Source organism: Palaemon carinicauda, chromosome 2 (assembly GCF_036898095.1).
Source record: "Palaemon carinicauda isolate YSFRI2023 chromosome 2, ASM3689809v2, whole genome shotgun sequence".
Classification (NCBI taxonomy): Eukaryota; Metazoa; Arthropoda; class Malacostraca; order Decapoda; family Palaemonidae; genus Palaemon; species Palaemon carinicauda.
The window spans coordinates 202,011,671-202,153,437 of record NC_090726.1 but is presented as its reverse complement, the minus strand read 5'-3'; the positions used below and the strand labels follow the sequence as shown (position 1 = coordinate 202,153,437).

Sequence of the window (141,767 nt, the reverse complement as noted above, 5' to 3'; positions counted from 1 at the left end):
CTGTTCTTTAGATGGAGGGAGGACTAGTCCTTTTGAGGGAGGGAGAACTTATTCTTTTGATGGGGGGAAGAACCTGTTCTTTTGATGGAGCGTTCAATATTAAACAAGTTAGCAATGTTGTTGGTGAAATTAAATGGTCTTAAACTTTTAAATAGGTCTTGTAGTTTCAAGCTATCTTCAGAAATCTTACATATGCAGTTAGATGTTGATCTGTTATGGGGACTTGAGTTGGAAACTATACAGTAATACGAAAAGATTAATTGCAGTAAAGAACTAAATTTTTTGTTAGACTATTAAAGAAAAAAATGCTCTATAACCCCTCAATTCATCATTGCAAGATAGTCATATCACTGAAAACCCATTGTGTTGACTGCGGCCAAGACCATTATGCACACAAAAATAAAATGCTCGTGTTGCATATAAAAATCAGGACTAAATGCTACAAGAGGCTAGGAAGGAATGTCAAAAGCATAACTAAAGCTGTAAAAATAGGCTTTAGTGATCAAAAAAGAAATTGCAACTTAACAAAAAGGAGCAAAGCTAGTAAGAGGGCAAAGTGAACAAATAATTCAAAATGAAAAATTTTTTAGGTCGGGCGTGTGGAGGAAATCATTCAAAAGTACTGTACAAAATACCCTAATGTAACCCCTCTTGTCGGCGCAGTATTGTGTAGGAGTTACATGAGGGTGTTTGCTTTTTTTATATACGTATGTACTACTTTACCCCAAATCTAGCTTCATTTTGTCAAACCCACTTTTATTTCATGGTGTAACTGCAGGGTCTTGCCCAAGTCCACCTGAGGGCTGAATTACTGCACTGGTCCCCTGCACAAAGTAATACGGCCCAAATTTATACCTCGCAGTTCAGGTAATAAGAAATTATATGACTGACCAACCATTATTATTATTATTATTACTAGCTAAGCTACAACCCTAGTTGGAAAAGCAAGATGCTATAAGCCCAAGGGCTCCAACAAGGAAAAATAGCCCAGTGAGGAAAGGAAATAAATAAATGGGAAGAAATTACAATATATTCTAAAAACAGTAACAGCATCAAAACAGATATGTCCTATATAAACTATTGACAAGGTCAAAACAGATATGTCATATATAAACAATAAAAAGACTCATGTCAGCCTGGTCAACATAAAAACATTTGCTCCAACTTTGAACTTTTGAAGTTCTACTGATTCAACTACCCGATTAGGAAGATCATTCCACAACTTGGTAACAGTTGGAATAAAACTTTTAGAATACTGTGTAGTATTGAGCCTCATGATGGAGAAGGCCTGGCTATTAGAATTAACTGCCTGCCTAGTATTACGAACAGGATAGAATTGTCCAGGAAGATCTGAATGTAAAGGATGGTCAGAATTATGAAAAATCTTATGCAACATGAATTATGAACTAAAGAAGGTTCTAAGCTTCCCTATCCGTCCACTTTGCTCTAAAACATTCCTGACATTGAAAATTTACTATTTTTTTTTAATAAAGATCATCCGTTGTCACCATCTGTTAATAGCAGTTGCTGTTTGAGGAATACAAAGCATAGTGCAGCAAAAGATCTTCAACTTACGAACGTAATAGATTCCAAGAAGCTATTTGTGAATCTATTTGTAAGTCAAATTTTGTTGCATTTCGCTCTAGAGTAAGCCTAACCTGAATCCCAGGCCTATGGTCTCCCAACTGCAAATGTCAATAAATAGTTGGGTTTAGAAATAAATATCTTATTACACACGTAATTTTGCTTACTGTATTAAATGAGATATTGTTTTATCACAATATTTCTTTATCTTGTTATTTTCAGTTGGATTTGTTTTTGTATCCAAATGATTTATAAGTTGGGGACCTTTTGTAGTTCCTAGTAATAAAATAACCATAAACAGGTTAGACTTTGGTCCTTGGTAACATTTTTCGTTTTTACCATCATTTTCTTATAGAGGAGACAAATGAAAGATGACAGGTACTTCGTAGAAGGGGAAATGATCGAAAGCTCTTGAAGGAAAACCAAAAATGACACTAAGGGTGATCAGAATTAGAGATTCAGAAAAAATAATGTATACTACATCAGCTTGCAAGACCAACAGAAAACCATACTGTGGCAGCCCATGGAATGGGTATACAGGCAAAGGGCATAATTACATTCACAGTGGTCATTCATTCCACCTTTATGAAACTTTTTCTCAGTGCGCTAATCTCGGAAACTTCACGTACATGGAGAAGTCAATACAGCCATTTATAAATAGGGCTGCAGTGACATGTAGGCCTACTGTATATGAGAAGACCACAAGGGACGTGACCTAGAATCCATTAAATACAAAAAAAAAATTTGCCTAATTTCCGTGCTAGGTAAATAGTCTTTCCTATTATCATTATTATTACTTGCTAAGCTACAACCCTAGTTGTAAAAGCAGAATACTATAACCCCAAGGGCTCCAACAGGGAAAATAGCCCAGTGAGGAAAGTTAAAATAAAATTTGAGAACAGTAACATTAAAATATATATCTCATATATAAACTATGAAAAAACAAAATAAGATAGAGTAGTGCCCAATTGTACCCTCAAGTAAGAGTACAATAACCCAAGAAAGAGGAAGACCATGGTACAGAGGCTATGGCACTATCCAAGACTAGAGAACAAAGGTTTGATTTTGGAGTTTCCTTCTCCTAGAAGAGCTGCTTATCATAGCTAAAGAGTCTCTTCTACCCTTACCAAGAGGAAAGTGGCCACTAAACAATTACAGTGCAGTAACCCCTTGAGTCAAGAAGAATTATTTGGTAATTTCAGTGTTGTCAGGTGTATGAGGACAGGAGAATCTGTAAAGAATAGGCCAGACTATTCGGTGTGTTTGTAGGCAAAGGTAAAATGGAACCGTAACCTGAGAAAAAGATCCAATCCTACATAACATACAAACCGTGGTCCTTTAATTATGGAGATTGTATCAATGCAAGCTGGAATGAGTCATTAAAGTTGGATAACGAGCAATTATCCAGGTGGTGAGAGTGCGGGGAGCCTGACCCTTTTCCAATCAGAGGGCCCTTACTTCTGTTTTGTTTGGCCGCTATCTTGTTTGGATGTAGAATCAGCTCCTTTTAAACATTCATTTTCTTTCTTTTTTTCAGGAGGTAAATGTTTGTTGTTGATTGTCTTATAAAGCCAGAAAGAAACAGTGTGCTAGGATCTGTCCTTATTCCCTTACTGTAGGAGGAATCATAGTGTCCTCCCAGAGTAGGGAGGCAAGTCATTGATCCCTGCTAGTCACATCTTGCAGGGAAAATGTGAATGGCAGGACTCTAGGTCCTGAAACAAACTTCTGAACAGAATAACCTAGGGCACAGGCAAAGTCATGCAGTTTCTTACTATGTCAGGACTGGGGTAGCCGAGGGTCAAAGCCAGAAAGAAACAGTGTGCTAGGATCTGTCCTTATTCCCTTACTGTAGGAGGAATCATAGTGTCCTCCCAGAGTAGGGAGGCAAGTCATTGATCCCTGCTAGTCACATCTTGCAGGGAAAATGTGAATGGCAGGACTCTAGGTCCTGAAACAAACTTCTGAACAGAATGACCTAGGGCACAGGCAAAGTCATGCAGTTTCTTACTATGTCAGGACTGGGGTAGCCGAGGGTCAAAGCCTTATCAGCCGTCCATTCCTCTGATCAAGAGGGGATTGCTTGAGAGGCCTGCAAATTCATGAAGCATTTCTTACAACTCGAGCTTCTCATGTTTTTGGTAAAATGGAACCGTAACCTGAGAAAAAGATCCAATCCTACATAACATACAAACCGTGGTCCTTTAATTATGGAGATTGTATCAATGCAAGCTGGAATGAGTCATTAAAGTTGGATAACGAGCAATTATCCAGGTGGTGAGAGTGCGGGGAGCCTGACCCTTTTCCAATCAGAGGGCCCTTACTTCTGTTTTGTTTGGCCGCTATCTTGTTTGGATGTAGAATCAGCTCCTTTTAAACATTCATTTTCTTTCTTTTTTTCAGGAGGTAAATGTTGTTGATTGTCTTATAAAGCCAGAAAGAAACAGTGTGCTAGGATCTGTCCTTATTCCCTTACTGTAGGAGGAATCATAGTGTCCTCCCAGAGTAGGGAGGCAAGTCATTGATCCCTGCTAGTCACATCTTGCAGGGAAAATGTGAATGGCAGGACTCTAGGTCCTGAAACAAACTTCTGAACAGAATGACCTAGGGCACAGGCAAAGTCATGCAGTTTCTTACTATGTCAGGACTGGGGTAGCCGAGGGTCAAAGCCTTATCAGCCGTCCATTCCTCTGATCAAGAGGGGATTGCTTGAGAGGCCTGCAAATTCATGAAGCATTTCTTACAACTCGAGCTTCTCATGTTTTTGCTGACAATTGAAAATTTGGTTCGAGGGCCAAGCAGTATTCTTCAATGCAAATATTGTGGAGCTTCCCTGAAGATGAAAGAAGCAACTGGTCTGGATACTATTCGGCCACCTGGGAGAAATCGGAGCCATACTGAACATCCGTCTTCAACCAACTGTTGAGTGATCCATGAATCTAGAAAAAGGGCAGAAAGGAGTACTGTATGTGGAATTCCCAAGGATGTTTTAAGGAGTTCTTAGAATGTTGCTGACAGACTGGAATGCGGAGCAAAAACAAATTTCTGTCCAATTGAGTGACAAGTTGGTCAGCCGATGTTGAAAACCAGAAGCAGCATTCCTCACGCAATGATGTAGGGATCACAATTGGTCCTACATAGAATTACTGTCGACTGAGCGTGTTTATACAATCTTCCTGCCCGGCTGACTGTTGCAAATAGCCCTACCTTGTCGACTTACCATGTGTGCTTGTTTGGCAAGTCTGTGAAACGAGCCCATTTGTTGACATAAGTCACAAGTGGAAGCATGTCGGCTCTCTGTACCGAGTACTTTACCAATCCTATTTGCAAAGTAGTCACATTGCATGAGTTAACGGTCAGTTGAAAAACAAGTGTCTTTCTTCCATGAACCAGTTCCCTGAGGAATTATTTACCCCAGGTGTGCCCCATTCTTCTTGGATTCATGTGAATGGCAGGACCCCCTGGAGATGGGGTTATAATGGAGTCCTGGAGAGGAAATAGTGAACCATGAAGCTCCATTATCCTGTGTTTCCTATTCCATTGAAACCAGATGGTAAGTAATTCGCTGGCTGCTTACCAGTGATGTTTACAAATCTTGTATAGAATGGCTCCTCAATGATGAGGGAAGGTTAAAAAGACGTTACCGTCCACATTAGTTCTTGGTCGTGTGGGAGCAACTATACTACTTTCCTCTATTTGCAGAAATGAATGTTCCATGTGTTACCAGCATAATTCGGTCTTCTATTTCTGCCTAACCATGTGGTTGAGTTACTGATTGAAATAGATTCTTGTACTGTGGCAAAAGGAGATCAACTTCCTTGTTCCTGAAGTATTGCCTCTCGGAGGGAGACCTAACAAGCAGATTGTTGAGAAAACTTAAGTGATAAGAGTCAGTCGTGATGACACTAGAAAGGAGAGTATAAATGCTCAAGGCAAAAGGCAGTCTGAGCTCTGGTTTGAACTGAAAACCAAAGCCCACAGAATGGTACTCTGACAAACCTTTAGATTTACGGCACATATCCTTCATTTTCACTGTGTAGAGGAAGTACACTTCCTGATGTCAGACCATACAGTACTTGTCGCCTTTGTTTGAATGGGAAGAATGTCAGTCACTAGGCTTCAGTTGACTTCTTCACCAGAAGAATTGACTGTAAAGGTCAGGAGGACTTCAAGTGCGCCTGATTGGGACTGTCGAGTTCTGGGTTGAGATGTATATGACTGCACCAAGCCAAAGATTAAGTAATCCATTGCCAGACTGATCCTGAGAGCATCTAACATGGTAGAAGATTCTGGGCCTGAGAAAGATGACCCCCATGCCTGAGTCTTACATATGGGCCCTGTTTTCAGTGCTGCAATTGCTGAATCAATGAACTGTGGTGATGGAGTCACAGAAGCATTAAGGAATGTACCAAACCAGGAGAGGGATGATGGCTTGGTCTTGTGAGAGACTTTGCTCTGGTAGTAGGAACATGAGCTCCTTTACATAGTACCAAACCCCTTCCCTTGTGTTGAGTCCAGGTAGTTCTTTTCCTCCTGGGAAGAGTAACATCATGCATTGCTTCTCAAGGCAAGTTTACATGGTCGAATGCGGTTCGACAGACAAGTGTTTGAAGTGATGTTCGAACGTGTGAACACGGTATTTGGTTGCCGAACGGTTCAAAGAAAATTTATTCTCGCCTGACTTTTTAGGGCGGGGTTTCTTGTCCACAAAACTTATGCATTTGTGGCTCACTCCACCTCTTTGAACCATTTGACAACCAGGTTCGACGAACTGTTCGACCGTGTAAACCTCGCTTTACTCTCTCGAGGGGAGAGACGTCAAACATAAGTGGAAAGAATGGGGTGGCGCTGGTTCTTCATAACGGTAGTGTGTTTGTTCTCAGGGATGATTATGTTCCCATAAATTATCCAACTACTGTAACTCTCAAATGAGATGAGTGTGTATTAGGATTCCTTCCTTGTGAGGAACAATATCCTGCAGTATCTCCCTCAAAGGGAGAAAAACTGTAGGAGTGTCACTCATAAGGGACTACTATTGGGGTTTTCCTGGGCATCATCCTACTATACCTTCGAAGAATCCAAAGATACTTTAAAGTTGTGTGAACGTAACAGGCCAATCAAATACCTGCCCTTGGTTAGGGAGGATCCTTGCTGACAACCAAGCAGGCATGATGTGACATCTTAGTGACGAGATCGGATTTGAGAAGTTACCTTTTTCAACCTTAACTCACGACCTAGTTGGAACATTTTGGCGTGGTAAAATTCAGTCATGGATGAGTTTCTGAGTGTAGGAAGATCTAGGTCAGTGAGCAGTATCAGCTCTTAAGATGATCTCGGGTGATGGCGTTACTGAACTGATACGGGAACGAGTTCCTGTATCTCATTCCGAAAAACTTTCTACAGGGGTTGCGTTTTTGGTACATCACTGCTCCTCCCATATAACCATGCAGAGGAAGCAGTTAAAGTCTTGAAAGACTTCCAGATCGATCATTCTGTGTTTTGGTGACCTCTTCCTCCTCTTTGGGGCAATATGAGCGCTGGGAAGGAGTAGGTAACAGAAACAGGTGAACTAGTTCTAGGCAACTTGAGGGTAATGATCACCTGAAAAACGAGCATACGTTCTGATGGTGCAAACCCTGATCTTGAGGTTACCTATTATGTAATTCCAGATAGCTTGAATTCAGATTTCTGCTGTCAATGACGTGGTTCCTGATTGTGTGCGATCCCCGTGGGCAACGATGATCCTAGAGAACAAATGAGAAAACTTTTTTTTCTACAGTGAACATCATCGGAATGTTTGTGTGCTAATAAGTACATGAACCCATGCATCACGTTCTGCTCGGAGCTAGGAATGATCTTGGTACGTACCACTTCTCCCTCTCATATACTATAAGAGACATACAGCTATGTTGATCGGACATCTCAGACGACGTCTTCTTCTTCGGGTGAAGAACACAAGCCGCACTCGGTCAAGGGGACTTTATTCAGCATGAGACTGAACACAAATGCAAAAGCAATGCATACCAATATTTTTTCCCACAAGTGACAACTCTAAGTACTTCCCTCTCTCTCCAGTAAGCAAGAGAGATCATTCCGGAAGAAAAAAAGAAGAGCTGAGCCTTTATCCTACTGACAGTGCACTTCCTCTTCTCATGAGAAACAACACATGCTGTTGATGGGAAAGATTACAAGGTGAAAATGTACTAATGTTTGTTCATGAAAGGACAATTCTCGCCATGCACCACATTTGTATCTCCTGGAAGCAAGAGAGATTGTCCACTATGAGGGAAGAAGGGCAAGGCCTTTTATCCCTACAGGTAGTACACATGCGGGATACAATGAGTGCGTGTCTGTGTCAATGGAAGACATAAAAGTCCCGCAGGAGCGGCACTCAGGTCCAGGGCAGGTCTGGCTGACAAAACCAAGAAGAGAGCACACACACACACTGAAAAAAGAAAAAGTAAACAAAAGATTAGTAATGGTGACACAATAATGGTGAGGGGGAAGAGCGGTAACATCCGTTCTTCACCCGAGCCAAAAGCAAAGTGGTTTCTCAATCCAGGTGTTAGGGAGAGGGGTAATTACTACCCCCACCCCCGTTAATTAACGGGTGGGTGGTTAACCCTTTCTAAAACTCTAATGGCTCGTCTTTCAGCATCGCCGAAAGTAATACCCCTATAAATAGTGTTGGTTTGTATTGAGTGATAGAACAAAATAATATTACAATGATCCAACCGGCTACATGATGATTAAAGTATTTATTTTCTGGAACAATGTAGGTTTTTCTAGGTTGCTTTGGTACTAAGAAGGTCTCTCCAGGCCTAATGCTGACCTGAAGAAACTGAATAACATTGTGTTAAAAAAGGATGAATAAATATGATCATAATCTCTTTCAAACATTAAACACAATACATAATCATCACATAAAAAATAATAATGGTAGTCTAACCAAGCTATTAATACAGATCAGGCTGTAGCAGTACTGCCCCGCCTCACTTCAACAAATGTGTGAATGGTTATAATGACACTTGATGAACACCAACCACATCTGTATATTACACAATAAATTTTTTTTTTTTTCTAAAACTCTTTCCTTTAATAATATTAATATACAGCACCTCAAAGGCAATTTTTCCTTCAAACCTGGGATGGACTCTGATAAAAAAAATATTAAAAATTGAGAAAATTTATTTGAAAACATACATTGAGCCACTGCCTACAGTTACCACTATCCAAAACACAATTTCTTTCTGCCTCGCATCCTCACTTCATCCAAGCGATTAATAACTTCTTCCGATCCTTTACCACCTGTAGTTTTATATACAGACAAAATATGTTTGACAAACAATTCCGTGTTTGGATGAGTGCTTAAAATTGCTCGTTCCAGAACGTACAAATCCACGGCTTTATCCTCTGGACGCTCGTTAACCGAGCTCAGTCCAAAATCAATAAGTATAACATCTGATGTATCATATGGAGGAACTAATAACATATTTGACGTTGTTAAATCCCCATGAATAACGCTATTGCCATGCAATTTTGCTAGAATTTTTCCGATTTTCTCAGCTAAATTCATAAAAACTGGACTGTCCATTGACTGCTGCTTCTTAACAGCATCATAAATATAATTTCTGATAGTCTTTGAGTCAGTAATTTCTTCCAACACAATCTCATTTGTTGTAAAATCTACATCATATACAGCCGGAGTTTTTATCCCAAGGCTTCGGCACCTTAGTAAAGCCCGAGCTTCGGCCTTCATGCGCTCGCGGGTGATCTGAGCATCTAGATCTGGATGACGGTATTTTTTTGGAAACCTCTGCTTAACGATGACTTTTCGTCCGAGCCACGGAGTGGTGAAGACTCGTCCTTCAGCCCCTTGAGTTAGAAGCTCCCGACTCATCCTGGAAAGTTAAAAGTAGTTACGTATTGAATAGAAAAACTTCCTGATGTAATTGTGTAACATATACAGTAATATGTGCATCAAATGTAAGAACATATTTCAGATATACATCACCCAGCACTGTACATATAACGGTAATATACCATTGCCTCGTATTGTACAGTATTTTGTAACTTTATCCAGTACATTACAAAATTACCATTTTTTTCTGTCACATGACTTTCTCTTGGCCACCCTGTTCCCTCCAGAGCTTCTATAAAAGTTCCACCCCTTTTAATACCAGCTCCTCCCATAACTATGTCACATATATAAAATAATTCTTCTTTGATTCGTAAATAAGAAATAGGTCTGTATTAATGGCATCCCAAGAAAGTAGCCATTTCCCTTAAGAGGATTCCTCAAATATCCAGTTTTAGGACTGAAGCCTTAGTTTTAAGATAAGCCAAAGATAAGTCCTAGGTTAGGTTACGTGGGAAATCTTATACTAGGTGGCGTTCTCATGTTTGTTTGCCTTTTAACCCCAAACGTGCTACGCATCGATTTTATCGCCGCATTATGAGCGGTCAAATAAATATTTACCATTTATCCTAGGGGATTCACTGCTGGATCTGCCGTGGACTAGACTGATATTCTTAATCCCCCAAGATAACATACTTATTTGCATTGGTGATAATGTATGCGTTAAAACATGTAAAGATGAATTATGATGGTTTTATTATTGTTACGGACAAGAAAAGCTTTCCTACTAAGAACCGGCTATTTCATAGAGAAACAAGACAGTTTTCTTCACAAATGTCACTTATTTTCACCGCTAATAAATACTTTGTGAAAAATATATATATATATATATCGCGGGGTGTATGTATGATAGCGGCCACCTGTATGAATGATAACGGCTAACTTAGAATACAGCAGTAGAAGAGGGGTCGCAGGGGGGGGGGGGGGGGGCATTAGGCCCGTTAGGTAAATAGGTAAGGACATGGCTTGTAGGTTAGGTTAGGGGGTGGGGGAAATTAGGTTAGTTGATGTCAATTTCTAATCCAAATGGGAGGAACTGGCCGCTGATATACAGAGAGAGAGAGAGAGAGAGAGAGAGAGAGAGAGAGAGAGAGAGAGAGAGAGAGAGAGAGAGAGAGAGAGAGAGAGAGAGAGAGAGTATCCGTCAATAATGGGAGACCCCAGTGGGAACCCGGGGTTTTGGGTGGAGAAAACATACTGGGATAACGGTATATAATGGTAATACAAACCTTTTCTTCTCTATACACGATTTACGTGGACACATAATAAATATATTTCTTAAGAATCTTATTTATTCATTACAATATACACATAATTTACTAATATATATCTTACCTAATTAGATTTTCCTTTGGTCACTACCAAAACAATACTACTACAATACTACAATACGACATTTGTTAACAGAAACGAGACAGTCTTTGTAACGGCACCTCTTGTAATCTAGCCATGTATTTTAGATTTTAACTTATCTTTCCTTTAAATGATTTTGTCTATTTTTATAGATCATGTATAAAATTTCCCACTTCTTTTCTATATTTCTATCACTAAATAGTATTGATCCTTATATTTAACAAAATCGAGACATGGTCCTTACAACGGTGCCTCTAGTAATCTAGCGATATATTTTAGATTTCAACTTGTCTTTCTGTTAGATTATTTTGTCTATTTATATACATCAGGTATAAAATTTCTGACTTTTTTCTATATTTCCTTCATTAAATAACAATGATTCTATTATTTTCTTTAAGTCTTCTTCGTTGCAATTAAAAATCATAAAGGTAAAAACCAAACAATCATATTGAAAATTTTAGACTATTGGATACCTTATACTTACAGTATAGATAATGTAATAAACCCTCTCGTGTATTAAGATTTTAGGGAGAGCTAAGATTTTAGGCCAAAATTTTCTTATATCTAATACCGTTCATTTTATTTCGCTTTATATATTAAATAACCGATAATTATAGATAACGTACAGGACCGTTGGTGAGATTTGCTTCCAAACAATTCATTTTATTCGTATCTCTAAAAAGTTATTGTGTTGTTTATTTTGATTTTGCTTGTTTGTGTCCAATAAGATTTTTTTTAAAACTTATATTTAGTGCACTAATTAATTAATATCATTATATTTTATTTCAGTAACACAAGGGTTTTATTTTGACATCTAGTTACTGTTTGAACCGCGTTTTTTCTTCAGAAAATGTCAGCATCTTTTGCCTATATTTTTTCTACCCCTTTAAATGACAAATCGAGATGTATTTTTGGGACACTTAAAGGTGTCCGTGAGGTAACGTTGCATTCATATTGATTCACCCTTTAGCAACTGAAAAAATTATAAACCTTCTATGCAGCAATACTCCAATACCATTTTTTTTTTCACATCAGCCTGTCCGTGATGTATCATACACATATAAGATTTGTATGAAATCTCAAACAGACTGGAATGGGATTTTGAGTGACCTTTTGGGCTTAAATTGGCCACAAATGTACAGTAGTGTTTTGCCACTTGCCCCTTTGAATGAGAATCCAGTCAATATAATTGACAGGTGCATATCCCTTGTCCTGTGCTAAGGTACCGAGTGAAGGACAAATCATGGTTCGATGATGATTGCAGACGTGCTTATTTGGAGAAGAAGGAGGCCTATCATCTTTGGAAGGGCAACAGATCAGATTTGACTTGGAATAACTATACTCAGCTTAGAGCTTTTGCTTAGAGTGTTTATGCTTCAACTGAAAATGAATACAATTTAACCATAAAAGAAACCCTTTCTGATAACACCCAGGAACACAAGTGGTGGAGTACCCTTAAATCTGCACTCCTTGGTGTACATGCAACAGTTCCTCTTTTACTTAAACCAGACGAATCTGTCATTCACGGTCAAAGGGAAAAGGCAACCCTTTAGGCTGATGTGTTTGACGGTAAGCAGAGTTATGAGAAACTTGATCTTCATCGTTCCTGTTTTCCTGAGGCTAAACTAAATAGTTTAGCTTTTCGATCTCGTGAAATCAAAGCCTTTTGATGGACCTTGATGCTTATGGAAGTATATAGACCCCAATATTTTTTCTCCTTTGTTTCTTTCATAAAGACTGCACATTTTTAGCTCCAAAGATGTCTGCTATTTTCCGCAAGTGCCAAGATAGCAAGAATATTGATAATGTAAATGTGTTTGTGGTAGCTCAAGTCCAACTGATTACCGCCCAATTTCCATAACTCCCATATTATCTAAAGTTTTTTAATGTCTTATGGCAAAACGTCTTAATAGGTTTTCTGAATGTAATAATTTGTTCCCTAGTTTGCAATTTGGTTTTCGCAAAGGCCCTGGAGCATGGGATGCCTTCTTAAAATCTACAATGCTGTACAGACCCTTGATTGTGGTCAGGAAGTTCGTATGATTGGCCTTGATTTTAGTGCTGCCTTTGACTGTGTTATTCATGAGGCCCTTGTTTTCAAACTCAAACAATTAGGAGTGGGTGGGTCGTTTCTTAGCATTATGATTGAACATTCAAGTAATAGATCGCAAAGAGCAGTTGTTGATGGGCACCATAGTGAGTTTAGAAATGTAATATCTGGTGTCCCACAGGGTAGTATTCTTGGCCAATTACTTTTCATACTATATACACTTGAGACGGGGTTTGGTCTAGAAAACAAACTTGTTGCATATGCAGATGATGCTACTCTCTTTCCATTAATTCCATCGCCTGAATGTAGATATGGGGTTGCTGAATCCCTTAATAGATATCTACCCAAAATTAGTGCATGATGCAAATTAAGGGGTATGAAGTTGAATCCTAACAAAACTCAAAGGTGTGACTGTAAGTAGGTCAAGGACAGTTGCTCCTCAACATCCAAATCTCTGCAATGATAACGTTTCTTTAACTTTGTATGACTCTTTTAAAAATTTAGGTGTGATTTTCGACAGCAAATTTACTTTTGAGAAACACATTAGGTCTGTGTCTTCTTCAATTGCACAAAAAAAAAAATAGCTTATTGAGAAAGTCTTTTAAGATTTTCGGTGATCAATCTATCAGGAAGAAGTGTTTTAATTCTTTCATTCTACCTTGTTTTGAGCATTGTTCTCCTGTCTGGTGTTCAGCTGCTGATTCTCATCTTGATTTGTTGAACAGAAACTTACGGTCTATTAAATTTCCTATTATTGATCTAATTGATATCTGGCACAGTCGTTCAATTAGTTCATTATGCATGTTGCATAAGATTTTTCCTAATTCTGATAATCTTCCCGGACAGTTCCATCCTGTTCATAATACTAAGCATGCAGTTAATTCTAATAACCAGACCCTTCTCTACCATGAGGCTCAATACTGCACAGTATTCCAGAAGTTTTATTCCAGCAGTGACCAAGTTGTGGAATTATCTTCCTAATTAGGTCGATGAATTTTATGTTGAACACTCTGACATAAGTCTTCTTATAGTTTATATATGAAATACCTGTTTTGATGTTACTGTTTATAATACATTTTATAAATTGTTAATTATTTCTCATATCGTTTATTTATATCCTTATTTCCTCTCCTCACTGGGCTATTTTATCCTGTTGGAGCCCTTGGGCTTATGGCATCATGTTTTTCCAACTAGGGTTGTAGTTTAGCTAATAATAATGATAATACTAAAATGGTTCTTCAGCTGGTGAAATCAGAAACCAAAGGTAAGATATAGATATATAAAGTATGTACACATTGTGATGTTTTCCGTTAATTCATTACTGAAATTCTTATATATATATATATATATATATATATATATATATATATATATATATATATATATATATATATATATATATATATATATATACATATATATAAGAAAATTAATTACCACAAAAAGTTACTGTACTTTTTGTTGCCAAATGTTACGTGATCTCTCTACTCTGAAATACTACCCCTAGGGACTGAGAGTTACAGGGTCCTTTGACTGGCCAGATAGTATTACAATACATTCCTCTTCTCTGCCCACGACTCATGTTTCCTTTGCCTACACATACATAGAATAGTTTGGCCTATTATTTACACACTAGTGTACCCGAACCGTCAAAAATGACGGTTAAACACTTTGAAAGATATGCACGCCGTTTTAAACCATCTCACCTCTACTCCTTTCCTAACTATAACTCGCTGGTTCGGTAATTTGTGGGAGATTGTGGATTCTGAGTGTACATCTCAGGATACCATTTCTTACCAGGGTATGGCTACTACCTCTTTCCTAACCCGAAGGATGAGGAGAGACCGTGTAATCTTACGTCTGGCAATGCTTCTGTACGTGACAGAAAACACACACATAACCTATACTACAGTATATATATATATATATATATATATATATATATATATATATATATATATATATATGTATATATATATATATATATATATATAATCATATATATATACTGTATATATATATATATATATATATATATATATATATATATATATATATATGTATATATGTATATATATATAATCATATATATATATACTGTATATATATATATATATATATATATATATATATATATATATATATATATATATATATATATATATATAGGCACAAATATAAGTAGAGATTTTCCTCTTTTCTTATACACCGGACAACGCTAGGATAACCAAATAATTTTCACTCAGGGGTTTATCTACTGCACTGGGCTATTTTCCTTATATGGTCTTAAAGCATCCTGCTTTTCCAACTAGGGTTGTAGCTTACCCAGTAATAATGATAATACTAATCCTTGTCACAACCTTGCCATGGATACTGTACACACTTGTGGTAACTGTACACACCTGCTATATATAATTACTCTTATGTTCCGTTAAGCGTTAATGGCGGAAGATTCCATTGTTCGTTGATATGAAAAGACAAAGGTGTTTTTTTCTTGCGATCTGTAAGAATTTACCGATATCAGCAAAAAGGTTTTTATTTTCTCTTATTTAGACCTATCATTATATATGTTTTGCTTCGTTTGAAACGTGCTATAAACCAGACTTCAAAATATACCATTCTTCCCTACTCTGGTGAAAATCTTTAATAGTTTACCTAAGAAAATTGACATCAAATATCACCGTGAAAATCAAACAAAAGAACAGTTTTAACAATACAGTATTGTACAATAGTATAATGAAGATGGAACGGTATTTTGTGCTCTCTCTCTCTCTCTCTCTCTCTCTCTCTCTCTCTCTCTCTCTCTCTCTCTCTCTCTCTCTCTCTCTCTCTCTCTCAACGTGGCAATTTCTTTACATCCAGAATAGCAAATACTTGGAAAGGTAGTAGGTTTGCCAGGGCACCAGTCATCCGTTAAGATACTACCACTAGAGAGTTATTGGGTCCTTTGACTGGCCAGGCAGTACTACATTGGATCCCTCTCTTTGGTTACGGCTCATTTTGTCCTTGCTTACACATATATACAGTGAATAGTCTGGCCTATTCTTACCACATTCTTCTCTGTCCTCATACACGTGACAACACTGAGATTTCCAAACAATTCTTCCTCGCTTAAGGGGTCAACTACTGCAATGTAATTGTTCAGCGGCTACTTTCCACTTGGTAAGGCTGGGCGAGACTCTTTTTTAGCTATGGTAAGAAGCTCTTCTAGGAGAAAGACACTCCAAAATCAAACCATTGTTCTCTGGTCTTGGTTAGTGCCATAGCCTCTGTACCATGGCCTTCCACTGTCTTGGGTTCGAGTTCTCTTGCTGGAGGGTACACTCTGGCTCGCTGTTCTATCTTATTTCACTTCCTCTTGTTTGTTTGAAGTGGTACAGAGGATATCCAAGACCAGAGAACAATGGTATGATTTTGGAGTGTCCTTCTCCTAGAAGGGCAGCTTACCATAGCTAAAGAGTCTCTTCTACCCTTACCAAGAGGAAAGTAGCCACTGAACAATTACAGTGCAGTAGTTAACTCCTTGAGCCAGGAAGAATTGTTTGGTAATTTTAGTGTTGTCAGGTGTTTGGAGGCAGAGGAGAATATGTAAAGAATAAGCCAGACTATTCGGTGTATCTGTAAGCAAACAGAAAATGAGCCGTAACCTGAGAATGATCCAATGTATTACTGTCTGGCCAGTCAAAGGACCCAATAATTCTCTAGCGATAGTACTTCAACAGATGGCTGGTGCCCTGGCCAACCTACTATAGAGTGAAAAGACCATGGTACATAGGCTATGGCACAACTCAAGACTAAAGAACAATGGTTTGATTTTGGTCTTTGGAGTGTCCTCCTAGAAGAGTAGCTTGCCATAGCCAGAGTCCCTTCTACCCCTTGAGCATAGAGTTTCCATGTGTGACACGACTAGAAAAAACATCACCGAGAAAATTACTGTGTCTAACCGTACCAACTATCTTTTCTTCAGTTTCTTTGTGCTACAAATAATCAGTGATTATTATAATGAATGTTGATTAAATCCAAAGGTTACGACGCCACGTAATGAGACGAATTAAAATGAATAAATAATTAGCGATTGGTGGCCATCATTTAGAGAGTCGTATGTCAGCCTTAAACACAAAATTACATAAAATAGTTTATTTCCATATAATTTTAAAAGTTATTTCATTCACCTTATATTGAATTTAATATGTTGATATATATTTTCTAAATAATCTGTGAGTAAACCAATGATTTTTATCATATATTTCTACATTAAATCGTACTCAATAACATTAATATTAAAAAACTTGTTTATCTTTTCTTATTTTTTTCTATTTACGACTTTCTAAGTTTTTCTTCTTCCTATTTTTCACAAGACATCAACCACATTGAACCAAAGCCCTTTTCCGCTGACCCATTTTTCTCCAGAAAAAAATATCATCTATTTCACCATATATACTTTAAATTTATGCATGATGTCATTCCTCATAGACTTCCATCATAAGCTAACCGCCTTTCTTATTTTAATTCATATATTCTTCCTGTATGAATGTTACTCCGTCTGCAATGGTGAAAGATATCTAGCATTACAAATCATATACAGAGATATAATAGTCTACCCATGTGGTTACACGGTTATGTTTAACCATTCTTAACGTATTCATATGTAGAAATTTCTTCATGAAAGTTATATTTTCGTAGTTGGTAATGCTTTTTTTTCTTTTTATTTTTTTGTTGCATTTAATATTTGATCTTACCAAATGAGACGTTCCAAACTGAGTTTATAATTATTCTCATAGTTCGGAAATGTTCATACCGGCTCTGTGGTTCTCATCTCAAATAGTGGAATATTATAACTACTACTAACTCTCGCTTTACAAGTTCCACAAGTAAGAAAACTCGTCAATCATTTTAGCATATCATCTAAAATATCTATTTTATTTTCCTTTCAGATATCTAACCATCTTACTGCACGGTCTGCATTTAATGCTTCACAAAATTCAACATCTAGTGTTTCACAGAGATCCCGTTATGTTGATATATTGCCTCTACTATTACATATGCAACTAACCGATCTGATATCTGGTCAAATCACCTGTTTTGCTTGAAGATATTTTCTCCCATGAACGACTGGTTATCTGATAAGATATTGCTTTTTAAGACACGCTACTAAATACGCTACTGTTGCAAATCATATCAGCTGCAATTCTAGTAATTACATATACTTTTGAAACATATAATTGGCCATTGTTTCGCTGTTTGGGTAAGGTTTGAGTAGAAGATGATCGAGAGAGAGAGAGAGAGAGAGAGAGAGAGAGAGAGAGAGAGAGAGAGAGAGAGAGAGGAGGAGAGAGAGAGGAGAGAGAGAGAGAGAGAGAGAATCTGATTTTCCTAACACATCACTGCTTTACATCAAACGGCCACGCTTACAATATCAGTAATTACTGAGAGAGAGAGAGAGAGAGAGAGAGAGAGAGAGAGAGAGAGAGAGAGAGAGGAGAGAGAGAGAGAGAGAGATATTATAATCTAAGGGACTCTGACTAGCCCTTCCATTCCATATATTCATAATATTTCAAACGCAACACTTGAACATAGAAACTTAACACAGGAGAGTTAACATAATTTATCATATCAATTTATATTTAATAGAATAGGCCTATATAATCATCTAGAAACTGGACATTCAAATATTCTTTTTATTCATCGGATATTCGTTGCGTTGTGTTTATAACCGAGTTATGAGAAATAATTTTGTGATAAAAAGATAACAACTTATCTCAACATTGCCATATGAATCATCATATCTTGATCTCAGTTCTTTTGTACAGTTTATTAGACCTAAATCATTAAATATTTATTTTTTATTTTTATTTTTTTAAAGCCTCTTACTTGAATTTTGATTAGATAGTCACTGGTGCACGAATTAAAGCGTATGTGCACTTGTGTGCACGTTTGCCTGTATGCATATTAGCCTTATAATTCAAGTTACATTTAAAATGTAACAGTATTATATTGCAATCATTAAATGAAAAAAAAGTTCACTATGTAATTGAAGTTGTGTGATGGAAGTTTTAGTGATGAATGTACAGGATTTATATATGGTCCGAATACCAAATAATTTGGTATTCCAGGTGTGTGATATGAAAGAGTATACTATGAAACTGTTGAAAACTTGATACAGGCATGTGAGAAGTACAATAGAGAGAAGACGAGAATTCACCTTGAACTAAGGTGTAGTAAGAATTAAATGGTGGAAAGGATATATATATATATATATATATATATATATATATATATATATATATGTATACATACATATATATATATATATATATATATATATATATATATATATATATATATATATATATATATATATATATATATAAAGGGATTAACTGATGATGAAGTGTGGGACAGAGGTAGATGGAGAACGCAGGCCAAAAACATCGACCCCACATAAAAGTGGGAAAAGATGCAGACAAGGAAGATATATATATATATATATATATATATATATATATATATATATATATATATATATATATATATATATATTTTACGCTCATTTGGGAGACAGTAGTCATGCCAAGGAGAAGTACGCTCGGAAACCAAACTCCTACAAAATAGCATAGGAATGGGGGAGGAGTCGGTGCCATTTTAAAGACCTGCCATGGCTCAACAGTCATCTCGAAATATTTATTAAATGTTTTCTGTGTGGTGTGTATTTCTTCACAAAATCCTCTCCACAATACACACACTTAAATCCCTCGGTGGGTTGATTGAACACTTGTCACCGAGTGACTCATTCACGATCACTATTCATTGAGGAAAAGGAAAGGAGGCGGAGCTCAAAAGCAAATCAGCTGATTGTGAGTGGAACATGTTAAAGATGAGGAGCTGTACCCAGTCGAAATTTACGGGGAGCGACTTGGTGCAGCTAAAAATCTTTAACTTACTCCTCCCACAAAAATTCTGATTGACCGCCACCCTCTCACAGCTGATTCTTGTAAACATGATAATAAAGTTGGTTTTAGATAATTATGATGAATAGTGACCTACGTGGTTGGAGCAATGAGATATGGTTTATTCACGAGCAAAACAAGTTACGGCGGAGCAAAGACAATTTGATTGGTGGCCAATCATGAAACTTGTGGGAGGAGCAGGTGAATTCTACCACAGAAAATGATATTTTATGAAAGATCTTAATTTTTAATGACGAAGTGAAGTATGCGTATATGACTGTATGTCAATATATCGTAATTTCTTTATGATAAATTGTTCAGTAAATGATTGCTGGCAACTTTTATTTGGAAAAAGTCCCATACTGAGCAGTTGAATTCTACCACAGAAAATGATATTTTATGAAAGATCTTAATTTATAGTGAAGTGAAGTATGTGTTTATGACTATATGTCAATATTCGTAATTTTTCTTTATGATAAATTGCTCAGTAAATGATTGGTGGCAACTTTTTATTAGGAGAAAGTCCCTCACTGAATGGCGATTGGCGATGCTCTTTTGTTTTTGTTATTATGTTGACAGTCGCGAAAGGGTTCGGTCGTCGGAAGTCTTTAGTAGAGTTGGCATTACTGCCTAATGACTTGGTGGGTCGCAGTGTCTTCTCAAATGATTTTGCGGTAAATCCGGGTAAAAATGAGTGCCTCGATCAAGCGAATTCCTAGTGTTTTAACGGGGACAAGGCGAGCAAATACTCTAGACCAGGAACGCGAGCAGTTTGAGAGATCCCAGGTAAAATAGGAGTCGGCAGTGTCCATCTCCACCCTCTTGATTACTACCCATGTAAACAGAACGAAGATTGCTCAACAGGATGTCCTGTTCTCGGGAAGTGTGTCATATCCTGATGGTGTCAGTCTGTATATGACGAAATATAAGCTTTGTAACGATTTATACTAAATCTCTACATGATTGACAGCCTTGGATAGATAAGCGTAAAGGAAATCAAGTTAGGGCCAGTCATTGCCGTAATTATTATTGCAGGTCTTGGGTATTTTTCGCTATTGGAGCCCTTGGGCTTATAGCATCCTGCTTTACCAATTAGGGTTGTAGCTGAGCTAGCAAGGGGTGTATGTATGATAGCGGCCACCTGTATGTATTATGGCTAACTTAGAATATGGCAGTGTAAGGGAGGTCACAGGGTCCATTAACCCCCCTGTTAGCTATGTAGGTAAGGACACGGCTGGTAGGTTAGGTTAGGGGGGAAAGTTTAGGTTAGTTGATGTCCATTTTTAATCATCGCATGAGGAACGCAAAGGCTCCACTAGTAATAATATTAATAATGATAATAGTACTAGTAGCAGTGTTAGGTGTCTTGGCGAATGCCCTTAATAAATATGATTCCATTCACAAAATTAGGTTAGGTAAAGTTAAGTGGTGTGCTTAGTATTGATTACTATCACAAAGCTACAACCCTAATTATAAAAGCAGGATGCTATTAGCCCAAGGGCTCCAATAGGAAAAAATAGCCCTGTGTGAGGAAAGGAAATGAATAGACTATATGAGGAGTAATGAATGTAAATATCATAAAATATCTTGAGACCAGTAACAATTTTAGAATAGACAATCTAGGGTAGAAGGTAGTTTTTTGGGGACAGGTGATATCTTTCTTATTACCTGTCAAATCGTTTTTCTGTATGGGGATTATGTTCTTTATTATGATCCGATATACCATAAGGATAAATGTTTTTATTCTTAAACTGGTGAAATATACTTTTCTGGTGATTTATAATTTAATAATGGGCCAAATTATTTTGTAGTGTAATACCCTTAATGAAGAAAATTCAGTTCTTGGGATATTTACTGGCAGATTGAATGATTCTGATGACGATATTCTAGGGAACTTCATTCTTTAAAGTTATGTATGTTTTATAAAATCTAGACGTCATGACTGAAAACCTGTATTTCATAATGGAATTAAACACAAGGGTATGACCTAACAGAAGGTTCCTAACCCAGGACTAGTGTCCTTAGCTACTGGGGTGTTACTACACCCCCTTTAAACCCCCCTTTAGAACTTTGTTTCGGCCGTACGTGGTTCCTTAGGGGGAATCGGTTCGTAGAAGTCAAATTCAGTTGATTCGTAGTCAGATGGAACGGTGGATTTGTAGACGTTTGTAGAATTGGGAGTAAAGTCAATATTTATAAAAGATGAATATGAATAATGATAAAAATTTAACATTTAGATGTAAGAGTAAAGATAAAAAAGAAAATAAAATGTTGAGTTTAGTGTTTTGGTAATTGTTTTCACTACGATGTTTAGAAAAGAAATACGATAATTTTTTTTTTTTTTTTAATAGAAAAATTTGTTAAATATGAATATATTCAATTTACACTTACACAAAGTATTGAAATATCAGTTAACAACATTTGACGTTAGGTGACGTCATGAAAGGTTAAAAAGTTAATTCAACTGACAAAAAGAATTAATAATCCTAACAACTTGCAGAATCCTGTTATGCAATGAGTAGACTAATTTATATTATTTCATCGACTGCCTCATTTACGTTAAACACTATTTTAAACAATATATTTTCATTGTTTTTAAGCTTTTTCTGTATTACAACTTCTTCGTGAGGTTTCCTGTATCAACGGACTGATGATGGCAGAGTAAATCAACGATTGAACTGGTGGTCAAAGTGTCTGAATGTAACTGACCAAACAATATTATATGAGCTGTCAATGTCAAGTGTCACTGATTTTATTTATAATTTACTCAAATTTAGATTCTGCTGTGTGTTTTTGCCATGTTAAATTACAGTTTAGTACAAATGTTATTTCTTCTTGTAAGACTTTTTATATTTTATGACGCTTTGTTTCACCTTCATTCATCACATCGTCCATAGTTTCGTATTACTCAATACAGTACTAATGATAAAAGGTAAACAATTAGGAAGTGAGCTTGATTATCAGCAACATACTTAAAATCATGTCACTTTCAAATAAAGTTTTCACAATTCTTTATTAGTATCAAATATTGAAATCATCAAAATACTTGAATATAAAAGCATTCATGACATTTATGTTAAATCTAATAAAAATATTCTAAAATTTATTGATAGTGGTTCTTAAATAATTTCTAATCTTCTTACGAATTTACTGTCTACAAAACGTCTACAACTACGAATTCTCTGCATCTACAGACTGGCCTATGAAAGTGCTAATTCTCTTCATGTCATTAGCTTAACCTTAGACAGGTCATAACTCTGTGGTTACTTTCCTATGGTCTTTTTCAAACATATTTCCTAGATTAACCTATACAGTACAGTACTTGAAATATGAATTTCAAAAATAAATTTTTCCAAATATTGAAGTCATCAAAACTGTTCCCAACACCTTAAGTGTAATATACTAGTAATACCTCTTACTCCTTTCACAAGGAAAAGGGCCATTTGTTAAAAATGCCCCAATAAAGACGTCTTCATCAAATGAGTCTCAAAATAGAACTTTTAATTTGTTGCCGTCAGAAGGATGATCATCCACGAGCATGATCACAAGTGTTAGAGGTCTTCTCAGAATCCATAATCTGTACACTTACGAGCTGCTCCACGATCACTTCCCTATTCCGGGAAGGGATTGGGTCATGAGTTACCATGTGCACTGACGCCTAATTTGTTGCCGGGCACCACGCTTTACACGCATCCTCGTCTTCACTAGGACTCTCTTCTAACCTTTCTCTAAAAAGTTTCTAGGAGGGAGAGAAGTTTCAAGAAGGTGAAGCATTCCCCGCCGACGAGAACTTGTGCAATCCCCACGAGGTAGGTCACCGTTACCATGATCACCATATTTAGGTCTTTCAATCTTGTTGAATCTTGTGTACATAATTACCAAGCAAAATATCATCTCAGTTCATGAAGCAAGCATGATCACTGACTTGTGCTACGGAACATTCTTGCTCTGGGAACACGAAAGGCTCTAGTTCTCGAGAGAGGAAATGATCTACTTCCTGATCGTGTTCCTTGACTCAAACGCAACCATTGGCTTGTGTGCGTTTAACAGGCAAGATCAGGCAAATGCGAGCTTAGGAGCACAAAATCCAAGGATCCTCGGTCTTCAAAAACCAAGGCTTACCGCTTTCAAGTGTCTCTCTCGTTACCTTTTCCCTTGAGTAACCCCCTGGAAGAAGACTAAGACCAACTGGGATGCCCAGAATGTTGATAATTTCATGAGCCATCCTTACTTCTTTCCCTCTCTTAGGGTCTTAGCAGTTGTGCTGTAATGGAGCTAGAACAGACAAGCAATGCATATAAGCTACTCAATAGAGCACCTTTTTTTTTTTGCTTTGGTTTGTATTGAAGTATCTCCTCCATCCTTTATAAGGGGAAGGATGGAGAAATGTATGCATTCCCATCAATCTGATAAATACCACTACTGTACATTTGGACACGCTATCCAATAGGATTAAGATTCTCATAAGACTGTCAGCTTTACGTAGTGGAGGCCTAACCTAACATCTCTGACATCTCTATGGTCAGCTAGTTAGAAGGCTGAATATGAGTCATAACTTTTGATTCTGCGTTTACCTCGTTAAAAGCTTAATGGCTAGTTTCCAGTCATACTCCTAATAACGGTCTCAGGTTTATATGGATTGGAAAAATACAAATGGTTTGAATATGCAAGGTTTGATTAGGATCAAATAAGAAACTTTAAAGATTTTTATTTTTTCTAGCTATAAAAACAGGAGTCGTTTATATTAAATTTCCCCCCTCAACCATCACTCTGTAGACTTGGGGCTGAATGGGAAAGAGAATAGCTTCATGTGAGTGGGCAGCACTGCACTTGTACCGTCTAGCTTCAACAACGTTTTCCATCTCATATTTGAAACTGTATTCTACATAAAGATCTTGGGTTTATATAACTAGGAAAATTAAAAGTTATTTAATTTCTGTATTGTTCAAAGTTTATGTAAATAGACATAAAATCCATTCTATGATGTACAACTGACATTGATAAAATTTTTTTTTTAGGAGGCCAGTTACCGTAAAGCCGTGAACGATGAGGAAGTTCCCGTCAAGATGAAGCATGTCCGCAACCTTATAATAGGGACATTTACTGATAAAAATTCTGATGTGTTCTGGAAGAATGTCAGTATTCAACCCCCACTTAGCACGGACATTACGGCATGGAAATTTCTGCACACGTTGCATGTCATTTTTCGAGATGGTCATCCTTACGTCCTCCGTGATGCTCCACCCCATATTCCTCAGCTTAATAATATTGGACAACATTTTGTAAGTACTGTACGGTACTTTATTCTTATAAGTTCATGGTTGTTATCATTACTATTATTAGTTGCTAAGCTACAACCCTAGTTGCTTCCGAGAGTATGTATACCTTTCAGTTCTCCTTTTTAAATATTAAACTTAGCCGGTGAATATATAATAGCTGACGTCTCCGACGGCTCGACAGATTCCAAAAACTCGCGAGCGATCGCCGTGAAGGTTGTGGGTGTGCCCACCAGCGCCGACTATCGGCCAGATACCGCATATACTTGTCAATTTCTCCAGTTCTTCTCTGTCGGTCTTGTCGACAAGTTGGTTCCGCTCGCTTTATGACCTCGAGTTTTCGACCGAATTGGTGAAGTACTTGGTTTTGGTTTTATTGCTTTCGCCGTGTTGGATTATTCAATACTATCTTCAAAAGAAATGCTTTTGAAAGGAGAGGAAAAGTGTTTTGCCCTTGCTTTTTTTTTTAATCTCTGGTTTTTCCATAGAGAAAAGATGGCCGACCCTTCCCTCAGTGTACGGAAGTGTGTTAAAGGCTTTTAGTAATTATTTTATCACTTTATAAATTATTGTTGATATTTATAGATTTACCTCTATATATTTTATATTTTATATCTCACCCGCCTTTATTAGGCCTCTTCGATTAGCTTTCCATTTATACTAAACATCAAGATAAATTTTATGTTTTTGTTTATTTGCGGCCTTTACCTATAATTTGTAGGCGGTCCTAACTTGGAAAACGAAGTTAAACAACGTTTAGCCCATTCAACTTTTATTTTTGTTTAGTTTAAAACAGTTGCTCTGTAAGAGTGATGAAATGAATATTTTCTAGAAAATATTTTAAGAAATATATTCTTTGAATAGTCTTCGTGCTGTTTTTTTTTTTTTAAAGATGAACTAACGTTTGGTTTATTTATGCTACGCAGTTTGCGCTCTATCGTTACGATAGAGAAAGAGAGAATCACGGTTTCACTTTGCAGAAAGAGTAAATCGATTTTGACGTTTTGTTCATTCTTCTTTCAAACTGAAGTGTTTTAGATACTAATTTAAAGGAACTTGTTAATTTTCAATTTCTTAGTCCTTTCAGTTTTTTCCTTTACTGTAGTCAAATAACCTGTTATTGACGAAGGGTGAGTGGGCCATTCTCTTGTGAGTGACAAGAGAGAGAGAGAGAGTGAGAGAGAGAGAGAGAACGGTCCGATCTTTATTCTCGTCCCAAGTCTCTGTACAAGGAGTTTGGGAGCGAGTAACGTTGTTCTCGATTCAGTTTTTTTTTTTACTCTCGTCCCAAGTCTCTGTACGGGGAGAGAGGATAAAACGTTTTAGTTTATATTCTCGTCCCAAGGCACTGTACGGTAAGAGATTGAAAACGTAGTCCTTAGTGAACTAGTGTTTAGTCTCCTCCCCAGTCACTGATCTTTTTAACTTTATATATTTCCGTTTTATTCGATATATATGTATGTTTATTGATTTTTGCATGTGTGTTTCATTTTGTACTAATGTGCTTACATTATACGACTCATTTTGCAATTCTAACCTTTTGATGTAAGGGAGAATTGCGTGCTTCAGGTAGAAATCAGTTTTATTCATGTTTAATGTGAAATTATTGAAAAATACGATATCAGTGAAGTAAGTGCAAAAAACATGTTCTGTGTTGCGGAGGGTTCGTTTGTTCGTGCTTGTCACTTGCCTAGTCCGAGACCTCTTTCAGGCTCCCCTGCACCAGGGAGAAGGAATGTCGTAGGACCTAAGGGAGTGAGGAGTGTAAACCAACGAACAGACGTTCCCTCAAAGGTATCAGACATTGCTCGGCAAGCACGTCCTTGCCATAAGACAGGAGAGACGAAGTTTCTCCTCGTCTTCCGATGATTCGTCTCTTTAAAAGCCTGGGCGTAAAGTTTCGAGACGGTTGAAACATTTATTAGTTCCTTCAGAACAAGTTCAATGTCCTAGCTGTAGTCATAATAAGAGTCCCGTTCATAGCGATGACGTTCGTGTACAGACGTTTCTGCCACAGACTCGACGTGACGTTGAGCGGTAGACACCGTAGACACAACGTGACATCGAGTGTCAGTCACCGTAGTCTCGATATAGCATCAATCAGCAGTCACTGCTGTTTACTACGTGACGTTTGAACGTCAGCCACTGCAGTCACAGGTTGATCCGAAGTTAGATATGCTGTTAAAGCTTTCTTCTTCAATAGAAGCTTTCGATCCTGTTCCTGTGCGAAAGGATCCTTTGCTTTTTGTACGTCACGGTTCTGGGATACGTGATTCGGGTCTTCAACCTTCTAGATAAGCTTTGTTACGCCACGCTGACGTTATCTCTAGTGACAGCTTTGCTGTTAAGCGAGATGCGGAGCATAAATCTCGATGTAACTTTGATCGCTTTGAACGTCAGCCACCGCAGTCACAGCGTGACGTTGAGATGCAGAACGTGACGTTGAGCGGTGGACGCCGTAGACATGACGTGACGTCGAGGGTCAGTCATCGTAGTCACGATATAGCATCGAACAGCAGTCACCGCTGTTACTACGGGACGTTTGAACGTCAGTTACTTCTGTCACGACGTGTAGTAGAATAACATTCTCTGCAGTCACAACGTGACATCGACCCTCCAACTTTAACTTCTGTTCATATACAAGTTGATGTAGCCTGTCAGGCTTTTCCTTCACGTCATTCTGAATATAAATCTCCTTCTCGCAAGACTTTAGATTTATCAGATGATGTGCCTTCTGAAGAAGTAGATGACCCCCTTTCAACTAATGTACCTTTGGGGAGTCATTCAGAAGAGGAGTAACCTAGGGTGGTCCAACAATCCCTTGTTTTTTAATTATGAATTTCTTTAGTGAAATTTTGTCCTACTCGTTTTGTAACGGCTGCTCCACCGTCTGAGTTTACTCTTGGCATGACTTTCTTCGACTCCTACATTTACGAAGTCAGTTCTCTCTTGTTCTTCCAAGAGGGCCATGCTCTTACTAGGAGACTGGTTGGAATCCAGGAGAAGTTTAGGAAAGTCTGCTTTTGCTTTTCCTCCTTCTTAATTAGCTTCTCGCTCGGGCGTCTGGTGTGACACAGGAGAAGCTCGAGGAGAAGTTCTCGGCTTGGGAGTACCTGCCTCTGCCCAGGGAGACTTCTTAAGCCTAGTGGACTCTCCTCGTCATCTAGCCATGAGACGCTCCAAGATTTTATGGTCTGCTTCAGAGCTAGACCATCTCCTGTTAGGAGTTTTTTCGAGCGTTTGAAGTTTTTTATTTGTTGGATTGGTCACTGGGAGCCTTAAGTAAGTAGGTCTCTCCAGTTGTCAATGTATTGCTATACAATTATGTCATGCATGAACAAGGCTATCAGGGATGGCTCCAATGATCTGGCAGCCACGTTCACTGCAGGAGTACTTAAGATGTAAGTGCGCTCAATGCGTTCATTGTCAAGACAAAGTTCACGATGAAGACTACCAAATCTGTCTTGGCAGCAGTAAGGGAAGGCGACTGGATGGTCTCTCTCGACCTTCAGGATGCATACTTCTACATCCCGATTCATCCAAACTTTCAACAACATCTGAGGTTTGTGGACGGGAAAGTAATGTACCAATTTCGAGCACTGTGCTTCGGCCTCATTCCTGCTCCTCTTGTTTTTACAAGGCCCTTGCAAAATGTAGCAAGCTTTCTACATTTTTTTTTTTGGAGGATTCAGAGCCTCCCTTTATTTTGACGACTGGCTAATCAGGGCGTCGTCATTAAATCGCTGTCTGGAAGGCCTCTAATGGACATTAGACCTAACCAAGGAGCTAGGTCTCATAGTGAACGTAGAGAAGTCGTAACTTACAGTACTCCATCCCAGACTATTCTTTATTTAGGGATGGAGATAGTGTCGAATTTTTCGGGCCTTTTCGTCTCCCACAAGAATGGAACAAGCTCTTGTTAAAAGTCCGTCACTTGCAAGAGAAAAACAGTTGCTCTGTAAGAGTTTGAACGAGCCTCGTGGGAACTCTTTCATCGCTGGAGTAGTTTATCTCTCTGGGGAGACTCAACCTTTGCCCTCTCCAATTTCACCTAAACCGTTGGAACAAGGAGAAGGGCTTAGAGAGTATCTCTTTCCCAATCTCCAACTCAGTCTAGACATGTCTGACTTGGTGGGACAGCAACATCAGACTTCGAGAAGGTCTTTCTCTTGCGATCAAGAACCCAAACCATGTGTTGTATTCAGATGCATCGGATTTGGGTTAGGGAGCTCCACTGGACAGTCTGGAATTCTCGGGTCTTTGATCCACGGATCAGAAGGAACTCCATTTAAGGCAAGTAACATCTCTCCTTTGGCGAGATTTGTGCAAGGAAAAATGAATGTCTTGGCGGACTGCCTCAGCAGAAGAGGACAAGTCATCTCCATGGAGTGGACGTTGCATAAGACTGTGTGCGAGAAGCTATGGATGACATGGTGTCAACCCACCATAGATCTTTTTGCGACTTCACTGACAAAGAGGCTCTCGACTTACTGCTTTCCAGTTCCAGATCCAGAGGCAGCCCACATAGACGCTTTCCTGCTGGACTGGTCTCACCTGGACGTGTATGCCTTTCCACCTTTCAAGATCCTAAACAAGGTGCTGCAGAAGTTCACCTCTCACGAAGGGACCAGGTTGACATTGGTTGCTCCACTCTGGCCCGCGAGAGAGTGGTTCACAGAGGTACTTCTATGGCTGGTAGACGTTCCAAGAAGTCTGCCGTTACGGATGGATCTCTTGCGACAGCCTCACGTAAAGAGATTTCATCAAAGCCTCCCCACGCTTCGTCTAACTGCCTTCAGACTATCGAAAGACACTCTTGAGCTCGAGGGTTTTCGAAGGAGGCAGCTAGAGCGATCGCGAGGGATAGAAGATCCTCTACCATCAGGATCTATCAGTCGAAATGGGAGGTATTTAGAGACTGGTGCAAGTCCTCCTCTATTTCCTCTTCCAAGTGCCTCTGTAGCGCAGATTGCGGATTTTCTGCCTTATCTGAGAAACGGTCGCTCCCTCTCTGCATCCACCATTAAAGGCTACAGAAGCATGTTAGCTTCTGTTTTCAGGCATAAGGGTTTGGATCTTTCTAATAACAAAGATCTCCAAGACCTGCTTAAGTCTTTCGAGACTTCCAAGGAGCGTCATATTTCGACTCCTGCTTGGAACTTGGACGTGGTCCTACAGTTCCTTATGTCAGACAGGTTTGAACCATTAGATTCAGCCTCCCTGAAGGATCTTACCCTCAAGACACTTTTTTTGGTGAGCTTGGCGTCGGCTAAAAGGGTTAGTGAGATACATGCTTTTAGCAAGAACATCGGCTTCTCCGCTAATAAAGCAGTATGCGCTCTTCAACTTGGTTTTTTGGCCAAGAATGAACTTCCGTCTCGTCCTTGGCCTAAATCATTTGAAATCCCCAGTCTTTCTGAGATTGTGGGGAATGAAGTTGAAAGAGTGCTGTGCCCCGTTAGAGCTCTTAAATTTTGTTTATCCAGAACTAAACCGCGATGAGGTTGTTCAGAGGCTTTATGGTGCTCCGTTAAAAAGCCCTCTTTACCCATGTCTAAGAATGCGTGGTCTTATTTTATTAGACTTTTGATTCGGGAGGCCCACTCTCAATTAAGTGAGAAGGATCATAATTTACTTAAAGTCAAGGCTCATGAAGTTAGAGCGATAGCAACTTCTGTAGCGTTTAAGCAAAATAGATCCATTAAAAGTGTTATGGACGCGACCTTTTGGAGAGGCAAGTCGGTTTTCGCTTCATATTACTTGAAAGATGTCCAGACTCTTTATGAGGACTGCTACACACTGGGACCATTCGTAGCAGCGAGTGCAGTAGTGGGTGAAGGCTCTACCACTACATTCCCTTAATCCCAATATCCTTTTAATCTACTCTTGAAATTTTTAATCTTATTTTGGGTTGTACGGGAGACTAAGAAGTCTTTCGCAATCTTTTTGATTTGGCGGGTGGTCAAAATATTGTTTCTTGAGAGCGCCCAGATTAAGGGTATTGATGAGGTCCTGTTATAGGGGTGTTCACCCTGGATATAGCAGCTCCTGGGAGTCTTTCAGCATCCTAAGAGGATCGCTGGGCTTCGTGAGGATAGCGGACTAATGAGGCAGAGTAATTATCAGAGTCAGCTTCCTTACCAGGTACCTATACTTAAGTCTGTTTTTTGAATAGTTGTCAAAAACTCTTGAGCATATACGCCTTTATTGTATTAATACTGGTCTCTACCCACCACCATGGGTGTGAATCAGCTATTATATATTCACCGGCTAAGTTTAATATTTAAAAATGATATTTTGATTTTAAAATAAATTTTTGAATATACTTACCCGGTGAATATATAAATTAAAGGCCCTCCCTTCCTCCCCGATAGAGACCCAGCGGACTGAGAAGAACTGGAGAAATTGACAAGTATATGCGGTATCTGGCCGATAGTCGGCGCTGGTGGGCACACCCGCAACCTTCACGGCGATCGCTCGCGAGTTTTTGGAATCTGTCGAGCCGTCGGAGACGTCAGCTATTATATATTCACCGGGTAAGTATATTCAAAAATTTATTTTATAATCAAAATATCATTTTTCATTGTAGATAAAGTTGTTGATTTGTTAATCTCAATTACAAAAAAGGACTGGTAATTTTAGTCTTTTAAACCTTCCAAATCTGAAAGACACATTGATTTTTATAAGACCACACTAATAAGTTACCTAATATTATTCTGTTGTCAATTTGATATCATGCTTTAAGCCCATCGTTACTGCAAATAATGTAAATGAAACTTTTTTTTTATTATAGTGTTTGCAAGATTGTTTTCTAAAGTATTACTGTTTTTTTTTTAAATAATGTAGGAAGTGTTTTTGGAATATTCAACTTTGCAGTTTCTATAATAGAGATTGTTTATAGAGTTACAGAAGGTGTACTTTTAGCGGAGAAGGCTAGGCCAGCTGATTATAGAGGGAATGATGATGGTAACGCCACTCCAACCTTTCGTCTTTGCAGCAGCTTAGGGTTTAGTTTTTTGATAGTCATATCAAGAATTTAATGTCGTTAATCCTTTTACCCACAAAGGACGTACTGGTACGTTTCACAAAAGCCATCCCTTTACCCCCATGGACGTACCGGTACGTCCTTGCAAAAAAATGCTATAAAAATTAGTTTTTCATATTTTTTGATAATTTTTTGAGAAAATTCAGGCATTTTCCAAGAGAATGAGACCAACCTGACCTCTCTATGACAAAAATTAAGGCTGTTAGAGCAATTTAAAAAAAATATACTGCAAAATGTGCTTAGAAAAAAATAACCCCCTGGGGGTTAAGGGTTGGAAATTTCCAAATACCCCGGGGGTAAAAGGGTTAACTCCTTTTGTGAAACCTCAGAAAGCAATAAATTTTTGATTTAGTACTTCTGATCTAACCTGTCCTGTTTTAAATCCTAGTCTAGCACATCAAGTGGTAGCTAGTGATTTTCGTGCACCCTTCACGGAGGATTCTTAGGGTACATGGTAACTCCCTGTTCGAGATCCTCTTTAGCCTTTTTAGCCTTTGAATTCGAAAATGATTAACAAAAGGATGCTGGCACTTTGCTTCTTACCATTAACCGCTAGTGTCTTATTACTTTATTAGGGGCATGTGTCTATTGAAAGGGAAGAAAATGGAAGTTATTTATTTTGAATTAACGGGTAAATGTCAATAAACCGATCTTCTGGAGAAGCAATATGAACGTCAGGTAAGTATAGAAATAAATTGTATTAAAAAATACCCATTTTTGGGGGCTTATGAATTTTATAATGGGGACCGCGTGAGACACAAAAGGGGTCGGGGACACAAAGGGTCGCACTGCGTAAGGGGAGAGCGTCGAGATGTTATCGCGACGCGACCAGAGAACTTACTGGAGATCGAGACCTGAGCAAACATGCTCTCTGACCCTGAGTTAGCCTCAGGGTGCGTATCACTCCACCTGAGGTTACCCCTCATAGAAAACGGGACTAGGGTAAACTACACAAAACTGGTCGGTTGGGAGGAGATCCCAGATACTCCTAAGAAAGTAGTTCGAGGTAAGTACTGTTAGGAAAAATACAAATTACTTAAAATTTGTGATTTTTCCAAATTTTGTTAATGGCAATATGTCCTATTCGTTTACAGAGCCACTTAGCTCATGGTTATGGTCGGCTGATCAAATGTTACTGCGACTTATTAATCACGAAGATTAAATTCCATCAGCGTAATCCCAGAATCCCTGGACCCTTAGCTCTCACTCCAGAGGAATTGGAAGCACTCGCAGAAAATGACGCCAACAACTAGTAAGTAGTTTGTTCCTATTTGCCTTTAAAAGTTTGTATAAGAACAATATTAATAATGTATTTTTGTTATAAAACATTTGGGACATAAAGAAACAAAAATTAATTTGTTAAATAACATTTGGAACATATTTTTCTTATGAATGTATACAAATTGTCTGTCAAAATATATTTCTGCATGTAAGCTTATAATGTAAGTTGCCCCTTTCGCCCCCAGAGGACGTACCGGTACATTCTTGCAAAACATTGTTATTTACATGCTTTTGCATATTTTGATAACTTTATGCAAAACTTCAGGCATTTTCCAAAAGAATGAGACCAACCTGACCTCTCTATGAAATAAGGCTGTTAGAGCAATTTCAAAAAAAATATATAGCAAAATGTGCTCGAAATTTAACCTTACCTTTGGGGGTAAAAGGGTTACCTAGAATAAAGCTGAGTTTTGTTTATTTTTAGTAGTTATTGGCATTGTTATTTGGTGATTGGAAGCTGCTGTAAATCACAAAGGTTGATTTTCAACTATGTTTATAACTCAATGTCCTTATTTTCAGCTTTGAACTGGCGGTTGAAATGCTGGAGTACATGGAATGCATCTTGAATTTGTATGAAGTAGGTAAGTTCTATACTGTGCTGTGTTATGTAGAATTACATAAAACTTGTGTTTGATCTGCTGGTGTTTGGGAAGTATGAAAATTTATATACCAGTGCTGTAAGTTTGAATGATTAGATGAACTTAGCAGTAGGGAAAAATAAGGACACAATAAGAGATTTGAGAATGATCATCCTCATCAAGTAGTTGAATCGGTAGAACTTCAGAAGTTCGAAGTTGCAGCAAATGTTTTTATCTTGCTTTTCCAACTAGGGTTGCAGCTTAGCTAATAATAATAATATAAAGGGGAAAAGTAAGAAAAATTCTGTGTCACTTCCTTTGTGTTCATGCATTTATTCTTACTGCTCTTGTGTTATTTTCTTATTTCTTTGCTATAATGGGTGATAAAAAAACAGTAGATTAGTTTCACAAAACAATTGCTTACAATAATTATTATTATTTTTACTTGCTAAGCTACAACCCTAGTTGGAAAAGCAAGATGCTATAATCCCAAGGGCTCCAACACAGAGAATAGCCCATTGAGGAAAGGAAATAAGGACTGTTGGTTGGTCATCAAATTCCCCTGAAAATTCACTCTTTGTTAAAGAAAAAGGAAATTGCAATGGAGATGTCTCACATCCAATTGGAGTACCACCTTGTGCCTGTGATTCATGAAAACACCGTTATTCACCAGACTGGTTAATGGCTTTTTCTAAAGTACCGCTTAAATTCATGGATTTTCTTTTCATTTTCATTTTAATTCTGTATTCCCTCATTCAAAATAACAATTAGGATATTGTCAATTTTCTTTGGGTTTAATAACTCATATAGGTTTTGTGGTTAGCCTTCCATAAGAGTAGGTAGTTTACATGAAGGGTTTTTTCTGTTTTTTCTTTGAACTTTTCTCACTTGATCCATTGTGAGAAAGTCTTTGAGGAGCCAAGAAATTCTCAAAGGACTAAACATCAATTTTTATCATCAAACCAACAAACTTGTAGTTATTTATGTATGGATATATGTTTTGGCAAAGAATGAAGGTAGCCAATTAGACTTTAGGTGCGAGGTGGCAACTCTACCCATAACTTTGGTAGGGGGTTGCTAGTGGTACCAGCCACCTGTATATAACTCATGTCAGCCTTGAGGAAGAGAGAGAGAGAGAGAGGGGGGGGGGAGACGTCCGGTCTCTACAAGCCAAAAAGAAAAAGTGTCTAGTTCATCAGTGCGTGAATTATATACAGGTGGGTGGTCCCACTAGCCAACCCTTACTCAAGTTGCGGTTAGTGTTAGCTACCTTCCAGCTTTGCCGAAAGATATATCCATATATAAATAACTACTGGTTTGTATTAGTTGGGGGAAAATTACAAAGTATCTACAAATTTGTAATGTTTTATTGCAGAATGAACAAACAATATTCTTGATCATTTTGTTTACAGTGTTTCCTTTTTATTGAAAATGGTGGCGTTTATTACCTTTGGGACTTCCTCTTCACAACCTTACATCTTCGCATCTACTCTACAGTACTCAATCTTATCCTTTTATTTTCTGCCATATGTGGTATTTTCACTGAAGTCTGGGATATTCCAGGGTTGTGACTGCTTGTGAAACAGGGTGACGTTATTTATATTTTTCATAAATTTTAAATTTGGGTGGTTTAGATTTTCCACTCATTTGCCTTTTATTTTTCAGTGTTTCTCTCCTTGGATCCCTCCAGAGCCAACTCAATGACCCGTTCAGGGCAGTGTCGCCTTGCGCCATTAATTCCGTGTATACAAGATTCATCATGTCTTTATGATTGTACTGTGAGGATTCTGTTTCAACTACACAAAGGTATGTAGTAACATTAGAATTAGAAAGAGGTTATTTGAGATAAATGATGAAACAGGTACCATATTTTTATGTGTATTTTGTGCTCCAGAGTAGTCTAGATTTCATAAATCCTGGGAGCAGGTGATAGGAAAAGCTGTAACTGAAAAGAAGACTTGGTAATGGACTGTCTCGGCATCCTTCAGGAAGAATTGAAAGGTTTGAATTTAGCAATAATCATTTTCCCCTGAAATATTTATAGTAAAATCAGATTTTATAATAAGTTGATGAATCAATCCAACCTTAATGATTTCAAAAGATCAGAGAAGGGTTAGTGAAAGTCTTGCAGTAATTCTTCAATTTAACCTTGCTTCTGGCATCTTTATTAACTCCATTATTATGATCGTTTTGTTTTGGCAATCTTTAGAAATTATACATTTTTATGTTAGATTTTGTAGACTGGAGAGATGAATGCAAAGTTTTGTTTACTATTGACTGCAAGTAACTGATGTTAGCTGTGAAATATCTTGAATGTTCTAGTGTAGACTTTGCTATAGTGCATTATTTCAATGAGTTTTTTGGAATATTCCAAAACTATATGCATCAAAGAGTAACTTTGCTCAAATATTAAAAAAAAGAGAGTTTAACCTTGATCATCCATAGCCCAAGTTAGATCCTAAAACTCACTACTTGGAGCAGTATGATGGCATTTACTTTCACTTTTTTATCATAGGTTATTTTGTTTTTATTTTTATTCATCAGAATGTCAGACGTTCAAAGCATCTGATACTGTAGTCGCGATGTTGTCATCTAAAGCTTCTTGTTGCAATCTATTGTTTATTTATTAGCAGTATGAAATGCATTGTAAAAGATAGTACACTGATAGATTTTCAATGTTGAAATATTTCCAAATAGATCAAAGGGATACTAATTCATTTTTGTATATTGTGCCACTTTTATATGGATTAAGTATTACCTGACGACATTGAGGTCTGTGAATTATGGGATAATTTTTAATCATTATATCATATATTTTGTGTTAAACTGCATGTTGGTTGATATAGGGTTTGCATAAATGTCCATGATTTATGGATATGAAACAACCAGTGCCTCATTTGTTTTTACTCGAATATCAATCATTATCTTTTGATAGGTGCATGATTTTAGCGAGCTGGAACTCTGCCGTTAGAATTTATAATGAGGTGGTGATAGTTACTATCAGGTGGTGGGTAAGGCCTGCCCCTTTAATAGTCCACTGAGTTGCTAATTTAGCTTCAGCTGCCTAGTAGTAGTAACATACTCTGCATCATAACTTGGCTAATTTAATTTTTCTACTTTATCTTTTATTTACTGTTTTCTTGATTGTGATATTGAATCCACATGTGGACTTGTGAGTCTGGCTTGGTAAGCCTCCCCAATTGCAACAGGTTTATGAGCCTTGGAACGTGAGTACTCGAAGTAGTCAGATCATCCCACAGAACGTGTCGAGGCCTTATTTGTAAGGGAAGAGGAGTCAGGGTACTTCATTGACTTCATTGACCTTTTGGCACCAGACTCCTGACCCTTGCATGTGGATTCGGACAACCCCAAGACGGAGTCCACATTTGTGAAGGTATTAATTCTCATCCGAGAGTTCGATAGTCTTGGATAGGCTACCTTGGCCTCCAACGAGGGCAGTATGGCGTCCATTGATCAGTGCTTCGACCCCCCTTAGGGATTAAAGCCTACACTTTAGCTGCCTTAGTTTGAGCTTGTTTGAGGGGCTTCATATATTGTAGATTCTCAGATTTCTAATCTGAGATATTAATTATGCTCAAGCATTTTGATCAAGATCCTACCTCCTGCACACATTCGACAACGATGCTTTTGTGTTTCAGAGAATGCCGACCCCTTTTGTCTTCCGATCGAGATATCAGTGACCACGTTAACACAAGAAACCAATGTGGAAGGACTCAAGATGAGAAAACTGTGTTTTAAGAGTCTGAGTCTTCTGCCATGAACGCTAATTCCATGGCCAGGTTACAAGCAACTTCATGGATAGACCACTGATTGGGAGTTGTTACGTACTTCGCCATTTCTCAGGACTTAGCAAATCCTGAGAAGTTTGCGAACTTGATCTTGTTGGGAGCCAAGGCTGTCACCTTCCTGTTGCATCAATCTGCAAATTGGGGGTGAATTGGATGCCGTAGTTGGACATTTTGCAAGGTAGTTAGGTCAGCAGGAGGCCCACGCATTTGGGAAATAATCGGTTCTGGTGAATGCTGTCCTGTTCCTACAACTAAATGTTAATTCAGCAGTGTAGAAGTGAAGGAAGAGATAATACATCAAGGGGTGACATTTAAGGCCTCAGCAATTCAAAGGTAATTGCTTGTGTCGATAAGTGTTCCATTCAAGTCATCGTTGAAGAAATCCCCAACGATGTCCAGGGCTAGGTCTGCACCTCCGGTCCTTTCAACTTCTAGAAAAGCTATGGCCAACACTAATCCTTTTCTTTCCCATCTTAGCCACCAGGAAGAGTATACTGTTGTTAGGATCGGAGAACGGCAATGCTGAGATCAGCAGTCCCCTCCTGCAGCTGCTGGAATTGGAGAGATGCCTGTTATGTTGTCGGATAATGTGGCAGTACCACGGAGCTGTAAGCTAGGTGGTGTTAGTCCTCTGGGTCGGATACTACCTTTTGTTCATTGACTCTTATCCTCCCACCATTCAAACCATAATGACCTACAACTCTTACCATCTTTGCCCTCTTGGTAGCAGTGAAGAACACATTAGAAGTTATGCAGGATAGTTCTGGCTTTACAGTCATCCTTTTTTGGCTGAGAATGTTTTGGCGGTGGAGACCGGTAATCTACCTCTCTCCTTAGAAAGAGTCCATCCTTCAAGATCAGGAAGAAAAACCTCATGCTTGTTTTTAGATCTAAAATACCATTATTTCAAAATTCCCATCTACTGGTTTTGCATTTATTCGGATGACTAGTTTAGTTCAAAGTCTTGTGCTAAATACTGACTACTGCTCCCCAAGTTTTCACCTAAATGTTAATCTTTTCAGCTTGGTCCCACTCTAAACGGTATTCTTTTTCTGATGTACCTTGATGATTGGCTGATTCTGTGCTCTTAGATGCAGTTGCTTCAGGATCGGGACAAACCTCTTTCCTTTTGCCACGATCTGGGGATCTTGATCCATTGGGAAGCGTCCAGTCTCATGCCCAAGCCGAGGAGTGAATACCTTGGTATACTGATAGAGACAGCAGCAGTGAGAGAGTTTCCATCTGATAATCATGTAAGCAATCTCTGGGAGGTAGCTCGACTTTTTCTCCCCAAACAGACTACTGGCTTAACAATGGCAATGACTTGGACACCCTATTGTCTTTGGAGAAGCTTCTTCTTCGTAGGTGTCTCCACCATTAATCACTTCAGTGGTGTCTGAAACGTCACTTCTCAGCAACCAGCGATCATCCTCGCCATATTGTCCCAGTGGAACAGAAGATATGAGACGGCTAAACGACAGGAATCTCATCGATGGAACTCCACTTGAGTGCCCTCTCCTGAAGATGCTGCTCTTCAAAGATGCACCCAAGAAGGGATGGGATGCTGGTCTGAAAAAGGAAAGTGACTGCACATCAACCTGTTGGAGATGCAAACAGTGATTCTAGCTTTGAAGCTTTCCAAAAGAATCTGATGGGTCACTCGGTAGTGTTGATGAGCGACAGCACGACCATGGTGTCCAGCGTCAACAAGCAAGGGTTTACCATTGCACAGCAAAGCAAACACAAATTTGGGCATTCAGCAATGCAGTAGAGCTGTCAGCAAGGTTTATTCTAGGTAAGAGGAATGTACTAGCTGACACAAACTGTTGTCAGGGACAGATCATAGAAGCAGAATGGTCTCTTTTATCCTCCTCAAAAGAAATTACCAGTGATCAGTATTATTTCCTTTAGTTCCTAAAGAGGACGCAAATTTTCAGACTGCAGTGCCAGAACCTCTTCCTTAGCATCAGCTGAGAAAAAAAAGATGATCTCAAGGAATACCATATCCTTCCGGCTTTGTGAAACCACCAGACGAGCATTTTTGGCATCATCTGAAACGCCTGAGAATAATGCACTCAGGAAGTCAGAGGGGTTAGTTCAATGCTAGCATTTATAAAGAACATTTCATTGGTGCAAGTCTTCAAGGCTGGAACTTTGAAATGCCTGACAACCTTCACTGCCCATTACCATCAAGAGTATACCAACCAGTTCCTGAATACTTTTGTCTGCGGACCAGCGATAGCTGCTTAGCTGGTTGTCTGGCGAGCCTAGCCCCATCACTGAACAAGAAACATCTCGTCTGAGATAGTGGTCGTTACGTATAGCAAGTCTAGGATGAGAGGTAAGAATGTCTAGCCCTTTACCCTCTTTCCTTTCCCCTCTCTTGCGGTGCAGCAGTTGCGCCATTATTTGCCAGAACCGACGTTTGATGATACTGAAGTTAAGCATCCCAACTGAGCAACTTCTCTGTACTTTTTAAGTATCTCCCCATCAGGAGGATGGTTATACTGTAGATGTGCGCAAACCAGTACTTTGAAATAACATTAATTTCATCCACCATATCCTTCACTGGACATAGGTCCTTTCATGACTCTCTCTCAAGGCTAGGCTGAAACCTAGTTTATCATTTAAGATATGCTTTACCCAGGTTAGGTTGTTGGTTAGTGTCTTCACTTTGTCTCCTACACTTTGACCCCTATTACAGGTACAAGTGCTTTGTCCACCTGAGATTTAAACCAATCAGTTTGGTTAGAAGAACTTCCTCCTAAGGATAAAAGTCTCATATGAAAGGATCATGGTTTTAATCACAAATTTTTAAAGTAGTTTGTATCTTTCCTAACTATAAAACGCTTGTTCCTTTAAGTTCCTCTTCCCGCCTCAATCATCCTACAAGTTTTGTTGGTTAAGGTCAAAGTGGCTGCTCAGTGGCTATCAAGCGTGCCTCCTGACAGTATCTACCATTCTTTCGTCATAAATTTTGATAGCCGAGTTTCGGTTTTGCTGAAATCATAGTCCTATTGAAGGTCTGAGGTTTGTGCGGTTAGGAAAAAATGTAGATTACTCAAAAAATCATATCCATCGACGCTTATTTTATTACACATCAGATATACATGGGTAAGTATATTAATATCTTATAAACAGGTATGGTACGTGAGAGAATTTATATATGTAATGTAAGAAATGTTCCACCAGTCTTTGTTAATTTCATTTTAATTAGCATTTTGCTTTGAATTTTAGTTGATTTTAGTAATTATCACAACTTTTAAGAGGCATTTTCCGTATACTGTAATTGCATTTTACCAGGTAATCTTGCTAATAGTGAAACCTTACCAGCTTATATCCTTCTAACTGAGAATATTCAACGCTGGTAATTGCATGGTTGTGTAAACATTCAGAACTAGTGTTGCACCCTCAGTATGGTTCCTTGCATGAAATTTCCATTCTTAAAAGAGTTAGCAACTTTTAGACTTAGTTCTCTATGAAATGGAAACGGTTGGGGGACTCGGCAGTCTTTCAGAATTTAAGAGGAGAGCAAGAATAAGGGAAATTATAATTTTCAATTTAATATGCAATTGATATACTTACATATTTCTTTTTTCATCGTGAAAAGTAGTGTCCAAGAAGATTTCATATCTGATTGAACATTAGTATAGCAACCTATTTATGGCATCAAACATAATTAAATTTCTCCTAATTTAGTCGAATATAGAAAACATAAATTGGCCCAAAAAGGCTTATTAGTGTTACTACTGAATTATTTAAGTACTGGTAATTCATGTTCATGAAAATTGTTCAACAGTATCCCCTTTCCATCTGACTTTACTCTTATATGAGTTTATTCATTAAAACACCTCATATTATATCATGAATCCAGGGAATAGGATCCCCTCCATCCCTCATTACCGGGAGATATAGAGTAAGGACTTTGAGCAAAATAATTTGTTCTACAGTAAAGTAAATGTAGGGAGTAAGAAGTTCTCAAATGAAGTAAATGTAGAGTAAGGATGTCTACTATGAAGTAAACACAGATAAACTTAAATTTGATGAGCAAATGGGTCACAGAATAAAAGCTGCAAATGAAGAGATGCGTTCGGAAGATAATGAGAGGATGCTTTAAAGGTTTTAAAGATTTGTTGAAACGGGGAAGATTGAAGTGAGGTAGAACTTCAAAAACCTGAAGTGAAAGGGATTATTGCAAGTTTGAGAATACTTGTGGAGGTTATTTTAGAGAATAGAAAGAAGGAAAGTAGTTAAAAGATTGGAGAATATAATGACACCAGGAGCGAGTTAACGCAGTTTGGTCATCGAAGTATGATTGAATGGCTGTGTGTGTGTAAGTCATATTTGAAAAAAGGCAACTTTCTAAAGAATGGAGCAAGTTATGTAATTGTTTCTTTATAGATGAATAAAGTTAATAAAAGAGACTGTAGGAAGTGGTGCTAGGACAATTCGGTTCTGGACAATTCGGTACCGGACAATTCGGTCCTGGACAGTTCGGTCCCGGACAATTCGGTCCCGGACAATTCGGTACTAGGACAATTCGGTACCAGGACAATTCGGTACCAGGCTTGTCATTTTCTTAAATCAGGAAAATATGATAATTTTATATTACATATTATTAACTATTTATATTTAATATTACCTCAATACTTTACTACTTAGTTTGGTTATTCACTAGTTGTTCACAAATAACATAAACAATCCACCTAACTATTTTATTACTAAACGATTACTTTGGTTATTCCTTTAGTTTAAAAAAAAATTAAATAAAGAAAACGACTTTATTAGTTTCTTTATTCCAGACTTTTTAGTCTAGTTTCACCCCATCATTCACACAATGGAGTCTTGCAACTGCATAATGCTGATGGTACGAAGATATATTAGCGTTTTGGAAGGCGGACTTGCAAAGCATGTCTTCACTCAGATGTTAATTTTCATGCGCTCAAATATATTGGAAAACAAATTCATAGCACAACTGCAGCTGAAGTGAGTGCAAAGGTTGCTACTGCATATATCAAGGAGGTACAATCACAAGTCAAACATCTTCTCGTTCAATTCTAACAGAAGAACTAGGAAATTTATATGAGTGCGCACTTACTGATATAACGAAACTAGCTCATATTAGTCGAAATATGAGACGATGGAGAAATATAATCAAGCAGAAAGAATGCAGTTCCTTAAAGCAATTGCTCATAATATTGAAGTTTAAATTTTTTATATACTTTTAACGACATGAAATGTATAGTTTTTACTCTTTTATTTTTATATACATACTTTTAACATAAGAAATGTATGGTTTTTACTGTTTCATTTTTTATATAATAAAGAAACAAAAAATGTATTTTTTTTAATTTATCGCACAAACAAGGATAAATCAATTGGACTTTTTTAATATCTATACTAACAAAAGCAAAAATTTTCTTTTTATAAGTAATGCTTAGAACTGATAGGAATTTTAGAAACGATGAAAATTGGAAAAATACTGTTTTTCCATATTATAAGAATTAATTGGTACCGAATTGTCCTGGTACCGAATTGTCCTAGTACCGAATTGTCCGGGACCGAATTGTCCGGGACTGAATTGTCCGGGACCAAATTGTCCGGGACCGAATTGTCCGGACACCGTAGGAAGTATAGGAACGTAGCATTAATTAGTATACCTGGATAGGTATAATGTCAGATATGAACACTAGAATTCTTTTTGGTGTAGGGTATTGCCAAAGTAAAGTGAAAACAAGATGTTTTTGTTTTAATTTACTGTATATTGAACAACCTGGTTTCCCATTTAGTTAATTTGCTGACGATTTTAATTAAACCAGTGTGATATTGTAAAGGTTGACTCAATAAAAGGACGAAATCATGGCTTCCCGTTTATTGTTGGAAGGTGGGGGCTGTCGGTCCGCTCAACAATATGAACGTTCGAAGCACAACAGCGGGTACACTGAAAACAAAAGAAGTGCAATCAAGGGGATAACCTAATTATAAATAAAGGATTAGATCACATATATCATAACAGATATGATTGTATCAGCGTGTTTGACTAATATGTTTATAAAACTCTTGTGTTTATTGAAGTACTTGACTTAATAATAATTGCCTTATTTCTAACAGTTTCTTTTCTTGGGTTAGGGCTCAGCTGTGCATTTTATGCATTCATATTTTAACTGTAGTATATGTGGTGCGTGTGTTTCCATTTCATGAGAACTGAGAGTGTTCACTTGCCATGATGCTCACAAATAGCAATTATTCTTGTGTTAGGAAAAACAATGAAATTATGGGATAACAAAATGAATGCCTGCTTTCAAGTGTTATCCATTTATTTTACTTTATAAGGAACATGGTACCATAACATTGATTATTTAAAAAAAGTAGACTACTACTTAGATGTAGGAAATAGCCCAGTTTATAACTAGACCAATTGAGTTATGGGACTTAAGGATATTGGTTGAACAGAAAGGAATGGACATCTTGTTTCGTGTTGATTCACGGATATGGTTTTTTTTTTTCTGCCAAAGAATTTGCTATGATGTTTAGCTGTTTTCAATAACTATGGCGCTTGAATAATATTCTTGACAAGGGTTTGTGATTATCATTTTAGTTCATCATAAAGAACCTTTTGAATTTGTTTTTCAAGATCTCATGTTGTGATGACTGGAACAAAATGCTGGTCAAGTTTTATTGAAAGTGAGTTCATGATTTATAAGAGAATTATTTTCATTGTGTCATGTGGACACCTAGTTTTGGTATTTTCCCTTCAGACTCTTTAAAACAAGTTCAGTGCCATGTTCCTTAAATATCAAGTGTCATTCGGGTTTCCGTTACTTTTGCCTTTTTTGTCAGTTTATTATTCAGTTTCTGATTAATGCTTTTTAACTCACAAACATATCTTTTCAGTTCCGAGACATTATAATCCCTCAATTAAGTGTAAGTTTTGTTAATTTGCGTATTAGCCACATGTGATTGAAGATCAGTTCTTATGCACTACTGTACTGTGTATTATTTTAGCTTTTATCGTTTGTGTCGTAAGTAATTTAGCAATGCAGTGTTTACAGCTTTACTCACTTGTGTGTTGACAAGTTTGCACTTGGTTTTAAGTTTAGTATAATACACCTGATTTCCAATGCTTTTGCACTGAGTTTTTAATTTTTTTTTTTTGTCATTGCAAACCCATCACTTTTATGGAGCTCACATTTGTGGTCTTTAAAATTTCCAGACAGACTAAAGTCTTTTAATGGTTGTGGTGGCCCATTGGAAATCTCCCTGCTGGGCAATTTGCCGTAACTGGTGTTGGAGTCCCGCTCAAGCTTGATAGTTTCTTGTAGTGTCTGCAACCTCGCCATTGCCTAGTCCTCCCTGGCCCTATCTTGGATGGAGAGGGGTCTTCTGATCTTATGTATATATGGTCAGTCTCTAGGACATTGTACTGCTAACCAAGGCAATGTCATTGTCACTTGCCTCTGCTATTCATGAGAGACCTTTGAAAACCTATAAAACCTTTTGTCTTACGGACAGAGGAGGAGAAGTAGCCCTCTGTACTATTGCTATCGCATGAAGTGTCCATCGATTACCTGCATCACTTTGATGTATGTGGTTGTTGACGAGAGCTGAGCAGCTTTACCCAAACATTTCTCATTGCTGAAGTGATGAGAGCATGTTATTGGGTTTTCATTCTACTTATATCATAATCTCAATCTCATTTTATTCTTTTCATTGTTATTTCATTTTTCTGAGAGAGTAATCTGTAAGTACCTGTGCTGTGTCTCGACAGGTACTTTTTGGGACCCAACAAACTTTAGTAGTTCACTGATTATTGGTTAATTCTTACTCGTGTAACACTTAGAGTTAGACGTATGTTTCTTACTAGCCAGTCATTGTCTAGAATAGCTTTTCACAGAACCTAGAAGAGTCAGTCATCCTGACTATCATCCTAGTTTGTTAGACAAAACTTGCTGTCTGTTAAATTCCTTATCCTTGATCTTGATATTAATCATTAGCACCTTTGTTCAGTTAGCTCTTTGTGCATGTTAAATAAGGGATTTTGACGAAGGAAAAATCTATTTCGACACGAGGAACCTGTGTCGCTTCGTGAAATGCTCCTTAAAGCACCATTTCAAAGGTATAAATACTGCTAAATACACCAGAGAAAAAAGTTGCACGGAATGCCAGGAATATATCCAGCTCGCTCACCCCTAAAGGGTGTTGGTATTAAAACTGGGGCGAGTGATACCACTACCAGAGATCCCTTTCCAATCAGACTTCTCCCTCCTCAAAATCCCCCATTACTACCATTTGCATTCAGATCCTCCCAGAATGTACTATCCACTAGGTAGCAGTATGTATGCCGTTAGTTCTAACAGTCTTGCTTTCTCCATTATACTGCTGAATACTATACAGTATTCTGGAAGTTTTATTCCAGCTGTGACCAGATTGTGGAATGATTTTCCCAATCTGGTAGTTGAATCGATGGTACTTTTAGAAGTTCAAACTTGTTGCAAAGGCAGTTTTGCTAAACAGATCAACATGTTTCCTCATATAGTTTACATATGACTGATCTATTTAGTGTTACTCATTTTAATACTGTATATTTTAATTTTTTTTTTTTTATCTTTCATATATAGGGTTAGGAACGAAGTGGTGAGGGTGAGAACGGGTGTAAGAAATGAGTTGGCGGCTAGAGTGGATATGAATGTGTTGAGGTGGTTTGGCCATGTTGAGAGAATGGAAAGTGGCTGTCTGCTAAAGGTGATGAATGCAAGAGTTGATGGGAGAAGTACAAGAGGAAGGCCAAGGTTTGGGTGGATGGATGGGGTGAAGAAAGCTCTGGGTGATAGGAGGATAGATGTGAGAGAGGCAAGAGAGCGTGCTAGAAATAGGAATGAATGGCGTGCGATTGTGACGCAGTTCCGGTAGGCCCTGCTGCTTCCTCCGGTGCCTTAGATGACCGCGGAGGTAGCAGCTGTAGGGGACTCAGCAGTATGAAGCTTCATCTGTGGTGGAAAATGTGGGAGGTTGGGCTGTGGCACCCTAGCAGTACCAGCTGAACTCGGCTGAGTCCCTGGTTAGGCTGGAGGAACGTAGAGAGTAGAAGTCCCCTTTTTTGTTTTGTTTCTTGTTGATGTCGGCTACCCCCCAAAATTGGGGGAAGTGCCTTGGTATATGGATGGATGGATCTTTCATATATAGTTATATTTGTTACAGTACATCTTGATTTCCACTCTGAACTAGACTTCTTTCTCTGTTGGAGCCCTTGGGCTTGTAGCATTCTGCATTTCTAAGATTGTAATTTTCCCAATTATAGTTATATTACTAATAACAATCAAAGACCACAAATGTTGACTGTATATGAGGAATGGGTTTGAATTGAAATTATTCATTTTGTTTCATAAAAGTTTTTATTTTCAAGTTTGAATTTTTTTTTTATGTTATTTCTCTTGCATTTGGTAATCAATTGAAGCAAATTTATTTTGGTTCATATCTATCCATGTAGATGGCTGGATTTTAGTCATCTAAGGTAATTAGTACACATTCTCTTCCTGATTTCTTTAGTGGTTGTGAATTAAAATTTGGACAGTTTTGAATTTGCTCTTTGGTAACTCACAAAGTGGTAAGAATTATTTTGTCTTTAGTAAATGTATAGTACTAATCAGTTACTTGTCTGTAGAGTTTCTTTTGTGGGTATATACTGTAGACTAATTTTTCAGTTTCCGATACTCTAGAACAGTGGTTCCCAAACTAGCGGGCGCGCCCCACTAGGGGGGCATGAGGACGATACAAGGGGGGCGTGAAGTCATCTGCTCAAAATTACTTTTTTAATAGAATAATAAAATCATTAAAAGAACAAATATCTGTCATTACATACATGCATCCATATCACTAAATTGGACCAGAAATTGTGCCTTAGTCTCATAAGTATTTCCAAATATTATATGCCATGTTTTCAAATTATCTATTCTTAAAATTGCAACTCAATTTTGCCAATTTGCTAATGTTCAAACTTTTTTTCGCTCACTTTGAACCAAATGTTTCGTTTTTAGTTACTGGAATGTACTATTATTTGTTTGAGTGGCTTTCATTATTAATATATAATACAAACAGAAATCTGTTTTCCTGTACAATGCTAAGAAATAAATGTAAGAATCATTTCATATAAAAAAAAAAAAGAGAGGAGTGGGGCGTACGGGTCTACTGGAAGCAAAAAGGGGGCGTCAGCCAAGATAGTTTGGGAACCACTGCTCTAGAAAGTCTTTGAGTTGCTCAAGTAATTTAAGATGACTATTAATTCTGTTATATGTTTATACTGCAGTTATAGGTATTGTTTGTGATTTAATAACTAATTATTTTCAGTTATTGTCTGTGTTAAAGGGTTTATTTAGAGTTTTTAAGTTTGTGCATCCATTTCTCTTAGTAAGTTCCATTATTATTATTATTATTATTATTATTATTATTATTATTAATAATAGCTATGCTACAACCCTAGTTGGAAAAGCAAGGGCTCCAACTGGGTAAAATATCCCAGTGAGGAAAAGAAATAAGGAAATAAACAATGTAAGAAGTAATGAACAATTCAAGTAAAATATTTTAAAAACATTAACATCAAAATAGATTTTTCAATATTAAACTTAGCCGGTGATTATATAAGCTGCAACTCTGTTGCTCGACAGAAAACTCTACGTTCAAAATACGCCAGCGATCGCTATGCAGGTAGGGGGTGTACATCAACAGCGCCATCTGTCTAGCAGGTACTCAGTACTCAATGTAAACACAGAACCAATTTTCTCTCTGTCGGGCTACCGGCAAGACCTACTAATACGCTGTTACTAACTGGATTTGTTTTCACAACTATTTGGTGAAGTACACTATTCTAGTTTTGAGCTTTCGCTATGCAGGTGTTTTATCTTCATCTCAAAACTTGAACTCGTTTTGGATAGATTTAATTAGGGTGACAAAGAGAATATGGACTCTCTTTCACTTTTAAATGGCCGACCCTTCCCTTAGACGGAAGTGTGTTTAGGTTTTTAGTAATTTTGCTTAACACGTTATAGATCTATATATTTTATATCTCTCCGCCTTTATTAGGCCTCTTCGATTAACTTTCCATTTATTATAAACATATAAAGATAATTTTTATGTTTTGTTTATATGCGACCTTTCCTGATAGTAGGCGGTCCTAACTTGGAACCGAAGTTAATCAACGTTGAGCCCGTTTTATCGTATTTAGCCTTTAAAGAATTTAAAACTTTTTAAATTTAATGTTTTATGAAAGAATTTCTTTGATAGTCTTCGTACTGTTTTCAAAGATGAACTAACGTTTACTTTTTTAGACTACGCAGTTGTTGACGTTCAGGACGTTCAACATGCGCTCTATCGTTACGATAGAGAGAGAGTGTATCACGGTTTCACTTTGCAGTAAGAGTAAAATGATTCTGACGTTTTGTTCATTCTTTCTTAGCTTTAATGTTTTAAATTCTAAATTAAAGGAACTTTTTATTGGAAAACCTTTCAGTTTTTTTCCTTTAGTCAAATAACATGTTTTTTTGACGATATATAATTGGGCTCTTCTCTTAGGTGCGAAATCAAGAGAGAAAGAGAGAGAGAGATAGAGACGGAGGGAGAGAGAGGAGAGAAAACGTTCCGTTCAAGCGGGTAACGTTGTTCTCGTGTTACTCTCGTCCCTAGTCGCTGTACGGGGAAGAAGGTAAAACGTTTCTAGGGTTTTATTCTTGTCCCCAGGCTATGTGCGGTGAGAGATTGTAAACGTAGTTTATTTGAACTAGTGTTTAGTCTCTTTCCCAGCCACTGAATTTTTATCTTTATATATATTTTCTGTTTTTTGCTAGTATTAATGAGCTGCATTATACGACTGATTTCGCAATTACTACCTTTTAATGAGGGTAGAATTGCGTGTTTCAGGTAGAAATCAGTAAAAGTTTCGATTTCAGTGAAATAAGTGCAAAACAGAAAATCGAAGTGATAAAGTGATATGCGCAAAGTGTTACAGTGTTGCGTCCGAGGGTTCGTCTGTTCGTGCCTGTCGTTCACCTAGTCCGGGACCTCTTGCAAGCTCCCAAGCCCAGGGGAGAAGTAATGTCGAACGACTTATGGGTTCGTCAGGCCTTGATCAACGAACAGACGTTTCCCTCCGTGGTTTCGGGCGTATCTACCCAAGATCGCCCCACCCACACAAAGACGAGAGAGCCCATTTATTTCTCGTCTGCGGAAGAGGTTTCTCGTAAGAAACCATGGACCAAGGTCTCGCAGCTTATTAAGCGCAAGTCGGTCCCTTCCGCGCAAGTCCAACGGCCCAGTTGTAGCCACTGGGTCAGTTCGGACTCGCTGCAGTCTTCCGACGACTGCTCACCTCCTAAGAGAGGCAAAGCGGTACCGCATCAGGCAGTCACACCGTCTGTTGCCGCACCTGCTCCTGTAGACCCTAAGTGGTCTTTGCTGCAGACCATGCAGTCTCAGTTAACGTCATTGATGCGGGACTTTCGTGCGGAGAAGGTTGACACTGCACCAACCTCTAGCCTACAACCAACCACGGTTGTGCGTCCTGTGGACGCTGAGGCAACCTTCTGCCGCACTCCAGCTGAGAGAGTCCCGCCACCCATGCGTTCCAGTGTACCCTGCCAGCCGCATGTTGACGTTCAGTAACGCACGGAACCTTCCGTTGACGTTCGCGAGGTACAACAACAGTCTAAGTTGTTTTGTTTTGACGCGGTGCGTCAACCTCCGCATTCTAGAGTTGTTTTGACTGCTCAGTATAGACAGTCAAAGCAGTCTCGAGTGAACACTGTATGTCCTCACGCACCTGTTGTGGTTGACAGTTCAGTTGTTGACAGTTCACAGACTGTCAAGCAGTTACATGACGTTGCCTTCTGGTCTGCTACTAATGCACCAGTGAGAGACTCACTGAGGTAACCTAGCTTTTATCGGACAAGGTTCCTGTAGATGAGAAAGTGCTGTTCTCCCTCCTACTGATATTCCCTTGAGGACTCTGTCATTTGGAGAGGAGCCTTAAGCTGCTTAGCCTCCTTTGGACTTTAATTAAATCATGATGATTTGTTAAGGATCTTCGTCCGGATCTTGTAACTGCTGCTCCTCGTTCGCCTAAACGTCAGAACTTACACTAGGCCTAGCTACTTCGAAGCCGTTGTTTTTAAGCTAGTGCTCTCTCGCTCTCCTAGAGAGCGTTACGTTGGCTAGGCGACTGGTTTTTGCACCAGGAGGAGTTTTAGGGATACAGCCTTTGATTTCCCTTCTTTTAAACTGGCTTATAGAGCGAGAGTCTGATAGGACACGAGAGAAGTTCTCGGCTTGGGAGTTCATGCCTCTGCCCAGATAGACTTCTCAATACTGGTAGACTCACCCTGGCGCCTAGCCAGGAGACGCTCCAAGTTGTTTACAGGTCAACTTCTCAACTTTTGTCAAGCCTTTGAAGTTTTGCTGTACTATTATGTCACACATAACAAGGCTTTCAGGGATGGTAAATGGTTCCGCCTCAGTCGCTAACCCCGTCTGTTGCCACACCTGCTCCCGTAGACCCTAAATGGGCTTTGCTGCAAGACATGCAGTCCAAGCTTGCGTCCTTGATAGAGGACTTAAATGCCGAGAAGAACCTTCTGGCCAACAACCTTCCAACCGGTTGGTTGTGCGCCCTGTTGACGCTGAGGTAACCTACTCGCGTCTGCCAGTTGAGGTGGTTCCTCCTTCTGGCCAACAGCCTTCCAACCGGTCGGTTGTGCGCCCTGTTGACGCTGAGGTAACCTACTCGCGTCTGCCAGTTGAGGTGGTTCCTCCACCGATGCGACCCAGTGTGGGTTGCCAGTCGCACGTTGACGTTAAGCGACGCTCGGAGGTGGTTGTTGACGTTCAGGACGTTCAACAACCAGCAGAGGTGACTTGTTGTGACGCAGTGCGTCAACCTCAGCAACCCGGTAGGGTGTTGACTGCACAACCCAGACAGTCTAGACAGTTTCGGGTTGACGCTGTACTTCCTCGCGCACCCATGGTTGTTGACAGTTCACAGACTGTGCAGCAGTTCCATGATGTTGCGTCCGGCTCCGTCACGCATCCACCAGTGCGACCGGATTCAGCGAGTCAGACGTTGCCCACTCCGTTGCCGTTTCCTCATCAGTTTCGGATGAGGAACCCTCTGATGAGGACGTTGCTGAACAAGACGATCAGCCCCCAGCCCTGCTATCCATCCAGAAGATGCTGAAGAAGGAACGCTGCCCAGTCAGGCTGTGGATGAGTCTGGTAGGGACACTGTCATCCGTGGATCAATTTGTGTCACTAGGAAGACTACACCTCCGTCCTCTTCTATACCATCTAGCTTTTCACTGGAAAAAGGACAAGACGCTAGAAGCGGTCTCGATCCCGGTTTCCGGAAAGATAAAGTCTTGTCTGACTTGGTGAAAGGACTATATCAACCTTAGAGAGGGTCTTCCCCTGACTGTTCAGACTCCCAACCACGTTCTCTTCTCGGACGCATCGGACGTAGGCTGGGGTGCGACATTAGACGGTCGGGAATGCTCGGGATTATGGAACTCGAGTCAAAGGACAATGCATTTCAACTGCAAGGAGCTACTGGCAGTAAGTCTGACCTGGAAAAGCTTCAGGTCTCTCCTTCAAGGCAAAGTGGTGGAGGTGAACTCGGACAACACCACGGCTTTGGCGTACATCTCCAAGCAAGGAGGGACCTACTCTCTGACATTGTACGAGATCGCAAGGGACCTCCTCACCTGGTCAAAAGGTCTAGACATATCACTAGTAACGAGGTTCATCCAAGGCAACTTGAATGTCATGGCAGATTGTCTCAGTCGGAAGGGACAAATAATTCCAACAGAATGGACCCTCCACAAGGATGTATGCAAGAGACTTTGGGCCACCTGGGGCCAGCCAACCATAGATCTCTTCGCAACCTCGATGACCAAGAGGCTCCCAATATTTTGCTCACCAATCCCGGACCCAGCAGCAGTTCATATAGATGCCTTTCTACTAGATTGGTCACATCTAGATCTATATGCATTCCCTCCGTTCAAGATTGTCAACAAGGTACTGCAGAAGTTCGCCTCTCACGAAGGGACAAGGTTGACGCTAGTTGCTTCCCTCTGGCCCGCGAGAGAATGGTTCACCGAGGTACTTCGATGGCTAGTAGACGTTCCCAGAACACTTCCCCTAAGGGTGGACCTTCTACGTCAGCCACGCGTAAAGAAGGTACACCAAGGCCTCCACGCTCTTCGTCTGACTGCCTTCAGACTATCGAAAGACTCTCGAGAGCTAGAGGCTTTTCGAAGGAGGCAGCCAGAGCGATTGCTAGAGCAAGGAGAACATCCACCCTTAGAGTCTACCAATCGAAGTGGGAAATCTTCCGAAACTGGTGCAAGTCAGTATCCGTATCCTCGACCAGTACCTCTGTAACTCAAATAGCTGACTTCCTCTTATATCTGAGGAAAGAACGATCTCTTTCAGCTCCCACTATCAAGGGTTACAGAAGCATGTTGGCATCAGTCTTCCGTCACAGAGGCTTAGATCTTTCCAACAATAAAGATCTACAGGACCTCCTTAAGTCTTTTGAGACCACGAAGGAGCGTCGTTTGGTTACACCTGGTTGGAATTTAGACGTGGTACTAAGATTCCTTATGTCAGACAGGTTCGAACCGCTACAATCAGCCTCCCTGAAAGATCTCACCTTAAAGACTCTTTTCCTGGTATGCTTAGCCACAGCTAAAAGAGTCAGTGAGATTCATGCCTTCAGCAAGAACATCGGATTCTCATCCGAAACGGCTACATGTTTTACAACTTGGTTTTCTAGCCAAACACGAGCTGCCTTCTCGGCCTTGGCCAATATCGTTCGATATTCCAAACTTATCGTATGGTTGGAAATGAACTAGAAAGAGTCTTATGTCCTCTAAGAGCTCTTAAGTTCTATTTAAAAACCTTTACGAGGCCCGTCTGAAGCTTTATGGTGTTCAGTTAAGAAACCATCTTTGCCTATGTCAAAGAATGCTTTATCCTATTTTATCAGACTGTTAATACGAGAAGCTCATTCCCATCTGAATGAGGAAGACCAAGCTTTGCTGAAGGTAAGGACACACGAAGTTAGAGCTGTCGCAACTTCCGTGGCCTTTAAACAAAATAGATCTCTGCAAAGTATAATCGACGCAACCTATTGGAAAAGCAAGTCAGTGTTCGCGTCTTTTTATCTTAAGAATGTCCAGTCTCTTTACGAGAACTGCTACACTCTGGGACCATTCGTAGCAACGAGTGCAGTAGTGGGTGAGGGCTCAACCACTACAATTCCCTAATTCCATAACCTTTTTAGTCTTTCTCTTGAAATGTTTTATTATTGTTTTTGGGTTGTCCGGAAGGCTAAGAAGCCTTTCGCATCCTACTTGATTTGGCGGGTGGTCAAAGTCATTTCTTGAGAAGCGCCTAGATTAGAGGTTTTGATGAGGTCCTGTTGTATGGGTTGCAACCCTTGATACTTCAGATCCTAGGGGTCGCTCAGCATCCTAAGAGGATCGCGAGGCTCCGTAAGGAAGACGTACTTAAAAAGGCAGAGTAATTGTTCAAGTCGACTTCCTTACCAGGTACTTATTTAATTTATGTTTGTTATTTTGAATAACTGCTAAAATGAAATACAAAATACTTACCTCATAATAATGTAAACAAGTAATGCTGGTCTCTACCCACCCCCCTGGGTGTGAATCAGCTTATATAAGACCCAGAGGACCGAGGAGAAAATTGGTTCTGTGTTTACATTGAGTACTGAGTACCTGCTAGACAGATGGCGCTGTTGATGTACACCCCCTACCTGCATAGCGATCGCTGGCGTATTTTGAACGTAGAGTTTTCTGTCGAGCAACAGAGTTGCAGCTTATATAATCACCGGGTAAGTATATTCAAAAATTTATTTTATTAATAAAAATAACATATTTCATATATAATCTATAAAAAAAGACATTGCAGCCTGTTCAACATAGAAACATTTACGGCAAGTATGAACTTTGGAAGTTCTACTGATTCAATTACCCAATTAGGAAGATCATTCCACAACTTGGTCACAGCTGGAATAAAACTTCTAGGATTTAGATTAGATTTCCAAGGAAACCCCCCCCTCCATCCCTTACACACTGCTGTTTTGGGGTTCCATTATTGAGGGAAGATCAAGCAAGTGAATTATTTTAAGTGATAACTAAGTGTTTCTGGGAAAAGTTTGTTAGAAAGAATAGGATTTTAAATACATTAACCCGAGTCGCCTCAGGGCGAGTATCCATCCGCCACGGAGGGACCCACTATAGAAAACAGAGATAGGGGAAACTACACAAAATTCTGGTCGGTTGGGAGGAGAATCCCAGATACTCCTAAGAAAGTAGTTCGAGGTAAGCACTATTAGTAAAAATACAAGTTACTTAAAATTTGTGATTTCATATCAACCTGAGGTGAAATTGTAAATATATACTGTACTGTTTCTAGACTAACCTGTCCTGACATGAACCCTAGGCTAACTACTAATATTTTGCCTAGTGGTTCTAAATGACCTTGACTCTTAGCAAGTTTCGAGTAGGAAACCATGTGAACCTCAGGTGAGGTTCATAGAAATAATTGCAAAATCAAATTTTGAATGAAGGAATTGATCAACATGTTTTCCTAAAGGAAACATTTTATATGCGAATAGCTTTATATGAATGTTTTAAAGGTTCCCTTCTATGAAAATTATACTATATTGGAGTCTTCATTTATTTGATTGTTAACTTTTTTTAAGAGAAAATCTCATGAGAGATATTTGCAAATATTCATACACAAATAATAGTGCTGATGATAAGATATTGCAAAGAATATAAATAACTATGAAAAGGAAGGAATTTTAAAGATTAAACTGGATGATGTCCCCAATTGAGGAATGGAAAAGCAGAATTTTCTTTTCCCCACAAGGTGATAGCTGCTTTTGTAGGTTTAATTCCAACTATTGCTATTACTGTATACAGATTCTCTGGGAAATCAGGTTTAAGGAAAGAACATATTTTCTTACTTATTTTACTTGGAAAAGCCCAAGCTCCAAATTAAACTGAGAACTGGTATATCTTTTGAAAATTTTTGGGAATTATATATTTTATTTTCATCATATTCATTCTATAATACAACTACTCAAGTATGTTTTTTTTTGTAGAATGTATTATTAGATACTAAATGTAATTAATGAGGGGATAGAACTTCCCACTTTCCTTGGCCAAATGTTTACCTAAATCAGCTGATGCCCTGGCAGAACTTACACCTTTACATAAGAGAGAAAAATGAGTTATTCATGGGAATATTTTTCTCCTTCCTCGATAGATATTAAACGTTAACATAAGCAAGAAAAATGAATTATTCACGGGAGTGTTTCTCTCCTTTTTTGATATGTATTAAACATTAATATAAGCGAGAAAAATAAGTTATTTACAGTAATATTTTTCTCCTTAATAGGCATTGAATATTATAAGAAAGGAATAGAAGTCATTCACAGGAGTATTTGTTCCGTGACCGAAATACAAACCACGCTATTTACATTGGGTTTACTTTCGGCGTAGCTGAAATGACGAGCCAATAGTTTTTAACGAGGGTTAACTACCCCCCGCGCTAGTTAGCGGGGGTAGGGGAAGGGATAGCTTGCTACCCCTCCCCCCCACACACCGGTGATTTGCTTCACTTCACTTCACTTTTGGCTCCGGCGATGAACAGACGTGTCTGTCCATTGTCCTCGTTTGACAGCCTTAATCTTTTTTGCTTTTTCTCAGCTTGTGTGCGTTTGAAGTTGGCCTCACCCTTGGATATCCATCATGCGCAAGTGCCCTGGTATTGCCGGTCGCCCTTGCGGTACTTTCATGTCTGCGGTGGATATGGATCCTCACACCCTTTGCCCGCAGTGTCGAGGCCGATGGTGTAACAGAGAAAATAATTGTAGTGAGTGCAGGGAGTGGTCTGCCTCCCAGTGGGAGAAGTTTGGCCGCCGGCGTAAGAAGTAGTCCAAGAGAGACCGTTCTCCTTCTGGTGTTGCCTTGAAGGAGGAAGGCTCTCGGGACACTTCTTTCGCCGCCCAAACCTCCTCCGAAGCTCCTCCTCGTCCGGCTCCTAAGGAGAGACCGCCGAGTGGGAGCGCAGGCCCTAGTTCTGTTTCCCAACCTTGGGTTGGGGCAGAGGGCATCGCCTCCCATAGCGGGCCGGCTCCCCCTCCTCCCCCGGGGGAGGTTATTGATAATGATTTGTTGTCTCCTGATGATCTCTTTCAGCTTTGGGCTTCCTTGGGGCTGAAGGGCCTGCCCTCCAAGGAAGCCCTGTTTGACCTTGTCCAGTTGGGGGCCGCTGTTAGGCAGTCGCCAGTGATAGCAGAGGTAGATCCTCTGTCTATCGTCAACGTCGTGGTGACAGAGGCTTCCGACGGGTCGGGACAAACCTCTGCGGTTCCTGATGAGGTTGACGTTGCTGAAGGCTCTCCTCCCCCTTCTGTACATCCTTCGAAGGGGGAGGGGAGTCCTGCGGGCTCTTCTGCTGCCAAGCCTCCCTCTCGGGGGACCGCATTGACTGAGACTCCCCTTCAGAGGACGGATGATCCTGACGACCCTCCTCGTGGCCGCCTTCGCCGTAAGGCTCACCGTCCGCTACGTCGTAAGGGCCTCCCGTCTCCCTATAAGGGTGCTAAGAGGCGCCTTTTTGAATCTTCTCCTCCTTCCTCCGAGGGGGGGACTCCTCGCCGTAAGCAGCCTGCAGCTCCTGCCTCCTTAGACCTCTCCGGGGATCGATCTCCAACGCCTTCCAGACCTTCCGCCCCTGGTGCAGATGGACAGCAGTCTGATCTCGTCATCCGACGGGCAACGGTCCCTTCAGGGCAAAGGGTTGCCTCCCACGGTGTAGGGGCTTCCCTTGCGCGTCAGGGTTCCCCTGCGCGCCCTTCTGCAGTGTTAGTGCACAGGCGCTCTCCTGAGTACTCCGAACATCCTGCTGTTCCTGTTGTTCGCCCTGCGCGCCATCGGTCTCCTGAGCGTTCTAGATCTCCTGCCTGTCAGAGCGCACCTGCGCTCCCAGTTCCTGACACGCGCCCTGTGCTCCCACGTTCGCCCGCGCGACCTGGAACTTCGGTTCAGGTCTTGGACAAGGACTCTTCTTCTCGCCCTCGCGATCCTGCTCGTCAGCCTGTTCCAGCACAGCAACGCTCGCGGTCGCCTGCGCGTAGTTCTAATGCTACTGTGCGCCCACGCTCCTCCTGTTCCTGAGGCCGTTCGTGAACGTTCGCCTTTGCACAACGTGCCGGCAGCTCCCACACAGGATTCCACATGTCGCCCTTCTGCTCACCAGCGACCACCAGCTCGCCAGCGACCACAGACGCGTCAACGTTCGCCTGCTCGTCAGCGATCTCCTGCGCGTCAGCGATCCCCTGAACATCAGCAGCTCCCCAGGCTTCTTCAGTCGACTCTTTCTTGTGAAGAAGGCGTCTGGAGGCTGGAGACCTGTCATCGACCTCTCAGCTCTGAACAAGTTTGTTAAGCAAACTCGGTTCAGCATGGAGACAGCGGTCACGGTCAGACTTGCAGTGAGACCACAAGACTTCATGAGCACACTGGATCTAAAGGACGCGTACTTCCAGATCCCAATCCATCCGTCTTCCAGGAAGTACTTGAGATTTAGCCTAGACAGCAAGACCTACCAGTTCAAGGTGCTGGGCTTCGGTCTCTCCACAGCACCTCAGGTGTTCACCAGTGTGTTCACCCTGATTTCATCTTGGGCGCACAGGAACGGCATCCGTCTCCTTCGTTATCTGGACCACTGGCTGATCCTAGCAGATTCGGAGTCAACCCTTCTTCGACACCGAGACAGGCTTCTGGGACTTTGCCAGGATCTGGGGATCATGGTAAATCTCGAGAAGTCCTCTCTGCAGCCGTCCCAACGACTGGTTTATCTAGGCATGTTGTTAGACACCAATCTCCACAAAGCCTTTCCATCAGACGACAGGATAGCAAGGCTGAGGAGGGTGGCGGAACCCTTCCTCAGGCGGGAAGAGCTTCCCGCCCAATCGTGGTTGCGTCACTTAGGTCACCTGTCCTCCCTGGCTCGTCTGGTTCAAAACGGCCGTCTCAGGATGAAATCCCTGCAGTGGCGGCTCAAGTCCCGGTGGAATCAAGGATCCGATTCCCCGGACGTGCAGGTCCCGATAGGACCTTCGGAACAGGCGGACCTGCGGTGGTGGCTGGTTGACGAAAACCTGCGAAAGGGAGTAGATCTTCTCTTCCTCCCCCCGGAGTTGACGCTGTTTTCGGACGCGTCAAAAGAAGGGTGGGGGGCGCACATTCTGAACCAGAGGACCTCAGCCCTTTGGTCAGAATCAGATAAGTACCTGCACATCAACCTGCTAGAGATGAAGGCCGTCTTTCTGGCTCTTCAACAGTTCCAACGGACTCTGGCGGGTCACTCCGTGGTGGTGATGAGCGACAACACCACGGTAGTGGCTTATATCAACAAGCAGGGAGGTACTTTTTCGCAGCAGCTATCCCATCTTGCAGTAGAGATTCTGAGGTGGACCGAAGTCCACTCGATAACACTATCAGCTCGCTTCATTCCTGGCAAGAGGAATGTGCTCGCTGACAGTCTGAGCAGGGCTTCGCAGATAGTGAGTACCGAGTGGTCTTTGGATCCTCAGATAGCCAACAAAGTCCTGACTTTGTGGGGTTCCCCGACCATGGATCTGTTCGCGACAGCCTTGAATTTCAAGCTGCCCCTGTACTGCTCCCCAGTCCCGGACCCCAAGGCACTCTGGCAAGATGCTTTCCAACAACGGTGGGACAACATCGACGTGTACGCCTTCCCACCGTTCTGTCTGATGAGAAGGGTGCTCAACAGGACCAGACTATCGGTCAACTGTTCGATGACTGATAGCTCCGCTATGGCATCACGCGGAATGGTTCCCGGACCTTCTGCAGCTCCTGACGGAGCTCCCGAGAGAACTTCCCCAACGACACGAGCTACTCAGACAACCACACTGCAACATCTTCCACAAGGCCATAGCCTCGCTTCGGCTTCACGCCTGGAGACTGTCCAGCGTCTCCTCACGGAGAAGGGCTTTTCGCAACAGGTTGCGGAGAGAATGTCTCGGCACCTGCGAAAGTCCTCTGAGGGAGTCTACCAGGCGAAGTGGAGAGTCTTCTGTGGTTGGTGTCGTGGGAGGGGTATCTCTCCACTCGATGCCACTATTCCAGCAATAGCGGAGTGCCTTGTGTATCTGCGGGAGGAAATGCGCCTTTCGGTCTCAGCGGTGAAAGGCTATCGCTCAGCCTTAAGCTTGGCTTTTAGGCTGAAAGGAGTGGACAATTCTTCCTCGCTGGAACTCTCTCTACTCATACGTAGCTATGAGCTTACCTGCCCTCAGTCGGAAGTGAGACCACCTCCTTGGAACGTGGTTCGGGTTCTCAGGGCTCTTAAGAGACCTCCCTTCGAACCATTACGCCAGGCCTCTGATCGCCACCTGTCTTGGAAGACGGCTTTCCTGCTCGCTTTAACCTCGCCCAAGCGAGGTAGTGAACTTCATGGTCTCTCGTACGACATCGCCCTTTCAAGGGGATGGGGGGAGGTAACGTTCAGGTTCGTCCCTGAGTTTGTTGCCAAGACTCAGAATCCTGGAGTGCCGGACCCACGATTCGATTCTTTCAGGATCGCGAGTCTCTGTTCTGTAACAAGTGACCCAGACCAGCTGCTACTATGTCCAGTGAGGAGTCTGAGGTATTACTTGAAGAGAACAGCTGCAGTTCGTCCTCAAGTGCGAGCATTGTTTGTTAGCACAGGTAGGACGAAGAGGAGGGTCACCAAGAATACCATCTTGGCTTGGATTCGAAGGGTTATCCATCACGCCTTGAATCCAGACCCTCCTCCGTCACGTCGCCCTAGGGCACACGATGTCAGGGGCATTGCTACGTCCCTGGCCTTCAAGAGAAACTTCTCTGTGACGCAGGTGCTTCAAGCTGGGGTCTGGAAATGTCAGACGACCTTCACAGCCCATTACCTGCAGGACGTGACCCACAGGAGCCTCGATACCTTTTCTATCGGCCCTGTGGTGGCTGCACAACAGCTGGTCTAACCTCAGGCTCCTTTATGGACAAGTAGCAGTAGGTTAAGGGCGTTGTTACCCGGTTTTAGTCTGCGTGAATGAAAGAGTATGTCTGACCCTTACTTCTTTCTTCATCCTCCCTTCTCTTGGGGAAGCAGCATCCTGGTCTCCGCATAGCTGACCTCAACCTCTGCAGGTAACCCATGCTTCCTTGTGCTCCTAGTATTAAGTTTAATACTGTCGCGTCCCCCATACCCTGACGAGGTGGTATTGGGAACGTCCTATCCTAGATTCCTATCTAAAGGTCTCAAGGTCAAATTCATAGGACGAGTCACGCTCTTTCCTCCACACACAACTTATGTAGGCCACACGTTCCTCGCGAAGCAAGGAACTTGTGAGGTGCAGGGGGTCCTTTTCTCAAGTGCTACTCACTGAGAGGCGGAGCCCCCGGGTAAAGCCAAAGTCAGTAAGGCTGGGGACTTTCCACCCTTCCTAGGGGGTAAGTCACCCAATGTAAATAGCGTGGTTTGTATTTCGGTTACGGAACAAATGACAAATTTGGAGATAATTTGTATTTTTCCTAACCATACAAACCTTAGCTATTTACACATATTTACCCGCCAGCCCTGTCCCCCAAGTCAAGTCCTACCTCTAAGTGAAGTGAAGCAAATCACCGGTGTGTGTGTGTGTGGGGGGGGGGGGGGGTAGCAAGCTACCCCTTCCCCTACCCCCCTAACTAGCGTGGGGGTAGTTAACCCTCGTTAAAAACTATTGGCTCGTCATTTCAGCTATGCAGAAAGTAAACCCAGTGTAACTAGCTAAGGTTTGTATGGTTAGGAAAAATACAAATTATATCCGAATTTGTCATTTTTCTCCTTTCTTGATAGATATAAAACGTTTACATAAGCGAGAAAATTATGACTCAGAATAAGTACAGTGCAAATGTCTTTGTTCTGTGTTGAAAATGGTGTTATCTGGTAATGTGGTAATTTAGTTTTCAGGCGAGATGAGGAAATCTTGACGTTGAAGTACAATAATCCTTTTGGAATTTCCTGATAATTTAGAAATAAATAAAGATTACTTGATCTATATCTCTTAATCTGGAAGTTCACAACTATGAATTAATTAGGCTCTGTAATTCAGTAGTGGTAAATATAGAAAATATATGATTTGGCCTCTAAAGTTATTTAATTTAAAATTTATATTTCTAATTCTGAATAAAATGTGGAGGGGAAATATGAATATTTCTAAACAGAAAATATTTATTGGTATTCTCATCTTATATCCCTTTCAGATTTACTTTCTGTTTGTCTTCTGAAATACTAAGGTTTTGTGTTATCGTAGGTTGCATTGTTGCGTGACAAATGATGTTAATGTGTAAAACATTAATTTACATTTTTAGAAAATTTGATTCCAGCCTATTGTTTTTTAGCAGAGTATTATTTGAATAACATCCATTCTCTGTAGTGTCTCTGTACGTATTTTAAAAGGGTAATTTATTGATATGGTGTAAGTTATGGGTGAGTTGATTGTGAGGGCATTTTTGATGATTTATACATTGGTGATGGTAATCTTACAATTAATTGCAAAAAAAAAGAAGAAAAGTAGATAGATACTGCTTTATTTTCATGTATATTTGTATTAGGTTTAAGTATGAGCTTTAGTTTATCTATACAGTAACTAATTTTTGTATTGTTTGTGAAGTTGCATTCAATTTTCTTTTTGTGCATACAGTAGTAGTTTTTCATCATAACCGCAACAATCATAAGTAGCCCACATTTACAGTCTCGAATTTGCTTAGACTTCGTAATCTCCTGTGTACAAAACACACACAGATGAAAAATTTTAGCATTTGCCACCTGGAATTCTAGGAAAGAACCTTATTTGAACCTTATTCACTATTCATAAATATATAGTGCTGATCATAGCTACAGTAATTGCTGAACTTCTCGACTTGTTTTGCTTGTCAGATTTTATTAATTGTTCACTTACCTTTTTCATCTTAATTTCATATTTTTATATTTTTTATTTTTTCCCTTGTAAATCAGTGTGAGTCAATTTATCAGGCATTTTCAGTCATTTGTGATTATATGTAATTAGTTAGTGTCCAATTGCATTGACTTCTTGTCTATGCAAGAATATGGGGAACAATACTCAATGAAAGATTTGTATTGTGCCTGAGAAAAGAAAAGGAATTCTATCCCTGAGCCCCTTCTGTCTCTGGAAGATGCATTCAACAACTGATGTAATATTTACCTTGGGATATAAATTTCCACTTTATATGCAGAGGACAGGACTAGGAGGTTACTTTTTCTGATTCAGTATTTTCAGATCCCCTGACCAAGCTGTAGCAATCACAGATTGGTTTCCTAGTGTCTAGAAAAGCTTTTCCCACAGCTCTTTTTTATTATTATTATTATTATTATTATTATTATTATTATTATTATTATTATTATTATTATTATTATTATTATTATTACAAGCTAAGCTACAACCCTAGTTGGAAAAGCCATATGCTATAAGCCCAAGGGCTCCAATAGGGAGATAGCCCAGTGAGAAAAGGAAATAAGGAAAACTACAAGAGAAGTAATCAACAATTAAAATGAAATATTTTAAGAACAATAACAATAGGAAAAGAAATGAGATAGAATAGTGTGTCCGAGTGTACCCTTAAGCAAGAGAACTTTAACCCAAGACAGTAGAAAACCAGAGAGCAATGGTTTGATTTTGGAGTGTCCTTCTTGTAGAAGAGCTGCTTACCATAGCTAAAGAGTCTCTTCTACCCTTATCAAGAGGAAAATAGCCACTGAACAATTACACTGCAGTAGTTAACTTCTTAAGAGAATTGTCATGGTTGGAGTTCAGATTAAACAAACCAAGGTTTTTTTTTATAACAAAATTATATTTTTATAAACCCTTTAATCATGATTTTAAATTCTCACCTCCCAGCCCCTCATCCTTGCTGCCTAAACTGCAAAAACAGTTGAGAAGTTGAGGTTAGTTGATTCATACCTGAGGTTCTAGGTAGCACATCCGTGGATTTTATTGTTCTTTAGTTTGGAAGACGTAAGACACTTAGAATCTATGATGTGTGAGACTATGAATGCGTTCTTACAATGATTGTTAGGTTTGTAAGCAAAACCTGTTTTTATTTTTATAAAAACTTCTGTGTTTCATAAGCAAAGAGCTACTTGAGACATTAGTTCAAAATTGTCTCTGCATTTCAAAGTTATCATTTTTATGGGGAAGTGGTCGTAGATTACATGAGCAAAGGTAATTTTGTTTTTATTTCAGCTCTTCCAACTGACATGTTGAGTGGCCACCGTGCACGTTTCTACAAACAGTTCAAGCAGTTGCAGCAGTTTTACAACAACACTCGCAATCTTCAGTACTTCAAAGGGTTGATTCAAGTTCCTACTTTACCTCAGGTAAATTATTTTGATAAGACTACAGAGGTTTAGTATTTACTTCATAAGGGGTTTTGATATATACTGCATTTGCAAATTATGCTACACTGGTTTCTTTTTTTACCATAGCTTTTTATAAGAAATACTTGTGTATTTGGAAATGAAGTTCAGTTGAGCTCAGCAGTGAGTTAGGTACCATGTTAGTCAACTTGTATGGCTTTCTGATATGGTGAAGAGGAAGAAAGAAAAACAATAGCTATGTATTTACACTTTATAATGCTAAAATGGTTAAGCTTCAACCAGGTAATCAAAACTTATTGTAAATTCTCTTTGCTCACAGGACCCACCAAACTTCCTTGTTGAAGCCGAGCTAAGGAGTCACGTAGCGCCTGTAGTAGTCGTGGAAGAGCAACCAGACATAGCAGATACCTCAGACACTCTTCTCATTGACACTTCAGAACCGGAGCCACCACCTATACCTCCGCATCCAGATATTGTGGACTCTCATAATGGGTTAGTGTTCATTAGGAGGATTATTTTAGTAACTTCCGGGCTTACAAGGTTTTCATACCAGTTGGATATTGTGTTCTTTAAGATTTGCATTGTGCTTAAGTCCATAAAACAATTAGATTTCCGGCTTTTTTTTTATGATTTCTTCCACTTCTTTATGGTTTTTTATCTCGATCCATTGGAATATGGACTTCTCATAAGTAACACTTATTTGCATGCTGATTTTATTAAATTTTTATCCATTAAAAAGGTCCTTAGAAGAAGTTGTTGCTGAACGTGAGTCCTTGATAGACGCTTTACATGGAGAGCTTGAAGCAATGCGTGCTGAAGTTCAGAGAGTACGGTCTCATGCTACGCACAATGAGGAACAGTTTAGACTTCGTATCAATGACCTCGAGTCTACAATTGCTGAACTTGTATGTTTAACCTCCTTTTGAGTTATGATTCTTTGGGTCACTTACTGTATTATCCTGAGAATAGGCTATCCCAAGGGGCACTGGGAACTATTATTATATTTAAAGAATACATATTTTTTTAATAACTTATACGATAGTATTTTACTAATTTTAATGAATAGATATAACTAAATTATATTTTCTTTTGCTCAATTATCAAAAACATTTTATTATAAATAAATTTATTAATTATCAGGACAGTGAGCTGATAGCTGAGAGACAGAGCAAAGAATCTGTTTTAGCTCAAGTAGAAGCAGCAGCAGCGAGCGCTGAAGCCGTGACGAGATTAGCCGACGAAGAGTTGAAACGGCGCACGGCAGAGGAGAAATTTTTGAAGATGAAGGACGTCTACCAGAAACTTCGAGACGAACATATAAATTTGATCAGAGAGGTGAGATCTTTTGGGGATTTGTATTCATGTAGCAAGAAGTTGTTTATGAAAGAATTTAAAAGGATTTAGGTTTTTTGCTTTAAGGGAAAGCCTGTCTATGTTGTCAGGGGATTAATTTACAACAGTGCATAAATGATGAAGTACTTGCAAACATTCGGAGATACAGTACAAATAAATCTAACTAAAATCATAATGAAATATTGAAATAAATCAATAATTAAATGCAGTGAACAAGACGACATTTACAGTATGAAACGGTAGTATTTGTTGACCTTTGCCACCGAAAATCGAAGGCGTGCGAGTTACGCGAAGCTTACCCTAGACCAAAATTTAGCAAAATTCAACTTGAAAACAGCTTCTTGGAACCTATCAAGTTTGTAAATTGAAAACTTAGTTACAAAGTTTTATATATTGGATATTTCTTCATTTCAGAGAGCTGAACTAGACAAGCTGTTGGCTGCGGAACGTATGGCGCTTGCTGCGTCGCAGCGTGGTAAGGAGGAGTTGGCGTCGAATCTTAACAGACTGCAAAGTCAGATGAGAGAAGAATCTCAAATGCAGCAGAGTTCAGCGGAAAGCGTGCAGAAGGTATATCTGCTTTTCTATTATTTTTGGATAGGTCAAGTGCAATATGTTTTTCTTTCATTTTAGGTGATTTTGCTTCAAGTTTAAGAATATTTATATTACACATATCTTAACATATTTAAAAAAAAGAGCTTCTTAGACATTGGCACAGGAGAATTCAAGTTTTTAGAACTACAGTATTGTTAAAATAGGAGATTGTCTAATAGCTGATAGTAAGTGACGCTATTAAGTTTCTTCTGTGCAAATGGATACTAGCAGCAATTGAAATATATTAAACTGTACTAGATCCCTTTATAATAACTGGTGGTTGTCACAGTTTACAGTATTTTGTAGATGTAACGCTGTATACAAACCGTGACAGTGTTATCAACATCGCCATTTGTTACATTTGGTTCATGGTATTTAGTTCACCCCAAAGCACCTTCCCCGTAATAGACACACTGCTACTTTTCCTTTGCTTCCTAACCAGGCACCTTAAACTTTTTTTTGCTTATGTTGATTGGCAGTTCTCTCTCCGTTATGCTTTTCCATCTTTTAAACATAAATAATATTATAGAATTGATGAAAAAAGGTATTGCACTTGAGACTAGAGAATAGTTCCTCACTGTAGTAGTTGAACAACCTAGTAATATACCTTATTTCAATATTTATTTGAAGTAATTGTTATCAGATAATCCAAATAAATAACTCCAGGTTTGTGTTAGTTAGGGAAATATACAAATTATCTCCTAATTTGTCATATTTATTAGAAGTAATTGTTATCCGGAAATCATCAAGATTTCTGACAATCAACTATCTTGTTATTGATCTAAAAAATGTTGCCGATGTTGAAGAAAATAAATTTATTTGCGTAGTTTTAACTTGTTTAAAGATGGGGTGACATGAAATATGAATGGCCTAAACAATTTTTATCCAAAATGTATAAAAGTACTGACAGAACACCATTATCTCCATGAATCTTACCTCTACATAGAAAAGGCCATTTACTGCAAGTGCTAGCTTGATGACTTCAATTAAATATGATTATATATTCTTTCTCTTGCTGTCCGTTTCACTCCCATCGGAATAGAAATCGCATCCCTCCCTCCTTTCCACTTTGGGTAAGGTAATATTATTATTATTATTATTATTATTATTACTTGCTGAGCTACAACCCTAGTTGGAAAAGCAGGATGCCATAAGCCCAGGGGCTCCGACGGGGAAAATAGCCCATTGAGGAGAGGAAACAAGGAAAAATAAAATATCTTAAGAACAGTAACAACATTAAAATGAATATTTCCTATATAAACTATAAAAACTTTAACAAAACAAGAGGAAGAGAAAAAAGATAGAATAGTGTGCCTAAGTGTACCCTCAAGCAAGAGAACTCTAAGGTTAGTGGTGACAGCGTAATAAACTTTAATCATTGTTGTTAGTTTTTCCAGTGGGAACCTCGTGTTTTCCCTCTCCTCTTGGCACATGGCAGGTGGGTAGCAAAATTATATCAAGTTTTATTGTGGTTATCAAGTTGGCACTTCCTGTAAATAACCTTTTTTCTATTTGGAATTAAGAAAATACTAGATTTTAGTTTAGAAATAAAATTTTTTAAGGCCATTTCATCCTTATAATCTATAAAAATTAATATTTTTATAAATTAGAAATTTGGTCAGTGTCTTGGAAACTGATTTCTTTGAGTTTATTTTGAAAATTCACATGCAATTTTATTTTTATTTTATTACACTGTATGTATTCACAAGAACAAACATTAAGGTCTAACAAGATTAGGATTAAGAATGTTTTCCAAGTGATGTCGTGGCCTATAGTCCATTTCTTTTAGCGAGGCATATTTGCACCGACTCGCAGCGGTGCCCTTTTAGCTCGGAAAAGTTTCCTGATCGCTGATTGGTTGGACAAGATAATTCTAACCAATCAGCGTTCAGGAAACTTTTCCTAGCTAAAAGGGCACCGCTGCGAGTCGGTGCAAATATGCCTCGCGAAAAGAAATGGACTATAGTTTATTAGCGTGCCAGTAGAACACTACAGTATGGTTGAAAGTTTTCATGTTGCAATTTATTTTGGATACTGTATTCTGTATTGAAAGCTTGTGCTGAAATTTCAGGTGTGTATAAAGTTTTAACATATTCGATATATTTGTGAAAATACCATTCCAGCTGATGTTTTATGAAAGAAAAATCTCTTGAAATTTTATGACCAAGTTTAAGAATTACGTATACTGTAGTGTGCACTCAAAATCTTGATCTCCATTACCGATGGACCATAAATCATTAAGAAACTATCAAAAGCAGTACTAATGTCGATTTGTCCTCATATCCATCTTTTCCAGTAGATAATTTTATACATATTTTGTGAGAGTAATCTTACTATATTGTTATGTTTATTGATTAATATTATGATTGATACTCCTGTAATTGTAATTGCAGGGTAAGATTTAAATTTGATGTTCAATCCCCCATGCTTATCTTCTGAAATTGAGATAGAAGAAATACCTAGAGATATCATAGAATAGTGGCTTATGTAGAAGTATTCCATATGTTTAATTCTTAGTCAGCTATGTTTATGAGTAACATCCTGGTAATATCTCCTTCTGTAATTCAGTCTCGGTTTTCACGGAAGCCACTGGTTTTCTTGGGAAGTTTAGATTTGTAAGAGAAACCTGATTGCCCTGCGTAAGAATATGCTTCTTTCCCTTTTTCATAGGTATCTGGAAGTATGGTGAGTTCAGTAATTTATTCATTATACTTTTCTTGGAATGAAGTTAGTTCAAATGGAAGTTTTGCCCTATGATTGTCTTTCTTTGTTGATCTCTGTAAATCAGACCAATTCTTGAAACCAAAGTGTATCTCTGGTAAGATTACCCAGCAAGATATTAATTTCAGTGTCAAGTGTTTTTGTACACTTCAATCATTATTTGGTATCCAGTGTGACATGATCTTTTTGATTGCTCATATAACCACTGCATTTTTATAGTGTAAATGTATATTTATTCATCTTTGATTATTGACGTATAGCGTTCTCCGTTAAGTGGTAATTGTCTCAAGTAGATCATTGCCTATAGTGCACCTAGTGTAGCACAATGTGATGAGTACTAAAGTTTTCTCAGCTTCCCTTCAGTCTCCAACTGTAGCCCATTTTAAGCTTTTGCTTGTCATCACTTCAGTTTTTCTTCTCATCTTTTTGCTCAAAATCTTATTCATGTTTTGAGAGATCTCAATCCAGTCTTCATGGAGACCTACAACATACAGTTTAGATTACTTGGGCCATGACAAGTGGAGGAGTCAGGGAAAGGGGATGTTAAACACGTGTGTTTAATTCATTGAAGGTTGAAAGTCACATCATTTGAACCAATCCTGGCTTTGTTGCGTACAATGCAACCTTTTAACAAAAAACAATAGATATTTGAAAACCTTAGTCCAGTTTTTAAAAGATGGGCATTTTTAAATCATTGGATTGGTTAGCTATTTTATATTTAGCTTCTCGCTTTTCTTCTCAATGATCTGTAGTAAATTATCTTCTTTGGAAGTCCAGGGAAGAAGTACAGTAATCAGTGGGATAACGACTTAGTCATTAACCCTCTTACCCCCAAAGGACGTACTGGTACGTTTCACAAAAGCCATCCCTTTACCCCCATGGACGTACCGGTACGTCCTTGCAAAAAATGCTATAAAAAATTTTTTTTTCCATATTTTTGATAATTTTTTGGAAAAATTCAGGCATTTTCCAAGAGAATGAGACCAACCTGACCTCTCTATGACAAAAATTAAGGCTGTTAGAGCAATTTAAAAAAAAATATACTGCAAAATGTGCTGGGAAAAAAATAACCCCCTGGGGGTTAAGGGTTGGAAAGTTCCAAATAGCCTGGGGGTTAAAGGGTTAATATAGCTACTGCTTTCACTGATATGTACTTCTAGATTGACATTCTAGAATTCAAGAATTGGTCTAATCAATTGAGGCCGGTAAAGGAAGGCACTTGTCCAAGAGGTTGTTTGTTGAAATAGATGTATGGTAGTGAAATTTTTCTGTATTACATATCAGTTCTTTATTATTGTAAAAATTATTCTAGGGTGCAGTTTTATGCTTGTGGGAGATTCTGGATCTTAAGAACATCTTAGTTTTAGTTGTATTTTATATTTAGAAAGCATGAACTGCACGGTTGTTGCTCGTTGTATATACTGTAATTTTTTCTAGGCCCAATGGTAAGAAAAATTTCCTGTTACAGTAATCCTAGAGCTGCGGATATGGTCAGTGTTCAAGTCCGGGCAAGTGACGTAGGCTAGCTTAGGTTAGGTTACCGAAAATCATAGCATGATAACATCTAGCCTTTGCAAACATACGTTAAGTTTATAAATATCCATGCTTGTCAGTCCAAAGGAATAATAATCATCATTGAAGTGTTTGATAAAGACAAAACAAAAATTATACAATTTTATAAAAAGAACTATATCACACTTGACAACTTCATCACAATAGGTTACAAAATCTGTTTCTGGTCAGTAAAATAATTGTTCTATCGCTATCAATTTATAGGTAGTGCATGAATATATGTGTATGTATAATGAATTCTGGTATTTCCCCTTAACTCCTCAACATCCCTTATCATTGAATAAGCCTATGATACTTCTGTGCTCTCATTAAGCTTGCCAGAGTTTATGCACAATATTTGACTACTTTGTCTGGTACGGTATAGCATAGGTATATTCTTTTTGCTCCTGCCAGAAAATCTGATTATTGATCTGCACTATAGTCCATTTCTTTTAGCGAGTCATATTTGCACCGACTCGCAGCGGTGCCCTTTTATCTCAGAAAAGTTTCCTGATCGATGATTGGTTGGACAAGATAATTCTAACCAATCAGCGACCAGGAAAGTTTTCCGAGCTAAAAGGGCACCGTTGCGAGTCGGTGCAAATATGACTCGCTAATGGAAATGGACTATATGATAGCTCAGCTTCTTACTTTCCTCATCCACTGCAGGTACAAACAATCGCTAATAAGTTCAATCTTGAAAGTTTGCAGGTAGGGTAGTACTGATGTGCAAAAGATTACTGTATGACAAGTGTAACAGTTTTCAAAACTTCTTTGATACTGAAATAATTTAGATACAAGCAACAATAAAGTATGTCTTATGAATTTCCAGGAAAAAGAATCCTTATGTCAGCAATTAGCTGCGGCAACATTGGAAGGCGATCAAATTATGGGTAAAGTGAGGGAGTTACAAAGCACTGTCTCTCAACTTCATAGCCAGCTGGAAGCTCAAGCTCAGAAAAGCTCAGCCGAGGTAAGTTTGTATAATTTGATACATTTTTTTATACATATTATTATTATTGGGTTGTAACCTCTGCATTCCATGCTTTTATCTTTCTCTAGTATGTTTGGAAGATTTATATTAGAAAAGTGTAAGAAGGACCCTTTTCACAGGCCGCCCTAGAAATTATTGTTATTAGCTAAGCTACAACCCCAGTTGGAAAAGCAAGATGCTGTAAGCCTAAGGATTCCAATTGGGGAAAAATAGCCCAGTGAGGAAATAAATAAACGATATGAGAAAAAATTAACAATAAAATATTTTAAAAACAGTAACAACATCAAAACAGGTACTGTATGTCATATATAAACTATAATAAAAACATATGCTGCAACTTTGAACTTTTGAAGTTCTACCGCTTCAACTACCCAATTAGGAAGATCATTCCACATTTTCAAAGTCATGTGCATTTCCATATTGTCAGACTTTAGGGCCAAGTGTGGAAGAATGAGCAATGGGACAGTATGGATTTTTTACATTATAGAGTAGAGCCAAGCAAAAACATTCTAATCTTAGCAGTGTATAGTTGACAACCTCGTTAAAAACCTCTAACGTTTGTACCAGTGGACCAAGAAATGCCTTTGTCTCGAAACCTATTAAATTTGACCACATAAACTTTCAGGAAGTGTAGACTGTCAGAGAGTCATAATGGAATGAATGTGAGAAGAGTGTATTATGCAATACACCATTTTTCCATGCAATGTTTTTCTATGGATAGCTCTCTTCTTAAATATTCCTCTTCTTTTTTTTTTTTTTTTTTTTTTTTTTTTTTTTTTTTATATAGATAAAGGATTGTTATTAGTATACCAAAAAAGTATTTTTAACACAATAATACTAAATTGATAAGATTTGTTATGTGTTTTCATTATTTTCAGTCTAGGTTTACCAGCTAATACGGTTAATGCAATTGTTTCCTATGTGAAGAGAAATGACAGTAAAATATATAATGGTCACATTATTATATTAGGAAAAAGAGCAGGACTGAACTCTATACTGTGCACATAATGTATTGTATATCACAAGAGTTGCTCAGAATTGCAAAATATCCATGGAGATGAGATTTTTGATGTTTGAAATGTATAACAATCAAATAGAGAAGAAAAGTTAACAAATGGGTGGTAAGTTGACAGAGATTAGAATATATACAGTAGAGTATTAGAAGATACAGAGCTTTTTATACTTCCAAGACACAGGGCTATGAAGTGAGAATTTAAAGAGCAATATATGAAATGTAGAGAGATGGTAAACTACAAGTAAAAAGAAATGTATTATTATTAGAGAATGTTCTGTCTTTTTAGTGAATAATTACCAAAAAGAATGTTAGTTCTAAATTTTTCACAAAAATATTCACTAGCTTTTCTAACAAAAAGTTAGTAAATATTCATGGGTCCTAAATGATTTTGTTTTGATATATCTGCTCATCATTGTAAAGAAAATATGTTAAGCTTTATTTAAATAAATTTTTTTCAAGTGTCCCATTGATGGTACTTATATGTGGTGTCAGCCGTTATCTGCAGTTTGCGTATATTTCCATCATTGATTTACAGATGAACGATGTGAAGGCTGATTGGGAGGCTGGGGTTCACAAGTGTATCGAAGGTTCGGTCGATGGTGCCAAAAGGGTGGTGGATAATGCCCTGTCCCACTTTGACATTGAAGCACATGCAGATGTAAAGTGTACTCCTGGTATGTATATTTACTGGTTTAGGTTGTTTTTTTTAGATTGATATAATTTAGGCTATAAATCAGTTTAGTGAGATTATTGTTACTGTGTGGACATGAATTGAGGTATGACAAGGAAACAATATCCAATAGATTTTGTAGATTTAAGAACAAAGCCCTAAGAAGAATATTGGGAGTTAAATGGCAGGCCAGGATTAGAAACGAAACTATAAAGAGATTATTCGAGTGCCGTATGTGAATGAGAGCATGGTGAGGAGTAGGTGGAGATGGTTTGGGCATGCTCTGTGCTCTCCCGCGAGAGATTAGTTATTGTTGTTAGTTATGTCTGGCATATAGCCAAGTTGGCAATTATCCATTTTGGCAATTCATTGATGCTCAGAAATATTACTGTGTCTGAAACCTAGGTAATTTATTATGCTGTATTGGAATTTAATGACTTTCCAGTGCTTGTATAGGTTTACATCTAATTGTCAAAATTTTGTAGATACTTCATTTTCAATTGTATTGTTTCTTTTCAGAGTATACGCTCGTCTACGAGACACTTGTTACTGATTCACTAAGTACGCTTATATCATCCTATGAAAATTATTTAGGAAATTATAAAATGGCCCCATATTTGATAACTAGCCTGACGACGACAGCTCATTTCGTTGCTGCATTCCTGTTGTATGCAAAGGCTACCTCACATGCAAGTCCAAACATAGAAAATGCTGAAAGTAAGTAAAATCTTACAAACATTTATTGTTCTGTTGGATATATTGTTAAGGATTGATTAGTGTTGTTGTACATCTAATTTTTACTGTGATTATTTTCATTGAAGCACATACTTAAAGACTTATTCTTTTCTTTTAGACTTGATTACTGCTTTAGAGGAATTTTCCAAAGAGTGTTCAGATGTCTTGCAAAGAGTACGCAGCAAGGAGAGTACAGTCGGTGTTCCGACATTGCAGGGACAGTTTGACAGGTGGGTTCTGGTGAACATACTTAAAAACTTTACATTGTAGATGAGAATGCACAAGGTGACAGTAAATCTCATAATTTTGATATCAAACTTACTAGTAATATAGTGTAGATTTGCGATCCTTGTGTCCACAGACACGTATGCTCGGAAGTCTTGTAGGCTAGGTTCTTTGCAGTGTCTTAATGGCCCCTAGCTACATTCATCATTTATTTTTCACCTGTGACTGATGAGTTTCAGCTTCCTTTCTTCAGTCTTGCTTTCCAAAACACATATTGTACATTCTAGGGTCTTGTAAACAAAAGAGGTAAATTAACTAAAAGCAAAGGCCCCCATTGCCAAATATATTCTCTCTCTCTCTCTCTCTCTCTCTCTCTCTCTCTCTCTCTCTCTCTCTCTCTCTCTCCTTCCTTTTTTTTAAACCTTTAAATAGGTGGTAAGAAAAAGAGAAAACCAATATGCAATTAATGTGACATTGCAGGAACAGTGGTCTTTAGTTTTTTTTTCATTAATCAGTGCAATGTAATTTGATTTACTATTTCCTTACATGTTGCAACATAGTCTATTTTCATCATTCGTTCCTTATTGAATATACTACATTCATTCCTATGGTCTTCCTAGTTATCTGATTATGTTTTAGAGTATTAACGAACCATGTGGACATTTCATCCTATTTTTGGTGGCAGGTAACTAGCATGTTGAACACGCCAGCTGATTTGGCATTTAGATATGGAAACTAAATCCAACCTAATTTAATATTACATTCTCGTACTGTATCTCTGATTCATTAACTCATCACGTGTCTTGAACTTCATAAAGGGATTTTGACTAAGGAAAAATCTATTCACGCGCCTTTGCTTTATACACGACACCCAAAAGGTGCTCGCGCGAGGGTTGTAACCTCAGCATTCCATGCTTTTATCTTTCTCTGGTATAATTGGAAGGTTTTATCAGAAAAGGTATATTAGAAGGACTCTTTTCACCGGCCGCCACAGGTCGACCCAGAAATGTTTGTACCAGTTTGGCATATTTTGTAGAATCTCTGTAATGACCCAAGATCCAATTTTTACATATTATAAACTTCTTTACCTTACAGATGCTGTAGGTTGGTATCACTCTGTGCTGATCAAACCCACATTGAGGAAGATATGGCATCGGTAGTTCAGAGGGAGATGGAAACGATGGATGCCGCTATCAGGGATGCCGTAGAAAAGTTCACTATTTTATTAGAAAATGCAAGAGCAACGGATTCAGGCATGCAGTTAGAGGTAAGATATGTCTAGAATGTTTTCTAATAATTATAATAATTTTGATAAAATCTGGTCGTTCTTTCATAAGGTGGTAATGCGGTGAACATTTTGAGGTCTTCATTAAATGGGCTGACAGTAGGAATAGTTTCAAGCTTCCCATCTTCATATACAAGTTTCGTAAAGTATTTCTTGTAGTTCTATTTGCATACAAGGTCTCCCTAAAAAGAAAAGGGATTTTGACGAAGGAAAAATCTATTCACGGAGCGACACAGGTCGAGCCTAGAAACCAAACTTTTTATAAAAACTCTACTCATTTTTTTACAAGTGAATCAGACTTGTCTCCAAAATAGTCCTCAATAGAGAATCCATTAGGGCAATTTTTTTCAGTCCTTGAATGTATCCTGAGAATTATTTTGAGGGATTATGCTTCAGTTCCTTAGATTTTCTTCTACTTTTTCTGTTGTTTGAATTTAGTGTACTTAGGATGTATTTCAACTTTAACCCTTTTACCAGGATGTATTTCAACTTTAACCCTTTTACCCCCAAAGGACGTACTGGTACGTTTCACAAAACCCATCCCTTTACCCCCATGGACCTACCGGTACGTCCTTGCAAAAAAATGCAATAAAATTTTTTTTTTTTATATTTTTGATAATTGTTTGAGAAAATTCAGGCATTTTCCAAGAGAATGAGACCAACCTGACCTCTCTATGACAAAAAGTAAGGCTGTTAGAGCAATTTAAATAAAATATACTGCAAAATGTGCTGGGAAAAAAATAACCCCCTGGGGGTTAAGGGTTGGAAATTTCCAAAGAGCCTGGGGGTAAAAGGGTTAAGAATGAAAAAAACAATTTGTATGAGTCAAAATCTGCAGCTGAAAAACAAGGGTCACCTCGTGGGTTGTCTTAAAGTTCTGGGAAAACTATCTCAAACAATCTGTGTTTCTGATAAATCAGTGCTATAAATAATAGTGTTCTGAAATGAAATTTACTATCATTATTAGATTTTAATGTATGGATCAACATCTAAGATAACATTAAAGAACTTGATAGGTTATCTTCATCTTATGACTATCCTTATGGTTATGACTTTTGCCTTTCAATTATTTACAAGAATGATACATAAGCAATGTAGAAAGGGATATATATATAACATAAAAGTTGACACTTTTATTATTACAAGCCAAACTGCAGCTCTATCTGGAAAAGCAGAATGTTAAAGGCAGCCTAGCATAGAAAATAAACTGGGAAGTAATTAATAAACTATAATAGTTGAATATAAATAATAAAACAAATTAAGATTAACCCTTTTACCCCCAAGCTATTTGGAAATTTCCAACCCTTAACCCCCAGGGGTTATTTTTTTTCAAGCACATTTTGCAGTATATTTTTTTTTAAATTGCTCTAACAGCGTTAATTTTTGTCATAGAGAGGTCAGGTTGGTCTCATTCCCTTGGAAAATGCCTGAAGTTTCTCAAAAAATTATCAAAAATATGCAAAAAAAAATTTGAATAGCAGTTTTTTGCAAGGACATACTGGTACTTCCATGGTGGTAAAAGGATGAGTTTTGTGAAACGTACCAGTACGTCCTTTGGGGGTAAAAGGGTTAATATCCATAAAACAAGATGCACGACGGCCTGTTTAAGTCTCCTAGGATCTGATGATGCACTTGGGCATTATCCATTCATATAACCTGAGTGCTATATAGAAAATGTATTTAGCTTTGTCATACAATTTTCAGTTTCTATTTATCTTTATTTCTTTTCTAGTTACGATACGAAGTATCGACATAATTAGGTTGACATGTGACTTTATAGCTCTCTGACCTAAAGTCATGAGCCTGGCCGATTTTGTCATGTCCAGGATCACCAGAGGGTTATTAGGGTTGCTGTCATAAGATAAAACTTACCAATTCTCTCTACCTGAATTCAGTAATCAATTATTTTCAAAAAATTGCATTGGTGGAAGTCTGTAAATTCGACGTTTGTATCGTGGAGGGTTACTGTATGATGATTGGTACAAACTTCGTTAAACATTGAAGTTATGTTTAGTCTTGTATTTTATCAGTGACACTTCTGGACTATAGTCCATTTCTTTTATCGAGGCAGATTTGCACCGACTCGCAGCGGTGCCCTTTTAGCTCGGAAAAGTTTCCTGATCGCTGATTGGTTAGAATTATCTCGTCCAACCAATCAGCGATCAGGAAAATTTTCCAAGCTAAAAGGGCACTGCTGCGAGTTGGTGCAAATCTGCCTCGATAAAAGAAATGGACTATACAGTAGTATGTTGTACAGTATACAAAAAAAAAAAGACTTGATTAAAACAATAGTGTGTTCTGTACAAGTTATTCATTGCTAGAACCGTGTTTCTTTTTAAGAAAATCATATCTGTACTTAGATTATATATATTTATTTTTATAAATTTCAGATTAAGTTTCGAAAGGTTTGACAGCATTGATGGGTTTGTTTTATCATTACCATTTGTAATGTTTTTTTTTTTAGTGTGCGTGTGCTTTATTTGCTAACGAATAACCATTCTTACTGTTGAGTACTATATATAAATATTTAATCTTTATCAGGAAAGTCTTATTTAGTGTTTAATCTTTTTATTTTGCAGCATGATTATCATTTAACCTAATCGGTACTGTTTGGAATTGAGTAAACATGTACTTTTCTATTTTGGTATCCTTGCCATTTAGTGCAAGGGCTGCTTCACTTGAATATTACTATATGATGAGGAATTTTTTTCAGGTGTGAATTCATAATTGTTTTTATCTTTCTATAATGAAAACTTAGTTTTATTTGGATGAATCTTTCCTCTAGGTCATATGGCTTGTATCGGAAGTGGTATGACCTAGAGGTGAATCTCTGTTGAGACAGTCACTGCTTCTTCCTTCCTCATTAAAGTGGTATTGTAATTAAGATCTCTACCGACGCAATGCAAAACAAGTAGGGACGTTCCAGACAAAGAAATCACCCATTCTCTCCTTTGCCAATTCCAAATAAGTGCATTCCCTTGATTATAGATAGGAGGCTCGCAACAAAAAACAATTTACATTATGTTGCTACTTAGTAAGACCAAGGGAAAACAGAGTAAATGTTAGCAACATTAAGTGAAACCAATAGGATGGAACAGTAACTGTTGTTATAGATGCTGGAAACATGTTTCTGGCTGATTTGTATTATCATTTGAGAATGGAAATGAGAGTAAGGTGAGGAGAGAATGAATATAATAGAGTAAGGTCAGGAAAAACTGTAAGTTACATATGTGAAGCAAGAAAGTCAAGATTGGGAAGAGACATGAATTGTCTTGTGGAGACGCGGTGGAAATGTATGAATTGATTGCTGAGCCAACATTTCTTTATGGAAGTGAAGTGTCGATGAGTGTGAATGGAAGAAAAGTTGCTTCTGAAGCTTATCTAGTGTACTAAGAAGTAACCAAATGAGAAATATAGAGACGTAGAAGTAGTAAAAAGGCCATAGAAGATGAGTGTATGAAATTGTGTGTATTTTAAGATTACTGTATAGAATTCATAACTCCTAGTTTTAAGGCTGTAGGAGTAGATGAAGGCCTAGAAAGAGTCAGAAAGGTAGAGTGTAATGTACAGGAAATGAGGAACTTCATGTAAGACAGTCGAGGGCTTTATGAGTGAAGGAGTGTTTGACCTGCTGCTGATTAACCGAAGGCATTAATTAGAGGGTCGTTTCAGTATCCCTCTGGTCCTTAGCTCCACCCACATTTTAGCCTTCCAAGTTCCCATCATGCTGTCCAAATCATTTTTAAACTTCATATTGCATTGGAAGATTTTTTTCCCAATTTACACATGTACTGAAAACCCACCTCATTGCTAACACCAGGCCTTAAGTTCCAAATTCTATCCATTCATCATTGGTTGAAGTATGAATGGGATGTAATTACGTTGGTTTTTATCTGCTTTATGTAGTTTTTACATTAAAAAATTATATCTAAAAACGTAATCATTAGAAAGTAATAAGTAAAGATTCAGTTTCCTCATTGAAGTCATGTAATGTATGTTTATGAAAGAAATCTTGTAACATGTTATCCATTCCTTCTAATTCTTTTTTGTGGGCATGTCATTTATACAGCACTGTGTAAAGCAGCTCTTGTTTGGGTGTTGTATCAAGTTTGAATTGACTAAAAATAATTTGTAGGTGTTTGAGGTACTATTCTCATAAGTGTGCAGGATGTTTTATTAAAACAAAGTTTGGAGATTTTAATCCTAAATGTAAAACAGTAATACACTAATATAATGGTATTTTATTTTAACCACTGTAATTTCAGAGTCTATAGTTATAATTTTTATTTTTTACGGCTTTATTAAATATGATATTTAATTGATTTGTTTGTAACACTATGCTTGGTTGGAATAATGAGTTATATGAATTATGGTGTAGAATGATGAGTGAAGCTCCTAAATTCTTATTACTGATTTTTGCTGTTGTAATAATACTGTAAAGATAATTTAAGTAATTTGATTACATTTAACTACTATAGTTCTTCTGTCAATAGGTGAGCGAAAGTATTTTGGGCACGTGCAGCGATTTGATGGCAGCCGTGCGACAGTTGGTTCAGCGTGCTTCTGAATTACAAAATGAAATCGTAGCGGCTGGCAAGGGCGGAGCATCGCCCCGTGACTTTTACAAGCGCAACCACCGGTGGACTGAGGGTCTTATCTCTGGGGCCAAGACTGTAGCATTAGCATGTCAGACACTGATGTAAGTACAGTACTGTACAGTAGAGTATACAGTTTATTTTTAGATGGTCCTCGACTCACAAACATTTGACTGGATGTTCAAACAAATTCAACTGAGATCATAAATTTCAGATATTGCATCAAAAGTTTGTAAACTGTAATAGGATAATGAAATACTGTAATAATACAATATTATATAATGTAATACAGTAAGCAAAATGACATTGGCAATACACTGATATTCATTTCATATGAAACGGAATATTTGTTGACTTGCTGCTGAAAATGGTTGATATGGGAGTTAGGTCAGGTCTACCCTAGGCCAAAATTTAACAAAATTCTTAATGGAAATAATTTTGCAATGGTATTTGAGATACTTGAGTCCATAGTTGGGTGTTGTTGTGAAATAAATGTACACTTTGTAAAGTTGTATTTACCAAATACATGTCATGCAAGCCAAGGGAGGAAATGTAGTTTGTTCCGTAACTGGAATACAAACCATGCTATTTGATAGGGGTATTACTTTCGGCGTAGCTGAAATGACGAGCCATTAATTTTTAACGAGGGTTTACTACCCACACTGCTAGTTAACGGGGGTAGGGGAGGGTAGCTTCCTAACCCCCCCCCCTCTCACACACCTGTGCTTGAGCCCACTTTGCTCTCGGCTTGGATGGTGGTCAAACGTGTGCGCTCTCATCCTCGCCGTCATATTGGCAGCCATTTAATTGCTTTTGTTCTTTTCTTTTTCTAGTTCTGTATATGTGAAGTTGGCCTCTGCGATCATGCGCACTTGGCCTGGGTTTCCCGACCGCCCCTGTGGAACATTCATGTCAGCGGTCGAGACTGATCCTCACGCCCTTTGTCCTTCTTGTAGGGGCCAACGGTGTGATAGAAACAACAAGTGTAGTGAGTGTAGGTCTGCTTCCCAGTGGGAGAGGTTTTCGCGACGACGGAAGAAGAAGTCCAAACGGGATATTTCTCCTTTGAAAGTTGCTTCGAAAGGAGAAAAACCCAAGGCCCCTTCTTCTGTTGCCCAAACCTCCTCCGAAGCTCCCACTCAGTCGGTCTCTTTCAAGAGACCGTCGAGTGGTAGCGTAGACCGATGTATTGTTAACCAACCTCGGGGCTCGAGAGATGACGTTGCTTCCCCTAGCGAAGCAGCTCCACTTCTCCCCCCGGGGGAGGATATGTCACTAACCTCCCTATTTCAGCTTTGGTCCTCCTTGGGGCTTACGGGTTCGCTCTCCAAGGAGGTTTTGCTTAATTACATCCGATTGGGTGCCGCTGTCAAGCAATCATCGTCACCGTCAGAGGTTGATCCTCTGTCTCTTGTCGACGTTGTGGTGTCAGAGGTATCCAATGCGGTCTCACCCATCACCTCTTACTCTTCAAACTCTACTGTAGCTGACAGCTTAGTTTCTCCCGTTCCTGTTCAACCTACGAGGAGGAAACTAAGTCCATCGTCAGTCTCTCCTGCTAGTGTTTCTCTCCCTCGGGGGAGTTCACTTACAGAGACTCCTCTTTAGAGGACTGCAGAAGGTCAGCTTGTTGATCCAATGGCCCCCAGATGGCGCATTCATCGGAAGACTCGCCTGCCTCTTCGCCATAGAGGCCTTCCTTCACCTGCGGTGAGGAGGCACCTCTTTGGTACAACATCTTGGATGCAGTCCCCCACAGAGGAACCTCTAGACCAATCGTCCATCACTGCTCCTGCATTGGTCCTGGACCTCTCTGCAGATCGTTCGCAATCTCCTTGAGTGGTAGGTCATCCTTTTAAAGGACACATCGACTTTCCACCCTACAGACCTGCCGACCTGCCGTCACTGTTTCTACATGGGCCTAACAAGGCTCCACCCAAGCACGCTGTTGCGTGGCGACAACATACGTGCTACGTGCCCACGAGACCTGACAAGCGCTCTTTAGTAGTTCGTCAGGCCCCTAACACAGGGAATCAAGAGCGTACGCGCCAACACGAGCATACACTCCAACAGGAGCATAGCTCCATCACGCGTTATGCGCCCTCATGCGCATATGTGCCCACTTTCTCCTGCGTGCCCTGCGCTTACGCGCCAACAGTACTACGCACGCCCGCTCCCATCTGCGCGCCATCAACCTACCGCGTAGTGGTGCTCTCTTGCAAGCCAGCGCTCTCCCGCCCGCATACGCACCCAACATCTAACTCCTGCGCGCCATGCTGTGCAGCATACTATGCGCCTGGTAAAACCTGCGCGCCAACTGTCAACAGATAGGAGGACTTCTGGGAAGTCAGCAATGCTGCCTTCTGCCACGCGCCAACCAGTACCAACGCTCCAGCGCTCTCCCACGCGCATCCGCAAAGATACACGCACGCGCCCTGCGCACGCTCACCCATTCTCTCCAAGGGATGCGCGCCAACATTCTCCCGTGCCCCACATGATTACACTGCGGGCCCGCGCGCTAGGGAACTTTCTCCTGTTCGTGCGCGCCTTACGGCCGGCACAGACGCATGTGAACACTCTCCCGTGCGCCCGCGCACTCAACGTAATAACCCTGCCCGCCCGTGCTCCGATATTTTCCCTCGCGCAAGGGCCATTTTTCTCCCTCGCGCGAGTATCAATATCCTTCCTCGCGCGAGTATCAATATCCTTCCGCGCGCGAGTATCAATATCCTTCCGCGCGCGAGTATCAATATCCTTCCGCGCGCGAGTATCAATATCCTTCCGCGCGCGAGTATCAATATCCTTCCGCGCGCGAGTATCAATATCCTTCCGCGCGCGAGTATCAATATCCTTCCGCGCGCGAGTATCAATATCCTTCCGCGCGCGAGTATCAATATCCTTCCGCGCGCGAGTATCAATATCCTTCCGCGCGCGAGTATCAATATCCTTCCGCGCGCGAGTATCAATATCCTTCCGCGCGCGAGTATCAATATCCTTCCGCGCGCGAGTATCAATATCCTTCCGCGCGCGAGTATCAATATCCTTCCGCGCGCGAGTATCAATATCCTTCCGCGCGCGAGTATCAATATCCTTCCGCGCGCGAGTATCAATATCCTTCCGCGCGCGAGTATCAATATCCTTCCGCGCGCGAGTATCAATATCCTTCCGCGCGCGAGACTACTGAACGACGTACGGCAAGGTCGCCATCGCCTCATTCCCCTCCCCACAAGCGCATACCACCGCGCATTGTGGGAGAAGGGAAACTTCCAGAGGGGTCCAGGATCCCAAAGATACCACAGGCGAACCCACCAATGATAGTGACTCCTCCCAGGGATCCTTCAAAGGGTATGTCTGACAGCGCGTCTGTCAGCCAACAGCCCTGGTTTGGTGCCCTGATCAGAACCGTAGCTCAGGCTTTCAAGCCTGTCATCTCTGGATTTGGACACAGAACCATGGCTTCTTCTACCCCTTTGAAGAGAAAAAAGAGGAGTTCCAGACGCGGTCACTTCCCCATGGGCGAAACTGACTCCATGCAGACCTTCGAGGCAGGTTCCTTCTAGTCCTCAGACTGCCTCTCCTTCCCTTTCGGATGAAGATTTTCCGTCCCCAAGGGAATCACGCAAGGAGAGACTTTCCCCCATCGCACCTATGGAGGAAACTTCTCTTCGCGCCGAGGGATCTACTCAGTCGGGGATTGAAAGGAACATGCCACCCTCATCAATGTTGGAGTCTTCTATCCTTCCCAGGAAGGAATCTAAAGACTCCAAAACAATGTCCAAGTCCTCTATTAGGAGCCAACTAGACACTCAGGGAATGTTCGCGACTCTCCCCAAGAGGAGCCTTCGGGGATAGAAGGAGACTTCGCTGCAAGTCCTACAGCAGGAGAAGACCAGCAAAAGTCAGAACATACTTTTTGGCAAGTTCTGACTCTAATGAGGACTCTCAACGGGTTTTCCAACCCAGAGATCCCTCCTCGAGAGGGCAAACACACGGTCTTAGGCCACGTCTTTGGTACTCAAAATCCCTTTAAGACCAGTTCAGCCCTGCCTTGGTCTCAAGGGGTTAAGAGTATCAGGGACAAGATCTCACAACAGCTCTCCGAGATGTCCTCCTCCAACCGTTCCGGTGCCACCAACAAGCTCCTCCCACCTCCTCACGTACAGCAGAGGAGGGACTTTGAGATCCTAGAGGAGCCTTGTTTAGCTCTTCCTCTTCACCACTCGCTGGAAGAGCTAACCAGGGGAGTCCCTCTTGAGAGACTTTCCAACTGGCAGGTCTCATTCTCGGGAACCGAGATCCTCAACCAGGAGAAAGTTGCGAAGTGGGCTATGCAAACCACTTCGGAGCTCGATATCTGGTTGGGGACCTTAGGTATCCTGATAAGTTCTGAGGACTTCTCCAAGGAACGTACCAGAAGGCTATGGAAACCTCCCTTCTCTCAGGTACTCGCACGATCGAGTTTCTGGCCCACCGAGTCTCGAACTTGTGGGCAAATACCATCCTGAAACGTCGGGATGCAGTAGCTGAGAGTTTCCATCAGAAGGTCCCTAGCGCCGAGATCAAAAGAATCAGACATTCCTCCCTAGAGGGATCCGTCCTGTTCGAGCCTAAGGATTTGGAACATGCCGCTGAGAGGTGGAGGAAGTCTGATCAAGACTCCCTACTTCATAGGGCTTTAACATCCAAGCCCTTTAAGCCTCCAGCACCACAGCAGTCCCATCCAGTCAAGACCACTATGGCGACAACAGCAGCGAAGACCTTGGCGTCTAAGCCCTTTCCTGTCAAAGAAAGGAAAGGCAAAAAGTTCTCCAGGGGAAGCAAGAATCCTAGAGGGAACAGCCAAGGCAATAATCTTAGGGGGTGCAGCCGAGGCTGCAAACGCTAGGATAGGCAGTCCCCTGCATTTCCACCAGTGGGGGAATGCCTACAAAGTTGCTCAAATAGGTGGAAGCAACTCGGGGCCGATTCCTGGACAATCTCCGTGATCAGTCTAGGATATCGCGTCCCGTTCATAACATCTCTACCTCCCCTGACGACGAATCCAGTGTCATTGATCTCCCTTGCCATGGGATCGGCAAGGGGGCAAGGCCTTCGGGCAGAAGTCCAGACCCTGTTGAAGAAGGGCGCTCTCCAAGAGGTCCTTGACGGATCCCCAGGCTTCTTCAGTCGACTCTTTCTTGTAAAGAAGGCGTCTGGAGGCTGGAGACCAGTCATCGACCTCTCAGCCCTGAAAAAGTTTGTCAAACAAACTACGTTCAGCATGGAGACGGCGGACACGGTCAGACTAGCAGTAAGACCGCAAGACTTCATGAGCACACTGGACCTAAAGGTCGCGTACTTCCAGATCCCAGTCCATCCGTCTTCAAGGAAGTACTTAACCCTTTTACCCCCAAAGGACGTACTGGTACATTTACAAAACTCATCCCTTTACCCCCATGGACGTACCGGTACGTCCTTGCAAAAAAATGCTATAAAAAATTATTTTTTCATATTTTTGATATTTTTTTGAAAAAATTCAGGCATTTTCCAAGAGAATGAGACCAACCTGACCTCTCTATGACAAAAACTAAGGCTATTAGAGCAATTTAAAAAAAATATACTGCAAAATATGTTGGGATAAAAATAACCCCTTGGGGGTTAAGGGTTGGAAATTTCCAAAGAGCCTGGGGGTAAAAGGGTTAAGATTCAGCCTAGACAACAGAATGTACCAGTTCAAGGTGCTGTGCTTCAGTCTTTCCACAGCACCACAAGTCTTCACCAGAGTGTTCACCCTAGTATCATCTTGGGCACACACAGGATCGGCATCCTTCTCCTCCGTTATCTGGAAGACTGGTTAATCCTAGCACACTCGGTGTCAACCCTTCTTCAGCACCGAGACAAACTTCTGAGACTTTGCCAAGATCTGGGGATCATGGTAAATCTCGAGAAGTCTACTCAAAGACTGGTATACTTAGGCATGATAATAGACACCACTCTCCACAAAGCCTTCCCATCAGACGACAGGATAGCAAGGCTGAGGAAGGTCGCAAGTCCTTTTCTCAAACGAGAAGAACTTCCAGCCCAATCGTGGTTACGTCTCCTTGGTCACCGTTCATCGCTGGCCCGTCTAGTTCCCAATGGTCGCCTCAGGATGAGATCCCTCCAGTGGCGACTCAAGTCCCGGTGGAATCAAGCGTACGACTTCCTGGACATCCAGATCCCCATAGGACCTGCGGAACTGACAGATCTCGAGGGGTGGGAGGCAGACGAGACTCTACGAAAAGGAGTGGATCTTCTTGTCCTCCCCCAGGGTTTGATGCTGTTTCCAGACGCTTCAAAAAAAAGGTTGGGGGTCCCACGTGCTGCACCAAACGACCTCAGGCCTCTGGTCAGAGTCAGAAAAGTACCTCCACATAAATCTCCTAGAGATGAAGGTCATCTTTCTAGCCCTTTAACAGTTCCAACAGTACCTGGCAAGTCACACTGTGGTGGTGATGAGCAACAACACCACAGTAGTGGCCTACATCAACAAACAAGGAGATACTTTTTCGCAGCAACTATCCCATCTGAGATGGGCCGAAATCCACTCGATACCACTATCGGCACACTTCATTCCGGGCAAGAGGAATGTACTCGCTGACAACCTGAGCAGAGCATCTCAGATAGTGAGTACCGAGTGGTCTTTGGATCATCTAGTAGCCAACAAAGTCCTGACTTTGTGGGGTTCTCCGACTGTGGACCTCTTCGCACTGGCCCTGAACTTCAGGCTCCCGCTGTACTGTTCCCCAGTCCCAGACCCCAAGGCTCTCTGGCAAGATGCTTTCCAACAACGATGGGACAACATCGACGTTTACGCCTTTCCTTTGTTCTGTCTGATGAGGAGGGTACTCAACAAGACCAGAACATGGGTCAATCTTTCAATGACCCTCATAGCTCCGCTATGGCATCACGCAGAATGGTTTCCGGACTTTCTGCAACTCCTAACGGAGCCACCAAGAGAACTCCCTCCACGACACAATTTACTCAAACAACCACATGCCAACATCTTCCACAAAGCCATAGGTTCACTACTGCTTCATGCCTGGAGACTATCCAGCATCTCTCTGAGAGAGGATTTTTGCAACAAGTTGCAATCTGAATGTCTGGACACCTGGGAAAGTCTTCAACAGCAGTCTACCAGGCAAAGTGGAAAGTCTTCTGTGATTGGTGTCGTAGAAGGGGTATCTCTCCACTCGATGCCACTATTCCAGCAATAGGTGTTCCTCGTGTATTTGCGTGAAGAAATGCGCCTTTCAGTCTCAGCAGTGAAAGGCTATCGCTCAGCCTTAAACCTCGCCTTCAGGCTGAAAGGAATGGACATTTCCTCATCGCTAGAACTTTCTCTACTCATATGGAGTTATGAACTTAACTGCCCTCAGTCGTAAGTGAGACCTCCCCCATGGAATGTGGTGCGTGTTCTCGGGTCTCTTAAGAGACCTCCCTATGAACCATTATGCCAGGCACCAGATCGCCACCTAACCTGGAAGACGGTGTTCCTGCTAGCTTTGGCCTCGGCCAAGCGAGTCAGCGAACTTCATGGTCTCTCGTATGACATCGCCCATTCAAGGGGATGGGGGTAGGTAACGTTCAGCTTCGTCCCTGAGTTTAATGCTAAGACTCAGAATACGGGAGTAGCGGATCCTCGATTCGACTCCTTCCGGATTTCTAGTCTCCGTACTGTAACAGATGACCCAGACCATCTCTTACTATGCCCAGTAAGGAGGTTGAGGCTGTACATCAAAAGAACAGCCGCAGCCCACCCTCATGTGCCAGCGCTATTCGTCAGCACAGGAAGGACCAAGAGGAGGGTCACCAAGAACACCATCTCTGCATGGATTCGCAGGGTCATTGACCATGCACTGAATCCAGACCCTCCTCCGTCACGTCGCCCCAGAACACATGATGTCAGGGGCATAGCTACGTCCCTGGCTTTCAAAAGAAATTTTTCAGTGACGCAGATTCTTCAAGCTGGGGTGTGGAAACGGCAAACATCGTTCACGTCCCACTACCTGCAAGACGCTACCCACAGGAGACTCGATACGTTCTCTATCGGTCCTGTGGTGGCTGCACAACAGCTAGTTTAAAACCTCAAGCTCCTTATTAGCAGATGGTTGAGGGCATTGTTACCCGGTTTTAGTCTGCATGAATGAAAAGGTTTGACTGGCCCTTATTCTTTTCTTCATCATCCCTTCTCTTGGGGAAAGCAGCATCCTAGGTTCTCAGCATAGCTGACCTGAAACCACTGCCGGTAAACCATGCTCCCTTGTGTTCCTAGTATTAATATTAATACAGGTAGTCGCTGACTTACGACGGAGATCGGGACCGAGAGATGCGTCGTAAGTCGAATTCGTCATATGTCGAACCAAAAAAGTGAAATTTCCGTAGATTTATTATGATGCGTTATGATTCGGCAATCATCTCAATCATATTTTATCAATATTTTCTTACTGTCTATCATTATTCCATTTTGTTTCATAGGATATCATATGCTCTATTAATGCATTTTTGTATTATATTTTTTGATTTTGGAAGCATTTTACCAATCGAGAAGTACTTAAAATTTTGTCTACCTTTGGTTATGAAGAGCTGATCTGAAAGTGTCGCGACGTGCCGTATCAAAATATGACGTACATATCTATGGCATATTTTTTTTCCTTTTAGAATTTCTTAACTTATCAGAAATATCTTCATGAATATTACATCAGCGCCAATATGTTAAAGGAAATCAGTTTCCATACAGTTCGTCTAAAAATTAGGTATAATGGGGAATAGTTGTACAGTAGCTATTTCTCTGTGCGTGTGTGTGTGCTCGCTCTCGCAGTCACATACGGGTAGTTCATTTTTAAAGCTTCATACAGTATTAAATTTTTAGTTCAATATTAAGCCTTCATATTTCATTAGACATTATTGTTTTTAATTGTAGTTTATCAAAGCACGTTTATATTTTATTTTTCAATTTCTTTATCATCAATAATCAACATATACTTTTGATTTACTTTCGGTTGGCATCAGCTGATCTCAAGGTCACGCTGCCGTATTACGATTATGCGCACATATAGTATGAATAACACTGATTTATATAATTTTCTTGACATTCGAAATCTCTTCGTATTTTTCCTAACTATACAAACATTAGCTATGTAACCAAACTTGCCCGCCAGCCCTATCCCCCTTGAAGTCCTACCTTCAAGCAGAGTGAGCTCAAGCACAGGTGTGTGAGAGGGGGGGGGGGGGGGGTTAGCAAGCTACCCTCCCCTACCCCCGCTAACTAGCGATGTGGGTAGTAAACCCTCGTTAAAAATTAATGGCTCGTCATTTCAGCTATGCCGAAAGTAATACCCCTATTAGATAGCTAAGGTGTATAGTTAGGAAAACTACGAATTATCTACGAATCTGTCATATTAAATCTATCTTTTATTGAAGTGAAGTGTTGATATTGAATGCAAATTAAAAAAAAAGGGAGAGACTAAGATGAACTCTTTAGTAAAGTTTGTGACACTCGCTATCTAATGAAAAAGTCAACCTTTTATAATTATGTTTCCGAGAGTAAGCAGAGTAGTGTGAAACACTTAAATCTGCATCACAACAGCAGGGCTAATGCTAAATTTGACTTGTTTACTTTTCGATCCAATGAATCAGATCTCCAGGGGTTCTTTGATAGATTTTACCTTTGAGATTTGATTATTGTAATGTATAATTGTTAATAACACAATTTGCTATTTACAGGACTGCAGCCGACCAAGTCGTAACTGGAAAGGGCAAATTTGAAGAAGTGATTGTAGCCTCAAGAGAAATTGCTGCTTCATCTATGCAGCTTGTCATGTCATCTAGGGTTAAAGCAGATAGAACCAGCGTAAGACTTGCAAACTTGAATTCTGCTGCCAAGACTATATCGACGTTAACGGGAACTGTAGTCGCTACTGCTGAGAATTGTCGTGATAAGGTTTCTACAGCAAGTAAGTCAATTTTTTTTCAGATAATGGAAACTTTACCTAAGATAGAAAATGTTCAAAGGCCGAATAAGTGTAAAAGGCACTTGGTAATCAAAGTTTACCTTGAGGTTAACAAGACAATAGGTTAAACCTTTTTACCTGGTTTCCAGCTATCTAAAAGTCTTAGCAACTGATATTGCAGTAAACAAAAATTACATAGAATCTTTTATGTGATTATTGAGTTAACGTGGTTCTTCCAACTATATCTTTCATTTTGCTCCTCTACTTAACTGTCGTAACCTTCATGTGTACATGCGTGCATCCGACCTATTGAAATCAATCCAAATTGTTTTCATAATACCTGTTGGAAAGGTTTGCTACAAAGAAAGGGGATATTTACACTTAGCTTCTAGAGTAGTTACGAAAAAAACAACTCCAAAACACTCGTTCACATTTACTGTATAAGTGGACTTATTTTTGATTGACTGGAAAAACTATATTTGTATTATATGAACTCAGTTTATCATGGCGATGGAGAGACCTACAAAGTGCAGAAAAGGAGGGACTTGAATGTGAATATATATATAGATAGTCCAGTTGGAATATAACTAAATCTAAGGTTTTCCAAGTTGAAGGAATAAAATAATGTCTCATGTCATTTATTATTTCATGTCATTTATTATTTTTTTTCAGATTTTGGGGAAAATTGTTGTCTCTTCTAATGCAAATTTTTTTCAGTCTGTTACTTGAAACATAGGGGAAGAGTTTTTCATAATAAGATTCTTCAATGCACCAAAGATTTAAATTTTATTTCAGATACGCTTGACTTCTCCAAATTGAGTCTTCATTCAGCAAAAAGACTTGAAATGGAGACTCTGGTAAAGATGTTAGAAACGGAGAAACAACTTGAAAATGAGAGGAAAAAGCTTGCCGCACTGAGAAAACATCACTATCAATTGGCTGGTGAACTGGAAGGCTGGGAAGAAGTAGTAAGTTTCTTTATTCATAGTTTTCTATCATTACCTTTGACCTAGTATTACAATTGAAGCATGATTGTGTATATGATGGAGGGTATTCGAAATGTTGAGTTCATTAATGTACTTACTGAAAATTATTACGAAAACTTGATGGAAAAGCTTTGTAGAAATGAAATACAGCAATGTATCTGTATTCAGTACTGTAATTCCCTTGATTGTTAGGAAGATTTGATGGAAAAGCTTTGTAGAAGTAAAATACAGTAATATATCTACAGTACTGTATTTGGTAGTGTAACTCCCTCGACCAATAGTATTGTCATTGTGAATTCATACCTACAATGTGTTGCTGCTATTATTATGAGTGCTTTATGACGACTGGTTGTAGTGTTCCATATGTAAACTCTTTTAGTCAGAATTTACAATAGCGCACAGTATATGCAGGCACCTCAATGAAAGTAGGCAGCTGAAGGGACCCCATAGCAATGTAGGAAGTTGTCTGTTGGCCTTCCTAAGGGGAGTAGGATAGCATCACAGGAGATTTGTAAATTCCACATAAACCATCAACTTAACAAATGGATTACAAGAGGAAAGAACAGATCATAATGTGACCATAGATTATTACTTGACAAGTCAATAAGTGGAGAGAATCAACTAAAAATAATTAGCAAGACCAGTTGCTTTTATCCCACTGTTTCATTCCCTTCTTAACTAAGTAACAAAATTTTAAATGTTTTAAGTAACGAGAAAAGAGATTTTAATTTTATTTCCCCTTTTCAAAATATGAAATTTTAAAGGAAAATTTTTTTTTAGGAATATGTAATTGAAGTTTTTACAAAAGCTTATTATAAATTATCAATAAGACACATTAACCCTTTGAATAGCAACACTTTACCAAATGATTTGGCGTAAGTTCCAGTCCCTTTTTCGGACACTTTACTTAAATCGTCTTGGCACAAAAACTATACATGGACGAACTTTACAACATTTATTATCATTTAACTATATGAATTTCCTTTCCACTTAAATATAAAGTTACAAATTTTGTAAAAATTTTCAAACTGGTTAATGAAAGATTCACCCTCTTTGCAAAAAGCTTTCATAACATTAGCTGCATTATGCCTGAACTGTCAGCTCATCAGCATTGAATTTGAAAGAAAGAAAAGAATAGTTAAATTTCAGTTATGTATCTTGAATATTCATAAGTTAGTATCCAGTAGTGTTATTATAGGAATACCTCAGGATACAAAAGTTTCTGTATACAAAATACTCATCGTACGAAATGACGTACAAATGTTTTTCGCCTCTGTATTATGAAAAAATACTCAGGATACGAAATGAAATTCGGGATGCCAAGTTAGATATATGGAATGATTCAAGTTTATTTGATTCTATTTCATTATACAGAAAAATCATGTTACGAAAGTCAGACCGGAACTAATCAATTTCGTAACCTGAGGTATTACTGTACTTCTTGTGAGCATAATATTTGATCTCATTTATCCCTATTTATGGCAACTGTCTTTGGAAAACTAAAGAAATTTAGTGATGGAATGAACGTATGAATTTGAAATTGAATAATGTTTAGGGGGCAACCTGTAAAATGATCAGCTTTTCATATTCATTTTGTTTCTCCATGCCCAGTTTCTGGAAGGCCAGTATTAATGGTAAATAGCATGTTATTTTATTGTTTTAGTGCAGGTGGCTTTTGTATTCAATTCCTATTGAACTTTTATATCTGATGTAAACATGTAATAAGCAGTGCATGCCTACATTCGCATTTTCAACTTTCTATTTCCAAACTTTAACATTCTTGGTGCCAGTGAGGTACAAGACTGAAAGTTCCATTTTTCATCTTAAACTATTTCCTACATAATTTACTACTGTAGTATATGTGTAATATTTCTTTAGATGTTAGTATACAGTATGATTGTTACTATATATGTTTTGGTAGACATTTTGTTGAATGGAGTAAGCAATATATCTTTGTCATGGATATGAAAAATGAAAGCTCTTGTCACCAGCTTGGTGGGATTTTTTGGAGACCAGCCCTAGGGTTTTGTCAAATATAGGATGGCGGTCCATGCAGAGGACCTTGCATGGCATGCTTTAGATGGTGTTTTTCAATACTTTGTAGTTCTCTGTTGGTTCCAGCTTTCCCCTTTTGTTACATTATATACCTTATATATGCTGTATTTAACTTTTACAACTCTTTCTCCAATTTTCACCTTTAATTTAAGAATGAGTCTTTCAGGTAAGCACTATGAGAGTTTAGAGATGTGACTTGGTGGCAGACAAGGAGTCATTCCTTTTTGGAGTTGGTTATACATTTTAACCACTTCCAACTGATTTACTATACAACACTTGGTTACATAATGGTTTTTGTTTTTAATTTCTTTCCTGATACTATTTGCTTGCACTGTATAGTATTTATGTATGGCTGCAGTTATTACTATACTATCTGTACAGTAACAGGAATTTTTACCAATTTAATTTGTTACAGTATATGTATTTTTTTAATAGATTTATGGGTAGCTATTTTTAGCAATGACCTCTCTTCATTAGGTTTTGTTATGTTTATCCAGTTTCAAGTTTATTTTTAGGCCCTATGACAAATATTCATTCATGAAGGCTGTCTTCTATGATTTTAATTATCATAGTACTGTATATGTATGTTACGTTTGATTTGTGCAGTTGGCACCTACTACAGTACCATGATTTGCATATATTTTGCATATTCCATCTGAATTCCTTATATTTTAGTTTATTATGCCAGACTAGCTATGTTTTTTCTTGATATCAGCTCTCAGCAGCATGTTGGCCTTTTCCTGTGCACGTAAGGTTCTTTGTAATATCGTTACTGTCTTGTTGTTGTATATACTTTATTTCTGTGTTTATTTTTTTGCAAGTTAGTTGGTCATCATTTTCTTCAAGCTACATACAGTATTTTATCAAAATATATTATAAGGATGAACCTTCTTTGATTATTTACAACTTGTATGATGTTGAAGATTTATTTGGTATGCCTTCTTACCTACAGAATAGGATTATCTGATGTTTGGAGTGAGGAGTTGTGGCGGGATGTCAACAAAAACAAACCCCCACACCTTTGATCACTCTTCTTTCAAAATATCCCACAACACAAACTTTCCCCTGACTCTACTTCAAACTGGACTCTTGGACAGAAGGAAAATGAAAACAAAACATAACCTTAACACTATATTCTTAAAAGTAAACGCAATCATAAACCAAAAAAAAACACTTATCACGAATCATAAACAATATTAAATATAAACCGTAACACCATTCAAATAAAAAAACCCTAACAACTTAAAATTAACACACCCAAAACCAATATTTGTTTATGTGTGGACCACTTTGTCCACACAAGGGCCAACAGTCGTTAAAAGCCCAAAACCACAACTCTGCAGCAACGCCACAATATGGCAACACTTGACACTCAGTCAATACAAAAATGCTTTCATTGATTTAGTCCGTAAGCGTAATCATCATCATCATCATCCTCATCGGTATCATCATCATCAACAGCAATCAGAAGTAAATTCGGTCCGGGTCGTCAACAAATAAATCAATCTGAGCAGTCTTAAAACAATCTAATGCAGGCCAGGTCGTCAACTAAAGATCGGCATTCAAAAATAACTCTCCAAAGGAGGAATCGCGGCCTGCCAAAAAAAAGAAAAAAAACGCTTACGAAAACTCCTAACTAAACTAAACTATCGCACTATAATCAAAGATAAACAATAAACTTTCTATCACTCATGAACGCGCCTAACAAAATAAATAAAAACAGTACTTACTCAGAATATAAAAAAAAGCTTCACAGCCGGCTTTCGAAGAGCAAAAAAATACACAGCCGACTTCTTCTATCGTTCGATATCCAATGCTTTCGCCCAAGACATTCATCATCACCCTATCCTAGCTAAAAAGTAAACAAACAACCTCAATTATACCAACAATCTTTCCAACTTCAAACAATCATTCGCTAATTACCCCTTTCCTCAGCGCGCACCGCGGACACACAAAACACGCACACACAAACACACATACACACATACTCTCTTGCGCACGCGCAATCTAACAAAACGAAGCAAATGAAATTCTCTCTCTCTCTCTGACGAAACTAAAGCAAATAAACACGCTTTCTTTCTTTCTTGCGGTTTGACAAACTTAAGTAAATAAACACTCGCTCACACACACACACACACTCTCTCTCTCTCTCTCTCTCTCTCTCTCTCTAATGACAAAGCTAAAGCAAATAAAATGTCTCTATTTAACAATACTAAAACAACTCTCTCTCTCTCTCTCTCTCTCTCTCTCTCTCTCTCTCTCTGACAAACTAAAGCCAATACTGTAAACAATTTCTCTCTCTCTCTCTCTCTCTCTCTCTCTCTCTCTCTCTCTCTCTCTCTCTCTCTCTCTCTCTCTCTCTGACAAAACTTAAATAAACACACTTGCACTCTCTCTCTCTCTCTCTCTCCTCTCTCTCTCTCTCTCTCTCTCTCTCTCTCTCTCTCTGATTTGGCAAATAAAAAAATAAATTAAAATAAAATTAATCCTCCACAGAGTGTTTTGTGTCACACTTTACTAATAAGAGTTGATCATGGTAGTCTGAAGGCTTAGGGTAAACACCGATTGTTTCTCCAGGAATGTTATATTTTAGATATGACTAATACCCCTTTGGAGGATAGAGACAATCCTGGACAATGTCCTATAATGAAAGGCCAAGTGGCAGTTAAGTGCTATCTGTGCAGTAGGTATTAGTTGAGGATCTTTGAAGTTTTCTTTAAGCCCCAGCTGCACTTGCTTTATAGCAGGGGTTCCCAATCTAGGGATGAATATTCACTCTAGTCGTCTCTACGTCTGTATACTGAAACAACAAGATCAATAAAGGATGGTCTGTTGGAGCACCTCCTCGTGGGTGGAAAACGGACCTAAATCTTCACAACAAGTAGCAAGTAGCGTGTACCAGTGGTACAATTTTACTCCTCAGTGTGTACATTGGATCTGAGAGATTAGCCAATTCTGTGCAATACATCGGGTATTCACAATATCAATTTCATAATTTCTTATTTTCATCCTCAATTATAAGGGTACATGGAATCTATAAAAAAAAAAAAAAAAAAGTTCCAAAAGGGTACAGAAACCATGCTTTATAGTATCTACTTTACCTCTGTTTCCACTTTCTTCTATTCATTTTGCTGCCCAACCTCTCAACCTTTACTTCAGTTTAAATACAGAATTTTTCCATAGTTGCTCTTTGGTGTTGAATGATCTCCTAAGCCCCAGTGCTGGGTTATCTAACCATAAGTTATAAATCGAAGTAGAAATTGTATAATGGAAGTCTATTCATTCAGATATGATGTTCCTTATCAATTTTTAATGCTCCTTTTAGCCTTGTCTTGTTTTCTTAAGATTAGCCTTTAGGCTCTTGCAAAGAAATGACATTTTGTTTTCTGTTGATGGATGATACAAAGAGCTTTAGTCAGTCGGTTTATAGTGTTTAAGTTGTTCTGCTGAAGCATTGTAAGTTGTTGATATTAATTCTAATTATTTAATTATGTAGTGAGCCACTTCATCAACCTTATTTTGACTACCATAAGGTGTTTTTAGATATGTGCCTACTCCGTGAAAACTAACTTTTAATCGAATCTGGAATTGCATCATTTTGATAGGTCAAATATATTTTATGACTTTAGATTAGCTTGGAGAAAAAGTATATGATGTTTTTATTACTCAATGTTGATTTGTGTAATCTTTCTTGGTCTTAATATTTACTGGCCGATAAGTTCGGTTTGCATAACCAAAAATTTATCATGTTTTGACTTTTAAATCATAATTTTTGTTGTGATTTATAAAAAGAAAAATATTGAGTGAGCAGGTCAAGATACAATTTTTTATTTACAGGATATTCCTAAATAGCCGATGAACAAGAACTATCCCATTACTCCTGCTTCTGTATGGTCGAGAATTATAGGAGTGAAACGGCATCGAGTTGTGCGGCGGGTAAAGTATTGTGTGATGGAAAAAGTATTTGTAGTTCTTGGTCCCACATATTTACTACATAAGTTTTTGTGCAATGAAATTTATTTTGTAATTTGAAATCAGTTGAAAAGTAAATGTAATTGGTTGTTTAAATATCAGTGCATTTTTATCATTCCATGGCAGGTAGCATTAGCAGTTCAGAATTCATAGAGAAACATTGATTGCTTTATTTTTTACATTTTTGTAATATTTTGATAACATGGAAAGAATCTATGGGATGATGTGTCGTGCATTATTATAATAGAAGAAATGCAGTCACTTCTGCATGCTTGTTGGTCACGGCAATGCAGTTCTGCTTGAAAGTCTTTTCACGTAGTTAACCTTTTTCAAGTGGGGATTTGTTTTGTGCTTTTAAATCATTTTGCAGTCTTCACTGTTAGACTGCTTTGGGAGTCACCATCATTTGGAATTCATGAGTTTATGTTTTGTAGTTTGAATATACGAACCTATTGATTTATTATAGGGGCCTTAGATTGCAGATTATGGTAATCGGTAGACCATTCAAATGAAAGATAATGCCGAGGGACCACTCTCCATTGGGGACCCTTCATAATTTGCCAGCTGACTCATTTGATATTTGTCTCTATGCTAGTAATGAAATCTATTCTTCAGTAGATTTTTTTGTATTTTCTGGTCTTTCTCAGTTTTTTGTTCACAGCTTTTCATGTTTAATGGGAATACTTTGCCTTTTGTGGATCCGATTTCTCTGCCACGTATATTGGTACGGTCTGTGTGTTTCTTTTATAAGATGTGTGGAGTCATCACTTTTTGAGGAAAGAAATGGTTGTGGGGAGGAATGTAGTGTATTTTATTTTTTCACCATTGTTTTCTATGTTGCTTCTTAAATAGTCAGTGTGTTATTTGGGATTATTATTCATGATTGTCAAGATTTAATGTTGGAGTTTATTATAAAGGATTTTGGGATTTAACATGCATTACATTTTTGCGTTTATGCCCATCATATAGACCTCGATATCAGGTGGTTATTATAAATCAACAGATAAGTTTTGTCTTTCTTGTGTTGTGATTTTAGTGCCTGATTCTTTCAGACGTTTTCTTCTACATTGTTTGATGATTCTTTCATTTTGAGAGGTGTGGCTTTAGTTGCTTGTGAACATATTTATGAGTGTTTGTATTTATTTGATTTGTACAGCAAACACATCTTGGTCAGTGGGGTACTTGAGAGCTAAGGTGTTTATTGTTGGTTGTGAGATGCCAGTTCCCTAATAAAGTAATGAAATAATTTTCAGTAAATAATACAATATGTCTTTTGGACAAATGTGCCTTACAGGCCAGCAATTACGGTGTTATAAGAACAGCATTAATGACTGTTATAAGCTTACAACAACTATACACAAGTAAATCTAGGAAGAGATTTTATGTTTTGTCTTGGGTCAAGGTTTGAAGTAAACTTACAGAAGATATACATATCAAGCAAATTACTGATCAAATTGGTACAGTACGTAAGAAGAAAGAGACACCTTGAAGAGACGGAAAAAGAATTTTGAAAGAGCATAAAAAATTGACCATAGGAATGGTAATAGGTTTCTCCTGGCAAGAGGTGTTAAACACCGAAAGGAAGTTGAAGAATTGGATGCCAACATGATCAGGCTTGAATCCAGTTGGCATGTGGAAAGTATTAGGAGAGGGAGGGGAAATCCTACATCGTCTGAAACCAGAAGAGTGGACAAGTATATTTATACCACTTTTCAAAGGAAGGTGGATGTCCGAGAGTGCAGTAATTATATAGGTATTAAATTGATGTTCCACACATTGAAGACCTTAAAAAAAAATGATAGATGCTGGAGGAAGAGATGAAGTAGAAATAGGAAGTGGACGATTGTTATTTATAAAAGGAAGTGAGGGCAATGGATGATATATTTTATCTGAGACAGCTAGTGGCGAAATTTATAGTAAAGGGACTTACACATAGTGTTCATAGACCTTGGAAAGTTCTATGACAGAGTACTTGGATAGATAGGAAATTTGGAAGAGAAAATGGTCCCATAGAAGTATTTATATTATTGATATATTGAAATGTGTATGCCAGAGTAAGGAGCAGTGTTGAAGAGGCTTAAGGATTTGAAGTGAGGATTGAATTTCACCAGGGATCAGCTCTTAGCCCATTTATCCATAACACTTGGATAGATAACATGAAAGAGGAGGTAAGAACATTTTATATGCAGATAAGGAGAAGAAATCGTAGATGGAGATCATTACTGAAGGATAGAAGAATAAGGATAAGTAGGTCAAGGCAATATATTTGTACCACAACTGAAGGGGAAGGAAGCAAGAGTATAAGTTCTATGAAACTCTTCTGAAGTTCACATTGCTTGTCTCTCAAAGCTTGGCTTGTCCGACGTTTACCACAAAATAGAAATATCCCATTTTTTTTCATTTCCGTTGGGTATGCCGCAAATGCTTTGTCTTTGCAGTCTTCGCATCACTTGCACGTGCTAAATTGCCACGCGTTATCCCACTCCAGATTGGAAACTTTAGTTATTCAGGTTTCTAGTGTTTATAAGGGATGTCCTCTGGATTTCTTAGTAAATACAGAGAAGAATGTTCAGAGGAATTATTTCTAAGTGATCATGATCATCGTTCATTTTGTTTTGTGCCGGGACCAGTATTGTTATTTAGGGTGTTTTTTTTTTTTTTTTTTTTTTTTTTTTTTTTTTTTTTTTTTTTTTTGAGGATTGCAAAGGCCTCATTTTTCTGTTCAAATGGTTGTCGACTACATTAAAAGTTCCAGACATGAAAGAAAATCAACTTTTAGTTCAGGGGAAAATCTAGAAAAGATACTAAGCTAGCTTATTATGAAAACATAGGAAGAAGCTGAACACATATTTATATGGTCAATTTAAGGACAGACTCTAAAGTACCCTGTACTCCCTAAGGGAAGAGGTTTTAAGTTAATGAAAGTAGGATTTAAAGAGAGTGAGAAGTCTCAACAACGTCTGTAACTGTCTTCCTTATTTTTATAAAACTTGAAAAATTTTGTGTTTGATGGGACCAAAGGCTAAAACCTTCGTAATTTAGTCCGAGAAATGGCTGGACTGACTGCAAATATTAGTTAGATAATGTTTCTTAGTTTGGAGTTTTGGTTCAAGGTTGATATTTAGAATTCTGGACTTTACGGCCTCCTGGGTTTGCTGTTTGAAAATAGTTTTGAAATGTTTGACATATGTGACAGGTTGGTGTAAAGAGAAGAATTCCTGTGTACTTGATCACTTAGGAATTAGAATATTTGCACACTTAAACCACAATTTGAGTGGTAAAATAGACTCCTCATAATGGGAGCTGTACTTTTGCGTCTTCTCAAGGGAATGTTTATTGGGGTCTTTAAACTGGGTAACTATCTGCAGTTCTTTTTATTTGAATGGTCTGCTGGTCAAGTCAAGGCTGTGATAACGTAATGGTGACTTGTCTCAAGACAATAAAATGGTTTTAATCAATGATTCGTTTGACGGTTTGGTTAAATTACTTTTTTTGGAATATGGTAGATATAATAGCTTAAAAATTTTATAGCAACTGTTAACTGATGGTTATGTAAATTAAATCCATAAGGTAGTAGAATCTATAACAGTAATCACCACTCTTATACAGGAAGTAAAAAAATATTTATTAAATTAGAGAATGAGTTTTAGTTCACTTATGCCTCTAGTAATGTTGAATTGACATTGATGTACTCTTATGTTAAATGAAGGAAATTGGAATGACCAGATGTAGTTTGAAGTTTTCTCAGAATAAGTAACTGGAGAATATATCCAGGAGCAAGATTTTGCTCATGATTACATCTGGAGTTTTAATAAACAAGACCCAACATATACGTGAAAGTGACCTGAAAGTGACTGCATATGTAAGGAGTCCTTTCCTTTAATCCTCTTTATTCTACTTCAATTTCCTTCACACTACGAATAAGATATTGTTTTTGTTCTCTTTGCAATCATATTTCTATTGCAAACTTATTCATCTTGCGGTGGCCGATATAGTAACGTCCCTGACTGGTGAACGCCAAACTGGGGTTCGAGTCCTGCTCAAACTCGTAAGTTCCCTTGGTCGCTGCAATCTCACCATCCTTGTGAGCTAAGGATGGGGTGTTTGGGGGAGCCTATAGGTTTATCTGCTGAGTCATCAGCAGCCATTGCCTGGCCCTCCTTGGGCCCAGCTTGGGTGGAGATGGGCTTGGGCGCTGATTATATGTATATATGGTCAGTCCCTTGCCTCTGCCATTCATGAGCAGCCTTTAAACCTTAAGTCAAGATAATCTTGCACCGTAGTATTTATTTTGTGCCATAATTTATGGGCACTTAGCAGCAGTCAGGTTTGTGTCATGCTACATAAGCGTTTATATAACTGACGCCAAGAGTTAATTTAATTAAGAATGTATTCCCCCTTAATGGTAGTTGTATCTTGAGCTATATTTTTCTTAATTTACTGTCTAGGCACTTTTATTTACTTTGTTATATTTTTGCTCTTTTAAAACAAAAGACATGTTAAAAAAAAGTTTGGTTGTTCTTGCAATGTGATTAAGTTTAACAAGAATAAATTCTTAATTGTCATTATCATACACTTTTTTTCTTATGGTCAAATGACAATATTAGTTGAGGATTTAAGTTTTTAATACAAATTTATATACTTTTGAAGAATATTTTCCTGGTTTGATTGTGTTGCAGTTTGTATACTGTATGTGAAAAATTTATTGCTTATATCTTCTGAAGTCAATTTTTTTTGGTAAAATAGCAGATGCTTTTCAACTCTATCTATGTTAAGTGTTTATACTGTAACATATGTTTATTATGTTATACAGTTTGCAAATAATTATTTTGAAGATTACCATTAACTGCATAAGAAGAGTTATGTACCTTCTTCGTGCTATCTTGAAACTGCTATGAAGTTTTTAGATCTGCTCATTGCAAGTACTGTATATACAAAGTGAATTGACACATGTAAATCTTAAATTTTGACAGCTTGGGTACTTTAGTAGAAAAATAACGTGCAGTTTTTCCGTTGACATTTCAAGTATATATACATTAAGAATTTTTACGCACATTCTTTTCTCTGTACAGGGGAATATTCTTTGAGACACTAATTCCAACCAGGACTAGATAAGCTACCCAGTGAAAAATAATAATTAATAACTTGGAATTATTTAGTTATTTATATGCAAATAGTATTGGATTAATAACTTGAGAATATTCTTTGTCTCAATGCATGATGCACACTTTATTTGGAAATTTGTAACTAACGTAATTGTTCTTAAGAGTTCTCTCCGGTTTGCCTAATTGAGTGGTACGGCTTCACCTAACAGTTCTCTCCGGTTTGCTTAATTGAGTGGTATGGCTTCACCTAACAGTGCTCTCCGGTTTGCTTAATTGAGTGGTACGGCTTCACTTAACAGTTCTCTCCGGTTTGCTTAATTGAGTGGTACGGCTTCACTTAAACATAGTGGTTGTGATCCAGTTATTTGTCCAAAAAACCAAACGAGATGCTTGTATTGCAACCTTCATGTGAAGCGGATTAGATATAGGTAAAGCAATTTCTTGTTTTGAAACACAGCGTAACAGGAATGAAAGTAGTTTCAAAAAGTTACTTTATTACGGAAGAGGGTAGGGCATTACGTTGATGGACCCTTTGCGTAACATTTCGTTTCATCTGTAACATAGCGAGAAAAAATTAGATTTTAGACTGATTAAAACAAGTTTTTCAACAAAGTGCATTACAAAAAATGGTACCTGTATCATTAAAATTAAGTACAGTTAAGTAATTGACTGTTTATTAGAGACCATTAAGTCACATTTTACAAACTCATAGGACAACTCCTCTAAAAGAATGAATTATTATTATTATTGTTATTATTATTATTATTATTATTATTATTATTATTATTATTACTACTACTACTACTACTTGCTAAGCTACAACCCCAGATGGAAAAGCAGGATGCTATAAGCCCAGACGCCCCAACAGGGAAAATCTCTGGCACCGTCGTTCAATTAGTTCATTATGCATGTTGCATAAGATTTTTCATAACTCTGACCATCCTTTACATTCAGATCTCCCTGGACAATTCCATCCTGTTCGTAATACTAGGCAGGCAGTTAATTCTAATAGCCAGGCCTTCTCCATCATAAGACTCAATACTACGCAGTACTCTAGAAGTTTTATTCCAGCTGTTACCAAGTTGTGGAATGATCTTCCTAATCGGGTTGTTGAATCAGTAGAACTTCAAAAGTTCTAAGTTGGAGCAAATGCTTTTTTGTTGACCAGGCGGACATGAGTCTTTTTATAGCTTATTTATGACATATTTGTTTTTGACGTTGTTAATAGTTTATATAGGAGATATCTCTTTTGACATTACTTTTTTAGAATGATTTATTGTTAATTTGTTCTCTTCATTTATTTATTTCCTTATTTCCTTTCCTCACTGGGCTATTTTTCCCTATTGGAGCCCCTGGGCTTATAGCATCTTGCTTTTCCAATTGGGGTTGTAGCTTGGATAGTAATAATAATAATAATAATAGGAAAGGAAACTAGTAAAAATAAAATATTTTAAAAACAATAACAATATTAAAATAAATATTTCCAATATAAACTATAAAAACTTAACAAACCAGGGGAAGAGAAATAAGATAGAATAGTGCGCCCTTGTGTACCCTCAATCAAGAGAACTATTATTAGCTAAGTAAGAGAAAAGTTGGGACAAGCTGTTTAAAAGAAAAGTTGAAAGGCTTTTGAAATTTCAAACAAATATATGAGATAGGTAATCTTGAGCAAGTATAATATTTATATGTATACATAGAATTTGAACTATATGGCCTAATCTTAAGCCCTGTCCACACGATGGAGCATGCCCGACGGGCAAACAGTGATACCAGACCACAATAGTTAGAAAGAATGAGGGTTGATGACGTCAGAAGCGGGAAAAGTAAAGGCAGGGATCTGGCAACACTGTATGATGCCAGATCCCTGTCTGTGGTTTTCCCGCTTCTGACGTCATTAACCCTCATTCTTACCAACTATTGTCATTTGGTATCACTGTTTCCCCGTCGGGCATGCTCCATCGTGTGGACAGGGCTTTAGGCTCAGGAAAGACCTTAAGCATGAAGTGCACTGATGGGATTACAACATAAGGTAAACTTTTAAATCCATGGAAGTCGAGTGGTCTGGGTGAAGAATATATTACTTTAGTGGAGATATTGTATAATTGGCTCAAGGTTTGCAAGTACAGTACAGTAAGGTATGTTAATTATGGTGTTTTGTAAACACCATTCAATGTCATTTGGAATTTTGCTGCTGTATTTCAGTAAGAAAATCATAATTACAATAAGTAATTCACTATATAGTATTGGTACATAACCTTTTCATCATTTAATGTCTATGTCTTTTATATCTTGTTTTTATATTACAAAGCTTTTTCTTAACTATTATTAAATGATTTGCTCTCTGTTCATTGTAACATACATTTAATTAGTTTCTACAGTATTATGCATTTTGATTTTTGCTTCATTTTAAAGATTCCATATGCCATACAAATTTATGTTTTCATCAAACTTATGTAAAAGTTTATTCAGGATCAAATTTGAGAAGTAGATGTAGTTTCTCGCTATTTTATTTTGCCTGTGTTTTATCTTGTTTCAAGTTACTTAAATAGTTTTTGGTTGATTTACAGATCACCAAGTGTAATGCCATATTGGATAGTCCGATACTGAAATTGGTAGGCTTATTCGTAGTACCTTGGGTTACGAGTTGAATTTGTTCTGGGAACGAGCTCACTATCCTAAAATGCTCCTATCCTTAAACTATTTCCCATAAGAAATAAAGAAAATTCACTCGGTTCATTCCAAAAGTCCGTAAATACTAATACGGACTAATATTTAAAGGATTTATAATTGTAATTATTCAAATTTATAACCCCCAACATCAGAATTTAATAAAATTAAAGTCACAATGAAAATTAGAAATAATTAAGAGTTTAACTGGTATGGAAATTAGATGAAAAAGTGTAGTTAATGGGGTACTTGGCAACACACTTGTGGACGCTTGCACGAAGGGTAAGGCCCGTGTTATTCCTCATGCTAGCGTGATGGAATGCGTACGTACCACTGTATCGGTATTTATGAATGGCTGGATTTATTTCATTCTGTACGTAGAATAAACATTGAATATAATAAACACCATCTCTGTACTGTTTTTTGTTGGTCTTGCAATCTGGGGAAGTACTTGTTCTGTAACTTTTTTTTTTTTTTCACCTCAAATCATAATTACCCTAACAATGTCATTATTTTTCATTTCCAGCCTCAATAGTTTTCGACCATTTCACTCTACAAATACTGTACCTCCCGTTGTTTGTCTGTCTTCTCCTCGATAAGAAAATGATCAAAAAAATGTTACCAAGGACTCATGTCCAATTTTATTCTTTAAACATAGGCTGGTTTAAAAAGGAATGTGCGCACACAAAAATTGATAACTGTTTACTGTATATTATTCATAAAGATATACAAATCAAACTTTTAAATCATTATGCACATTGCATTATAATCTTGTTCCCACATTACTTGTCCACAAAAAATGCCCATACAGCGCATAGTTTTTGCTCGCGGGCCGATGCAATACTTGTAACCCAATTTAAAATTATTTGCTCATATTCAAAGCTACTCGTAACGCGAGGTACTACTGTACTCTTATGAAGCACACATATTGTTATGGAGTTTAAGATAAAGTCGTAACAAGTTTTTGTTGGGTTTTAAAACTAAGAATTAGAACAATATTATATTGCGTTCATGCTGACAAGGTATAATGTTAATAGACAACTAAATTTGTATTATATTCTTGAATAATCTTGTAAATATTCATGTACAGTACTTGCTCGTGCTGGTAAGGTATAATCTTCAAAGACAACAATTGCATTAGAAATTTGTCTTATCTTTATTCAAGCATAAGCTTGTACATATTCATGTAGTGTTCATATTCCAAGACTTAAGCCAACCTATACTTCTTACTGTTCATTTTGTAACAGAGAAGTTGAAAGTCTTTGTTAATGCATTTATAATAACTTGCATGGCTCCCATTATTGCAAAGTAACATATCATACCAGGCCTATTTTTGTTTTTTGTTAGAGGTTTCTTTCAGGTATAGTATTGTTTTCTCTTGTAGTCCATTTATGAAGCCCAAATACAGTATATCGGTTAAATTGAATGTGTTCACTGCAGTGTACTAAAAAGGGATTTTGACGAAGGAAAAATCTATTTCTGGGCGAGGAACCTGTGTCGCCCAGTGAAATGCTCCTTAAAGCACCATTTCAAAGATATAAATACTGCTGAATATACCAGAGAAAAAGTTCCATGGAATGCCAGGAATATACCTAGCTCGCTCACCCCTAAAGGGTGTCGGTATTAAAACTGGGGCGAGTGATACCACTACCAGAGATCCCTTTCCTATTAGACTTCTCCCTCCTCAAAATCCCCTGTTACTACGAGGTGTCGTTCACCACAGCTACCTCCCCCCCCACCACCTCATATCCTTCTCCCTTCATTTCACGGAACGACACAGGTTGAGCGCAGAAATGGAGTTTACAGATTATGACTTTGTACTGTGTATGGTGCAAGGGCTTTGTATTACATATTGTACCTGAAAGTGGAAATCTTAAGTACTTAAAATGAATTGGATTATATTGGTATTTTGGCCGACTTTTTGGAGTCATTTCAACGAATGAACTTTTAATTTTCTTTTCTAAAGATCTAATTTTATTGTTGCTTTTTAAGATTGTGCCTGGACCAGCGTGAAGTTCTTGTTTTAAGATATGTAATAACTGAAATTTCCAGACTTATCTTTTCCTTGTGCATAGGTTGTATATAGGCATTTCTAAGTAATTGTTTTTATATTTTAGGGGGTTGTTGTTTTAATAATCCTATTATTAACAGTTATTATGTATTTAGCTTTGTTAATAAGTATTCACATGACCAAACGCAGCTATCTTATATCTACTTATTACAGACCCTGGAACCAAGCAATATAAAGGGAATTTGACATAGGAAAAATCTATTTTTGGGTGAGATAGCCATGTCATCCCGATGGAAGTTCCTCTAGGCAGCTTTCTACTTGCAGGAAATATCCCAAGTAGAAAGCGGCCCAGAGGAACTTCCACCAGGACGACATGGCTCGAGCTCCAAAAAAGTAGTTTAGAACCGAGAATTGCCAAACTAAAGATGAACAATAATGTGATTTCATTGCTTTAAGAACTGCTCAATAGTTAAGTTGTTAGCAAAGATAGTTATCATTTCATTGCTTGTTGGGATGTTAAATTTAAAAGATTAAGCTTTTTCAAAGCCATGTGAATAAGGCAGGAAATGGGAAACATATTTATTTGCAAAATTTCAACATGTTACAACTTAATTGGTAATTTAATAAAATGATTTTTCATGAAGATGAAAAGGTAATCTTATTTGGAGGAAACTTTTAGGGTCATAGTTACTGCAAGAAAGGGAAGACTTTATAGAGAGTTATTTACATTACATGTACATACCTTCATGAATTAATATACAGTAGAAGATATTTTAGTTCTGAAATACATTTTCATTGATCTTTTGATTTATTGTCTTGTAGCAGATGTAGTTGTATAATCATTATTTACAAAGATGTTTTAGTTGTAGCATTAATAGAAGTAGAATTACCGTAGGTAAGATACATTTAGTAATCACCAAGTCGTTATATGTTTCAGAATGTTTTATTCCACGTACGAAGCTATACAGTATTTCATTTTTTATCTGCATGATAAGTTGGCACCTGAAGTAATTGAAATTTTATCAATTTATCATGCAAATAAATATTATTTTTAAAATTTTAATTTGTTGCTTAGAATTAAGTTGTATTTTTGGAATCCTACATTTTCCCTGTCAAAGCCTTCTTCCAGTGATTTTGTAGCTTTCAACCTTAATATATAGTAATTAATATAGTGTGGATGATAGAATTTCTCTTCTTTGTGCAATGACTAACCATGGATTATAAAGAATGTGTCTTCTCAGCTGCTGTTGATTGTATGCAATTTATTTTGAGGGAAAAACAATTTTTGTTGTTGAACATAAGCTTAGTTTAATGTTATGGGGAATATAAATTTTAATACGTTATATTATATGCAATCAATTTCTTGAGTTGTTTTACATACTTTTTAAGCCTTTATCAGTTGCTTGGACAATGGCTGTGGAAATGTCGTAAAATATTTGGGGCTGTCATTATCTTTCTATTATATGGTATGGCTTGCTTTATCAAGAATAGCTGTAATATTTTCATACAAATTACAAGCCTTGTCCTTACTTGTACATTAATGTCGTAATTAGTACAGAGAAATACAATGATGGAAAAGTTGCTTAAACTGGCAAAGTGGTGGTCAGCAAAGGTTGGAAACCTCCTGCTGTTTGGTGGTTGCCCTCGCTAAGCTTTTTGTGATCTTAACCCTTTACCGGGGTATTTGGAAATTTCCAACCCTTAACCCCCAGGGGGTTATTTTTTTCCCAGCAAATTTTGCAGTATATCTTTTTTAAATTGCTCTAACAGCCTTAATTTTTGTCATAAAGAGGTCATGTTGGTCTCATTCTCTTGGAAAATGCCTGAATTTTCTCAAAAAATTATCAAAAAATATGAAAAACAAATTTTTATAGCATTTTTTTGCAAGGACGTACAGGTACGTCCATGGGGGTAAAGGGATGGCTTTTGTGAAACGTACCAGTACGTCCTTTGGGGGTAAAAGGGTTAACAATTAAATCGATTGATAATCACACTTTCATAAATCCCACATATCATTTTGTTTAATTATAAGCATTCTTCAAGTCTGCCAGCCACTATGGATACATTTTGGGCTTTCATGAAACAAGTACTGACCCAGTATTGGATGTAGTTTCTTGAAACAAGCAGTGACCCAGAATTGGATTGGATTATCAAATTGTGGCCAGAATCCAGGCACTCGTACCTATGAAGTTATTCAGTGCATTATTGAATCTAGTCAGCAGGATTCCAGTAGAGCTTAATAATGATGGAATAAACATACGCAAGAATTATACGTGCGCGGAACCTGGTCATGAAGTACCCTGTATGATAAGTTAGTCAACTCAGCCGAACTCAGCGAGGTTATTTAATTTTTCAAAATAAATTTGTTCATCAGAATGTTACAGTGCATCCAACCACCCGACAAAGACAGGGAAGAGATAAACATGAAAGTGGACTACAGTAAAAAGAAATCTGTGATAGATGGGTGACGAGGTTTAATGGGTGGGAAGATGTTGATCATCGCTAATTACCACTTTGTCAGTTAAGCCGCGACTTCATTCAAAGTTTGTTTGACCTTGAAATGGCATTAATGTAGCAGTAAAGTGAAAGAGTTTGTATCTGTGAGACAAATTTGGTTTAATTTTTTTTTCATTACAATGACAGAACCCTTAAAGACAGTAGCACCTTGTTCATTAGGAGATCAGGAGTTAATTAGGAATCAGGGATTTTAATTTCTCTAAGAAAAGGAAAGATGTTACAGTAAATGTATATATTCTTGTACATGGCACTGAAACATTTCATGTAAATTTTTCTATTGTGTAGTACCTAGTAAAGGCAATTGACTTGTATTTTTCTGCTTATGTACAAATGCTTTACATATTAAAAGTGGATTGTAATTTTATACTGATAAAGGAGTTCTTATGCACAAAGTTAGTCGGTTTCCAATATCAATTTATTCAAGTTTATTTAGGGTTTGTGTTCAAAATATTGTTAGAATGCTGATTTATTCATGCTTTTCCATTTTTAACCCACACTGATTAAAAGTATGACATTGCAAATTGCTGTGTGTAGAATTCACATTTTGTTGAAATAGTTGAATGACTTCAGTAAGCATTTGCTGAACCAACATGTAAGTTTTGATATAGATTCCAAAAGCCACCTAGGTTGGGTTTAAATGTGTGTGTTGCATTTTCCTGGGTATGGTTTAATCTGTTATTTTGATATATATTTTGGTATTTGTGTTGCCAATTTTGGCGTAACAACTTTTCCATCGTTTATTTTTCTTTAATCCGTTGTCTTGTGCTTTAAATTAAACCGATTAAAATCTTGCATCCTAAAGTCTTTGGAAATACACATTTCAGGTTGTTCAATTTGGACAGTTTTTTTTTTTTATGGAAGAGAACTCTAAAGAGATTGATGATTGTACAGACTGTCCTTCATAAGTTTTTGTAATCCCAAAGTATGCCTGATAGTCGTATAGGTACCTCAAGTTTTGTTGTGTGGTGCTTCGTGCAAAAGCACAATTTAATATTACTAATTTAATGTCTTCATTAGTATAGAGTGATATATATATATAAAAAAAGTAAATACATATATAAATATATATATATGTTCATATAGATATATAACATATAGCCTATTTTTCTATTGTTGCTGTGTGCATATTATCAAAAGAAATATATCAGATTATTAGTTAATTAATCTGAACGAATAGCATTTAAAAGATTATTTGGGTATTTTGGATGTGCATTTCAGTCTCCAATATATTTTGGGGTTGGAGGAGTTTGTGCGCACCTTCACGAGAAGTATCTGAATTGATTGAAATTTTCCAAGCAAATGACAAGTCAGAATTGAAATATTCAAAATTAAAATGTTGGTAAAAAAATTGATTGTTTTCGTTAAAATAAAATGGAACCAAATTTGCATAAACATGTTTTTACCAGCACCACTTCGATAGGATAAGAAACACAGCTTTGCCACTATACTGATCAAGAATATGGACATTTAGAAAAATGCAATGTACTTTATATATCAAAATGTTGATTTTAAAAGCTCATTGTTGTAATTATTCACTTGTTAACACCATTTAATGCACTGTTCAATTTATTAGGGTTGTGTGTGTGGAGAGAGATGTAAGATATTTTATTGCAAAATAATTTTATTGACAGCTTTTTTTTTTTTTTATTACCAATAATTTTCACACAAATTTCAAATATTTGTAATAAAGTACAGTTAATTCATGTACACCACTATTTCATCATATAACTTTATTGGTTTAATTCTTACAGGAAAAGTATGAACCTTATTTTCTCTAAATTTTATAATTGTGGTCTGAACATTAGAATGGGGAAATATTTGTATATAAAAATTATAACATTTTAAAAGTTCAGTAATTCATATTTTTTCCTAACTATAAATGCCCGAGTCCTTTAATAAGAGTGTGGTTTCAGCTTAGCTGGAGCGGCAGTTCAACTTTTAACGAGGTAGTAGTAGTAGTTACTGGTGGGTGGAGGATTTGTCCTGCCCATCCAACAGTCAGCTCTGCACTCACTTTGGACTTAGGTTTTGGATGCTTCCTGCTGGATGGTCCGAGTTCTCTTTAGGTAGCACCATAGTTCCTTCACATGGCAAAGAAGCAAGAAATCCTAATCCCAATACAGTAGTCACTTCTTGTAGAGAAGGAATGGGAAAGGACTCAAACCTGGAATCGTTGGCAACTGGGTTTTAGGTCTAGCCTTCAAGAAGACTCGTGACATATGAAATACCACAAATCTCGCCTACTTACTTCGACAAGGATAATGCTACCAAGGAGGCAGGTCTCGAGGGTCAGATCTCAAGGACTTGCATGAGGCACGCATAAGAGACCCAAAGACTCTAGTGAATGAAAGACTACTCGAAGCAATCAATTGCAGAGAGACTTCAATCAGAAAAGTATCGCTTTTATGACACCATTCGTAGAAAATGAACCACTTCCCCTAGTAGACGGCTGTAGAGGACCTTTGCAGGTATCCAGACATCTCTGTCGTGCCTCACAAAAAGCCCTGTGCTTTAAGAAGATACTAAATAGCCACCATCCTTGAAGTGTAAGTGATGCCACCAAGTTGCGGTACCACTGAAGCTGTGGCAGACAAAGAGGGTGGGCCATTGCGGTAGTTTCCTTGGTACCTTGACAAGGACCATCAGCAGATCGGGATATCATTTGTCATGACACTGGAGTCACTAGGGTCATCCTGAGAATCAATGTTGTCAATAGCCTGTTGACTAAATGTATAGGGCATTAAGAAGAAAAAGCTTGCATGTCCAGGTTGTCCCTGGGGTGTTGGAGGGCTTCTTCAAATGCCATCCACAGGTCTGGAATTAGGGAGCAAAGCTTGAGGAGCTTCAGGAGATTCTTGTTCAACTGTGTAGCAAACAGGTTGATTGGCTGTGAACTTCAGAGCAAAAAGCTTTTCCTGCACACAAGAATGTAGGGAGCCTACCACGTGCCCCTCCTGGCAACCTGAGCGTGTCTGCTAGAACATTCTTTTTTCCTAGAATGAACTGCACTGACAGCTTCACTGTACACTACAGTTCTGTCCATTGCACAGATATGCACCTGCTTTTCCAACTTGCATAGGGTCTGAGAAAGTGACCTCTTGGTTTTTGAAGTCACACTGCAAAGGTAGTTTAGTTCCTCAGGTGTTTGCCCTACCTGTGAACAGCATTCATCTTGGAAGGTGAAGAGTTAAGTGGAATTCTACTATAGAGGCTTATATTCGTTCAGCAACCAGGCATAGTGCTTTGAACTGGTACCCTATGCTCTCGAGGAGGAAGTGGAGGTACTTTTTGAAAGTATGCATCCTTCAAGTGCACTGAAAACATCTAGTCTTCCCTCTCTGATGGCAGATTGTGCAGAACTTGCTGTTTCCATCTTGAAAGAGATCTGAATGAAAAGTTATTCAGCGGAGAGAGGTCAATGACTGGTCTTCAGTGGGTGAAAACCAATTGTCGATCTCTCTCCACTAAACAACCTTGTTCTTCAGATCTCGTTCAGGATTAGAACAGCAAGTACAGTGCAATCTGCCATCACAGAGGAAGACTTCTCCACCAAGAAGTTAACTGTAGAAGTCTGGACGACTTCACTCGACAACTTCAAGCATATACTTCATCATCTTCAGCTCTGCCACTAAACTTAACCTAACCGTTGGTGTTAAGCCGTACTGATCAAGCAAGGAGATTGAGGGGTTGCATTCCCAATGAAGATAGCGTGTGGAGATGTCTCTTAGCTCGTATGAGCAAAGAAATCGACCGCTGGTTGCTTTACCCCACCGGGAATTAATTTTTCTTTCTTTTGGGACAGAAGCCTCCTTAGGGAGAAAAATAGAATGTATAGTACCTAAATTGTCTAGGTGAAGAGGGTGGAAAGTGTCTCAAACAAAAGTGCATGTGTTGTTTTGGTATGAGACCAAGATTCAATAGCTTATATGTAAGCCCATGTACTGTATGCCGATACTTCTTCCAGATGTGGAATAGTTTTTGGAACCGTACCAGCTTCCCCCTCTCACCCGTGAGAGAGACATCGGTCAATTGTCCAGGAAAATGGGGTGCCCTTTGTTCAAACTGAAATTACGCATGCTTTGTAAAGTACAAAACCGAGCAAAGATAATGGGAGAGTAGGCATCATCTGTACCACATACAGTATGTACACACACCTTACTTGGCTGTTTAATTTATCAGTGCATATTGGCTCTCACTCGTGTATGTGGGGATAAAGTCTCACTAGACTCCAGGTGATTGATCTTCCATGAAAACTTTATTTAGGCATAAGTAGCGGCTTCAGGTGGTTCAGCCAACAGTAGTTGCTTCTGTGCAAGAACGAACATAGTTTTTGGCATTGCACTGCCTCTCTCCTGTATGAAGGAGAGGGAGAGAGAGAGATCGGTCAATTGTACAGGAATGGGGAAAAAGGACAGCACCCATCATCCTGATGGACAGCGTGCTGGCTTGGAAAGAGACCTACCACAGGTAAAGGCTTGGTAAGAGACCCAGCACAGGTAAAAGGAGCACAAGTATCTGTACCGAGAAATCAGGAAGGTGTCTCGGTATGCATCAAATCCGGAGTCTACACAAACGCAACTTCTATCGATCAGTCATCTACTTGTTCTTCTTCTAGAAGTAGCAGCATCTGAAGAATCTAACAAAGATGAGGCAGAGAAGAGGAAGAAACTTAAAAGTTTGGCTTCTAAGGAGTACGTAGTACAGTTGCCTTCATTAATTCCGGTACACTGACATCTGCCTAGCTTCCCATGAAGTGTACTAGAATTAATGATGCCAATACAAGCCAATGAAGATGCTTCCGTGCGGAAAGAGGCCATTAGGGACTCTTCAGAGCAGCAGAGAAAACACTCCCAGGTGTTATGGACTTTAGCCCCGTAGGGGCAGGAAAACACTATAGAGATAGTTGTAGGGTGGACTCCCTCCCCTTAAACACTCCGCATCAGCAAAGCTTCCTTCTGCTTTGGGAGCACTAGCAATGACCAACAAATGTCAATTTCCTTTGATTCACATTAACAGTCATGCCACCCAGCAGGAACCAGGATATGGATAATGGCAGGTTTACGCACAGATCTGTCGGACATTTACAGTTTACCGGCAGAACAACAGTACATCCTTGTGTACTTCCAATATCTATCTAATAAACACAACAGTCATTTTGCACACTTATCCCTTTTTTCTAAAAGAGAAAGTATAAAATCTAAGACAGCCAAAATTAGAGGAACGAAGAGTATGTCTGTGCTGCTTATGGGCAAAATTTAAAGCGAGTACAGGACTCGTGAAGGCAAGGCTTACCCTTCACCAGTCGGTAACTACTACTGCTATCATCATCATCGTCATCATTTCCTCCTACGTATATTGACGCAAAGGGCCTCAGGATAGATTTCGTCAGTCGTCTGTATCTTGAGTTTTTGAACCAATACTTCTCCATTTATCATCTCCCTCTTCATGTTTCATAGTCCTCAGCCACACATGTAGGCCTGGGTCTTTCAACTCTTCTAGTTTAACGGCTGTTCCAGCTAAGCTGAAATCACACTCCTATTAAAGGACGATGGTTTGTATTCGTACAGGAACAAATGATAGGTAAATCAAGGCGATTCTTTGTCAGTCCAAGTATCTTAGTCCCTTTTCAAGTAAGAATTTAATTGGCTACAATATGAATGAGATTTAATACTGAATGGCAATGGAATTTATTTTTTTCTGTCAATACAAAACTTTCCTTTATGATTTGAATATTAATTATCTCCAATCTAATTATGCCATTTTATCAAGACTTAAGCAGTGCTGTTGAAATAGTCAAATCTTGTAGGAAAATATATTCACATGAGCAAAGCCAGTTCTGATTTTTTAATATATAGTGTTTGTTGTGAGCTTTGAATTTGAAATCTCTAAAAAATGCTGTAGATTTTTCATCCACAAAGCATTAGTTATGCACAGTATTCTTTTAAAAGACATTGCACTTTTCTGGGTGATATAACGTAACACTTGTTAGCAATAGTAGTAAGTTAATTACATAGTTTCCTAACAGATGTTTTTTTTTTTTAATCTAACAACGTCAATGTTATTTTCTTAGGTTAGCTCCTCTTACGAAACTCTTTTCAAGGAATGCCGTCAACCTCAAGTATTTGTGGGATGTAGATTCCCAGGACTTACTATTAATAGCATGAGTAGCAGAAGAGTTTATTCCACCATTATATGCTTTCTGTCATCATATTGCAGAAAGAGCTTTCCCTCATATTACAATAAAACTAATATATACTTTGCTACATAAAAAGTTTCTAGTTGAATGAAAGCTTTGTTCCATGATATTTCACTGTTTTGAATGAATGAATATGAAAAAAAAATCATGGAACTATTTTCTTTGCCTGGGTTGAATAGACATTACCTGTGAATATAAAACCCCAGCAAATACTGAAGGTTAACCGTATTGATATTCTTAATTATAATAAAGAAAAAGGTAAAAATTATCATGAATGCATTTCTTTCAAATTTACAAGCAATGGTAGCTCTTGTTCAGAAAACCAAAGAAACCGTGTAGAAGTCTGGTTACCACACACACACACATATTTGGGGGCCAGTGACCTTGTGTGGTTTATTTTTTATGCGTATTAAAAAGGTTGAAAATATAGAGCAAGTTCCTTCTTAAAGGAAATATTTTTCAATAGATATTCAAATAATAGCCAGTTCAAGCTGTGTACAGTGTTTAGTTTAAATAATACATTAGTCTTAATAGAAGTTTTACCATGAATATTGAAAACAAGCCTTTGGCTTTCCTTTGATAATTGTATCAAGTGTTATAGTTCAATAAAGTATAACAAATGAAATTTTGGGTTTAATTTGATGAGATATCCAGAATTCAAAGCAGGTTGTGATAATCTGAGAAAGGAAAAGATCGAACCAGAAGCAGGAACAGGACGGAGTAGAACAACAAGCAAAAGGAAGTGAGCGAGATGCCCCATAAAAGAAAGCCTTTTGATTATCCATTTTGACAGTTTATTTTCATTCCAGATACTGCAGTATTTACTACGGCAAATACACAACAAAATTGTATCCAAATAAATAGTAGGTTGGCCAAGGCACCAGCCACTCGTTGAGATACTACCGATAGAGTTATTGAGTCCTTTGACTGGCCAGAAAGTACTATATTGGATCCCTCTCTCTGGTTATGGCTTATTTCATCTTTGCATACACATACACAGAATAGTCTGGCCCATTTTTTCCTCATACACTTGACAATACTGAAATTTTCAAACAATTCTTCTTCTCTCAAGAGGTTAACTACTGCAATTGTTCAGTAGCTACTTTCTTCATGGTAAGGGTAGAAGAGGCTCTTTAGCTATGGTAAGAAGCTCTTCTAGGATAAGGACACTCCAAAATTAAACCATTGTTCTCTAGTCTTGGTTAGCGCCATATCCTCTGTACCATGGTCTTCCACTGTCTTGGGTTAGAGTTCTCTTGCTTGAGGGAACACTCGAGCACACTATTCTATTCTTTTTATTCTTGCTATTTTCAAGTTTATGTATGAAATATTTTAATATTGTTATTGTTCTTAAACTTCTTTTGTAGTTTTTCTTTATTTCCTTTCCTCACTGGGTTATTTTCCCTGTTGGAGATCTTGGGCTTATAGCATCCTGCTTTTCAATTAGGGTTGTAGCTTAGCAAGTAATGATAATAATAATAAAATTATCTATACATGGAACTCGAGAAGGTAATTTAACAGATTACCAAGTAATAATATAAGCTTTTGAAATCAGACCTTTAGAACTTTGTTCATTCAGAGAACTTTGGTGAACAACTAAAAACTATCGCTTGGCCTTAGGTAGTTTTTTGTACATGAATTCGCTGCTCTTCCTTCTTACCCACTAATTTTTCTCCCTCCTAACTGCCAGGTGTGATATTGAAATGAAGACACTTGATCAGTTATGAATATCGTTTTATATAGCCGTAAACATGAAAAAGGGGTGGTGTTAGAAGTCTTGCCGCCTCATCCGTAGAATCTGAGCAGCTGACATGTCATGCAAGGTGAAAGTCTATCAAAACTTGTGCTCCTTAAAATTGGGTCCAATATAGAAAAACTAACAACCCTAAGGATAATAGAGCATTGAGTATATCTAGAAAGGAAGCCTCATTGCAAGCCGTATGAGATCGATTCATCTGTTCTAAAGTGTAGCTCGAGAATGGAAGATTCTTTAGCCGTAGCCGTCATCAACGAGTTGAACAACAGCAACTGCGACATGTTAATACCACATGATTTTACGAAAATGCAAAATCTAAAGGTCCCAATCTTGAACCACTGATTCCTCTTGAGCAGTTAAAATTGGTCTATCTTCCATTAGAAACAAAAAATAGAATATCAATTTTGGTAAAAAGATTATTTATTTCAGTATTACACGGAACATGAGTTTCTTGTCCTTAATAAAAGGAGACAATCTGCCCCATTCACCACAATACCAGAGCTTGATAAAGCTCTTGAGAACCTAACAGAGTAAAGGTACTATATAAAAAATAATTGTTCTTTAATGTCAACCCAGGAAAGACACAAGTCAAATAACTCTCCTTTCTATCTTCGTGTAACTCTAGACAAGACACTCTCCTTCAAAACAAGTGAAGAAGCTAAAGTAAAGGTTGTCGAGTTGCAACAGTTTATTGACTAACCTGGTATACTTTGAAGCAGTCCGCTCTGACGCTGTGCTATGGTTCAGGTCTTGCCATTCTCGGAATATTAACCCAGGGACTTTATGAGAGCGCTCAATGCACCAGTGGAAAACCCATCCGATCTATGAATCACATACTCCAAGGTTGTCTGAGAAGTCCTTGCTGTTCTGGTGAGATCATGTAGAAGCTAACCAGACTGCTCTCAATTGGCTATTGTGGTGGTGTGACAAGATATGATGATGAGTTAATTATTGCAGTAATGAATTTTATAGTAACTTTAATTAGACTAACATTACTTACAACCATATTGGTCTGGATGGAAGCCCATAATATTATAGGAATTGACAGACCCATATTTCTGTGTATATAATTGAATAAAGGCCGTTAATGTAAAGGCCTATATTTTGAACTAAAAAGGCTTAATTCATGTTCACAAAAGTATAGAGCCATCAATGAGATCTTATGGGTTTCGTAACTTTCTTTGCCCCATAGCGGACTTGCTTTATATCCTTTAATTTGCCTCTGTTCCCACTTTTTTCTTATGTTGCTGTCAACATTCCTCAAGTACTACTTCACTGTGTAATTGTAGGGATTTTTCCAGTTGTAAATGAGGTCTGAATGGTCTCACTGGCCCCAGCACTTGGGTATATAGCCCTAGTTCATAAATCCAAACAAGATGACAAATTTGTAGATAATTTGTAATTTTCCTAACAATACAAACCTTAGCTATTTATTTAGGGGTATTACTTTCAGCGAAACTGAAATGACAATCCATTAAAATTCAACGAGGGTTAACTACTCATACCACTAGTTAGTGTGGTTAAGGCGGGTAGCTTGCTACCGCTCCCACTCGCACACCAGTGAATTAGCTCACTTGGTTTGGAGGTAGGACTTCTAGGGGGATAGGGCTGGTGGGCAAATTTGTATAGATAGCTAAGGTTTGTATCTACGAATTTGTCATTTGTTTCGTAACTGGAATACAAACCATGCCATTTATTAGGGGTGACTTACCCATTAGGAAAGGTGGATGTCCCTGCCAATCTGGGTTTTGGCTTTTACCCGGGGGCTCCTTATCTGAGTATGTTAGTACTCAAAATAAGGGGTGCCTGCGCCTCGCTAAAACCTTGCTACAGTCAACGGTCTACACAAGCTGCGTGTTGAGATATTTTGAAGAGTCACCATCCAGATAAAGTTATTCCGAGTCTAGTGGGAAAAACTGTTGTAACCAAGACTTTCCCAATACCACAGTGGTTTGAGGTCAGTTTGTGCAGAGAACCCAGGATTCTGCTTTCCCCAAGAGAGGGGAGGATGAAGAAAAGAATAAGAGCCAGTCAAACCTTTTCATTCACGCAGACTAAAACAGAGTAACAATGCCCTCAACCTTCTGCTACTTGTCCAATAAGGAGCTTGAGGTTTTATACCAGCTGTTGTGCAGCCACCACAGGACCGATAGAAAACACATCAAGCCTCCGGTGGGTCACGTCTTGCAGGTAGTGGGATGTGAAAGTAGTGTGTCGTTTCCACACCCCAGCCTGAAGAACCTACGTCACTGAGAAGTTCCTCTTGAATGCCAGGTACGTAGCTACGCCCCTGACATCATGTGCTCTGGGGCAACGTGAAGGAAGAGGGTCTGGATTAAATGCATGATCTATGACCTTGCGAATCCATGTAGAGATTTGTGTTCTTGGTGACCCTCCCCTTGGTCCGTCCTGTGCTGACGAAGAGTGCTGGCACATGAGGACGGGCTGTAGCTGTTTTCATAAGGTACAGCCTCAAACTCCTCACTGGGCAGAGTAAGAGGTGATCAGGGTCTTCTGTTACAGAACGAAGACTCAAAATCCGGAAGGAGTCGAATTGAGGATCCGCTACTCCCAGGTTCCAAGTCTTAGCAATAAACTCAGGGACGAAGCTGAATGTTACCTCCCCCCAACCCCTTGAATGGGCGATGTTGTATGAAATACCATGAAGTTCACTGACTCGCTTGGCCGAAGCCAAAAATGCTAGGAACACCGTCTTCAAAGTTAAGTGGCTATCTGTTGCCTGGCGTAATGGTTCATAGGGAGGTCTCTAAAGAGACCTGAGAACTCGAACCATGTTCCATGGGGAGGTCTCACTTCAGACTGAGGACAGGTAAGTTCATAACTCCGTATGAGTAATGAAAGTTCTAGTGATGAAGAAATGTCCATTCCGTTTAGTCTAAAGGCGAAGCTTAAGGCTGAGCGATAGCCTTTTACCACTGAGACTGACATTTCTTCCCGCAAATACATGAGGAACTCTGCTATTGCTGGAATAGTGGCATTGAGAGGAGAGATACTCCTTCCACAACACTAACCACAGAGGACCTTCCACTTTCCCTGGTAGACTGCTGCTGATGACTTTCGCAGGTATCCAGACATCCTGATTACAACTTGTTGCGAAAATCTTCTCAGAGAGGAGATGCTCGATAGTCTCCAAGCGTGAAGAATAACTCTGGTAAAACATTTTCAATCTATTGAAGTAAATGTTACATAAGAAATGTTTCAGTGGTGATTACAAACCTCTGAGAATAATATAAATTATTTCTAATGAACTGTAAGTGTTCTTATTGAGGGATTTGGTATATCAGACGAGAATCAGCACAGGGGAAGAATTAAAGCATTTCTTCAAGAGGAGATTTATCACCAAAAATCTTAAAAGAGACTCGATAAGCTATTTTTGTGCGATTGCAGAAGAAACAGAAAGATTGTTTCTCAAAAGTAAACTGGCAATAAAGAACCACGTATAATTTAATGTTGTATATAATCAAAGAAACAATATCAATGCAGAGGCCTGGATGTTGGGGAACCACTGTCCTCAACCCAATTACAATTATGCTTTGAGTTTCATTACGATTCAACTTCGTGAAGATTTTAGCTAGATCTTTTTTAAGGGATTCAACAACCACACATCTACATTCAGGAGATAGAAATGATGCAAAGAGAGTAGCATATCATTGTAATTATAGTGTTTAAAATACTTGCAGAAGGTATAACTTCAGTTTGATTAAAACTAGTTCTTATCAAGGTTAATATAAGCTATCCATCCTTGATGGTTGTAATACTCGTCAAAATTAAGTTAATGATGTTTTGAGTTAAAGTATGATGCCATTTCTTATTTAGAGTATCGAATGATCATAGTCTGATGTTTATTTTCTTATTTTCATAGGGAGGGACGATTTTCCCTGATCGTATTCTACAGAATACAGATACTGTGCATTCATATTAATTGATCGTCTCAGAATTGCCACCATGGAGAACAGTAAGTCTTTAGAAGTATAACTAATTTACAACTAGCAATACAAATGGAACAAAGTAATTTAGTGTCATCAACTTTATTAATATAAGAACATTTCTCGTGTGATCATATCTTCAATTACACAAATTCACCAGGCATCAATTTCTCTAGGGATTGATGGAAAATATTATAACCCTGTTATGATAATAGCTGATGATGCAGGCTGTCACATTGTTGATGGTTCTGCTAATTGATATTTTTAGTAGGTCTATAGTTTACCTCATCCATACAAGAATTCAGACTGATAATGTTATAAAAATGACAAAGACTTACCAAATGAGGAGCCAAAAGTATGTTACAAATGTATTTAATGGTTTCCTTTGCTTTAAGAAAAGTTAAACAATTCAGTTAAAGTATAATTATTCTCCCAGAATATACATGTAGCTGTTGGTTTAAAGAAAGAAAAAAAAATTGCCCATGTTCGTAGAAAAGGAGATATAGAGCCTATTAGAATGACTGACTGATATGTACCTTGTTATTTGACCTGATCTTGTCCATTTTCATTAAAAATTAATTCACTATGAATGGGTATAAAGAAATAAACCAGATGAGGCATGTACATCCTAAATAATGTAGGCCTACATAGCAGAACAATCATTTATACTAGAAGAAGAAGGACAAGCAGATAGCTCGTATTTTGATTGTATCAATTTCTTGTTTTCTTATGAGTGTTTATTACATTATACTATGTTATATTATATTATTTTGTCTCACCGGTAGATGAAATAAATTAATTAGGCCAGGCTTAATTATTTTTTTAAACATTTATTTGAAGTGAAACTAAAGACAATAATAATGTAGGAGGGAATAGAATTGCTAAAGCAGCCTATACATTGGACAGAACGTTCATGGGTAGCAAAAGTCAAATGACAATATACTTAATATTTCATTATCATTCAGTTTCGCATCTGTATAACATTTGTTTAAAAACTTTCATAATTTCATATTCATACACTCTAGGTTTCCGTGTACAAGCGACGCATTTTATGTATTGCCAACGTGAACAAGGAGAACTCCAAGATTTTTCATATCAGTAATACAAAATTTGGGAAATTTATATCTCTATTTTTTTTAATATGTATATATATTTACTAAGCATTATTTTGGTCAATAGATATATTTCTAAATAAAGTTTAAACAAAAAAGACAATAGAGCCTCAGTATAAATTATTCACTTCGGCCATTATCTACCGTTCTTTTAAGCTAACTATGACAAATATTTGGCTGTTTATAGAGGTTAAATTTAGTACTATTAAGCATTTATATATTATAATATATTATAAATTTATAAAAAAGATTACGTTATGAGAATAAGAGAATGATTTGGGTATGTTTATTTTAGCTTCCAAGTCGTAATGTAAACTAAAAGAAATTTATCAGCAGGCGAAATAAATTTTCAAATATAGTAGAATTTCTCAGTCAAGAGAGCCAACACTTAAGATTTTATTAGGGTAAATAAATTGTGAACAATTCATTTCTTTTATATAACATAAAAGAAAAATAATCTTTTTAATTAAATTATGATATAATTACACTATTATGTTGTAATTTTCTCTTCTATTTAGTTAGCTTTGTTAGAAGTTATTCTGTCACTTGTGGTAATTCTGGTTCTCTTTCATTGTGTAGACCCCGTAGTTTTTGTTATTGCCAAAATGAATATTTCAGGTTTCTTTTAAAATCTCTATTTCTATTATAGTTTAGTAATATTTTCCAATAAAAATAAATAAGAATAATTGATTATTTTTCACATTTAAGTATCTATAATGCTTTATTATCTATATTACAATACTTTTTAGAAAATTAACAAAAGTTTTTCATTAGATAGCTTAAGCGTCCCGTTTCTAATATTTATCGATAGATGGCAAAAGCATGCATTTTTGCCTAAAAAAATAAATTTAGATTTATGAAATTTATCGTAAAAATAAGCTTTAATGCAATATGTTCTATCCTAATTGCTTCTATTACACATTTATATGTATCTTTTAGGGATATAGGGAATTTTATAGTATAGATCAAGACGAATTAATCATTTATATCTTTTGGCATTCTCATTTTCTTTAGTGAGTTCAACTTCCCATTTTCTTTAAACAAGAACCTGTCAACAGTGTTGTCAGATGGGTTAGTATAAAAATTCCCAATATTCATGAAAAAAAAAACCCGAATAACCCAAAAATCCACATTTCCCCCAAATATATTTTCTGTAGGCTTTCCTAATATAGTAATTTCTCACTATACTTCATATAAGCTTAAGTAAAGTAATTGCAACAATATAAAATTTTACTCATTTATGTTTCTTCTTCATAGAAATTTGTGCAAAATATCCCCATCAGACATCCAAAATACCTAAACTTAGGAATAAATTTTCATATCTGGCAAGATTGCCTGTCACTTTCAGGCTGACAAGTGCTATTGTTTACATCACACCATTGTTGGTTTGGTAAACATAAACTCGCAAAACGTTTTAGTGATTTGTCCCATAAAACTTCAACGAAGTCACGTTTGGCTGATATATCATTAAAGGAAGAAAGCTTGGTAAAGTATTTAGTCGAATTGGTTGTTCTGTTTGTTTGTGGTTGAAATGAAGGTCAAATCGCGTTATTTACTACAGGAAAACATATATTTTCTGTTCGAAATGAGAATCTGTAATACAGTAAAACTTTTCACCTTTATGTATGATGAAGGCTGACTAAGAGTATGTCAGTGTAAGGGGGGTTGGAGGCCGTTAGCCCCAATGTTAGGTAAATAGTTATGGACTGTGGCTTGTAGATAAGGTGGGTTGGGGTGGCAGAAATTTAGGTTAGTTTGTATCCATTTTTAATGCTCGCTGGAGGAACTGGCCACCGAAATACTTAAGCTTGGAATAACTTAGTGTCTGTAATTTTCTTTTTAGGTAAGGCAGATATGATTTCAAAACTGTAGTTTGTACGTTGGCCGAGTTAGATCAGGTGACAGCTATCGTACATAATTCAAGGTATGTTTTGTGAGTGTACCCTATAATGCCTTGAACTGGCGAAGGCCATACATGGTATGTAAATTGATATTGTCAGATATGTGTGGTTATTTATGTCGATCATTATACCTTTATCTGTGTTAACATTTAGAAGTACTAAGATGTTCCACTAGCAAGAACATGACATCCTAGATTAGTTTAAGGAAATAATTGGATTGTTGCTATTGGTGAAGCATTCTTGATAAGGACAGCGTTCAAGGTTAGATCATGTGAAACATGATACAGTATTTCGGTGTTTTGTAGTGACACCACACGGGTAGATATTCACAGGTTAGTCTGCCATTGTTTTAAGTTTATGTTTGGCATAATGAACAATTAAAAGTTCTTGGGGTGCCAATTTGCACCCTATGGTTATTGGTACTGTAGATTGTTTGATAAAATTACAGTTTCAACTAGGAATGGATTCTGGATCTATAATTGAATTATATATACCTCATATGTAGCCTTCTGGCTTGTACAGGGGTAGTGTTTGCCTAGCATTCACATGGGGCCAGATCGATCCTCGCCTGGGAGATTGGGTTTAAACTGTTTACTGGCGAGGTTGCTGCCGTGCTCAGGCACCACAGAGGTTGGGCTTGCCCAGATGACGTTCTGACATGCATCTATTCTGATGAAACTGGAATTAACCCTTTTACCCCCAATGGACGTACTGGTATGTTTCACAAAACTCGTCCCTTTACTCCCAAGGACGTACTGGTACGTCCTTGCAAAAATTTTTTTTACATTTTTTTGCATATTTTTGATAACTTTATGAGAAACTTCAGGCATTTTCCAAAATAATGAGACCAACCTGACCTCTCTATGACGAAAATTAAGGCTGTTGGAGCAATTTAAAAAATATATGTTGCAAAATGTGCTTAAAAAAAACCTGGGGGTTAAGGGTTGGAAAGTTCCAAATAGCGTTGGGGGTAAAAGGGTTAAAACCAGTTGATTTTAAGCTTTATATAGTAGTGTTTCGAATGAATTTGACTTTAAATTTCTGTCACAAATAAGTTATTTTAACTACAGTATATAGGCCGTCTTTAAAGAGTAGCAATTAAGTGGTGCCACATTGGGAAATTTTGGATTTTGGGTAAGGAAATGCCAACAGTGATTGGTTGGATCAATGATTAGTTGAATATTTATGAAACTTGGCCTTTTGGAAATAATACTTGTATGGTTCACAACCCTTTTGTATCTTGCCATCACAGTTCTAGAGTTTAGTTCATCAAAGTACAGTACGGAGTTGTAAGAGCTATGCTGTCATTGAAGAGTATCGTGTAGGAGAGTAGTTGGTAGATGTTTCTGCATGATCTTGGTAATGTTTATGGATCTTGTTAACTTGTAGTAGAAAGCTGTTTTAAGGCTACGAACAATAGGTGAAATACTGTATAGACTAACCCAAAGTACATATGCTGTACTGTATTGTGTTTTTTGTAAGGTCATTAAAGTTTTCCCATGCCATCTGACTTGGTATGGCTCTGTCAAGACTGAGATTAGGCCCTTAACCAAGCCATCATCCTCTTATGAAAGATTTCACGTGTGGTACATTAGATATTGTCATTGCTACACTGGACTGACGAGTTTATTGGTAAGTATAATTCTTAATAGTGAAATCCACACTTACTTTACCACAGCTCCCTAATCATTTTAGTGGTCCGTGGAAGCAAGTTTAGTATAGTATTTTCATTATAGGTTGAGAAAGTTGTCATGCAGTAATAGTGATACAGACCTGTAGTAAAAATAAAAAAAGTAGTTGTAGTAATGAATTCCAAAATTTCATTACCAAAATAAAATTCTCTTAAAAGTCACCTAAAATCAAAACACACGCAACTAGGACAGTACAGCATGACACAGCTGTGCGTGTACTTTGATCCCATGTGCATCCTGTTAGATTTGTAGGTCGAAAGCTAGGGGTCCTCTTGGGTGTAGTAGGGACTTAGGGCTGGGTTTCTGAACCATCATCTTCCTTACTCTGTTATATACTGGTGGTAATTGAAGTTTACTTATATATTTTTATTTTCTGACCCTGCTTTATTGTAGGTCCCCCTTTCCTGGAGGCCCGGGGACATTCTCAGAAAGTGACACCTCTTTCCCCCCATAGCTACACCACTGGTCCCTTTTAGGGTTCTATGACGTCTGGGTCATGGTTACAGCATATCCTAGTGCTAACTTGTCAAACTTTCAGATATTGAAGGTAACTTTATTTGCAGTGTGAACAGATAACTGAAGGACTTGTAAATGTTCTGGTATGGGAGTTGAACAAATTATATATAAGTACAGTATTGAATTCTGTTTTGGTTGACTGAATGTATCAGACATCATTGTGTGAGTGAAGTTTAAAAGCAAGAAGTCCGGTGAATTAAGGAACAAGGAAAGATTTTTCATACTGGTGACTGTAGTTGGGTTGTATCATGAAAATGAGCAAATTCAAGTATTATGGATACTGTATAAGTTGTAACTTGCTTGGTATTACCAGGATTGTAACATTTTTGTTACAGCTTATCAGGATTTCTTTCTGGCACTGTCATTGGGTAGATTGCCAGCATCTATGACTTTTAATGATGTCTACATCTTTGTCTTGCATTGATTGTATGGTGTTGGAATCTTTTGTTCAGTGGTCATGGGTTGGTACCTGTGGTATGATTTGTTCGTAGGTTGATAGCATCTTATCTTACAGTAGTTGGAGGTTTTCCTCATCTTAGTTATTAAGTGATAGTGTGGTGATAGCCCCTTTGCGTTTAGCCATTTCGGATGACACTTAATGTTTTAAGTGTTGCATGCCCATGATAATTGTTGTGGTCTGTTACTTGAAAAGTAAGCAAAGTTTTTGTGTGTATAGTAAGAAGCAATACTGTATAGCTAAAGGGAAAACCAATTATATGATAAAAACAAAACATTTTTTTCTAAACGAGATAAAAATTAATATTAGTCTTCGTTTGCAAAGGAGCCATTTATGTTAGTTTGCACAAGAGATTTCTATGGTGTGAGGTGTTATGATGTTAGTTAAACTGTTGAGGCAATTAAGTTTATTTATTGTAATTATTTATAATTTCAGGTAACTTTCCTCGGATGACATTCTTTGGGACCCAGAGATTTGCCTTAACTCTAAAAGCCACAGATTTATGACGGAGGTTCTCTTCATTTGCTATGAACCACAACGTTTACTTATATGTATCTTCCCAACTGGAACTGAAGATGTGATATAATGTAGTAAAATCATGTAAGTGTTGTGTGTTTTTCTTTAATTCAGAGTACAGTACTGTATTGTAATATACAATATTCTAATGGTTGTTTAAACTACTGTACCTAAAAACTTTAGATCTTTTTTTGATTTCAAGTATTTTGATAACTAGGAAATGTTTGCTTATTCCTTTTGAAATGATTAAATCCAAATGTAAAATTTCAAAAATAATCCTATGTTCAAAGTAATATGATTTTTGAAGACAAGTAAAGTTAGAAATATTTTAGTATGATTCTAATCAGGTATTACAGTACATTTGAAAAAAGGCAAACATTTATTGTTTATTCTTGTGGTACAATAATTTTGTTATAGCTATGGGCTTAAAATTCTACTCTTTTTTTTTTTTTTTTTTTTTTTTTTTTTTTTTCTCTCTCTCCATGCCATCAGGTTTAGCTTGTAGTTCAATAACTTTAATGTTATAATTATGGACTTAAAATTCTAATCTTTTTCCATGCCATCAAGTTTGGCAAGTGTAGTGTGTTTGAAATATCGAGCTTAAGAAATGAGGACGAGGATATCAAAATTTGATTAAAATCTTAAATCTACGATGAGGATATCAAAATCTTAAATCTACTTCTAATATACCTTCATTTTATTGACATTCATTCTTGATAACATTTGTATAAATTTTGTTGTGAGTCTGATTATACAAAAATTCAAAATTATTTGTCTTTTATCTGCTGAAATTGAGAATAGGATAAAAGCAGCATAGGGAAAGTGTAGGGGAGGTAACAGGAGTGGTATGTGATTGGAAAAGGTTAATCGAGGTAAAAGTCAAGATCTACAGCACAGTAATAAGATCAGTGTTAATTATGGGTCAGAAACTTTGGGCTTTAAGACGAAAAGAGGAAGCAAAGCTTGAGAGAACAGAGATGAGAATGATAAGATGGATTATGGGAATATTGCTGTTTGAGAAATTGGAGAATGATGAGGTAAGAAGAATGGCAGGTGTAGTAAAGATTACTGATATGATTAGTGTCATGACTACTGAGATGGTGTGGTCATGTGTTGAGGATGGATAGTGGAGAGGGAGTGAGGAGGGCTTGGGAGGAACCTGTTTGGGGAGAAGATCAAGAGGGAGGCAGAGAATTAGGTGGCGATATAAGGTGAAGGATGATATGGAGAGAAGAGGTTTGGTGGAAGAGGATGCCTTTGATTGAAGGCATTGGAGAGGGCGCTTCAGGCAGCCGACCCCTTAATGTAGGGATGAGGGGGGGGGGGGGGGTGAGATGATGATGATTCTTAATATTTTTATAACTTTTGTAGTGAGTTTAAATGTACAAAAATCTAAAATTACTTGAAATTAACTGCTTGGTAACAACATAAGTAAAGCTAGTTTCATATGTTTGATTTATAGATACAGTACTTCAATTTAAATTCTTAACATATAAGAATAAGATATTTTAATTAGTATATGATTAGATTTAAATAGCTACATAATTTATATTACAGGAGGAGCTGGATGAGTAAGTACAGAAGTGAATATAATCTCAGAAGAGGATCCTACAGACCTTGGCTTTTGTTGAGGGTGCAGACCTGCTAACTCCAAAGTTCCATTATGTTTTGCAAGTTAAGCTGGAAGAGGTTCCTTTTGCTCATGTCAGAGAATTGGTAATGTCGATGTGTTCCAATACCAGCAAATTACTATAATTCCCTTAGTAGCTAAAGAGCGAATGCTTGTTTTCTGTTGACCATTTTGACTTTCGTAGGGCTATTGGTACGTGTGATGCTTTTCTTACAATTTTCAATGTCGCAGAAATCCACACATCTGGTCATGAGGTTGTAGAACATTGAATTCTCTCATTTCAGAGATCTTTTCTTTCTAGCTCTCCATTTTATTAAATAGCAAATTCCTTTGTTAGAAACATAACCGGTTGACCTTTTCTTCAGTTACAAATAGAAAATAGTACAGTATTGAAGAAGTCCTAAGGTTTTTTGAAACTTGGCTACTCAGAGGAAATGTGATTCTTTAGTTCTGCCATTTTTATTGAAACTGGTCTCTTGACTATCTTCAATAACTGCTCCTTTTACATTGTTAGACAAAAATTTTACTATCAGATCCTTTATCCATGATTTGTTCCCATACTAACAAACCCTAACGTTATTTATTGAACCGTGATTGGTAGGTGGCTTGGGTACCCCCAACTTCTGAGATCACATCCACCGTGTTACCTCACGAGGTACGGAGTTTATTTTAAATCTTGAATTTTTTATAGTAACACTCGCTTTTACACTATTCTCTTGAGGTTTAGTTCCACTGTAGTTGAATTTTGAATCATGTTGCTAATATAGCTGTACATACTATATTTGAATTGGTAGATCTTTAGAAATTTAAGCTGTTTGCTAACGTTTTGTTAATTAGGTTGACTTTGTCATTTCATAGTTTACCTGTTATTTAGTTTTTAATTTCATTTATTTGTTTGACTTTGGTTATTCTGTTATATAGATGATTATTCTTAGTTTCATCATGTTATTGGGATGCATTCCTTGTTTGGGCCCTTGGCCATATAGTATTCAGTTTATCCAGTTTGGGTTGCACCTTGTGTCATAAGGAGGAGGAATTCGAAACTGCAGTGCCCTAACCTTAGCATTTCTAGTGGAGTTTTAGATCATTTTGCCAATGTTTTAGGAAGGTCTGTAGAAAGTTGTGATATGTTTAGAAAAACCAAAGGAATTAAGAACTGAAACGTTTTTGTAATGTAAACTTTTGTGTTATTCCAAAACTTTTGAATTCTGCATTTTTTCTATTATTGTATGCTTTTACTTCATCAAAACTAACACCATCAAGTTTTATGAATATTCTGAAATATCACTGTAACATTATAGTAACAAGATACAGAGAACTGTAAAGATAAAAGATTTGTTTAACTGGCATCTGTAATTTACCAAGCTTGTTTACTTGCAAATGGAAATCAGAAATTCACACAGCCTCTACATTTTGACTGGCTTACTTTCCCTAACCTACTCAATTTTTACGAAATCTTGCAATGTAAATGTTGAAAAACTTATAATTGGTTGTAAATTCTATATTTACTACATCTGAAAGGATAATTATTGTATTATGATGTTTAGTAACCCTGAAAAAAGTTAAGAATCACAAGTAATAAATCATTAGCTATAAATCTTGAAGTTCAGTAGACAGTATCAGCATTTCAAGGTCAGTAAAAGTGGGAGGGGAAAAGAAAACCCACTACAAAATTTGCTTGTCCATTTATATACTGTTAAGTATCTGGCTTTACCGTATCATTTTCCCCTGATTTTGTTTTGAGGTTGATCTGTCTGTTTTTGTTTCGCAGAAGACTGATTTGTCAGGGAATGTTAGTGATTAATTTCAAGTACTTTATTTTCACACAGGCTTCATAATTTTTCAAAAAAGAAAATTCTAGTTTATATGTTTTAATGAAATTTTTATTATAGGAATAGGAAATAGCTATGCATTAGATTTTGAGGCAATATCAAGGTATATTTTTCAATATTTAACTTAGCCGGTGATTATAATAGCTGCAACTCTGTTGCTCGACAGAAAACTCTAAGGTAAAATTCGCCAGCGATCGCTACACAGGTTGCGGGTGTGCCCAACAGCGCCATCTGTCGTCCAGATACCCAGTACTCAATGTAAACAAAGAACTCAATTTTCTCTCTGTCGTGCTCCCGACAAGACGTGCTTATTCGCTGTTGCTAAACTGGATTTGTTTTCACAACTAATTGGTGAAGTACACTATTCTAGTTTTGAGCTTTCGCTATGCAGGTGTTTTATCTTTATCTTAAATCTTGAACTCGTTTTGGATAGATTTAATTATGGTGACAAAGAGAGTATGGACTTTCTTTCACTTTTAAATGGCCGACCCTTCCCTTAGCGGAAGTGTGTTTAGGCTTTTAGTAATTATATCACGTTATAGATTTTCCTCTATATATTTTATATCTCTCCGCCTTTATTAGGCCTCTTCGATTAACTTTCCTTTTATTATAAACATATAAAAATAATTTTAATGTTTTGTTTATATAGACCTTTCCTGAGAGTAGGCGGTCCTAACTTGGAAACCGAAGTTAATCAACGTTGAGCCCTTTATATCGTAATTAGCTTTTAAAGAGCTAAGGATTTAAAACTTTTTAAATGTAATATTTTATGAAAGAATTTCTTTGATAGTCTTCGTACTGTTTTCAAAGATGAACTAACGTTTAGTTTATTTATGCTACGCAGTTGTTGACGTTCAGGACGTTCAACATGCGCTCTATCGTTACGATAGAGAGAGAGAGTGTATCACGGTTTCACTTTGCAGTAAGAGTAAATCGATTCTGACGTTTTGTTCATTCTTTCTTAGCTTAAATGTTTTAAATTCTATTTTTCAATATTAAACTTACCCGATAATCATGTAGCTGTCAACTCCGTTGCCCGACAGAATTCTACGGAAGGGATACGCCAGCGATCACTATACTAGAAGGGGGTGTACTCACCAGCGCCACCTGTGGCCAGGTACTGCAGTACTTCTTGTTGACACCACCTCAATTTTTCCTCTGTCGTGCTTCCGGCAAGACGTTCTTGGATACGCTTATAATTTTGGAGTATTGTTCACGGTTTTTGGTGAAGTATTTCTCTAAGATTTCAGCTTTCGCTATACTGGAAACTTTTCTATTAGCTTAGATAGCTTTTATTTGGTTTTGATTAATGGTTAACGATCTTTTGCTTGATTTGGAATCCCCCTTGACTAGCTCTTTGATTCAAGATGTCCGACCTTTCACAAGCCCCTCCCCATAGACGATGTAGGTCTTGTAATAGGCGTATTCCGAAGGCCTCGGTTGATCCTCACACCGCTTGTTCCGACTGTAGGGAAAGACCCTGTCAGTTGGAAGATCGATGTGAGGAATGCGCCGAACTTTCGGAACTTGAGTTTGTTCGATTCCTTAAATATTCAACTAAGTTAGAGAGAGAGAGAGTTAGGAGGAGTTCTGCTCGCTCTTCGCTTTTTTCCTCACCTCATGATCCTCAACCTTTTCCTCCCCCTGTAGTGGCTACCCCCGAACCTACTATTTGTGCTCAGCCTGATATGTCCGATGTTTTGCGTGCCATTCAGGCTTTAGGTGACAAAGTGGAATCGGTAGTGAGTGACCATAAGTTTCTCTTGGCGGACGTCAAAGAACTTAAGGTCAAAAGTGCAGTGGGAGGTGGTAGTGCCAGTGCTGTGCCAAGTGCTAGTGTCAGTGCGGTGCCGAGTGCTAGTGTCAGTGTCAGTGTTGTGCGTGAGGGTACTTCTGTGCGTGCCAGTCGTCCTCCCAGTCCGGGACCTCTTGCAAGCTCCCAAGCCCAGGGGAGAAGCAATGTCGAAGGGCAAAAGGGTTCGGCAGGCCTTGATCGGCGCACAGAAGTATCCTCGGTGGTTGCGGGCGTGTCTTACAGAGACCGTCACTCCCACCCGCAGACGATTGAGCCCTTATTTTTCTCGTCTGCAGGAGAAATTTCGGGGAGAAAACGCTGGACTCAGGTCTCAAGACCTCTTAAACGTAAAGTCCAGACCTCAAGAGTTCAACAACCCGGATGCAGTCATTGGATTAGCTCTGACTCTCCGCAGTCATCAGGTGACTGTACACCTCCTAAGAGAGGTAAGGCGATACCTCAACAGACCTCATCTTCTGTTAAGGCTTTGCCTCAGCAGACCTTAGCGTCTGTTGATCCCAAGATGACTTTGCTGCAGTCCATGCAGTCGCAGCTTGCGGTCTTAATGCGTGAGTTTCAGGCTGAGAAGGTTACACCTCCTCCTGCGAGCGCTCCGCCTCACCGCAGTCCAGTCTGCCAGGCGTACGAAGTTGAGGTTCCTCAGGCTACCTTACCTCGGTCGGAGTTGCCAGTTACCAGCGTTGTGCAGCAACCTCCACCTTCCTTAAGACAACCTCAACAATGGGAATAGGAGTCTTATGCCTTACTTCCTCCTCTTCCTCTTGCGGTTAGACCATCGAGGCAACAACCTCTTGAGGTACGACAACCTCTTCCATCCATGAGGCAACCACCTCAGCTCTCGCTGCAGCGACCTCAACTTTCCTCAAGGCGAGAGCCTCAACTCTTAAGGCTAGCACCTCAAGAACCTCAACTCGTGAGACAGGAACTGCGTTCTGCGCAGCCGCTACCTCAACTCTCGCAGCTCACACCTCAAGAACCTCAACTCGTGAGACAGGAACCTGCTACTGCGCATCCACAACCCTTGCAGCAAGCGCAACTCTTGAGACAGGAAGCTCATGCTAGGAGTCAGCCACCTCAACGCATGCATCTACCTTCCTCTACTCTACTTGACCAGTCTTTGCAGCCTGAACCTCAGGTTTTAATTCAGTCGCCTCTCTCCACACTTGCTCCTCAGACCGCCGCAGAACCTCCTTCTTCCCAACCTCTTGACTTTGTCGTTACCAGCCCTCATCCTCTTCAACAGAGACTTGAGGATGAAACCGCAAGTGTTTATGCACCCGCTTGTCAAGATTCTGCTGTTCAGCACACCGCTGTTACTGTACCTCTCGCTTCGCAACACTCTGGTGATGAGGTTTCTGAGGAGGAAGCTGCGCACCTAGATGATCCTTCTTCGGACGTGGAGGAACCCAAGTCTTCTCCTCACTCCATTGACTTTCGCAAGGTCCTGGCTCTTTTCAGAGAGGTATACCCGGACCATTTTGTTTCTGCTACCCCCCGCTCTCCTCCATCTGAGTTTTCGCTGGGCATGCAACCTGTTAAGTCGGCCTATACTAAGCTCGTCTTTGCTAGATCCTCTAAGAGAGCTTTAAGAATGTTAGGGGATTGGTTGCAGTCCAAACAGCAACTAGGGAAGACTTCCTTTATGTTCCCACCTACTAAGCTGACTTCTAAGGCGGGCGTATGGTATGCCACAGGAGAGGAACCAGGCTTGGGAGTCCCTGCCTCTGCCCAGGCTGACTTCTCAAGTTTGGTCGACTCTCCTCGTAGATCAGCGATGAGGCGCTCTAAGGTCTGCTGGACCTTTTCCGACTTAGACCACTTCTTAAAGGGTATATTTCGTGCCTTTGAGATTTTCAATTTTCTCGACTGGTGCCTGGGGGCCTTGAGCAAGAAGACCACCCCTGCGGACAAGGACTCAGCCATGCTTATAATGTCCTGCATGGATAAAGCAATTCGGGATGGGTCCGGCGAGCTTGCATCAATGTTTGTTTCAGGAGTACTTAAGAAAAGGGAGCAACTTTGCACTTTTCTTTCTACTGGCATCACATCTTGTCAAAGGTCTCAACTCCTTTTTGCTCCGCTTTCTAAGTTCTTGTTCCCCGAAGAGCTTATCAAGGATTTGTCTGCGGCCCTTATTCAGAAGGACACTCATGACCTTGTGGCCTCTTCAGCTCGTAAGGCTAAGGTTGCTCCCTCAGTTCCCAGAACTTACCGCACCCCAGTGGCCGATACTCCTGCTACAAGGTTTATTCCGCCCTTTCGTGGCAGAGCCCCCAGCCGAGGAAGTACCCGTCCAGACTCTTCCAGGAGCAGGTCTAGGAAAGGTCCCAAGACTTCAAAAGGCAAACACTGACTCTCCTCCTCTCCAGACAGCAGTAGGAGCCAGACTCAAGACCTTCTGGCAAGCTTGGGAAAGAAGAGGTGCAGACGCCCAGTCTGTCAAGTGGCTGAGGGAGGGTTACAGGATACCATTCTGCCGCAAACCCCCTCTGACCACTTCTCCCATCAACCTCTCTCCCAACTACAAGGAAAAGGACAAGAGGCTAGCGTTACACCAGGAGGTGTCGCTCCTGTTACAGAAGAAGGCAGTGGTTATAGTCCGGGACCATCAATCCCCGGGCTTCTACAACCGTCTCTTTCTGGTGGCCAAGAAGACAGGAGGTTGGAGACCGGTGCTGGACGTCAGCGCGCTCAATGCTTATATCACCAAGCAGACGTTCACTATGGAGACGACGAAGTCGGTCCTAGCAGCGGTCAGGCAGGAGGACTGGATGGTCTCGTTGGATCTGAAAGACGCTTACTTTCACGTTCCTATTCATCCAGACTCCCAACCTTTCCTGAGATTCGTCTTTGGAAAGGTTGTGTACCAATTCCAAGCCCTGTGTTTTGGCCTAAGCACAGCTCCTATGGTGTTTACGCATCTGATGAGGAATATTGCAAAATTCCTCCACTTATCGGACATCAGAGCCTCCCTTTATTTAGACGACTGGCTGTTAAGAGCCTCCACGAGTCGTCGCTGTCTGGAGAGTCTCAACTGGACTTTGGACTTGATCAAGGAACTGGGTCTTTTAGTCAACTTAGAAAAGTCCCAGCTCATTCCCTCAATCCATCGTTTACCTGGGAATGGAGATTCGGAGTCAGGCTTTTCGGGCTTTTCCATCGGCCCCAAGGATAAGCCAAGCCCTAGAATGCATCCTGAGCATGCTGAAGAGGAACAGTTGCTCGGTGAGACAGTGGATGAGTCTAACAGGGACCCTGTCATCGTTAGCCCTGTTTGTCGAGTTAGGGAGACTCCACCTCCGCCCTCTCCAATTCCATCTAACAGCTCATTGGGACAAGGATTTGACGCTAGAAGCAGTCTCTATTCCTGTCACCAAAGAGATGAAAACCACTCTCTTGTGGTGGAAGACCAACATCCTTCTCAAGGAGGGTCTATCGTTAGCGATTCAGACCCCCAATCTTCATCTCTTCTCGGACGCATCAGACTCGGGCTGGGGCGCGACCTTGAACGGACAGGAATGCTCGGGAACATGGAACAAGGAACAGGAAACGCTCCACATCAACTGCAAGGAGCTGCTGGCAGTTCATCTGGCCTTAATGAACTTCAAGTCCCTCCTGCTAGGCAAGGTGGTGGAGGTGAACTCCGACAACACCACAGCCTTGGCTTACATCTCCAAGCAGGGAGGGACCCATTCGAGGAAGCTGTACGAGATAGCAAGGGACCTCCTCATTTGGTCAAGAAGTCTAAATCTCACTCTAGTAACGAGGTTCATTCAGGGCAACATGAACGTCTCAGCAGATCGCCTAAGCAGAAAAGATCAAGTCATCCCCACGGAATGGACCCTTCACAAGAGCGTGTGCAACAGACTTTGGACCTTGTGGGGTCAGCCTACGATAGATCTGTTCGCCACCTCCATGACCAAGAGGCTTCCTTTGTACTGTTCCCCAGTTCCAGACCCAGCAGCAGTTCACGTGGATGCTTTTCTGCTGAATTGGTCCCATCTCGACCTTTATGCATTCCCGCCGTTCAAGATCATCAACAGAGTCATTCAGAAGTTCGTCTCGCACGAAGGGACACGGCTGACGCTGGTTGCTCCCCTTTGGCCTGCAAGAGAATGGTTCACAGAGGTACTACAATGGCTGGTCGACGTTCCCAGGACTCTCCCTCTAAGAGTGGACCTTCTACGTCAACCTCACGTAGACAAGGTACACCCAAACCTCCACGCTCTTCGTCTGACTGCCTTCAGACTGTCGAAAGATTCGCTAGAGCTAGAGGCTTTTCGAAGGAGGCAGCCAGAGCGATTGCCAGAGCAAGGAGGGTATCCACTCGTAGAGTCTATCAATCCAAGTGGGAAGTCTTCCGAAGCTGGTGCAGAGCCAATGCAGTGTCCTCCACCAATACCTCTGTAACCCAGGTAGCTGACTTCCTATTACATCTAAGGAATGAGAGATCCCTTTCGGCTCCTACGATTAAAGGGTACAGAAGTATGTTGGCTTCAGTTCTCCGCCACAGAGGTTTGGACCTTTCTTCCAACAAGGACCTTCAAGACATCCTTAAATCTTTCGAGACTTCTAAAGAACGTCGTTTATCCACTCCAGGCTGGAATCTAGACGTAGTCTTAAGGTTCCTTATGTCTCCTAGGTTCGAACCTCTCCAGTCAGCTTCCTTCAAAGACCTTACTCTCAAGACTCTTTTCCTCGTCTGCCTTGCAACAGCTAAAAGAGTTAGTGAGGTTCACGCCTTCAGCAAGAACATTGGGTTCACATCCGAATCTGCAACATGTTCTTTACAGCTCGGATTTTTAGCTAAGAATGAACTTCCTTCACGTCCTTGGCCTAGATCGTTTGAAATTCCTAGCCTTTCCAACATGGTGGGTAACGAGCTAGAAAGAGTTCTTTGCCCTGTCAGAGCTCTAAAATATTATCTTAATAGGTCAAAACCTATACGAGGACAGTCAGAAGCCTTATGGTGTGCAATCAAGAAACCTTCGATGCCTATGTCCAAAAACGCAGTTTCGTATTATATAAGGCTTCTGATTAGAGAAGCCCATTCTCACATGAAGGATGAAGACCTTGCTTTGCTGAAGGTAAGGACCCACGAAGTGAGAGCCGTAGCCACTTCGATGGCCTTTAAACAGAACCGTTCTCTGCAGAGCATTATGGATGCAACTTATTGGAGGAGCAAGTCAGTGTTTGCATCATTTTATCTTAAAGATGTCCAGTCTCTTTACGAGAACTGCTACACCCTGGGACCATTCGTAGCAGCGAGTGCAGTAGTAGGTGAGGGCTCAGCCACTACATTCCCTTAATCCCATAACCTTTTTTAACCTTTCTCTTGAATGCTTTTATTGTTGTTTTTTGGGTTGTTACGGTAGGCTAAGAAGCCTTCCGCATCCTTTTTTGATTTGGCGGGTGGTCAATTCATTCTTGAGAAGCGCCTGGGTTAGAGGTTGTGTAGAGGTCCTTTAGTATGGGTTGCAGCCCTGTATACTTCAGCACCTTAGAGTTGTTCAGCCTCCTAAGAGGAACGCTGCGCTCAGTAAGGAAGACGAACTTATTAAAGGCAGAGTAATGGTTCAAGTCGACTTCCTTACCAGGTACTTATTATTTCATTGTTATTTTGAATAACTGATTATATGAAATACGGGATACTTAGCTATCTTATAGTCATGTACACTGGTTTTCACCCACCTGCCTGGGTGTGAATCAGCTACATGATTATCGGGTAAGTTTAATATTGAAAAATGTTATTTTCATTAGTAAAATAAATTTTTGAATATACTTACCCGATAATCATGATTTAATTGACCCACCCTTCCTCCCCATAGAGAACCAGTGGACCGAGGAAAAATTGAGGTGGTGTCAACAAGAAGTACTGCAGTACCTGGCCACAGGTGGCGCTGGTGAGTACACCCCCTTCTAGTATAGTGATCGCTGGCGTATCCCTTCCGTAGAATTCTGTCGGGCAACGGAGTTGACAGCTACATGATTATCGGGTAAGTATATTCAAAAATTTATTTTACTAATGAAAATAACATTTTAAAGGAACTTTTTATTTGAAAAACCTTTCAGTTTTTTCCTTTAGTCAAATAACATGTTTTTTTGACGAAATATAATTGGGCTCTTCTCTTAGGTGGGAAATCAAGAGAGAAAGAGAGAGAGAGATAGAGACGGAGGGAGAGAGAGGAGAGAAAACGTTCCGTTCAAGCGGGTAACGTTGTTCTCGTGTTACTCTCGTCCCTAGTCGCTGTACGGGGAGGAAGGATAAAACGTTTTAGTTTTTTATTCTCGTCCCCAGGCTATGTGCGGTGAGAGATTGAAAACGTAGTTATATGAACTAGTGTTTAGTCTGTTTCCCAGCCACTGATTTTTATTTTATCTTTAAATATGTTTTCTGTTTTTTGCTGGTATTAATGAGCTTGCATTATACGACTGATTTCGCAATTACTACCTTTTAATGAAGGGTAGAATTGCGTGTTTCAGGTAGAAATCAGTAAAAATTTCAGTGAAATAAGTGCAAAACAGAAAATCGAAGTGATAAAGTGATATGCGCAAAGTGTTACAGTGTTGCGTCCGAGGGTTCGTCTGTTCGTGCCTGTCGTTCACCTAGTCCGGGACCTCTTACATGCTCCCAAGCCCAGGGGAGAAGTAATGTCAAACGACTTATGGGTTCGAGAGGCCTTGACCAACGAACAGACGTTTTTCCCTCTATGGTATCGGGTGTATCTTACCAAGATCTCCCCTACCATAAGACGAGAGAGACGTTGTTTCTCCTCGTCATCCGAAGACCTTTCGCATAAGAAACCTGTCACAAGGTTTCGAAGCCCTTAAGCGAAAGTCAGTCCTTTCAGGACAGGTCCAGCGTCCTGGTTACAACCATTAGGACAGCTCTGACCCTATGCAGTCATCGGATAACTGCTCGCCGCCTAAGAAAAGCGTAACACAGACTCCGAGAGTCTTTTTTTGTAGGCAAAGTGTTGCGGTCACAGACGTTACCCTCGTCTATTACCACAACCATTTCCGTTGATCCTTAATGGGTTGTATGGCAAGACATGCAGTATATGCTTGCCTCCCTTATGGAAGACTATTCTGCCGATTAGTCCGTTGAGTCTAGCCGTTTATCTCATCGATATTCTGGCTTTCAGCCAACCTAACGTTCCTTTGTGCTTACTGTTGACGTTGGCGTAGCTTAGTCACGTCAGTCAGGTTGTTTAGAACCACACTCGATGCGGTCTCGTGTGGTTTTTCAGCCGCATTTGGACGTTAGGCCACTTGCTGAGGCTCCTGTTGACGTTCAAGGCATTCACTAACAATCGGAGTTGACTTGTTTTGACGCTGTGCGTCAACCTCCGCATTCTAGAGTTGTTTTGACTGCTCAGTCTAGGCAGTCAAAGCAGTCTCGAGTGGACGCTGTGCGTCCTCACGCACCTGTTGTGGTTGACAGTTCAGTTGTTGACAGTTCACAGACTGTCAAGCAGTTACATGACGTTGCGTTCTGGTCCGCTACTAATGCACCAGTGAGTGTGGACTCTGCTTGTAAAGCATTGCCACCACGGTAGGTCTCTCCCTTGCTTGAGACTCGGCTTTTATCGGACAAGGTTCCTGTAGATGAGGAAGTTGCTGTTCCCCCTCCTACTGATATTCCCTTGAGGACTCTGTCAGATGGAGAGGAGCCTAAAGCTGCTTAGCCTCCTATGGACTTTAATTAAATCATGATGATTTTTTTAAGGATCTTTGTCCGGATCTTTTTGTAACTGCTGCTCCTCGTTCGCCTAAACGTCAGAGCTTACACTAGGCCTAGCTACTTCGAAGCCGTTGTTTTTAAGCTAGTGCTCTCTCGCTCTCCTAGAGAGCTTTACGTTGGCTAGGCGACTGGTTTTTCACCAGGAGGAGTTTGGGGGATACAGCCTTTGCTTTCCCTTCTTTTAAACTGGTTTATAGAGCGAGAGTCTGATATGACACGAGAGAAGTTCTCGGCTTGGGAGTTCATGCCTCTGCCCAGATAGACTTCTCAATTCTCGTAGACTCTCCCTGGCGCCTGGCCAGGAGACGCTCCAAGTTGTTTACAGGTCAACTTCACAGCTGTTTTCGAGCCTTTGAAGTTTTGCTGTACAATTATGTCACGCATAACAAGGCTTTCAGGGATGGTAAACGGTACCGCCTCAGTCGCTAACCCCGTCTGTTGCCACACCTGCTCCCGTAGACCCTAAATGGGCTTTGCTGCAAGACATGCAGTCCAAGCTTGCGTCCTTGATAGAGGACTTTAATGCGGAGAAGGTTGCTACCGAACCTTCTGGCCAACAACCTTCCAACCGGTCGGTTGTGCGCCCTGTTGACGCTGAGGTAACCTACTCGCGTCTGCCAGTTGAGGTGGTTCCTCCACCGATGCGACCCAGTGTGGGTTGCCAGCCGCACGTTGACGTTAAGCGACGCTCGGAGGTGGTTGTTGACGTTCAGGACGTTCAACAACCAGCAGAGGTGACTTGTTTTGACGCAGTGCGTCAACCTCAGCAACCCGGTAGGGTGTTGACTGCACAACCCAGACGGTCTAGACAGTCTCGGGTTGACGCTGTGCTTCCTCGCGCACCCATGGTTGTTGACAGTTCACAGACTGTGCAGCAGTTCCATGATATTGCGTCCGGCTCCGTCACGCATCCACCAGTGCGACCGGACTCAGCGAGCCAGACGTTGCCCACTCCGTTGCCGTTTCCTCATCAGTTTTCGGATGAGGAACCCTCTGATGAGGACGTTGCTGAACAACAAGACGATCAGCCCCCAGAATAGATCAAGCCCTGGTATCCATCCAGAAGATGCTGAAGAAGGAACGCTGCTCAGTCAGGCTGTGGATGAGTCTGGTAGGGACGCTGTCATCCGTGGAACAATTTGTGTCACTAGGAAGACTACACCTCCGTCCTCTTCAATACCATCTAGCTTTTCACTGGAACAAGACGCTAGGACAAGACGCTAGAAGCGGTCTCGATCCCGGTTTCCGAAAAGATAAAGTCTTGTCTGACTTGGTGGAAGGACAA

At 39.0% G+C, this 141,767-nt stretch overlaps 2 protein-coding genes and 1 long non-coding RNA gene across 4 annotated transcripts; 2 read left to right on the top strand and 1 right to left on the bottom strand.

Moving 5' to 3' along the window:
* Positions 1–8,759: 8,759 nt before the first annotated feature.
* Positions 8,760–10,891, bottom strand: Tcs5 (TP53 regulating kinase). Its single transcript, XM_068353589.1, has 2 exons — positions 10,838–10,891; positions 8,760–9,485 (listed from the first exon to the last, which is right to left on the bottom strand). Exon 2 carries the CDS (start codon positions 9,482–9,484, stop codon positions 8,813–8,815), a length of 672 nt encoding a protein of 223 aa, XP_068209690.1. The 5' UTR covers position 9,485; positions 10,838–10,891; the 3' UTR covers positions 8,760–8,812.
* A 9,545-nt stretch (positions 10,892–20,436) lies between these two features.
* Positions 20,437–97,163, top strand: LOC137629651 (huntingtin-interacting protein 1-related protein-like). Of its 2 annotated transcripts, XM_068361185.1 has the most exons (20): positions 20,437–20,638; positions 24,871–25,134; positions 33,268–33,425; positions 33,974–34,035; positions 35,698–35,838; positions 44,736–44,765; positions 64,210–64,343; positions 64,663–64,835; positions 65,083–65,248; positions 65,484–65,678; positions 66,111–66,266; positions 71,395–71,535; positions 73,107–73,245; positions 73,761–73,958; positions 74,095–74,206; positions 75,297–75,468; positions 79,980–80,185; positions 89,826–90,055; positions 90,848–91,020; positions 96,931–97,163. In XM_068361185.1, exons 1-20 carry the CDS (start codon positions 20,543–20,545, stop codon positions 96,943–96,945), a joined length of 2,961 nt encoding a protein of 986 aa, XP_068217286.1. In that variant the 5' UTR covers positions 20,437–20,542; the 3' UTR covers positions 96,946–97,163. The 2 variants fall into 2 exon arrangements, with proteins under 2 accessions (XP_068217286.1, XP_068217296.1); XM_068361195.1 differs by lacking the exon at positions 44,736–44,765.
* A 26,578-nt stretch (positions 97,164–123,741) lies between these two features.
* On the top strand, positions 123,742–129,514 carry LOC137622969 (uncharacterized). The gene is made up of 3 exons (XR_011040534.1): positions 123,742–123,864; positions 127,380–127,544; positions 129,018–129,514. It is a non-coding gene; the product is annotated as an uncharacterized lncRNA (long non-coding RNA).
* Positions 129,515–141,767: the final 12,253 nt, after the last annotated feature.

Coding starts and splice junctions, on each gene's coding strand:
- LOC137629651 (XM_068361185.1), top strand. CDS start 20,543: ATGAGTGCCTCGATCAAGCGAATTCCTAGTGTTTTAACGGGGACAAGG. Junction 35,839..44,735: donor TCTGTTTCAACTACACAAAG/GTATGTAGTAAC, acceptor ATATCTTTTCAG/TTCCGAGACATTATAATCCC. Junction 64,836..65,082: donor ATTGTGGACTCTCATAATGG/GTTAGTGTTCAT, acceptor TCCATTAAAAAG/GTCCTTAGAAGAAGTTGTTG.
- Tcs5 (XM_068353589.1), bottom strand. CDS start 9,484: ATGAGTCGGGAGCTTCTAACTCAAGGGGCTGAAGGACGAGTCTTCACC.